The sequence below is a fragment of the Bos indicus x Bos taurus genome, chromosome 9 (genome assembly GCF_003369695.1).
Source record: "Bos indicus x Bos taurus breed Angus x Brahman F1 hybrid chromosome 9, Bos_hybrid_MaternalHap_v2.0, whole genome shotgun sequence".
Lineage (NCBI taxonomy): Eukaryota > Metazoa > Chordata > Mammalia > Artiodactyla > Bovidae > Bos > Bos indicus x Bos taurus.
In genome coordinates, this window is record NC_040084.1 from 73043025 (window position 1) to 73187203 (window position 144179).

At 36.3% G+C, this 144179-nt stretch overlaps 1 protein-coding gene across 5 annotated transcripts; it reads right to left on the reverse strand.

Moving 5' to 3' along the window:
• Positions 1–7331: 7331 nt before the first annotated feature.
• HBS1L (HBS1 like translational GTPase) lies at positions 7332–92512 on the reverse strand. Of its 5 annotated transcripts, none has more exons than XR_003512659.1 (18): positions 92323–92501; positions 86718–86783; positions 76528–76656; positions 73536–73730; positions 37348–37456; positions 30477–30739; positions 29845–30010; positions 27876–27993; positions 26820–26966; positions 24884–24958; positions 24075–24192; positions 23618–23686; positions 20176–20280; positions 17117–17224; positions 16592–16700; positions 12560–12660; positions 9862–10006; positions 7332–8000 (listed from the first exon to the last, which is right to left on the reverse strand). XR_003512659.1 is itself a non-coding variant. In XM_027551623.1 (18 exons), exons 1-18 carry the CDS (start codon positions 92363–92365, stop codon positions 7989–7991), a joined length of 2061 nt encoding a protein of 686 aa, XP_027407424.1. In that variant the 5' UTR covers positions 92366–92501; the 3' UTR covers positions 7340–7988. The 5 variants fall into 5 exon arrangements, 2 of the variants coding, with proteins under 2 accessions (XP_027407424.1, XP_027407425.1); XM_027551623.1 differs by having other exon boundaries at positions 7340–8000; positions 17117–17207; XR_003512660.1 differs by lacking the exons at positions 7332–8000; positions 9862–10006 and adding an exon at positions 15419–15535 and having other exon boundaries at positions 12591–12660; positions 92323–92502.
• Between the last annotated feature and the right edge of the window lie 51667 nt (positions 92513–144179).

Sequence of the window (144179 nt, forward strand, 5' to 3'; positions counted from 1 at the left end):
GGATTCTCCAGGCAAGAACACTGGAATGGGTTGCCATGCTCTCCTCCAGGGGATCTTCCCAATCCAGGGATGGAACCTGTGTCTCTCGAAACTCTTGCATCTCCTGCACTGGCAGGCAGGTTCTTTACCACTAGCGCCACGTGGGAAGCCCATTATGATCAAATTGCCAACATCCACTGGATCATCAAAAAAGCAAGAGAGTTCCAGAAAAACATCTATTTCTGCTTTATTGACGATACCAAAGCCTTTGATCACAACAATCTCTGGAAAATTCTGAAAGAGATGGGAATACCAGACCACCTGACCTGACTCTTGAGAAATCTGTATGCAGATCAGGAAGCAACAGTTAGAACTGGACATGGAACAACAGACTGGTTCCAAATAGGAAAAGGAGTACGTCAAGGCTGTATATTGTCACCCTGCTGATTTAACTTCTATGCAGAGTACATCATGAGAAACGCTGGGCTGGAAGAAGCACAAGCTGGAATCAAGATTGCCGGGAGAAATATCAATAACCTCAGATACCACCCTTATGGCAGAAAGTGAAGAAGAACTAAAGAGCCTCTTGATGAAAGTGAAAGAGGAGAGTGAAAAAGTTGGCTTAAAGCTCAACATTCAGAAAATGAAGATCATGGCATCCGGTCCCATCACTTCATGGGAAATAGATGGAGAAACAGTGGAACCAGTGACAGACTTTATTTTGGGGGGCTCCAAAATCATTGCAAATGGTGACTGCAGCCATGAAATTAAAAAGCGCTTACTCCTTGGAAGGAAAGTTATGACCAACCTAGATAGCATATTAGAAAGCAGAGACATTACTTTGCCAACAAAGGTCTGGCTAGTCAAGGCTATGGTTTTTCCATTAGTTATGTATGGATGTGAGAGTTGGACTATAAAGAAAGCTGAGCGCTGAAGAATTGATGCTTTTGAAATGTGGTGTTGAAGACTCTTGAGAGTCCCTTGGACTGCAAGGAGATCCAACCAGTCCATCCTAAAGGAGATCAGTCCTGAATATTCACTGGAAGGACTGATGTTGAAGCTGAAGCTCCAGTACTTTGGCCACCTGATGTGAAGAGCTGACTCATTGGAATAGACCCTGATGCTGGGAAAGATTGAAGGCAGGAGAAGGGGACAATAGAGGATGAGATGGTGGGATGGCATCACTGACTCAATGGACATGAGTTTGAGTGAACTCCGGGAGTTGGTGATGGACAGGGAGGCCTGGCGTGCTGCAGTCCATGGGGTCACAAAGAGTTGGGCACAACTGAGCAACTGAACTGAAGTGTGTATCTGTTAATTTCCAATTCATCCCTCCCCCCCTTCCCCTTTGGTAATCATAAAGTTTGTTTTGTGGATCTGTTTGTAAATTTATGATTTATGAATTTAGTTTGTTTTGTGGATCTGTTTGTAAATAATTCATTTGTATCACTTTTTTAGGTTTCACATGAGTGATATATTTGTCTTTTGCTGTCTTATTAATACTTCACTCATCTCTAGGTCCATCCCTATTGCTGCAAAGGGCATTATTTCACTCTTGTCTATGGTGCAGTGATATTCCATCATGTGTGCATACCACATCTTTATTCATTCATCACTCGATGGGCATTTAGGTTGTTTCCATGTCTTGGCTTTTGTAAATAGTGTTACCATATTTATTTCATTTATTTCACTATTAATTTAAGTGGTTTCAATATAAGAGAAGTGGGATCTTCTGAAAGCTAAAAGCTGACCTGGCACTCACAGCTGGGGCATGGTGTTCTCCTATTGGACACTGCTAATTCTTAAATCTCTGACATTGGACAAGGTTATTCTGCACTCCTGATGAATTGAGTTAACCAACACTAGACACACCTGCTGGTGGGCTGCAGTCCCTCGGGTCGCTAAGAGTCAGACACGACTGAGCGACTTCACTTTCACTTTTCACTTTCATGCATTGGAGAAGGAAATGGCAACCCACTCCAGTGTTCTTGCCTGGAGAATCCCAGGAACAGGGGAGCCTGGTGGGCTGCCGTCTATGGGGTCGCACAGAGTCGGACACGACTGAAGTGACGAAGCAGCAGCAGACACGCCTGAGTAGATTAACGCCCTCTTGTGGCTAACGTGGATGACTGCTGCTGCTTTACCTTGTTCCTTTCTTCTACTTCCTAGATGAAAGTTGATCAACTACAGTATTACTCTCCACTTTCTGACAGTGCCCAACCCAGAAGAAACCATTGTTCACTTGAGCCCTCCCTCCTAATTACCTACATGTGCTCAGTTCTTTACACCCTCTTATTGTTAAGTACCTAGACTCCACGTTGTGTGGTCTCTGTGACAAGTGTCAATAAAATAATTTTGACTGTAGTTGTGTCCTGTGGCCTTTGATGACATCCATAATGATGGGCATCAACACATGCTTGCTAAGGAATTGTCTACCATAATATCCCCAATCTAAGTTGTGAGGTACTTCTTTATGATCTCAGCATTTTAAATCCTGCCTCCCCAATCCCTCACCCCTCTCCCAGGACATCTTTTGAGATTCTTACCCGAACCTATAAATAATGTCATAGCTGAATAATCAATGTGGGGGTTACAGTCCCTTTAGTTTTATGTATTTAGCTTCTGTGTCCTTTTTTATTTTGGAATTTAGTATTGTAGGAAAATCTAAGGCTAATTTTTTGTTTCTTTGAAGATGAATTTTGGGAGAATTTTGTATTGTTCCCAAGGCTTGTTTAATCTGGTTGTAATTCTTTTGTGATGTTTTACATAAAATATGGTGCAATCTTGGGTTTCCCTGTTCATTATTTTCACTATCTGCATTCTAGGAGTGGTTTTCAAGGACAACTTCTGTACTGTCAATTTTCCTGCAACTGTTATCTATTTTACAGCCTTTGTTGAATATTTAAATTTTACTATTATGATTTAGGCTCCATGTAGTCTCTTCTAACCTGTCCTGATCCTTTTCTCAACTCATCAATATCTCCTTACATCTTATAGACACCATGTACCAGTTACTGAAATAAAACTTTTGGGTCCTGCAATCCACCCGAAAGGTTTTTGTCTGCATGTGCTCAGTTACTACAGATTTTAACTGCAGGTCTGTTATATATTAAGCATGATTTTCAAACCATCTTTAAATAGAAATATACCCAAGCCCAGAATTGCAAAGTACTAACGTGTCAGTTACCCACACCACCTCACAGTCCCCCTGAGAGCTAGGAGAATCCCCAGCAGCCAGTTGATTGCTCATTATTACCTTTCTGAAATGCAAGCACATTAGAATCTTCCAGGCTCAAGAGGGTCACCCCAGTTTAGGAAAGGCATCAAATTTGGGCTGTGGTTCACCAGACAAGACGGCAGACAAGAGCAGCTTTAAAGTTTGCTTCTAACAGATTTTCTTTTTCCTTCACTATAAAAAAAAGCCCCTTCACACACAGCATTATAATAGATATAAAAGCTTGTAATCCTCTGACAATACAGATGCAAAGAAATGAGAATCATTGACAACATTACCACCAGGATTAATTCTTTCATTCATTTAACAATTGCACATAAGAAGCACCACACCAGTTGCTGAAACAATCAGAAGGAAAACAGGTCTATTTCCTCTTGGAACTTACATTTCAGTGGAAAGAGAAAACAATAACTAATCATACAAACCAATATACAATTGAACCCTGAAAGTATCCTGAGAAGACAGGTCCCATGGAAGCACGTATTAATAGTAACCCATCTTCCTTACACTAGTCAGAGGCCAGGGGCTCCCTGAGAAAGAGGTGATGAGGGGCAACACAGGATCAGGACCTAATGTTCCACAGTGCTCTGATTAATTATTATCACATATGGTTACATGGCTCATCTCATTCCTAGTGAGTCTATATATTTTTCCTTTTAAAAGTTTTGGATACCTTTGGAATTTTCAAAGAACCCGGCTATAAATTACTTGATCCATTTTACTTTTGCTCTGCAAGCAAGATCCCAGGCCCTCTAAGAAGGGCTTTAAGTATCTTCAACGAGGGTCATTGCTGGCCTCCTCGTCTTCCCACTTGGACCGTCCCTCACGTCAGTGTGGTTCTGCTGACCTGTGCCAGCTGTGGCCCCAATGTTAAGATTCTCACTGGCATGGCTCTTGTTCCTGGACGTGGGTGGGTTCTAAAGGATGGTTTTCAGTGTTGGTGGGATCTTAAGTTGCTGCTGTGTGTTTAAAAGCTGCATTCTTGGATGATTTTGCCAATGCAAAACATGACCTGTTTCCCTCCACTAATTCTGAACTGGTCAGAGATTGTGATTTACAGGTTGGATTACTTTAACACAAGAGGCTCTCTTATGTTAAGTACAATCTTACTTCAATGTTAACGGGCTCCCCTCTTCACCTAGTCCCTCCTGCATTGTCCTTAGGGTGCATTCCTCTTAAATGCCTTCATACATTAATTCTCACTTGCAGTTTGTAGTACCAAGACCCCCTGGCTGAACTGTCAGCCCCACAAAGACCTAAGCTGCAGAGCTCTCTTCTGTGCCTAAGGAATGTTTTTGTATTTACAGATTTTTCTGGATGTTTTAGAGGGAAGTTGGAAAACAGTGACCCAGTGATTTTTATCGAGTCTTCTTATCTAGAAGCTTTTTATAACTTTTGACTGTTGCTGAAGCTCCAATACTTTGGCCACCTGATGTGAAGAGCTTCCTCATTGGAAAAGACCCTGATGTTGGGAAAGACTGAGGGAAGAAGGGGGTGGCAGAGGATGAGATAGTTAGATAGCCTTAGCAACTGAACGGACATGAATTTGAGCAAACTCTGGGAGATAGTGGAGAACAGAGGAGCCTGGCATGCTACAGTCTATGAGGTTGCAAAGAATCAGACATGACTTAGTAACTGAACAAGACCATAATCTTGACTAACTCCTATACATTGATGTTTGTAATTTTATATTTTTAAATAATTTTTAAAGTTATATTTCTATCAAAAAAAATCTTGATTATAAAATGAAAAAAGCCTGACTAATGATCACAACTCCAAAAAAAATATGCATGAGAGACAGAAAAGAAATACATCAAAACGTTACCAGCAGTAATATTTAGGCAATACTTATGGAGAAGGCAATGGCACCCTACTCCAGTACTCTTGCCTGGAAAATCCCATGGAAGGAGGAGCCTGGTAGGCTGCAGTCCCTGGGGTCGTGAAGAGTCAGACACGACTGAGCGACTTCACTTTCACTTTTCACTTTCATGCATTGGAGAAGGAATGGCAACCCACTCCAGTGTTCTTGCCTGGAGAATCCCTGGGACAGCAGAGCCTGGTGGGCTGCCATCTATGGGGTCGAATAGAGTCAGACACGACTGAAGTGACTTAGCAGTAGCAGTAGCAACTATGGGTCAATTTTATTCTTTCTTCTACTTTTCTTTATTTTCCAAGTTTTCCAGAGTGAATGATTACATTTTAGCAATGGTTAAAATTACTAGTTTGTGTATTCACAGGAGAAAAAAAGGACTATGTCCAGAAGTTGTTTTCTAAACCAATATTCGAGTTTCTAAAATTCAAGAATGAATGTGTAGAAAAACACTATCAAGTCAAATTGTGGATCCGAAATCTTTTCAAGCCCGGTTACCAAACAGGCAACTGATCCAGTGGAGACCCATGAAGAGTTGAGATAAGAGGACAAAGCCACTTATGTGAAGAAAGAGTGAAGGAGATAAATAGGAAGGAGAAGCAGAGACAAGAAGTACCTGAAGCAAAATGACCCAAAATGAACATACTATTTTGTATGGGTAAATCTCAGGGGAAGGATTTCAGACCAAACCAAGCTTGGGCATGCTTGCTGGACACCCTATCACTAACCTGCCACAGTGGGTCCTCTTAATATCACCACCCCCTCAACAACAATTCATATAAACACAATGTAAATAAAAGGATCACTCTATCACAATTGAATGAAGAAATAAACTCATTTCTACTACTGCTACGATTACTTGTTTTATGCTAAATTTTTACTTAGAATTCTTAATGCTAGACTATCGTGCCCTTGTATGTGATACAGAGCGGATGTCTGTTTTTGCATCCCACCCCTCCCCCTGCTCCCCAATCCATTTCCCCTTCCTCACAGCATCCTGAATTTCCTTCCATCCCTTCCACAGTCCTCAGTTACGTGCTTTGGATGAAATTTACATCATATCCAAACGATGCTCCAAGGAAAGAAATTAAACATAATTACAGTCAATGGGAAGATGTTTTTAGGTCTTCTGGAAAAGACATGTTTTAGCCCGTCTGTGTGCTTGGAGGGTCTGAGGATCTACATGTGGAACTACAGGGGTTCCGTATGGAGTCTGAGGGTAAAACCCACACTGGAAAAGGGAGAGTACAGATAAGTTTTTGTATGACTCTGTGACTCAAACAAGGCCAGGGATGAAAGCCAGGGCTACTGCTGAAAAACCAGGGCTCTGCTAGTCTTTCTTTTTCGCTTGATTCACTTAAAGTCAGGTTTCCATCCGACTATCCATACGGTGCTTAGTCACTCAGTTGTCTGACTCTCGGGGACCCTTTGGACTGTAGCTTGCCACGTTCCTCTGTCATGGGATTTTTCAGGCAAGAATACTGGAGTGGATAGAAATTTCCTTCTCTAGGGGATCTTTCCAACCCAGGGATCAAACCCACGTCTCTGGTGTCTCCTACACTGCAGGCAGATGCTTTACCTGCTGAGCCATTCTGTCAGATGTATCTGTTAAATGTCTGATTAACATACTGTAGAAACAAAACACTTTCTTGCCTTAGTTAAGTTTACTCTCGTCACAGCCACACATATATTTTTCAGTAAAAAAATGTGCTCATCTTATGATGGTCCACCAAGCAGCACATTTATGGTCTGTACATCTTACCAGACTTACTCTTCAATTACGAAGAAATGCTATTGAATATGGCAAGCCATCGATATACAAATTACATCATTTCCCAGTTAAAAAAAAAAAAAATTCTATCATATTGTCCATCAGATCAGGGTCCCAGGCTCAGCTGAGGACAAAATCTACTCCAAAGCAATTGTACCCAGGAGGGAGCTCAACGAATACTTGCTCACTAAATATATCTTGGAGTCTGCTCAAACTTTAAAGAAAAACATGACTCTTACTCATAGGGGACTTATGATCTATAACATATACAAGATGAAGTCATTATACATGGAATTATGGAAGTGAGAATGGGAAAAATAAAGTTATGGTTAGAAATGGATGAGATTAAATTTGCTCTGCTGGGATAAAAAGCAAGAATTCACATGAAAGAGTTGGGAAACTCGTAGGCGAAAAAGATCCCAAGAAACCTAAGCCCTACTTGGAAATCTCATAAACATCAATGAAACCAGAACACGTTTTGTTGTTATGCTTAAACTAAGACATTTTATTAGCTAGCTTTACATCTTAAATATTATTTCTGTTACCAAAGGAACAATTTCCACTAATTCCAAACTAAGCTTTCAAATGGTTGCTTGCTGAAGGAAGAATACTCTTATGCTCAACACCAAATACCTTAATTATAACCTTCAACAAATCTTTTCTTAGAGTTAACTAAAAAACTATTCAGTTCAAATATTAACTACCTCAATAATCCATTTTAGCTATTTGTCCTTAAAAACATGTCTTGTAGAGTTGAAATCAGAAGAGAAAACTGTAAACATTTGTAGTTTGGCTGAAAGTAGAGTTCACTTCATGATGATTCAATGTCTTCTAACATACTTCTGATGGCTTCCATAAATCTCAGTAAGGTAAATCCATTACTAATATTTCAAAGGAAAAAGCTAGTTTTTAAAATCAAAGTGCAGTATTAGCCTTTCTTTGTCAGTTGGCAACTTGAAATTTTTGTAGGGCTGATGAATACTTCTTTGTGGTTGATCATAGCTCTAATTTTCTCTCTCACTTTAAAAAAAATATCAATTGCACATTGTTGCTTTAACTGAGTAACTGGATTCTTTCAAAACGGAGGTTAGCTATCTCATTAAATTTAGAAACATGGTAGAAATTCTGACCCATCAATCTTTTATCTGTAAAAGAAAAAAAAGTATTTGCTATAATTTAACCAATCACATTACATCAAAGGAACCATCAACAACAAAACAAAAGGAAAACGGCAGTGGAGTAATCATTATATCAGATAGAACTTTTGTTTTTCCTGCAACTTTTCTTCTTTCCCAGTCATGTTATTTGAGATTTTCTATCTCTCCATTATTTTCCACAAGAAACTGCATCTTATTTTTAGAATGCTCTTTTATAAAGAATGTTTTGACAAATTAAATGACAAAGATATTAGGTAACATTTACTGAATTCTTTCTAAATGCCAATCACTGTGCCAAGTGCTTTATACAGATCATTTCATTTCACAACTCCAGAAAGTAGATTCTATTACCCTGTTTTCATAGATGAATCAATGACAGGAGAAATGCTATGCTTCTGCAGCTAGGAATTAGTAGAGCAATAACTCAATTTGGGCTTATGTTTAACTCCAGAGCCTTCTATATGACACAGGTATGTATAACTGAATTTTGATGCAACATGAAGCCCATGTCAAAAGTATCCATCCAGTTAAATGAGGTGAGTTAATTTTTATGCAGAAAACAATCATATGAAGTAATGAAGCCCCTTTTAAAAATACATGCGTACCTCAGAGATATTGTGGGTTTGATCTCAGACCACTTCAATAAAGTGAGAATCACAATAAAGTGAGTCATAGGAATTTTTTTTGGTTTCCCACTGCATAGAAAAGTTACATTTATACTATGCTATGGTCTATTAAGAGTGTAATAGCATTATGTTTATAAAAAAAATCTACATACCTTAACTTAAAAACACTTCATTGCTAAAAATTGCTAATCATCATCTGAGCCTTGGGTGAGTCATAATTTTTTTTTTTGTAACAGCAACATCACAGGCACCCATAACAAATATAATGCGAGTGAGTGTCGAAGTCACTGTTGTGTCCAACTCTTTGTGATTCCATGGACTGCAGCCCACCAGGCTTGTCTGTCCGTGGAATTCTCCAGGCAAGAATACTGGAGTGGGTGGCCATTTCCTTCTCCAGAGGATCTTCCCAACCTAGGGACTGAATTCAGGTCTCCTGCATTAAGGCAGATTCTTAACCATCTGAGCCACCAGGGAAGCTCAACAAAGATAACAAATAATGCAAAAGTCTGAAACAAGAATTACCAAAATGTGAAACAGAGACATGAAGTGAGCAAATGCTGTTGGGAAAATTGTGCCTATAGACTTGCTTGAGACAAAGTTGCCATAAACCTTTATTTCTAAAAGAATGCAATATCTGCAAAGTGTAATAAAATGAGGCACGCTCATATTCATAAGATCTATATTAACATACCATACTGTGGAAGAAAATTAAAGTTAATGAAATTCTGGTTCATTTCTGGCTATCTTCTCCAAAACTCAGCTGTACTTACCTTATCCTTACAGATTAGGTATGTTTCAGAAACACTACTGGTATGTTAACTGAACTTCCTGAATGAATGCATTAAGAGCTAGTTATTTAAAGAAAAAAGTAAGGAGGGTGCTTCTGTTAAACAAACCACTACCCCCAATTAACTGACTCTTAAAGTCTATATTTTCATGATTTGTATTGCATACTTACAGATCTATTTTTCAATGGATTTCCTTTAATATTGAGCAATAATTTTACTGGTGGAGAAGACAATCTGGAAGTCTTATTATGAGAAAATCTAAGACCAAACATTTTCTTCTCATCATTCTTTTAATTTTTAATATAATTTTTAAAATGCTGTTCTAATATATCATAACTGTTCCCCTTAGGCCATAAAATCTCAGGAATCATTCTTAAAAGTAGAAAAAGAATAGACATAATAACCATGGACACATAATCAGTCACTTTAAAATACCTCAGTCACTACACCAGCAGCTATGGTAGAACCACTGTAGCGCAGCATAAATCTCCCCAGCTCTTTAAAGTCTTTGTAGAGCTCAAGAGCCACTGGTCTTTGTGTCTGTAGCTCCACTAATGCATTCTGGCCTTTGGTCAACAATCTATCATGAAAAATAAAAGAAACCAATGGATATCTAATAGAGGTAAAAAATGTAATTAAAATCTGCAAAATAAACATTTCACATTCCATCTATAAATCAACTTAGTTTTTTAAAAAACTTAAAAAGGAAAAAGGGATTTTCTTTAAATGAAAATATATGCTTTTAAATTTGGGGTGGTTAGTTGAAAAAAATGAGAAGAGTAGTTCTAGATTTAAGAATTATTAGCTAGTTCATACATGTGTATGCACATATATATACACACATACATACATATACACACATTTTTTATAAACAATCCTCCAAATACAACTCTCTACCCCTTCAAGGATCCTATAATCTAAAATGCTCAGGACCTCTGCACAAAAGCCTTCTCTTTCATTCCCTTATGAAACTAAAGAAAATGATGCATTTGCATTTTAAAAGTGGAATGCAATGTCCTATGTCTTCCCCAGTAAAGTCCTAAATGGTAGATTATGTGTTAAAAAGTTATCTTTAAAGAGGACACTTTCCTAGTGCCACCACACTACCTGAGGGTTCTCTCTCCTTCCCTCTTCTCTCTTTTCTCACCTGGGAAGAGTGGTTCTTTAACAGAGGTTCAAGATAAAAACACATAAGATTTTCCCACAACATGCTGTTTGTAGGAAATGAAGGCAGATGAGGCATGGGCCTGACCGTAAACAGCTCCACACAAATAAGCAAACAAATAAAAATCCTTGTGTGCAAGGGCCCCATCAGCTTACTAAAAGAAGTAGAACCCAAAGGGGACATTTTGAAACATTCTCTAATTCAATTTCTAGAATACTAGAAGGCTAGAGGACAGCAATCAAAAACTCCCCTTCTGAAAGACTACTTTAGGGACAGAAAGATAGAATAAACCAAGGTTTCCAAAAAAGTATGCAAAAAATTCTAAATACTGGTTTTGGGCAATTTCAGCTTAAGGTCCCATTTGTTAGGATGGTGAACATTTAACATATTCATAATTTGCAGTTAAGTTTGGTTCTAGAAAGTCTGGCTCCATCCCATGTAAGTCAATTGAGTCTACAACATGCCTGAAGTGGAAGAAAAGCAGAAAGCCTAAATGATGTTGGTGCAAAATAAAAGGACAAAGCTACAGATATGGTGATTGGAAAAACTAGCATGATAATATATTAAGACCTAGTGTCAGCATCACTGAGCTAGGACTCTGCAGCAGGAGCAGGGAGAGGAAAATTCAGGATTAGATCTGATGAGTCAGTATCAGATTGAGAACTTTCCAAATCACTTATATCTCAGTCCAACAGCCTGGTTCCTGCCAAAAAATATAATTTATGTGAACAAACTGACTGGATTAGAATCTTGAGCCTGCCACTTGCTAGCTTTATGATCTTGAACACGTTATACAATCTCTCTAGGCCTCAGTTTCCTTATCTGAAAAATGGGAAACATAGTAATACTTGATTCATACTGTAGCTGAGAATGTAAACCATACAAAAGCACTTATGACAGAACCAAGAAAAAAGAGGTCCTCAAGAAACATCAGTCATGATTAGTTCTATGACAATTCTCAGTACGTTATGGCAGGCGCTCATGCTAGAAGCTAGAGACTCAGGTTAAAAATAAAGAACTATCTTTAAAAGAGGCGTTAAGTAGGCTCCTTTTTCTAACTAATGGAGAACAAACATGGGTGTTAGAGTAGTGTGAAGTTCTATCTTCTACTTGCAACCAACCCTAAATTAACCCTCTAACCACCTTGGCCTCTTACACAGGTGCAAATGAGGAGGAATACCCCAGGACTTAAAAAAGGGGATTTTCGGTGGGACTCCCCATAGGGCTGAAGTAAGGAAAACCCCAGTGCTGAACCAGCCAAGCCAAACTGTGGTCAGTCTTTAGTTGAATTAGAGTAAGAAACTCAAGGTTCTCAGGAAGCACGTCTTCTGAAAAATCCCAAGCCTATCCCAGCCAAAGGGGAATTGTCCACACGTAGACACAGATACTAACGGTAATCAGAGGGGACCGACTTGTGATCACCTCAGCCCAAGGCACTAGGCGACTTTAAGGAGGAAAAAAGGATACTTCCCAGGTGGGAAAAAAACAGTGTGTAGGTCACTCTCTCCTTGAGGTATTCTTAGCACAGGGCATGATTCTCACGAGGGGGTAACAAGATAGTATAGAAGAACAATGAAGTTGGAATTTGGGACAAGTGGCTAGGCATAAATCAAACTCATCTTCAAAAATGTAAGACTAATTTTTTTTAATGCCTTCATTTTTACATCATCGGTATCTAAGGCTTGATAGTTAAATAAAAACTTATATTTACATTTTTATTTATAATTCACACCCATCACTATCATATGTAACAGAAATTATATCAAGCATTCCTACCTAAAATAGGAGCTTAAATATTTGTTTTTGTGTTTTCATCCAGTCCTTTAAAAAAATGATTTCTAGAACAAGTTAAAATAGACTTATCATAAAGAGAATTCACTTATCACAGAGAGAAATATTATACAAATGAATTCACCTGTAAGAAATGTACTTATATTGTGTTTGTTATTTACACATTAAAACACTTACTTAGGCTTTTTCTTTGTGACTTCACCAGTGCTTTTGTTTAAAACACTAATCAATCTTTTAATAACAGCGGGTTCACTGACGGTTTGGTAGTGTAACAGCACCTAAAAAAAGAATTGTAACACAAAAAAGTTGTTGGCTGCAGCATCTCTGGCCTTCTACTCTTGCACTCACACTGTATCACATCAGCCTCAGAACTACTGCCTGGAGTCACAGGATCTCCAGCTGCTTCCTTGAAGCCCTACCACTCTCATCAGGCTGTCCCTTAGCTCACGAGGGGTAAGGTCATGGGAAGCGGTTCCAATCGCTCCTCCACCACTATGGTGGAAACCTGGGTAGATTACATAACCTTCCTTACATGGTTATAACGAGAATGAAATAATATCAGAGACAGTGCCTGGTACAGTGGATGTTCAGCAAATGTGAACTATTTCATCATAAAAGCAAGGGAAGGGAAACTGTGTAACATTCAGCAGTAATATCATTCATTGTTGGATAATGAGACTAAAGTATTAAATGGATGTTTAGACAGGCTTTGAAGTCAGGCAGACATGAATTTGAATCCTTACTCCATGCTTTCTAGGCATGTAAGCTGGGGCAAGTCCTGTAATAACCCTTCCCACCCTTCTACCCCCAATATCCCCAGCCTCAGGTCCCTTGTCACTAAGTGAGGAAAACCAGACAATGTTATTTCAAAGTGGTGCCCAATACATGGTAAAGCTGAAGTTAACTGATGACCTTATATATTAGCTATTATTTCTCATGTTTCACATGTAAGGAAATTAGTATCAAATAGGTTAAGCAGCAATAATGGTGCCAAAACCACTAACAGAAAAGAACAGTCTTTTCAACAAATAGAGCTAGGAAAATGGGATATCGAGATCCAACAGAATGAAGATGAAGCTTTATACCATATACAAAAATTAACTCAAAATGGTGCAAAGGTCTAAATAAAAGGACTAGAACTATGAGACTCTTAGAAGAAAACAGAAGGGGAGATCTTAGTGTTGGATCTGGCAATGACTTTTTGGATATGACACCAAAAGTAAAGCAAAAAAAGAAAAAGAGAATGTTAATAAACTGGACATCAGCAAAGTTTAAGGTTCTTGTCAATCAAAGGATATAAGAGTAAAAAGTAAACCCACAGAATGGAAGAGGGTATCTGCAAATGATACACTGATATGGAATTAAAACCTAAAATATATTTTTAAAAAATGAAAAGATGCTCAACATCAATAGCCATCAGGGAAAGACAAATCAAACACCACAATGATACAACCCTTCAAAATCATTAGTTTACCTATTATAAACAACAAACAAAAAGTCGTCCCCCCACACACAAGAAAGGAAAATAAATGTTGATGAGGCAGAAGAGAAATTAGAACCCCTGTGTACTGCTGGGTAGGAATGCAAAATTGGTACAGCTGCTGTGGAAAAGTTTAGTGGCTCCTCAAGAGTTAAACACAGAATTTCCACATGATCAAGCAACTCCACTCCTAGATTTATACCCAAAAGAATTGAAAGCAGGGGCTCAAACAGATACTTGTATGCTGATGTTCATAGAAGCATCATTTACATCTGTCAAAAGATGGAAACAGACCAAACATCCATCAACAGATGAATGGATAAACAAAAAGTGGTATATACTTACAATGAAATATTATTCAGTCTTAAAAAGAAACAAAACTCTGATACATGCTACAGCATGGATGAACCTTAAAAGCATTATGTTAAGTGAAACAAGTCAGACACAAAAGGACAAATATTGTATAATTCCACTTACACAAGGGATGTAGAACAGGCAAATTCACAGAGAAACAAAATAGAACTGTGGTTACCAGAGGATGGGAGAAAGCATAATAGCAGGAGTGACTGTTTAATGGGTCCAGAGTTTGGGAAAGGAAACAGTTCTGGGGGTGGATAATGTCAATGGTTATACAACAAGGTGAATGTACTCTAATGACACTGGACTGTATTAAAAATGGTTAAAATGGCAAATTTTCCATTATAAATATTTTACCACAATAAAAAAATAAAAATAAAAACATTAAGATTTAAAGTCTAATCCATTCGTATGTTTTTTCCTTCTTAAATATATAGAGTTTACCATATAAACAAGAGGAACAAAAAATATGTATTAAAGAACTAGTCCCTAAACAGTGATATTTTAATTGCTCAGGAAGCCTTTTCTTGGTTAAACTTTTAAAAATTGTGAGTTTCTTCCCACAGAGAATGGATTATATGACAAAACATGACCATTGTTTTGTGAGACAAATTTCATCCTGGTATTCGTGAATCAACATATGTGAGTGCAATCTCATAAAGCGGCACTGAAAAACGTTTAATTCATAAAAAAAACTACAGCACACAGGAAGACAGTATTACTATTCAGAGTGATTACTGACTTCCTGACCGCTCTGCCTCTCCATTGGCAAAGATTATTGCTGCATGAGTAAAAACACAGGAACCAACCTCTCCAGCTTCTCCTCACTGGGCACGCTGCTTTCTAAGAATGAGTACAAGTCACTCATAGCCATTTCTTTCCTATCAACGCGTGAATTCTGAATATTTAAAAATCAAGTATTTGGAAGGAAACTTTTGCCTATTTTTTTTTAGCATGGCGAATTGAAATATGATTATAAAAGTAAAATGCTTAAATGATACCTTACAAATATACTTTCATAAGATCAAATTTACAAAAAAATCATTATAAAGAATTATAGCAAAGCATATATTTATCTCAAATAAAGGTGCAGAGGTATAAAATAGATTTAAATGAGCTAAATACATTTATTCCCAATCTTTAAAATACTATCACTAATTTAAATAAAGTTTAAAGGTCAATTACTATTACTGCCTTACTTTTATTTCAGAGATGCATCAAATGGAGAAAATGATCTGTCTACATTTTCAAAGGCAAGCCATTTAATTCCACCGAGAAACATTTTTTATTGTCGTGGAGAACCTGTACTATATAAGCTGATCGAGAAAAGAAAGATAAGTCTAGTGGGAAAAATGCCCATTTGTTAAACAGCAAAAGAAAGGTACCAAACTATAAACAGAGCATGGTCCCAAATATCTGAAAAAAAAAAAAAAATTACACATAAAACAAAGACCGTTCCTGGATAAGTAACAATATAGTATCTTGATTCATGGTTTATATGCACACACACATGAGTGAGTGAAAGTCGCTCAGTCATGTCTGACTCTTTGCGACCCCATGGAAACCCTATATATACATACACACACATATATAGATCCATCTATACATATAAGATCCATATATACATAATTTATAGATCCATCAATATAATATATAAATCCATAGTAAGATCTGATTTTGGAGAAAGAAATGGCAACCTACTCCAGTATTCTTGCCTGGAGAATCCCATGGACAGAGGAGCCTGACAGGCCACAGTCTAGGGGGTCGCAAGAGTTGGACACAACTTAGCGACTACACCAACACCACCATCCCTCTTCCCATAAACGTGTATGTTCAAATGGTGCTAGTCAATGATGACCCTGCAAACCAACCTCACAGCTTCAGCATAAAGTTTACCTTATGTCAAGTATCCCCAGAATATACCAGATACCAATGTACACAAAAAAAAATACTCTGAAATGTAGAGAGTAGATATTTATAGGTTATGCAATTATAGAATGTTATTGTCTTTATTTTTGTGTTTTCCAAAATTTCAAAAAAACAAAGATGCAATCTAAGAAGTAATCTTTAGAACTCAGCAAAAAAGTATCTACTAATTTCCTTAAATGAATTTTTTTACTATCATCAGTTTGTATCCTATTGATTATTAAATTTCTTCTCACTGCCTCTTTGAAAATAAATGCCAGACCTATGGATCAAAATAAAAAGCAAGACATGATTTTCAAATTCTAATTTCATGTTTTTCTGGATTAGAGTAATACAATGGTAGCTGGAAATAACAATAGCATCATCAGTTATAAAGACAGTTACCACTTCTTAGGACAAAGTTACAGTGAATTTATAAAAACAGTAACAAATATTTTTAAACTTACGGGAAATCCTTTAGTGATAGGAATTTCAATATTAAAGATGAGGATTCGGGCTCTGAAACGAGTGCAAACCTTAATGGGTTCTTTGGGGACACAAAATATGCAGCCAACACTGTAACAACAACAAAACAAAACAAAAAAAGGAGAGTAGGTAGTTGGGAGGAATAATTAAATACATATCGAATACCTCTAAAACCATTTACAAAGTAAAACAATCAAGTAAATTAGGGACTGTTAAATATTCTCTTCTAGGTTAAAGCATGGCTTTACACCATTATTAACCTTATATCATTTTCACACACTACAGTTTTCCCTCAAAGGACATGTCAGGTATACATGCTGATGTATATTAATTTAAATTTTAGTAAATTTTACTTATTCTTATACCTCCACAAGTGCCTGTTTTTGGCCAAAGGAGATTCAGAATTAACACTCATTCTTTCATTTGAGCTGGTGAACTGCAAACTTTACGTGTTTTGAGGTTCTATATCCAAAACAATGGCTGCTTAAACTCATTTTGTCACTCACTTGATTTTGATGATATCCATTCCAACCAATGTAAGACTAACATGATCTCCTGCTGCCGCCCAGTCGACAGGTTCATCGTGCAGAGTGATTCCTGGAAATGAGTAAAAACTAAAGCATACAGTGAAACACCTCAATATCAAACCATAACAACCAAAGGAGTCTGGCTGATCTGTACCTCATCAGTCACTACTCATCATTTTCAATATGAATGGATTGAGATTGAGAAGTGTTAACTGTGAGCGTTGAGGAAAACACACTTCCTCCAGACTTGACTCTTCTGGACCACCACCCTAAACATAGAGTGACTTGCATTTGTCCATAAAAGGCTGATTTCTACTTATTTAACCAAAATTTTAAAACTCATTTACACAACTAGTATACTCATTACATAGGCCCCACTGCAATACATTAATGGATACAGGCATAAAAGTACAGTTCCAATTATTTTTAATAACAAAAGATGAGACTGGGGGAGATGCTTAACAGTATTTTATTCTCCTGAGCACTGCTTTAGACAACCACGTCAACAATCTCCTGTGTTCTCTGAGTTACCTACAGGGTGTCAGCACTCAGTCAGATGGTGCCCTTAGCACGCCCCTTCACTATTCCCAGCTCAAGAGAACTGCTTCTCAGAGAAAGATCCACAGCAATAAACAGTTATATGAAAAGGAGGTTCATAGTGTAAAAAATTTTTTTAATGATCCCAGTTGTGGCTATATGCCTTTATTACCTAGGGAAAATCCTGGAGTACAAATGCAAAGGGCAATAATACTCAGGTATTTAAATAAAGGCTTTTAAAAAGTTGTTCATATTTTCTGATTCTGTGGGGTAAATTCCTTTCCATTGTAACTTGAGTCTTCTGCGGAAAAAAGTATGTAGGCCAACCACTGGGGAATAGTTCTTGACTGACGTGTTTTTAGTAAATTACAATTCACCCATCTATTCCTCAAAGTACTTACTTTTCCCATGTAGCATCCTCTTAAGTGAGTTTCTTTGAGACTCTCTGGGAGTTCAAGGAGAACTTTAAGGGCTCTGAGACAACCTAAAGCTTTATTCAAAATTTAATGTAGGTGTACATCTGCATTAATCTGAGAAGAGGGGCCATAACTTTCATCAAGGTATCAAAGAGGTTCCTGACTCCAAAAATGTTAACAATTATTATATTTTTAAATGTTGGTTACAATTTAATTAAATTTAGTTTTTTTTCATGTAAATTTAAAATGACCATATGTAATTTTTGGTTTGAAATGTGGAATTGAAATCAGGAGCTACTCACATAGACTAAAGATTGCCTTCAGCTTAAGAGTTTTCATACTAGAAGTTCAATTATAAAATTTTCTCAAGATTATGTATTATCTGATTTCCTTCCCCCAAACATGTTATACTGTCCTATACCGTGATATTTACTTTCTTAAGAACATTTTTCATAGTTCTTTTTTAACTCTCTAAGTGAAAATGTAATTTAGAATTTCCATTTGTTAGTAGCAGATTCAGTCAGTTCTCTTTTTTAGAATATTACTGGTTAGTGAGCCACAGCTGTACCTAAAGTGTTCAGATAGAAGGTGCATTAAACAATCAAGTAAATCAAGCAAAAGCATTAGAGTGAGAAATTGGGTGAGAAGTGTGATTTTCACAAAGTGAAGTGGTGCTTCTGACATGGCTTCCCTTTAAGAACCACTGGATTAAAGATAAGTGGTTGGAAGTTTTCTTGTGGGGTAGAAATAGGATGGAAAGAACCAAAGAACATGGAACTCTCAGAAGTGATCAAATTATAATTTTGGAGTTCACAAAGGAGCCAATCTTTAAGGTCCATGACCATGGTTTATGACCATGGTTTGAATTCATGTCTAAATGATTATACAAAAAAAATTCCCATTCTTAAAAAGCTCCTTAACATATAAAGAAATCAGTATTTCAAAAGTATTTCAGCTCTTGATCACTTTAAGAGACAAAAGCAGAGATTTAAACTTGCAAATAACAGGATTATAAAAAATGATTCCTTTTTAAAAAGTGTAAAATAACTTTGGCTTTCATTCTCTTATTCATCTTTAAATTTAGATTAAACTCTGTTACCTAGCAGATATTCATTAATTTATTCTAATCCTTAAGGAAGCAGTTTTTAAAGTAAACAGAGCAATTCAAAAAATATACATTTGAATTCATAAGCTAGTTAAGTACAACTCTGGTTATAAACTATAAATAAGAGTAACAGAAGGACATGAGCAACTGAACAACAACAAACAGAAGGAAAAGTAGAAAATTTTAAATTTTAACATTACCAGTAGGTTATAATTAGCTTAAAATTGTTACAAATATTTACAGTATAAAGATCTTCAGTTTAATGTTGAAGTCAGAGATTTAGTTGGAAGCTAGATTAAGGTAAGAACAGAATTATAAACTTAAAAGCAGAATTCAAAAAAGAAGAATATGTACATATGGTCAAATGATTAGAAGAAAAGAAACAGTTATTAGCTATCATGAAAGGTCATGTGTGCAAAAGCAATAATTATAGCATTTAAAACTAGCTCAATTTCTCTTTACAACATCAGGATTCTCTGTATTTGCATCTTATTTTCTTACTTAGGTCTTCCTGTAAAAAAATTTGGGGGGTATAAACATGATATAGGTTGATAACATAGTAATTCTGAAATACACATTTCAAAACAACAGACTGTAGCAGTCTGCTTTGCCACTGACTGTTCAGTGCCAGGATGGGGTCAGACTTAATTTCTGCTACTGAATACTACTTTAAACGTATCTGACAGGTGTCTATACATCTGGGTTCAGTCTTATCCAGGCTTCTCAAATCAATGTTAAGAAAAAAGAAAAATGCTACCACAGTAAGAATGTTATATGTACATTTATACACACATAGTCACAACTGAAAAAAAATCGTTTAATGTTTTCACATTTTTATCTTCAACAGTTAGTATCATTCTGACAGTCAGTTACAATTTCAGTAAGAGGTTATTTACTCTGGAGTTAATAACTAAACTACTTTTAAAAATCTGCTGTCTCAATATAGGGTTGTTTAACAAAAGAATTTTGCAGAGGAATACCTTTTGCAGTACAAGTTTCATTAGGAGGCATTGCTAGGAGTCGGTCACCAGTTTGGATATAACCAGCTTCAATTTTACCAGTTACACAAAATCCAGATCCTTGATCTGCAAAACATGCCAAAATTTTGTTATGGTTTACTTAACAGTATCATCTGATGCTTAACACTGCTAGCTATACTTAGTTCCCTGTATGCTGTGCTAAGTCACTTCAGTTGTGTCTGCTTCTTTGTGACCCTATGAACTGTAGCCCAGCAGGCTCCTCAGTCCATGGGATTCTCCAGGCAAGCATACTGGAGTGGGTTGCCATGCCCTCCTCCGGGGGATCTTCCTGACCCAAGGGTTGAATCTACCTCTTTTACATCTCCTGCATTGGCAAGTGGGTTCTTTACCACTAGTGCCACCATTTCCTACTAGTTATATGAAAGCAGTAGTTCAATGAACATTAAGCAATGATCGTTTCAGAATTTTTAATGTATCTACTAAATATACACCACATTCTATTTTCTTATAAATAAAAATATATTAGAAAAAGTAGGAATTCCTTCTTCAAATATTTATTAATGCTTACTAAATACCAGGCATTGTGCTAAACTCTGGGAATAAAGAGATGAAAATATAAGCCTCTACCTAGAAGGAGTTTACACCAGTGAAGAGAAAGGCAAAAACAATTACACTGTCCCAAGACAAAGTTATTTATAATGTGCAACAGAAACAAAACAAGGCACATCAAAGAATCCATGATAATGGGCAAAGACTACACTTACGCCAGGCACTTAGAAGAAAAAGAATCAGGAGTTTACCAGGCAGCCTGTATGCAAGTGCAAAGGCATAGTCATAAACGAATGTGGGCTGTGCTAAGACCCATGTGTCATTTATATGGAATTTCTAAGGGACCATATGGAATAATGAGGGAAAGCCAAGAGAGGAAGCAAAGGATGCAGACACGGAACAAATAATATTGGTGCCTCATAAATCATGCTTAGGGTTTGAATTTCATCCTCAGTTAAGTAACTGGAAACTAGTAAAGAATTATGAAATGGAGAAGTGACATGATGGTATTTCTGTGTCAGAGTGGAGAGGTTGACTGAAATGCATATGTTGACTGAAAAAAGAGAAGAAACTCAAGAATCTGAGAATAAGGTATGACAGATTTAAGGTGATAAGGTAAGTGGGGAATAATGGCAAAAATAAGAGAAATCTGAGATGATCTGTATTAACCATGAGATAGAAAATTAAACAAGATTCATTTTAGCCTTGGTGAATTTGAAGTGTCTGCAAGGCAGACAGGTGAAGAAGATGCATTCAAGGGGGCCCCAATCATACCAAATCCACAAGAATGGAACCCTGGGAGCACACTCCCTGTGGAGATGCCCAGCAGCAGTTAGCAGATGTATCTTCAGGGTGAGAATAGGTTTGGGTTGAAGATCTGGGGTGCATCAAGATGTAGGAGATAGAAGAAATCATGGCTGCTGGTCAAAAAGAAGCGTGTAGAATAAGAGAAGTGAAGCGACAGAACCCAAGCGAAAGGACAGAGGAAGAGGAGGCCCGAGGAGATGGAGAGAGGTGAGACAGCAGAGCAGGAGAGAGTGGGTCACAGAGACCGAGGGGGAAAAGTTTCAGGGTGGATGTGGCTAGCAGCCTCAGAAGAAACGCCAACTTCAGGTAGATGGGACTAAGACAGAACTGAAAAATGCATACTGATGTTGGCAACCAAGAAGTCATTTGATAATCTCAGTGGGAACACTGAGGAGAGCAATACAGGCAGAAACCAGGAAGCAGCCTGAAGAAAGAAGAGGAGGTAAAAAAGTAGAGTCAGCAAATGCTGTTAGTCAAAAAAAGAATTAAGCACATCTTATTTTTAAAATAGATAACAGTAGCATTTTGAAAAGCATTACCATCATTTCTCTTCTACTAGAATGCTGGAAGATGATAATAATAAATTTCAATTTCATTGAATGATTTTTGTGAAGCACCTTCATTTACTCATTTATTAAACACTTATTAAGTATGTGTTACGTGCCAACCACTGAGCTAGGTCCTGCAAATACTGAAATAGAAGTGACACTACTTGCTCTCGAGGAGTTCACAATCTAAAGGAAATAAACAGCATAGACAGGTATAACACTGCATGCAACGAGAGCACATAGAGAGACCATGGAGGAACACCTCAGGGTATGTGTGTGGATGACCTCACTTATCACCTCCAGATTATCAATTTATTGCTGGGACTTCCCTGTTGGCTCAGATGGTCTACTCTTTACTGCCCACTCTGTGGTAATGAAAATTTGGGCAACAGCTGACATCTTTACCATACTGATTATTCCAACATATTAAGTACATTATATTCTTTTATTTATTAAGGCCTTTTATATCATCTCCATGTTATATTTTTTTATGTAAGGCCTTGTAAACATTAAATTAGATGTATTCTTAGATATTTAATACAATATCTCCTCTAACACCTCTTCTAAGTTTGTCCTTCCTTGGGTTCACTTCATCAGTCCTAGGGTGCCATATAGTCCCTGGTATCTTATAGTCACTCTTTTTTATCATATTAATAATTCTCTATATTAAACTTCCTATTTTACCTATTTGTCATATCTATTTCCTGACCGAAACTGCTACATATGGGTAGGAAATGAACAAGTGAAGAGAGAGAAGAACACAAGATGGGTAGACACAGTGGCAATAAAAACCCTGTATGATTAAGAAACACTGAATGATCCAGTTTGGCTGAAGGATACAGAAACTAAAGCAATCTAATGGGAGAAAAAACAAAACTACAAGGCTAGAAAGATAAAAGACTAGGTTTTTTTTACACTTGGAAGATGAGTAAAATATAAAAGTGAAAGTGAAAGTTACTCAGTCATGTCTGACTCTTTGCAACCCCATGGACTTATAAAGTCCATGGAATTATCCAGGCCAGAAGACTGGAGTGGGCAGCCCTTCCCTTCTCCAGGGGATCTTCCCAAACCAGGGACCGAACCCAAGTCTCCCGCATTGCAGGCAGATTCTTTACCAGCTGAGCCACAAGGGAAGCCTGAGTAAGATATGAGGAAATGGTAAGTAAATTGAAGATTTTTCTGGGTAGGGGCATTAAGTAACTAGAATTATGTACCACTAGTCCATGGGGTCGCTAAGAGTTGGACACGACTGAGCGACTTCCCTTTCACTTTTCACTTTCATGCTTTGGAGAAGGAAATGGCAACCCACTCCAGTGTTCTTGCCTGGAGAATCCCAGGGACGGGGGAGCCTGGTGGGCTGCCGTCCATGGGGTTGCACAGAGTCGGACACGACTGAAGCGACTTAGCAGCCGCAGCAGTAGCAGCATAAAGAAGGGAGAATCTGAAGACAAAATAATAATTTTGTCCAACAACAGAGGTCAAGAGAAAACGAAAAGGCAGGGGCTATACTAAAGAAGACCAACAGAGGTAGCACTTACCTTTGAAAACATCAGATACACATAGTCTAAAAGGCTTATCTATAGATCTTTGAGGAGGCTTGAAGGAGTCTGGGAAAAAATGGTAAAAATAGAAAGGTTTAATTTAAAAGTAATTTTTGATTCATGTCCAATGAGTCCACTATACTCCTATGTCTCCTAGAAAATACTAATAGCAAATTGACTGTGATTCATATAACACTTTGTAGTTTATGAAATGTTTTCACATGTTTCTTATTTAATGTCACAACAGTCTGTGAGGTAAGTGGAGTAGGCATTAATTAAACAAGAAAAATTTGGCACCAATTTGAATATTCATATAATTCTAAAACTGGTAATCTCACTCCTGAGTGTAAACGCTATCCATTTTCACATAAATCACTGCCCTCTATAAAGAACTCTAAATAATAATTACTATCAAGTTTATAATGTATTAAAATTAATATGATAGTAGTCTTACCAATTTGTTCTAATAAACATAGTCCTTTATACCATTTTGTTAGTTCACTTGATTGAGATCTTGTGATTAGATTTTCACCACTGAGACCACTTGTTGGGATAAAAGCTACATCACTTTCCTATAAAAAAAGGATTGAACACATGAAACTCAACACAACACTGTTTCTCCTTTTTTTGTTTGGCTGTGCCACAGGCATGTGGGATCTTAGTTTCACAACCAAGGATTGAACCCATGTCCCCTGCACTGGAAGCAAGGAGTTCTAACCACCAGACAGCCAGAGAATTCCCAATACAACACTATTTTTAAAAAGCTAAAAGGTTCACTATTACCGTAACTGTACCAAGTATGCAAAAGTAACAATGTACTTTTCAAAAAGTAACTTAAATCACAGAACTACTGCCCTGATGTTATCTGTTTCAACAGTTTCCAACCTTTTTTATTTTGTGGGAAACTTACAAGTCTGTTCCAAAACACTCAAGCATTTTTACCTAGTAACATAGGTATAGTTCATACTTTTGCTGGAGGAATTTCTCTCTACTAGTTTCTATACTCCTTGGTAACCTCCCTAAATCTATACATCTAATAAGTGGAGAAAAAGTCTTCTACTTATACTAAATCCAAGCCAATTTATGCAATTTTCTAAAACAAAGTAATCCAAAGAACATAAGATACATTTAAGACCAGGGAGAAATAAAAACAAAAAGAATTAAACATACTGAACAAGACAAGAATACCAAAGTAGCTTTTTCTCTCATATCAGTAAGATGAGACTTACGAAAAGTAACCAAATAAATTTAAAATGATCTTACCTTAAAACCTGCTTGCTTAAGAAAGTGCCCAAGTTTTCCAGTAATCTCTTGAAACCTTTCTTGTTGCCAATTAACCTGACAAAGATCCAATTTATTTTTAAAACTGTGCTTAAGACCATGCTATTTATAAAAATTTTTAATTTCTGAAATAAAATATAAATTAAGACTATGAAATATAATTATAACATCTATGAAAATATGAAATCTATTTAAAATTAAAGCTCAGAATGTCAGATCTCACTATTAAAATGATCTAAAAGTAGCTTTTCCTACAACAGAAAGCCTGGAAACAACACCAAAACATAGAATTTTTTGTGTATGCTAATTTTGTTTTTGTTTTTCAGTTACTAAGCCATGTCCAACTCTGTAACCTATGGACTGTAGCCCAACAGGCTCCAGTGTCCATGAGATATTCTAGGCAAGAATACTGGAGTGGGCTGCCTCTAAAAGTAAATTCAAAAGTGAGGAGAAAAAGTGAGATACTTATTAAATTTATGCTTGGACCAACTGCTTGACCAACTGAAATAAGATAAAATTATTGACACCTACTCAAGTCAACTAGACTTCTTAGTATATGTAATGTTCATATGTGATATGAATTCTAGATAACTATTCCCATGCTATAGTATTCAGGGGTAAATGTAAAAATAACTATAACTTGTAAGTTACATAGAAAGTCGTGTCAAAATAAGATGGATTAATGGATGGATACAGGGGTAGACAGACAAAAATGAGATCAAGCAAGGGGAAGAATATTATGTAGGAGGTATAATTTGGGTGTCTACTGTAAAATTCTTCCATCTTTGCTTTATGTCTGAATATTTTCATACTAAAATGTTGGGGGGAAAATAAAAGGTATATGTAATGATGATACCATAAAAGAACCATGTAGAAAATTTAGGTGAATATGTATTTGATCCCAGGATAAGAAAATACCTAAGCATAAAGAAAGAAATTAAAAGGAAATGATAATGTCTTTATTTTGCTTACAAATTACTCAGTTTTAAAACTTAAAAAAATCAAATTATATAAATTCAAAAAAATACAAATGATAAATAAATACACAAAGAATGTGCGTTCATGTGTGTGTGCTAAGTCACTTCAGTCATATCCAACTTTTTGCAACCATGAGGATTGTAGCCTGCCACGCTCCTCTGTCCATGGGATTCCCCAGGGAAGAAAACTGGAGTGGGCTGCCATGCCCTCTTCCAGGGGATCTTCCAGACACAGGGATCAAACTCACATCTCCTATGTCTCCTGCAGGGACAGGCGGGTTCTTTAGCACTAGCACCACCTGGGAACCCCTTCTGATCATGTACAGCAAGACTTAAAAAACATATATATCCTTAGGCCCGGAAATTTCCACAGAATAAACTATTTCTAAATACACGCACAAAACTGAAAATATTCTAAAGTAGTGGGCTGTTGAATAAAGTATATCTTCAAAATATACTAGAATAAAGCTGTAAAAATCTCTTTACATAAAAATTATTAGTTACTTGGAAATAAAAACAAGAATATTGCCAATTTTTTGAAAAAAGTAAATAATGAAGCAGACGAGAACCCAATGTTATAAAGAAAAAGATTTTTATGTGCAAAAATAAACTGAATGGAAGTACAAAATGAAAAGTTAAAAATCTTCAGGAGGGGGAAGCTGGAAATATAGTTTATTTCAAGTTTTCCTCATACCAGAATAAATAAGAATTTTTATAACTAAAAATGATTTTAAGATTTATAAGTTAATTCTGAAAGTAAAAATTTATCTTCTTGCCTAATACTACTAATACCTCATTTAATATCAGCATCATGTATTTATTCTTTAAAATATGACAACTGGGCCAAGAAAATGTATACTAGTCACATCTGAGGTCATCAATATGGCAGAACATCATCTTAATCAGCATCTAAAATGAATACTCAAAAAGCTTTTAAATACCTGATCCATCTTATTGACTGCAACTGCGAGTTGGGTCACTCCAAGAGAACGAACCAAGAGTCCATGCTCTCGTGTTTGTCCCCCAGTCTCAAATCCAGCTTCAAACTCTCCCCTGCTGGCATCTACAACTAAAACAGCTACATCTGCCTAAAAAATGAAAAGAAAAAAAAAATCTAAGCTAGAAACAATGTCACAGCATTTTAATTCAAAGGACAGACTACTGAAGTAATTGTGTAGGTCAGATTTTAAAGGAAGACTAACTTGACACCAAACACAAGCAAATCAAAGGAGTCACACAGATGGATTAAAATTTTAAATAGAAGAAAGTACTAGCATGTGGTCAAAAAAACAATGACATAAAGAACAAAACCTTCCCATATTTGATTACATAACAATTATGATAACTGGGCAAAGGAACAAAAACATAAAGTTAAAACGTAAGTAAACAGGGACAAATAATTGTGTTATGAACTCTCCATATTTTCTAATCATCATCTATTATAGAAGAAATCAATGTTCCATATGTCTAATGCTATTTTCATTGTTTTAATTAGTTAAAGTTATTATCTTTGAATTTTTTTTTTAGTATCCTTATTAAGAATCATGTACATTTACAAACTACAATTGTTTTTTAATCCCATTAAGACCACAGGGGGAAAACTCCCAAGGTTCCCTATTTCTGTATAAATAAGCTCTTTAAAAAGATACAGGACTCGAATACGAATATAAATGCAACAAAAAGGCTTATGTTGAAATATTCACTCCAATTTATTAATAAATGAAATACAAAGCTATGCCTTATCAAGTCCCTACCATTATTTTTACTAAAGAAACTCGTGGCTTTTATACATTTGCTACTTTGTAATAAATTAGAATTCTAAGGTTTTATAAAGTACCAATAAATAGACAATGAAAAATATAGTATTTCTCTATTTTTTTAAATTTTTTACAAGGCTAGAACTTTAATATTTTAAGTTATAATCCTAGGATTATAACCTCAGCATCAGGAAATTTTATTTACATTCACTGTACTTTGGTTAAGGAAATATCTGGTACCTGGGCTGCTCCTGTAATCATATTTGGAATGAAATCCTTATGGCCTGGAGCATCCATTAATGTAATAACTTTGGTTTTGGTCTCAAACTTTGTCATACCAACATCCATTGTTACCCCCCTTAAAGAAAACATAAAATGGTTAGAACTATAGAAATAATCAAGTTTTAGAGATTAAGTTATTTAATAATATAGGAAAAATAACAGTCTAAATTCTTAATTAAAATTATTAATTATTCTAAGAAAGAGAAAAATTATTACCTCAATTGTCTGCTCAACTCACATATGAAATAAATTAAAACAAGCCACTTCTCACTTAAATGATACAATTCTCAATCTCTCTACCTAGTTGACAGATGGTATAAAGAAAACTAAAAAGCTATCTATATACTTCAATAATCTACTTGATATGCTGACAGGTAAAAATTATTTAGTCTCCTAAAGCAGATATCATACAAAATTCTACTGTTTTCCAATATTCATTTTTCCAAAAATCTATAACTGTCCAACTATTTTTTCTAAGTTGAAAAACAAGCTTGTCATACCGTAAAGAATAAAAAAGACAACAAGAAAAAACAAAACAAAATTCAAACCACTATGATGTAAAATTCTACTTATCAGAAGAGGTAAGGAATATTGTGACCAGCTTTATTGAAAATTATTTTATATATTATAATGTAATTACCCAATACTCCCAAGAAAATAAACACACATATTTTTAATACTTTCTAATCATATTCAAAATGAAGACATCACAGGACACGGAGTAATTTCTTAGTTGATTTATGACTTGCAGAAGGCTGTAGAATATTAGTGTGAGATGGTAGGTATAATTGCCATTTCACTTAATTATTAGGTATCCTCTTTCTTTCCAGACAAAGGTGCCATTGGGTCCCTCATCCTTAACAGTTCTAACATGAAATATATTACCACTCTAAAAAGACTTCAAAAGAAATACTTTGATCAGAGGGATATGAGTGGCCATATTCTCCTAGAATCTTCCCAAAGTTAGCATTAAACACAGTTACACATTCAGGAGCAATCCACTGGATTAGATCTGCATAGCAGGAGATAGGTTTAACTAACTGTTTGTTGACTGTGTCTCATAAAAACATAGTAAGAAAGTATAAAGATGAATTAAATCTTGTAATTGAATTTACTAGTCATTTTGATTTCAGACAGAAGATAGTATACTACAAAAAGTTACTTTTCCTTTATAAACTGATATTATAATAACTCTGCTGCTGCTGCTGCTAAGTCACTTCAGTCGTGTCCAACTCTGTGCGACCCCAGAGATGGCAGCCCACCAGGCTCCCCCATCCCTGGGATTCTCCAGGCAAGAACATTGGAGTGGGTTGCCATTTCCTTCTCCAATGCATGAAAGTGAAAAGTCAAAGTGAAGTCGCTCAGTCGTGTCCAACTCCTAGCGACCCCATGGACTTGAGCCTACCAGGCTCCTCCGTCCATGGGATTTTCCAAGCAAGAGTACTGGTGTGGGGTGTCACTGCCTTCTCCAGTAATAACTCTACATATATATAAAGAATATATATATATATATATATATATATATATAACACTATATATACTAATTTTAAATTAAGAGTCTTTCTCATAATGTTAATTCAAAATCAAGACAATTGACATATACTCAGGGAGGTAACAAGCAAAACTTCTCCCACAGAATAATTAACTAAGAGATTTTACTGCCTTTTGCTGTGTATATATGTTTTTCTTTCAGTTTCTTTTAATAAACATACTTTTAAACTATTTCCATAGAATTTAAAGGAGTAAAACATTGTATGTAGATTACAACGAAAACTACAATAAAAATATTTCCCTGATAACTGAAAGTTTTCTAAAAATAGTGTCTAAAATATTTCATGATTTGTTTCATGCATACTCAACACATATTACACAATTTTTTAAAGACTATATACAATTTCAGAATGAAAATTTTATATATAATGACTACCTTTCCCTTTCTTCGCCAGTCTCATCCAAGACCCATGCATATGCAAACGAAGCTTTGCCAGCCTTTTTAGACTCTTGTTCATACTTATGCATAGTTCTTTTGTTTACATCACCCAGAAGATAAAGCAAATGTCCCATCAGAGTACTTTTCCCAGCATCAACATGACCTAAGGAAAATTGATTCAAGATTTAATACTAGGTACATTTTCCAGATGTTGTTCACATTGAGGCATAGCATGAATTTGTAATTCAATAGTTTAGAGCAATAAACACCAATTTTTATCAAATAATAGTTTGCCAAGTAAGTTGTTAAAATGGAAAAAAGAGCATATCTCTTTAGAAGGGAGGAAGTTTCCTTGATTTCTGGAAATCAAAATGATCAACAAGACATGCCATTTTCCAATATTCACAGAATGAAAAGGCCACAACCAAGTCTAAAGACCTCTTTGGCAACTTGGCATTATTTCACCCCAAGTGACCCTGACAACTCAACGTTATGGTACAATGCCCTCTTGCTTCATGTCTATTTACACACACACAAAAACTCAGAGTGGAGTGTATTCCCATGCTGCCACGAGACAATTATTGGGCTTGAGCAGCTGACTGACAATCCAGAAGAACAAAAGGCATTACCAATGACCACTAGGTTGAGGAGCTGCTTTCCTCCTTGCCGCTTCTCCAGTTCCGCTTTAATATCTATTTGTTGCCTCAGCTTGCCAGACTTTTTCACTGGTGTTGGTGTTGAACTCTGCTCTTCTGATGCTTGAATGGTGTGGGATGGAAGAGCTGATTTAGAAGCACTCTCAAGTGCATCAGAAGAAACAAGGCTGGTATCTTCACTAGAATGTCCTTTTTGAGGTGTATGGAAACTATGACCATTTTCTTCAGCAGTTACTCTACAGAAGGCAGAGACAGGAATAAAAAATATTTAAACCGAGTCTGGCAACCACCCTTGAAGAGCTGCTGCTTTCCCAGAGGTACTAGGATATTTCTTGGGAGTGTTGGCAGAGAATCTAAGTAGTGAAGTCACACGCCAACATAGAGAATAATCTGAGATCAAGCCCTGAGCCTTCGGAGTGGGAGCACTGATTCCAAGACCCCAGACTACCAGAGAACTAACCCTAAGGAGTATCAAATAGTGAGAACTCACAAAAAGGAAACCACTTGAATACAAGACCTGGCATCCCCCACCCACCAGTAGCACCTTGAAATCATCCCCCTAAGACCAGGGACAAGGCAAGGTGTCCACTTCTGCCACTGTTATTCAACATAGTCCTGGAAGTCCTAGCTACAGCAATCAGAGAAGAAAAGAAATAAAAGGAATCCAGGTTGAAAAAGAAGAAGTAAAGCGCTCACTGTTTGCAGATGACATGATACTGTACATGGAAAACCCTAAAGATAGTATCAGAAAATTACTAGAGCTAATCAGTGAATTTAGCAAAGTTGCAGGATACAAAATCAACACACAGAAATCACTTGCATTTCTATATACTAACAATGAAAATTCAGAAAGAGAAACTAAGGAATCAATCCCATTCATCACTGCAACAAAAAGAACTAAATATCTAGGAATAAACTTACCAAAGGAGACAAAAGAACTGTACACAGAAAATTATAAGACACTGATGAAAGAAATCAAAGATGACATAAACAGATGGAGAAATATTCCATGTTCCTGGGTAGGAATAATCAGTATTGTGAAAATGACTATACTACCAAATGCAATCTACAGATTCAATGCAATTCCTATCAAATTACCAGTGGCATTTTTCACAGAACTAGAACTAAAAATTTCACAATTCATATGGAAATACAAAAGACCCCAAACAGCCAAAGCAGTCTTGAGAAAGAAGAACGGAGCTGGAGAAACCAACCTTCCTGACTTCAGATTATCCTACAAAGCTACAGTCATCAAGACAGCATGCTACTGACACAAAAACAGAAATATTGACCAATGAAACAAGATAGAAAGCACAGAAATAAACCCAGGCACCTATGGGTACCTTATTTTTGGGGCAAAGACAGCCTCTTCAATAAATGGTGCTGGGAAAACTGGACAGCAACATGTAAAAGAATGAAATTAGAATACTTCCTAACACCATACACAAAGATAAACTCAAAATGGATGAAAGACCTACATGTAAGACCAGAAACTATAAAACTCTTAGAGAAAAACATAAGCAGAACACTCGATGACACAAATCAAAGTAAGATCCTCTATGACCCACCTCCTAGAGTAACGGAAATAAAAACAAAAGTAAACAAGTGGGACCTGATTAAACTTAAAAACTTTTGCACAGCAAAGGAAACTATAAGCAAGGTGAAAAGACAACCCTCGGAATGGGAGAAAATAGCAAATGAAACAACTGACAAAGGATTCATTTCCAAAATATACAAGTGGCTCATATAACTCAATGCCAGAAAAACAAACAACCCAATCAAAAAGTGGGAAAAAGACCTAAACAGACATTTCTCCAAAGAAGACATACAGATGGCTAACAAATACATGAAAAGATACTCAACATCACTCATTTTTAGAAAAACGCAAATCAAAACCACAGTGAGATGTCACCTCACACTGGTCAGAATGCCCATCATCAAAAAGTCTACAGTCAGTCAATGCTGGGGAGGATGTGGAGAAAAGGGAATGCTCTTGCACTGTTGAGAGTGTAAACTGATACAGCCACTATGGAAGGTGGTATGGAGATCCCTTAAAAAACTAGGAATAAAACCACTGTATGACCCAGCAATCCCACTCCTAGGCATATACCCTGAGGAAATCAGGGTTGAAAAAGACACATGTATCCCAATGTTCACTGCAGCACTATTTACAATAGTTAGAAGATGGAAGCAATCTAGATGTCTACTGACAGATGAATGGATAAAGAAGTTGTGGTACACAATGTAATATTACTCAGCCATAAAAAAGGAACACATTTGAGTCAGTTCTGATGAGGTAGATGACCCTAGAACCTGTTATACAGAGTGAAGTGAGTCAGAAAGAAAGATAAATATCATATTCTAATGCACATATATGGAATCTAGAAAAATGGTACTCAAGAATTTATTTACAGGGCAGCAATGGAGAAACAGACATAGTGAACAGACTTATGGACATGGGGAGAGGGGAGCAGAGGGTGAGATGTATGTAAATAGTAACATGGAAACTTACATTACCATATGTGAAATAGAGAGCCAATGGGAATTTGCTGTATGGCTCAGGAAACTCAAACGGGGGCTGTTTCAACCTAGAGGGGTAGGATGGGGAGGGAGATGGGAGGGAGGTTCAAAAGCGAGGGGATATATATATATGTATACCTATGACTGATTCATGTTGAGGTTTGACAGAAAACAACAAAATTCTGTAAAGCAATTATCCTTCAGCAAAAAAATAAATTAAAAAAAAAAAAGAATATTTAAACCAATTTGACTGACATTCTATAATGTCAGAAGGGCAGAGACATCTCTTTACATTCTTACATCTGCAGACCAAAAAATGATCTCCGCTAAGTGGCTAGAGTCTGTTAAGGTGGAAATGATAAGCAGTTAGGCCCAAACCACACAAATACAGACTTAGAAGATTCCAGGAGAAAAACAGACTGCTAAAAACTAAGATAAGAAGAAAATATCCCATAAAGTAACTGAAACTCAATGTCTAAACCCATAGCTTAGCCATACAGTCCTATCAAAACAGGTGGCATAAAGGAGATATTTTGTAAAAATTGGTACCAAATGTGTTCCAGCAGATAAATTCATAAAAAAAAAAAACAATAGCTTTATCAGTTTTTAATCCCTAACTCATTCCTCCAACAGCACAGAGACTTACAATCTTTTTTTGCTCAAACACTGTCCTTAAAGGAAGAATCTCTAAATGTCTACATTTTTACTACTTTTGGCAAAGGAGTTTTAATTCATTAATTCAATAAATACTTGATCCACTAAAAACTGTAACATACACTAGTCACTGCTGCTGAGAAGAAAAGATATAGAAATGAAAAAGTTATCAACTGATCCCAAAAGTTTACAATCTAGTGAGGAACTCAGATATGTAAAACAGAAATAAAACCATCTGGCTTTTTTCCTCCTTGACAATGACAGTGCCTCCAAAAGTAAACACTGATCTTACTTAGTTCTTCCTTAGCTCTTTGACTGTGCTCCATGGAAATCATACCAGTGCTATCCTGTGGATAGCTACGAAAGATGTAATGTAATCAAACAGACTATGATGTGCCTTACCTTTCCTTCAATGACACAAATAAACAGACTTAGGACAAAGAACAGATTATTGCAAGTTATTAGAATGGACTTCCCTGGTGACTCAGACGGTAAAGCGTCTGTCTACAATGCAGGAGACCCGGGTTCGATCCCTGGGTTGGGAAAATCCCCTGGAGAAGGAAATGGCAATCCACTCCAGTACTATTGCCTGGAAAATCCCATGGACAGAGGAGCCTGGTAGGCTACAGTCCATGGGGTCGCAAAGAGTCAGAATGAAACCAATTATACCCATCTTAATGTGGAGGTGGCAGAAAAGAATTACATATAGAAAGAAGTTTACAAACATCACTTAAGGATTGTAGTGTGATGGAGATGTGTACGAACAGTAAATCTCTTTTCTTCCTGCCCAGAGTAACAACAGATTCACTGTTCTTTCTCTTGGTATTTTTTAAATGCTCAACACTGATTCTCATCCTTCGCCTCAGGAAAGAATCACATTAGTTATATTTTCAACTTTATTATAAGCCTCTTATCCATTCCTGTTTTATTTTGCTTTAGCAAATCTCCACTAACCAACTTGAGCACTCACTGCTTAGACAGATTGGCTTCATTTCAAACTACAGGGAAAAAATTTAAGTATGTGGAAACTGTTCCCACTCTTAAAAGAGTCCAACAAACCAAGCTAAGTAAATCAAATTTAAACTGAAATTTTCAAACATGTATTTGAATGTCCACAATTAGTTCTCAAAAACAAAAACATGACAACTCTGTATTTAGAGGAGTAAAGAAAAAAAACAAACCCTACAAATTACAGTCAAAGTATTCAACCAGAATAACTAGTCATAGGCTCTAGTTCTGATCAGACCTGGGAAAAAAATCACAATCTCTGGCTTCAGATCCTTCTGTTTTTAGTGAGGCTTTTCTTCAAAGGAAAACTCATGGTAACTCCAACACAGAAAACAGACAAAAGCAGAACAGCTATGACTGACACAGTGGGCTCAGGGCTGAAGTTGGGCTCACCCACAAATTAGGCAGCCCTATTCAGGATAGGAAGAGCAACACAAAACACGGTCTGTCTTGATTATTTCATTTAAAGTTCAGTAACATGGAAGATTTGCTTTTCTCTAACTTTCACAACATTCTCTTCAAGTAAATTTTAGAAAAACTGCATTTTAATTCACTAACCCGTGCAGTGTTAGAGGAAAGGGCCAAAGTAGTTAGAAAAGCATTCTAGGTAAGTCAGTCCTTAGTAAAAACTTCTGCATATTATAAAGAAAAAGTTAATGTTTAATTAAGATTTTGAAAAATCTCTTAAGATGAGGTAAAGTAACTTTAGAAGTTCAGAGCTATAATTACTGACTGAAAGAAACAAAGTATAGAAGAATAAGTTTGTGAATATTTTTTCAGGTGCTTTATCATATAATTGTGCAACCGTATCTATTACTATAAAATGACTGGTCTGCTTTTTTAAACCATCTTTCCAAAATTGGGAATATTTCCACATGTATTGAGAGGCTTCATGTTTCTTTGCAAGTTTTTTAAATGATACTGGAAAGTTAATAATTTAGATTGAAGAGATTAACCACAGAGTTATTTGTTCTCTACGCAACGTTCTAATGATTTTTACTTAATTTTATTTCTCTGTGCTTTCTTGAGACAAAAACAACAGCCTAAATATTATCCTTATTATAAATTTCCCCAAAACCCTAAAAAAAGTATTTGATGTAGATATAGCTTGGTCCCTGAGCAGTATTTACGCATTTCTGAGTACTTTCCATCTGTACCTGTAGGCCTTTCACATTCTGATGACTTCTCCTACAGAGCCACATCAAAATACCAGCTCACAGGTCTGCTTTTTACTATTTACAGGTGTTTTTTTTTTTTTAATGTATTTTCCCAAGGACTCTGACCAATAAATATTTAAACATCTATTCTATGAAAAGAAAATAATGATTAACATTAATGGTCCCTGTCCTCATGAAGCATATAGTCTTATAAATTCTGAAAAGCATTATACTTATAAAGCATAAAGGTAGTATTCTAAGAATTACTACTTGAATTAAGCATTTTTTCTTGATCATTAATTACTATATTAATAATTTCAATTAACAATAATTTAACAATAATTTTAATTAATTATTGAGTATTACTGTTATAAATACTCACAAACATAACTATGTATTTACTTCTAATATATAGTACCCCATGGGCTGTAATATATACACAAATATACATAGACAAATCTAGAATCAAGCCCATTTTCTCATTCTCTTTTCTTTCTACTAGGCTCATTTGCATGTTGCTTTCTAAGCCTCTAAAACCTTTTGCATAAGATTTTAAAATCCTTAGAACAAGGAACTGCATAGTCTATTTATTTTTTCCTTGCTCAATGGAAATAATTCCATAATAGGATTAAATGGCACTTAAGACAGGAGAATAAAAAGGTATTTATGATTCTGACAACCCAAATATTTTATTTATAAAATAAAAAATAAAATAAATAAAATGAACAAAATAATCATTAACATTCGTCCCAACACTCATGGATATTTCTATTAATTTACATAAAGAAATGCTATAAAGGAGAAAATAATGGCTGCTGAGTTTGTATTTCCTGAAATTGAAAAAAATATATATTGTTTACATTTGATAAGTGTTTCTTGTCTAACTGGTAGACAAAATATATATAGTTAAAGTTATGACTCTGCTGTTATGTCTCAAGTAACCCACTTTCCTCATCTATAGAAACTCTTGACAGAATTCTAAAGATTATGCAAAGAAAGAATAAATGAGTAATACCTACGTATGACTTATTATCGTTTCTCATTAGATATCTGCGAGTCTAGGAATGCTTTATTTTATATTGTCTTTGTTATACCGATCCATGTTATTCAGTATCAAAGTCTAAAAGAGTTTAATGATAATAGTAAAAAAATTTAATTAATGATTGCATGATTCACCAGCTACATTTAATTCCCAAACACTGCTTGTTTATGCCATCTAGTGGCGTAAGGATGCCCTACCTCACAGTGCTAGATTTCACAAAATCATAGGCTTTTTACATTAAAGTAGCTATAATTTGTATGAGGAAATTGACAATGAGGGCGATTAACATACATATGAGTTCACAATCAAGCCTAATTTCTCATCCCCTTTTCTTTGCATTATGCCATACTGAGGACCTATTGTACTTCAATGATTATATTATGCAAAATTCAAATAGATTCTTATAGTCTAACAAGGAGACAATACTTATTCAAAAAAAAGGAGGAAGGGTTAAAAACCTTACCTGGGCACTTCAAATCCCATAGTTTGCTTCTTTCCAGATACAGTCATCTTAGTAACTTTTGGCACAATTTCAGATTCACTTTGAGATGACTGGGAATCTATTGATTTTCCTAATTAAAGAGTAAAATATAAAAAGCTCATTAATTCAAGTTGATTCCTAGAAACATTTATTGTATATTAAATATGTATTATGACAATTTTCACAGAATCACATCTTTAAACATATTTTTTTCCCTCTAAAAAAATTCAGTGAAATATTAAAATGCTGAAAGAAATTCTTCTGTCACCCTGTTCTGGGAAATCCCCTCTTGTCAGGACTCTTCTACGCTTAACCCTCCACCAAATCTCTTCCTAATTTTGAACTGACTCTTAAGTTTCAATATTAAGAGGTCACAAGGTGGTTTCTGCACTGAGCCTCGTTCTGACATTATACCTAGACCATCTCTTTCTCTCTCCTACCACACCCTTTCACAATACTAAAATTGTTCAGTCAGTTAGCAGATGGTTAAACTATTTTTAATCATGATACCTACAAACTGATGAGCAAGTTGAGAGTCTGCTGAATTGTACTACACACTGCATATATTTTACTTGGTCATAATACTAGACTTAGTAAGATACTTGATTTGTTGTTCAGTCACTCAGTCGTGTCCGACTCTTTGCAACCCCATGGACTGCAGCACGCAAGTATAGATACTTGATATCTATATAGAATACGGGGGAAGAGGTCAAAATTGAAAAATTAAGAACATGAAGGAAGATAAAATTATGAGCTAGGTCAAAGTAAGACTTTTATGCATCTGAACCTTTAAATATATATATATTTAATTCATGGAATTCTTTAGAATGAAGTTTTGTTATTTTCAGTAAGAGTACCATTAGGATTTTGTCCACATAAAACTATAGAAATTGCACTGCTGCACTGGTAAGTGTATATACATAAATTCTGTTTAAAAGTTAGAAAAGGTAAATTAATGTATATAATTCATTCAAAACATTTGTTATCTACCTACTGTATGCCAAGCATTATGCTAGAAATATAATGTTGAACAAAAGCAGACACAATCCTTGTACTGAGAAAGCTTATAGTGGAGAAAATGTACTAACTGATCACAAAAATATAAGTAAAATTAAAACTGTCACTAGTGTTATAATCCATATATGATTTGGTGACAAGGCACATGAAAACAAGAGTTAAGATGCAAAAAAAAATGAATAGGAATAAACTACAAAGAAGAACATTTCAAACAGAGAGAGCAGCTTATATATAAAGGCCCTACTGTAGGAGGCACCGTGGTCTTCAGAGAGTGAGAGTAGAGGGGAGAGGGAGCAGAGTAAAATGAAGCTGAAGAAGGAGGCGATGGTCAGGCAATGCAGGGCCTTTAAGTCACAGCAAAGATCCCAATGTTCGTCCTAACACAACTGGAAGCCCAGAAAATGATGTAAGAACGTGAGGGGGAAGGGAAATAGAGGAAAAGATAAATGGTCACTCTCAAAGAAGTCTGGGCTGGAGTATATATTTGTGACTCATCAGCACATAATTAGTTGCTGAAGGCACTGACATAAGTGAGATTACCACAGCAGAGAATACTGAGGAAGAAAACAAGTGCTCTGAGGACAAAGCCATGGAAGAAATGCAACCTTTAATCATTGAAAGAGACAGTAAGAAAGAGGAAGGACAAGGCCTGCAAAAAGGTGACAGAGGAAGGCTAGGGGAGAATGGTGCCCAAAGCTAAGGGGATTTGGCATCACCAGAGTCTGAGGCTGCTGTTCAATCAAGTGAGACGAATGAAAACATTCACTAGTGACGCAAGCCCTTTAGATAAAGGTCATTAGTAGAGTTAGCAAGAATCATTTGAGAGACATGAGGGGAGGAAATGTTAGAATGGGTTAAAAAGAAAATGAAGGTAAGAAAACAGAAGTAGCTGCAAGTGCATGTCCACTATCTCTTACGCATGATTCCAAAGTCCAAAAGCTCTAAAAAAAAAAAAAAAAAAAAAATCAAGGTTTTTTTTTTTTTTAACTCGTTTGGAAGTAAAACCTGACCTGGACTGAAGTGAAGCTTTTTGCAGCCCTTACTTACTCCACTTAAAGTGAAAAGCCACACAGTCCAGTGCAGAAATAACAATGTGATGATCATAGGGTGCTGCCCCAAATCCCATCGGGGTATCACACCACAGGTGTTAATGCTTTCTGAAATCCAAAAACTTCTGATTTCTGAGTCAAATCTGGTCCCAAGGGCTTAGATAAGCAATTGTGTAGATATATGGACCAATGACTCTTAAAAAAAATCTGACTGGCAACAGGAGGAATGTGGTAGAATGGTAGCAAAAATGTTATATGGGATCATCTGATGGAGAAAGCAAAACTGAGAAAGCCTGGTTCAAAGTATCAAGAAGAAAAAAGATCATGTCAGGTGTTTTAGAATTTCTGACAATGCAGAAAGAGATGGGTCATAAAGCACAGGTAGAAACTGAACTAAAATAGGAGAAAGGCACTCTTACTACAATAGAAACCAGACTGGTATGTTGAGAAGCTAGAAGATGAAAACTCCTAATAGTTAGTTCCTATTTTCTCCATAACATAGCAACTAGTTATCTGGTGAGACTGAGGGTGACTGAGAAAAGTTAAAAGACTAGTGAAGCGAATAAGGCTTTCAATTTTTGCACAAAGGATGAGTTGAACACACACCAAAATGGGGGAACTGTTGGACAGTACTGAGATTTACAGTATTTAAAATTGAGATTTGCCCATTTAAGATTTGTAATAATGAATGTGCAGTGGAATCAATCTGCCTGTCCATATGACTTTTTCTAGCAATGTTCAGTCATTCAGGAAGAGGCACAAAGAAGATACTGACTGCGTCATTCAGAGGTAGGTTTCTACTCAACAGATACAAAAAACAAGCAAAGAAAAAAAGGTGGTTGAATGGCAACAAAAGGGGGGAGTTACTGAAATTATAAATCACGAACTCTAAATTGGATTAAACAAAATGATAAAGGAAGAGTGCTGATGCACTCAAAGTTGGGGTCCAAAGGTCAAGAAAAGTTCATGACAAGAAATACAACGAAGTGGTTGTGGTCAGAATGGGACACGTGATTTCATGATTTGAAGGGAGAGGAAGTTGAAGGGAGGGAATTCAGCAGTGAATTTCTGATGGAAGGTAAAGGTCACTGGAAATGAGCTGGTCAAGGAACTGCCAAGTTCAGAGCACTGGACTTGTTTTCCCACGTGGATACACAAGCTATGATCATGAAGAGCTCAGGGCATAAAAGAAAACTGTAAATCAGCTGCCAAAGTCTTAGTGATCAAGGAACAGTAACTATGACATTGTTCAGGAGATGACATCAGTGAAGGCTGGTTAGGGCAAAAGACAGAAGCTTCAAAGGAGCCGGGATTTAAGGGGGGAAAGAGAGTGAAGGAATATGGTTGGAAATGGCAGAAAAGAAAAGAAAGTTGACTTTCTAGACCTTGGAGTTTGAGAGGATATACATGAACACAGGAAAACAGGTTGAGAATTCTGGAGGGGTTTGATTTCCATGATAAAAGCAGTTTCAAAATTCTAGCAAACTTAGAAAGGGGTGAGTGAATTAAAAGGGAGGAAACTGAGAGCATGATGATGATGATAATGGGGGGGCGGAGGGAGGGGGAATGAGGGAGTGGTGTGTGTAGGTGGGGAGAACACTCTGACTGATAAAGAGGCACAGCAGATTTTGGACTCTGTCAAAATAGAGTAAAAGACTCAGAATACATAAAAATGTCTCAATCCAAGTAAGACAAGGTTAATTCCCACTTCTGCCTTTTTTTTTTCCCTGATTATAAAATACTTATTAAGGTATACTTTAGGGAATATAGTGAATATAAAACTTAAGATAATTAAAACTAATTTTAATACCTTCTATTTTGTGTATAAAAAAATCCCTTGACTCACTTACACATTTAGTACATTAAAATACTTTAATGGTGACTTTTATAAAAATTAGTTGGCTCATAAAACAAAAGGTCTTTAAGCATAAAGAAAAGTCACAATATGAACTCATACTATTTCTGGCTGTGCTTAGTCACTCAGTCATGTCCAACTCTTTGCGACCCCATGGACTGTAGCCTGCCAGACTCTTCTATCCATAGGGATTCTCCAGGTAAGAATACTGGAGTGGGTTTCCATTCCCTCCTGCAGGGGATCTTCCCAACCAGGGATCAAATCCAGGTCTCCTGCATTGCACATAGATTCTTTACTATCTGAGCTACCAGGACTATTTCTAGGAATGCAGTAAATATTTTTCATTTCTGGCGATTTCTATCTACAGGATATCCAACCTCAAACCAAAGATGCAGTATTTCAAAAATTTGGTTATATAAATGAAAGTCTTATTTAGGGAAAAAAAAAAAAACATGAATCTGAATATCAACCATTAAAGCAATGGTTCATAAACCTTTTTATTTTGGTCAGATACCCCTTTGAAAAAGCTAATGAGAATGGGACACTTTTGACAGAAAAATACACAGCACAGAAAATTCTGCATGCTATTTCAGCGGGTTCAGTAATTCCAACCCTAGAACTCTCCCCTTGAGAACCTTGCTTCCGCCTATTTTGGAAATACGCTAATTCAATTTTATGTTATCCGTAACCGATAAAAGCATATGCTCAATACATTTTCTATTAAGCTGTTATTAACAGCAGTGTGATGTGGTTCCATTTATCCAACCACATTACACAGTTCCCTTCATAACTAGCATCAAGCTGATGACAAGTAAAATCTACTGACACAGGTCAGAAATGAACTAATAACTAAAATAACCAGTCATGGAACAAGAAGAGATAACATATATCCATCACATATAAATGTAAAATGTTTACTGTATTCCCTCATCTTCCCCTTGAGGGTTTAAAATTTCAAACCATGAGTTCCTCCCCACTGCTTTTGCAAGTGATCTTAGTTCTCTTCTTCAGGCAATAACCTCAGTTTACTTTCTACCTACCTCTTGCACGTAACACCAGCCACCTCCTAATGCTTAGAGATCTGGGCTCTAGAAGCCATTCTGACTCTTGCTACATGTGCTCATGTAGGCTCTTCTGCCAGAGGTTGTATATTCTCTTTTACCTTCACAGCAACCATGCAAAGTGAGTATAATTATTCCTACTTTAGAGAAACTAAGGTTCAAAACAGTTGCTTTGTCAAAATTATAGAACCTTGGGCAGTGACACAGCTAGATTAAAAAAAAAAGGATATGTATCACATGGTGATTAAAGAGCTTATACACTAGTCTGAGACAATTATAAAAGCTGTGGAGATTAAGTTGTAGAAACAATAAGCAACAGAATTCTAAGTATGCATCTGAGTAATTAGGAACAACTTAACAAATGAAATGCGATTTGACTGAACCTGGAAAATAACACAAGAAAAGTCATTTTTAAGTGTTAATGGGGCAAAAGTTCTGAAAAAGAATGGGCAGTGACAAAAGACATTTTTAAAGACTATATAACACTGAAGCTTTGAAGGAAAGAGTTCTTTAAAAAAAAAAGATCTTTCATAGATTTATTTTCAAGGGCTATTTTCTCATGCAATAAGTAGAGAGTAAAACAAATAAATATATTAAATTAGGGAGGATAATTACTGTTTAAAATGGGAAAAGCTAAATTAAGAAGAGGTAAAACAAAAACCATAAAAACATATGTAATAATGATTTCTCCATAAAATATGCTGCCATGTCTCATCTGTTTATAATCCCTTAACTTTCCCCTAGCCATTAATAAGGCATTCTCTTCTTCATTCCTAGGACACTTTAAACTCTATAGGTATCTTCCACCTTGCAGTAATCAATTCTAGTTAGTCTAGCATGGCTAGAAATCTAAGGCTCTGCCACCAGAAAATTTATGAACTTGAGCCTAGACTGAGTCATCAAATACTCCACAGACTGAGTTTATCCCATGGGCAAAATAAGGATATCATTACCTAAACCCTCTGCTGCTGCTGCTGCTGCTAAGTCGCTTCAGTCGTGTCCGACTCTGTGCGACCCCATAGACAGCAGCTCACCAGGCTCCCCCATCCCTGGGATTCTCCAGGCACGAACACTGGAGTGGGTTGCCATTTCCTTCTCCAATGCATGAAAGTGAAAAGGGAAAGTGAAGTCGCTCAGTCCTGTTCCGACTCTTCGAGACCCCATGGACTGCAGCCTACCAGGCTCCTCCGTCCATGGGATTTTCCAGGCAAGAGCACTGGAGTGGACTGCCATTACCTTCTCCCACCTAAACCCTCTACCTGACAACAATTTTGTAATAAATATTGTATTTGTAAAAGCATACCAACTATTTTAAAATACTGTCAACTAAAAAAAAAATGTCAGATCTTCTTCTTTGGAATTATGTCATCATCGTTCATAGAACATCCTTGCCAGAAAATTTCTACATCAAAAATAACTGCTGAAATTCGTGGTCAATACATATTTACTGACAAGTATCTTTAGTTTCACTGGATACTGCTGTACCCATTAACCTCTTTTATTTTTTTAAGTGATTTTAGTCAATTGTAAGGTCAGAAAGTGCTGGAATAAACATGTACCTAGTCATAAACAGGAACACAAAAATTATACCTCAACTTGGCTTGAACCTAGTGTTTTTTTTAATTTGCTTAATTGTCTTCCCAGGTGGTGCCATTGGTAAAGAACCCACCTGCCAATGCAGGAGACATAAGAGACCTGGGTTCGATCCCTGGGTCTGCACGATCCCCTGGAGGATTGCATGGCAACTGATTCCAGTGTTCTTGCCTAGAGAACCCCATGGACAGAGAAGCCTGAATGGCTACAGTCCATAGGACTGCAAAGAGTCAGAAACGACTGAAGTGACTTAGCACATAACACATACAAGTCAGTCTAAAGAGTACATTAAAAAAAAAAAGACATGGTATTACAAAATCCAATGGGACTACTGTGGGGGAAAACATGCTAAGCTAATGTTCACCTCAAAGAGTAATGTGAGAGAATGACCAATAAAATTTTTTAAAGATGATGATAGTTGACTGGAACTACCAGGTATCAATCATTAAGCTGAAATAATTAAAATGTGGTAATGGCACAAAAACAGCCTGATGAATTAGAATAAAGCACCTGCAAATGAACCAATAGGAATATATTTATGTTCGAGATACATAAAAATAAGAATTAAATGTATGGAAAAATACACAGGAATATATAGGTTACAAGGGGCTTCCCTCATGGCTCAGCAGTAAAGAATCCAGCTGCCAATGCAGGAGACACAGGTTTGATCCCTAGGTCAGTAAGATCCCTTGGAGAAGGAAATGGAAACATGCTCCAGCATTTCTGCCTTGAAAAATCCCATGGATAGTGGAGACTGGTGGACTATAGTCCATGGGGTCACAAGTCAGACATGACTTAAGTAACTCAACAACAAAAATACAGGTTATACACAGTCCTCTAAAAAAGCAGGAATTTAACATATGCAAAGAAATGTTTCAAATCAGCAGGAAAAGAATGGGTTATATCCAATATTGTATTGGGAATACTGGCTATCCATTTGGAAAAAAGACCCTATCATAGGTTTACAGTGTATCATATATAAATTCCTTAATGACTAAAGATATGAACATAAAGAAAATATAAAAATATATTTAATTTTCAGGTACGGAAGACTGACAAATTTTACATTAAAATTTTAAAATGTTTCCAAAAGATACCACAAGCAAACATAGTGTATGTGAGGAAATACACAGAAGGGGTTAATATACATAAAGAGCTCCTAGAAACCAATAAATGAAAGTGAAAGTGAAGTCGTGTCCGACTCTTTTCGACCCCGTGGACTGTAGCCCACCACGCTCCTCTGTCCATGGGATTTTCCAGGCAAGAGTACTGGAGTGGGTTGCCATTTCCTTCTCCAAAGGATCTTCCCAACCCAGGGATTGAATCCAGGTCTCCCGCATTGTAAGCAAGACACTTTACTGTCTGACCCACCAGACAAACCAATAAATAGACCAGTTCAAAATACACAACTCAAAGAAAGGTGTAGCAGAGGAAATGGAGTAGGGAGGGATGAGCAGAAGGGAGAGGAGGACTGAAAAGAGGAGATGGTAAAAGAAGGGGAGCATACGGTTAAAGGGAGCAGAGGAATAAGTAGGATTTCTACTTTTTTTATTAGCATCCAGCATTGCAAAGGAAAATGGGAAAAGAGCACTATCTGACACCATTGGCAAGAGTACAACCTTTGGCAGGGTTATTTGATAAAAATAAAAAAGTTTACTATATACACTGTATTTCTGGAAATGTGTCCTACAGAAATACGAACGCTACTGTGCAAACAATATATAAACAAGATTATTTACTGTGGTGCTGTTTGTAATGGCAAAATGATTGTAGATGTACCTCAATGAGGAAATGGTTAACAAATTATGATGCATCCAAACAAAGAAAAAATTTGCTTCAGAAAAAATAGTAAACCTACATGTACGGAAAGAAAACCATGAGGCTTTCCGTACAATGGGAAAAGCAACTGCAATATTATACAGCAAAGATGCTATACCATTGTGCTATTGGCATTAAAATGTCTACAAGAATGTAAATAAACTTTTAAAGTGATTACTTCGAGAGACGATATTAGGAAAGAGGAAGGACTTTTCATCTCAAAATTTATATACATCTATGCTACAATGACTACATATACCTTTTATAATTAAAAATGTTTAAGTGAAAACCATATATATCAAAACATTAAAAATTCATTTCTATACTATTCTTCAGAGATGCTCTTGATTTCTATTTCATGTTTTGAAACAAAGGTACAAAGTTCACTCAATCAATCATCCAATGATTACTTTATATTCAGAATGCTCCAGTAAGGTTGAAAGTAACATTCTCAAGAGTTTTGTCTTTTCGTGTTAAGTAACCCCTTGTTAGGTTCCAAGGCTTCCTGAGGGCAAGGACTGAATCTTTTGAATTTTTCTATTTCTACAACTGAAGTATTTGATACAATGCATATCACTTATACATGTTTGCTGAATGCTGAAGTGAACAAACAAAATCATTTCCTAGTAAATTCCTAAAAGGAATGAAGGTGAAAACTAAAGGGAATTATAAATGGAACATCTTTGAACGTGGAATCTTTTATTGCTGAAAAAAAAAATCATGGTAAAATCTATCCTACACTCTTACATTTTCTAAAGCAGGATTTCTCACTCTTAACTACTGACATTTTGGACAGGATATTTTTTTGTTGAAGGTGAAGCGGTGTATTACAGAATGCTTAACAGCATCCCCCAAATGTCTACAGAGCCAAATGTCTGCTGTGGGACAAAATCACCTCCGGTTGAGTACTGCTCTAAAGAGTTACTAGCAAAAGAATTAAATACTTATGATACAGCCAATAACCATCCCATGTCAAAATCCTCCAGTCGACTCTCACTTGAGAGTATAGTAAAGGAGGAAGTCTACCTGCTGCCAGGTAGTCTGGGTTGAATCCAGGCCCTGAAACTTTACTGACTGACTTCAAGTGAATCACTTCACTTCTCTCTGTGCCTAGTTTCCTTGTCTATAAAGTGGTAACAATATTAAAACCTATCTAATAGATTAAGAGAATTTAATGAGTTAACACATGTAAAGGGTTTAGAGCAATACCTGGCATATATTAAGTACTCAATGATTCATACCACACTGAATCTATAGACACAAATTAATCTCTTAACAATCATGTATTAATTCATGACAGAAAGGAGGGAAATGTTGGGTGACTCTCTCTACTAGGTACTAGAATAGAGAGATCAAAGACATGATACTTAGGTGGCGCTAGTGTCAAGAACCTGCCTGTTAATGCAGGCACATGTAAGAGAGGTGAGTATGATCCTTGTGTTGGGAAGATCCCCTGGAGAAGGGCATGGCAGCCCACTCCACTGGGTCCACAGGGTCGCAAAAAGTCGCCGACTGAAGTGACTTAGCATGCACACACGCATAGCCTCAAGAAACTTTATGTCTAACAGAGATACCACACAAACATTATTACAATATGAACTGCTATAAGAGACACAAAGACAATGCATAGGAAAGGTCCTAACCCACTATATTGGAAGAATTAGACAAGTTTCCTTCAAAAGATTCCTAGTGAATCTTGGAGGGAAAAATAAGGAATAGGGACTCAGAACCTGACACAATGCATACGACTGACAGCAGATCAGCATGGTTGGGAAATAAGAGATTAACTGGGTGAGAAGGACAGAAAAACTGGCAACTCATTAAGACCACATGTAATATTTAGGTATTTAACTTGATTTTGAAATATAAGAGCCACTAAAAGAATTTCAACATTGATAAGACATACCATATTGTGAATTAAAATGAATTGTGGAGGAAAGACTGAGGAAGAGCAGTTAGAAAACTGCTGTACTGACATGCGTAAGAAATTCTATTAACTGACCTAAGAATGATGGAGATGGAGAAAGGGTTATTTAAAAGCTATTACAAGATAAAATTAGGGACATTTGCTGCCTGAATGTATGTAAGAAAGTAAGAGAAAGAACAGCTGCCAAATTTTCTAGCAAGGAAAAGTAGATTGCTATTACCAAATAAATATATGACAGAGAACTAAAAGAAGTCTACTAGTCAGGATCTTGCTTCTCTTGGATGGTCTCTTATTCAAGTGCAAAATTAAGAGCAGTCCATTCTAAATGGACTACCTCCTAAATAGACAGATTGCCTATTTCATGTTTTTTTTAAAAACTGCTTAGACACCATCTCAGGTCTTTTTTCCAAGTTAAATCGTATCATGTACGTGGCACTGGAGACACAAAGATGATTACCAGTCTCTGTTTTCAGGTAGCTTTCATTCTAGATGTGATGGACCTGTAAAATGACAAGGCTGACAGAAAATATAAACAAAGAAAAGAGAATACTGCAGGTGATCACAAGTGCTATGACTATACCTGAGTACCAGAGCACATGAAATAAGAGGGGACAAGCATGAAAGATAATACATTAACAAAATATGGTGATGAATTAAATGTTAGGGAGGCAGAAAATACACATTAATCCCTATGACTCCAAATTAGATATGAATATAGAACACACTGGATCTGATTATTTTCTTTCAAGACAAATAGAAATTGGATAGAAAGCTCGATAATCAAGTTTGCAAAGCCGAATGAGAGCGCTATTAAAACACAAGTAAACTGAGATCTGGGAATGGATGAAATAACTTACAGAAAGTGAAATGAGAAGGTAGTGAAGGTCCAATGAATGTACGCTAATAAAGGGAGAAAAGAAGCACTCACATTCCTTGTACAGTCCTTACATGAACTAAGGTTCATACAATTATGCAAATTTGCTGGTTGTATTATTAGAGATAATTTGGTGCTGTCCATCATGTTATAGGTGAAAACTTAAGTGGATTTCGAAAGATCATATGCCTGATAAATGAATTTTTCTCCAGGATATTTCACAGGCACCCTCTCCTTTCCACCCTGTTTCTGACTGCACATCCTCAGAACTTCATGGAAGTACATTTCCCAAGGTAACCAAATCAGATCTGTTTTGAAGTTAATAAATATACAAAACTTGCTAAGTCAAGCACCTCTGTAAAATCTTAATGCTCTGTCTCAGTTCAGTTCAGTCGCTCAGTCGTGTCCGACTCTTTGCGACCCCATGAATCGCAGCACGCCAGGCCTCCCTATCCATCACCAACTCTCAGAGTTCACTCAGACCCACATCCATCAAGTCAGTGATGCCATCCAGCCATCTAATCCTCTGTCATCCCCTTCTCCTCCTGCCCCCAATCCCTCCCAGCATCAGAGTCTTTTCCAGTGAGTCAACTCTTCGCATGAGGTGGCCAAAGTACTGGAGTTTCAGCTTTAGCATCATTCCTTCCAAAGAAATCCCAGGGCTGACCTCCTTCAGAATGGACTGGTTGGATCTCCTTGCAGTCCAAGGGACTCTCAAGAGTCTTCTCCAACACCACAGTTCAAAGGCATCAATTCTTCGGTGCTCAGCTTTCTTCACAGTCCAACTCTCACATCCATACATGACCACAGGAAAAACCATAGCCTTGACTAGACCAACCTTTGTTGGCAAAGTAATGTCTCTGCTTTTGAATATGCTATCTAGGTTGGTCATAACTTTTCTTCCAAGGAGTAAGCGTCTTTTAATTTCATGGCTACAGTCACCATCTGCAGTGATTTGGGAGCCCAAAAAAATAAAGTCTGACACTGTTTCCACTGTTTCCCATCTATTTCTCATGAAGTGATGGGACCAGATGCCATGATCTTCATTTTCTAAATGTTGAGTTTTAAGCCAACTTTTTCATTCTTCTCTTTCACCTTCATCAAGAGGCTTTTCAGTTCCTCTTCACTTTCTGCCATAAGGGTGGTGTCATCTGCATATCTGAGGTTATTGATATTTCTCCCAGCAATCTTGATTCCAGCTTGTGCTTCTTCCAGCCCAGTGTTTCTCATGATGTACTCTGCATATAGGTTACATAAAAGCAGGGTGACAATATACAGCCTTGATGTACTCCTTTTCCTATTTGGAACCAGTCTATTGTTCCATGTCCAGTTCTAACTGTTGCTTCCTGACCTGCATACAAATTTCTCAAGAGGCAGGTCAGGTGGTCTGGTATTCCCATCTCTTTCAGAATTTTCCACAGTTTACTGTGATCCACACAGTCAAAGGTTTGGGCATAGTCAACAAAGCAGAAATAGATGTTTTTCTGGAACTCTCTTGCTTTTTTGATGATCCAGCGGATGTTGGCAATTTGGTCTCTGGTTCCTCTGCCTTTTCTAAAACCAGCTTGAACATCTGGAAGTTCACGGTTCACATATTGCTGAAGCCTGGCTTGGAGAATTTTGAGCATTACTAGCATGTGAGATGAGTGCAAATGTGCGGTAGTTTACAATTTTCTGATTTTAGTTGTCTACTTAGATACTTCTGATCATGTTAAATTAGTAATTCTGATTTCATTTAATATTTGCCGTTTCAAAATCTAATACAGAGCCTAGAATTTAAATCTTTCTCAGCTTAACATAGATGTTTCCAATTAGTAGAATTTTAATTTTCAGTGGGAAACTAGAAGGGTACGCTAGTCTGCCTCTAATAACAAACATCTGGATACAATCTTCTTAACCTTTTGCTTATGCTCATTTTAGGTGGGGAATGGGATATTTAGGGTCTAAAACATACATTATAGCATAATGCTATCAAATTTAGGTCACACACAATAATCCCAAATTCTTAAAAATGATAATTCCAGACCAAAGTGATATGACTTGAAATAAAAAACCTTTATTGTAAATCTTCATGTAGCATATATCATTTCTCATCTATCAGTATAAGTATGTGCCTTACCTCTGCAACTAACCTCTGAGCTCCAGAAGGATATTTTTAAATTTCTTTTCCACAAGAGCAAGTCCAGTGGCCTAATATATACTAAGCACTCGAATATTCACTAAGATTACATAATCTTATGTATGGAAAGAAGTAATAGGTTCCCTGACTCAGTGATTCTCAGCTTGCGAGGAGAAGGTAGGTGCAAGCACATTCTTGCCCTCTTCCCCTTTGAAAAGTATTGTCACTGACAGGTACCGATCCTGACAAGAAAGTGGTACATCTCAGGTGTCCTGGGGCAAAAAAAAAGAAAAATTACTGTGAATGACTTTTTTAGTGTAAAACTAATTTTATAGATGAAGAAGTGAGGTTCACAATTTGTCCAGCCCTGGTTAACATTCTTTGCAGATTATATCAATCTACCTTTTGTTGACTGGTTTCAGGTTCATAACTAAAAATGTTTGAAGATGTCTCAAGTCAGGAAATTAGTTCAGATGACCTTTTACTGTTGCCCTCATACAATTTTTAAAAATAACTACTTAGCCTGTTCAGTGAGAATCTCTTCCCCACATATGCCGCTGCTGCTAAGTCGCTTCAGTCATGTGCGACCCCAGAGACGACAGCCCACCAGATTCCCCCGTCCCTGGGATTCTCCAGGCAAGAACACTGGAGTGGGTTGCCATTTCCTTCTCCAATGCATGAAAGTGAAAAGTGAAAGTGAAGTCGCTCAGTCGTGTTCGACTCTTAGGGACCCCATGGACTGCAGCCTACCAGGCTCCTCCGTCCATGGGATTTTCCAAGCAAGAGTACTGGAGTGGGGTGCCATTGCCTTCTCCACTTCCCCACATATATATCATTAAACCTCTAAAATGTTTGAACATTTTAATACTATTAACCACATCAAATAGGATACTAGGTAATGAAAAACTGTTCTCTAGGAAGTAATATTCTTAAATTCAATTAAAAACAACCCAGGTTTGTTTGTTTCATATAAAATCTATAACTAAACATGAGAGGTATTACCAGGGACATTTTAAGAAAATAAGCTTATTTATCTGCTGATTGTGTTAAGTAATTTCAAATTTAAACAGGACCTACAAAGATGTGAAAACACTGTAACATTAATTTGTTTTAAAGTTTATAATTTTTAATAAACATTTTTAAAGTATTCTCTGAATCAAACTGGGATTAAAAATTGACTCCACTTTTAAAGATGTGTGCAAGTAGGCAGAAAATGAAGACAGGGAAAACACAGCATACAAAATTGTATGTAAACTTGTCTGTACAAACCCTACTAACATAAAGAATAAAAATGCATAAGGAAAATCCTAAAAGGATGTGGCAAAACACAAGATTTTGTCTTTGGGTAAGAAAATCATAAGTGACTTTTTCCCCTTTTACTACATTAAATATTTAGGAAAATAAGTTAATGGAGATTCGAGAAACTTTAAAAGGAAGAAATTATTTTTCATATTTATATGATTAAGACAGAAATTTACAATTTAAAATCATTCAAATCAAAACATCTCGAGTTTTAAAATATATATTTTTTAGGTTTTTTTTTAAACTGAGGTTTTCCAGGTAAATACATTTTTTGCCATGAATCATTATAGTTCCTATAAGTGTTTCAATACAGAAACACATGCAAAAAAAAAGATTTTCAAAGAAAGTGTGTTAAATTTTCAATGAAAAATTACTTCAAATAGAAAATCATTTCATTGAATCTGGGTACACATATAAATTCTAGTTACTAGATATACATTTAGAAAGCACAACTAAGCTACAGAGAATAAATCACTTTCTTCAATATTACAACCACACTGTGATTTGTTCAGTATAAATTATTTTTTCATTTTAAGATATCCTTCATATAGCATAACCTGCCTCATCAAATCCATCACTCTGTATCCATCTCCTATGATACAGAAGAAAAAAATGTTTTATCCTAAAAAATATTCATTGGGATCAGCTTTCGATTTTCTATAAGTATCATTGAGCCAGTAATCTTAAAAATTAAAAACTTTTGATGAACAGATTTCAACTTTATATTAGGCTGGATTATATGCTTTGAAGTAGTATTCACAAAATTTTATAATCTAATATATGCAATTAATTTAAATTATATTAGGAGCAATAAGAGTTCTATCCCCTAGAAGAGCAAATGGCAACCCACTCCAGTATTCTTGCCTAGTACATCACTGTACAGTACAGGGAACTATACTCAGTATCTTGTAATAATCTACAAGGAAAAATAATCTGAAAATGAATATATATATACATATATATATATATATATAAAACTGAATTGCTTCGCTGTACACCTGAAACCAATGCAACATTGTAAATTAACTATAATTTTTTTTTAAAAAGATACGCAATGAGTCATAACCATCTCCAAACATCATCATGAATCCAAAAGTGGGGCAGTCATTCCTAAATAAGAAAACTTGGTAAAATCCAATATTATCCAATATCCAAAAATGACTCCATAATAACAAATGTAATGAACTTTCAAGCAATTAGCAAAGGAAAGGAAAGGGAAACTAATGTTTTAAGAGACTGCTACATGGAACAAGCTGGGTTAAAGATGAATCATCTTAATACTTCAAGACAGAGAATATTTTTACCATTTCAAAGAAAAATTCAAGTCTCAGAGAAATCCAGTAATTTTACTAAGGTCATGCAGATACCAAATGAAAGACCTAGGTTACAAAACAGTATTAATTTAATTCAAGCGCTATCATCCTTTTCTGCTATATCCCATGCTACCAGTCAGAGCATACAATCTGATGAATCTTTTCAATTCTAATGAAAATCTGAAAGAAAATACAAGTTCGACTATTTTTTTACACTTCACACAAAGACAAATTTTAGAGGAATTAAGTCTTAAACTCATATAATTTTCCCGAAAGAAAACAGAATATATACAACTTAGGCTTGATTTTTTTTTTTAATCCAAGACTGCAACCTGTTTAAACAGAACCATATGAAGTTTTAAATTTTTCTGTAGAAAGAGACCATAAATAAAGAAAATGAAAAGACTGGAAACATTTACAATGTATATGCTAATAAAAGATTAATATCTGTAATATAAAAATATTTTAATAAGAAAAAGACAACCTAATTAAAAATGGGTAAAATATACAAAACTAGCAATTCACAGAACAAGTTTAACGGCAAGTGAATATATGAAAACATATTCAACTTCATTAACGAAGCAATGAGACATTAATTTCTTACCTGTCAGACTGTCCAAAATCAAGATAAATAATGACACTAACTGCTGAGGGGAGGGATGAACCATACCACCACTCATTTAGCAAAGGCTGTATCTATTGGAAAGCAAGCAGTATACCTTTAAACCCAGCAATTCCACCACAGGGATCTCTCACAGAATCAAGAGCCCCAGTTTCTAAGGATATGTACACAGATGTTCTATAAACAGAATAGTTCACAGAAACAAAAACTGGAAATAAAACTAATATCCTTCAGTATGCAATATACTGACTAAATGATAGCATAGCCATCCCACAGAATATGACGTAATTACCAAAAGAATGGGCTTCCCTGGTGGCTTAGTGGTAAAGAATCCACCTGCCGATGCAGGAGACCCAGGTTTGATCCCTAAGTAGGGAAGAAACCCTGGAGAAGGAAATGTCAACCCACTCTCATATTATTGCCTGGGAAATCCCAAGAACAAGCAAGCTTGAAGGGCTACAGTCTATGGAGTCACAAAAGAGTCCGACATGACTTGGCGACTAAACAACAACAACAACAAAAGACTACATTGGAAATACTCCAGTTAATAGTGCATGACAAGGAAAATGAAAAGTATAGTACTTCTTTTCTTTTTTATAACAGTAATGAAAAATCCCTCTATGTATGTGTTTATTTTTATATATGATTATGTGAAAATAAAGAAATACATGGAAGAATTTATATCAGGCTGTTAAAAATGGCTAAGAGAGAAGATAAGTCATCTCCCAAAAAGGGCTTACATAAAAAGTAAGGGCTTTACATAAAGTCATGAATGACTTTAAAAAACCAAAAAACTCAGCGGAAGTAAATATAAGTCCCTAATGAATTAGATTTTACTATATAATCACTTTTTAAGGCACTTGTTCCTTAGATAGTAGTAAGAAAACACTTTATTTCTCTGAACCAAGTTCAATTATCACTTGTTGAGCATTCTTTATGTGCCAGACACTGTGCCAATTTTATTACATGGGTTATTTTACTTATGAGTGTGTGCTCGCTCAGTCATGTCTGACTCTTTGCGGCCCAATGCACTGTGACCCACCAGGCTCCTCTGCCTGTGGAACTTTCCAGGCAAGAATACTGGAGTGGAGTGCCATTTCCTACTCCAGGGGGTCTTCCCGAACCAAGGATTGTACCTGTGTCTCTTGCATCTCCTCCACTGGCAAGCAGATTCTCTACCACTGGCACCATCTGAACTTCTAAAGTTAGGTACTATCTTCTTATGAGTGAAAGTGAAGTACAAGTGTTAGTCACTTAGTCGTGTCTGACTCTTTGTGACCCCATGGACTGTAGCCCGCCAGGCTCCTCTGGAATTCTCCAGACAAGAATACTGAAGTTCCTTCTCCAGGGGATGATCCTGACTCAGGGATCAAACCCAGCTCTCCTGCATTGCAGGCAGATCCTTTACCGTCTGAGCCAACAGGGAATAAATGACATTTTAGACACAGGCACCATGGATACAATTTTTAGGGACACAAAAATGACTCTCATCATAGCTCCTCCCTCCCACCAAAGGAATAATCTCTCTCTCTTATCTACTCTATTAATGAATGAAAACATCAATAAGAATATAAAATCCTTCCTTTATACAATAATGCTATCAATGCTATTATGATTAACAAATGAAAGAAATAAATTAGTATAATCTTCCTGAAAGTAACTTCACAATATGTACTAAAGCATTGAAACTGTCTATACCTTTTTATCTAGCAATATTATTCTTAAAAAACCTTTTATAAAATAATTGAAAAAAAATGCACAAAAATGTTTACTGAAGTATTTTTGGTAAAATTACATTGAAAAACTTAAGTCCTACAATAGCTGTTTAGTTAGATAAAATAATAATATTATGCAGCCTAAATTTATTGGCATACCAACAAAGGTCTGAGTAGTTGCTAGGGACTTGAGAAGGGGAAAATGTAGAGTTGTTAAATGAGTACTGAGTTTCAGTTTATAAGACGGAAAAGTTCTGGAGACTGGTGGCATAATAATGTGAATATACTTACTACTACTGAACTATATGCTTAAAAACAGTGAATAAATTTCATGCTATCTGTATTTTACCACAATTGAAAACAGAATTTACCAAAGTAAAGAAAATTTTTAAGTCTGTAGTACATGATTAAGTTAAATGGGTTAAAAAATGAAGTGGCCCCATTTTTTAAAAAAAGAACTAATATGTCCTATATGAAGAAAAACATACACAAACTATAAAAGAGGACTTTAGTATATTAGAAGCATTTTATTCTGAATTTTGGCTCCACCATTCACTAGTTTTATGGCCCTGGGTACGGTGTTTAGCCATTTTCAGCCTCAGAGCCTCCTGGTGACACTAGGATTAAAAAAAAAAGAACACCCCTACTCGACATGATTTATTAAAAATTGAGTACATTAAATGTGATAAATGAATCAGTATAAAGAGTTTAGTACAATATTTGGTGTGTAGTAAGTGTTTTTCAGTGGTCCTATATGGATGTGAGAGTTGGACTCTAAAGAAAGCTGAGCACAGAACTGATGCTTTTGAACTGTGGTTTTGGAGAAGACTCTTGAGAGTCCCTTGGACTGCAAGGAGATCCAACCAGTCCATCCTAAAGGAGACCAGTCCTGGGTGTTCATTGGAAGGACTGATGTTGAAGCTGAAACTCCAATACTTTGGCCACCTGATGCGAAGAGCTGACTCACTGGAAAAGACCCTGATGCTGGGAGGGATTGAGGGCAGAAGGAGAAGGGGACAACAGAGAATGAGATGGTTGGATGGCATCATCGACTCAATGGGCATGGGTTTAGGTAGACTCCAGGAGTTGGTGATGGACAGGGAGGCCTGGCATGCTGTGGTTCATGAGGTTACAAAGAGTCGGACACAACTGAGCGACTGAATTGAACTGAAGTGCTCATCGATATTGCCTACCATTACTGTGTAAATGCATCAAAATACGAATAGTTCTGAATTCTGAATAAAGGGATTAAGTATCCACTGGCTCATTTGGACTTTCTAGTTTTACTCAATAAACACTATCATGTATTATTTAAGCATGTGCTTAAAGATGGCACCAAGCTAACAACTATTTAAAAAATAAAATTCTTCAGGATTTTTAAATCAAACAGAATTGTTGGTTTGCTTAAGGAATCAAAGACAACACAGTGACTTAAAATTTAATGAACTACAAAAGGACTTCATATTATATGACCACTAATTTACAAGGATTTAGAAACTGTTATCAATTCTCTATATAGCTATGCCAAAACCTCTAAGTAATATAGTAGAAAAATAGTTGAAAATAATTTTGAAGTACCTCACTGATGATAAAGCTGATTCCCCCAACAAGAGATTTAATTTTATTAAGTTACACAAAGAACCACAAAACAAGATTAAATTTACAATATAAAAACTTGTTGCAAGTAATATATAACAATGAAAAGTGTGTTCAACTAACACAACACTGTAAATTAACTATACTTCAATTTTAAATAAATCAAAATAAAAAAAATTTTTAAAGGATGTCCAAGTCCGAAAGAACTCAATTTGAGTTACAATTTGCTCTTAATAGCTGTGAAGTATGGCAAATTATTTATTTCATAGAAGCCTCAGTTTCTTCCACCTACCTCACAGATTCTTATAAAAACCAAATAAAATATATACAAAGCCTGACACAAAGTTTACCTTCAATGCATTAATTCACTTCCCTATCTCCCCTTGAGAAGTGGCAGTTTCCAGAAGAGAACACTTTCAAACACAGCCACGGGAAAACACCTTGGCTATATCTGGTGCTTCTATTAAATCAGACTTAGCTCCTGAGGGACTACTATAAAATTCTAAGGAAAAGTCTAGGGTATAAATCTATGTCCCCAGTGGCTACCATATTTTTCTGCCAAAAAGTGAACATGCAATAAATGCTAGCTAAATTGAACTGTATTTATCAGTTCCCATTCTAATCCATCCTAATCCCTAGCTAAATACTTAGCAATTCTTTCTCCGAAAAAAATATTTAAAAGGATTTATAATTGCCTTGGAATGAAACAAGAAAGTATATACAAATATATGTAATCTGATTATAATTTCTATGGTTTAAAAAAAACAAGGTAATTAGGATGAAAAGAAAACTCTATTTAACATTCATGCAATTCTTACATGGTACTGGCTATACAAAGAAGACAGGCTGTTTTGAGAGTCTAAAGCAAATTATTTTTAAATTAAGCAATTAGTGCTTCAGTTTTTCCAGTGTAGGTGTATACACAAAGAGAATCTTAAGACATATCTGAGAACATTCTGAACTACTTAAGTTTTTAACTGAAATAAACCACTTCCTTTAGAAGCCCACATAATTTTAAAGCAGAAAGCCAATTAGTTCTGAAGCTTTCTGTGCAAGTATAAAATTCTTCTAACTGCTTCAATAAAATTACTCAGTGAAAAATTAATGAGAAGACTCTTCAAAGAAAAATATACTTAAAAGATGAAATCAAAAAATTCCAGCTAAATATAACTCCCTATAAAAAGATTAAAGCAAAATAAAATATATATTTAAGTACATTCATGAAAAGTTCATATAGATTCAGAACTGTTCATAACATGCTGTATTAGTAATTTTTCTTTGTAAAAGAAAGATACACTTTTCAAGTTAATCATAGTCTTTACTTCAAGGATTAAAATCTCATAATATATTTGACCTGAGAAGGGAGAAAAAGAGGTTACATATCCTCCTAAAAATTTAATGTCACTATTATGTCTATTTAGTTACTTAGGTTATGCTGAAGAAAGAGACAAATAAAGCGCAGTAAGTTTTAAAAAAAAAAAAGGCCTCATTGCAAGGGTCTACAGCTCTGCTTTATCTTTAATTTCTTGTAATCTTCTCTAGGGAACAATTTGCCACTGAGAAGCAAGGCTAGACTATGCTAATCATCATCTGAGTACAGTTACAAATAATACTTTATAGATATTCAAATAGTAATACACACTATAGTAGATATACACTGTATGACATTTGTTTAAGAGACTATTAATACTATAAAACTAGCAAAACAATGCCTGCAAATTAACTATATCCTCATGTAAAATTAGGCTCTATTTTGTAAATGAAAACTTCACTTGAAAGGTAAAACCAGAATAAATTCAAAAGGGAAAGGAAAATGATACATAAGAGGTTTCTAAACAGTATGAGCAAACCAATTCTACTCAAGACACATTTTAGTATTCAAGTATATTTCTCCAAATAAGGAAATCAAATATATTTCTCCAAACCCTCCAACACTTGTAAACAATGACTTTTCTTAAAGCTATGATTAATGCAATGGACATACCAATTCTAAGAACCATATAAATGCTAAACATATTTTTTTGGCCACACCACATGGCATGTAGGCTCTTACGTAAGTCTGTGACCAGGAATCAAACCTGTGCCCCTGCAGTGGAAATGTGGAGTCTTAACCACTGCTTGGCCAGGGAAGTACCTAAAATGTTAAATTTAAATTATGCGTGATTCCCTCCTATTTGTGGACCAACTACTTTTTCTTTAATGTTTACTTATTTTTAGACCAAGTATTTTTCTAAAATAATCTAAATAAACCCAGTGTTAGAAAAAGCCTCAACAGCAATCAAGAGAGTTAAAATGCTTAATTTTACAAAGAAGCGTTCATTGTGTCGAAAACTTTCTCTTCTAAGTTGGTTGACTAATTATAAAATTTTAGAGCATAAATAGTAAGATTCTTCTGCCCAGAATTTTCCTTTCAAACAATAATAATACGTACATTTCAATTTCTGGATTTCTTTATGGAAAAAAAAATGCTACTTAGTTTTATAGTTTGGTAGTGAATCCCTCCCCTCCTGGTAGGTTTAAGGTGACAAAAAACTATCAACAGAAAACAGATTGTCCCATGATTTTAATCCCTAAATATATACTCCTTTGGCAGTTCACCCATACAAATGTATAGCAAAATTATATGATAACCTAATCTAAGGTTATTTATACTTGCTATAATGGTTCAATATTACATATGCTTATAAAATGAACTCAAATGTTATCTAAGTTAAGGAGACACATAAATATTTAATACATCACCTTAGAAATTGAAGAGTTCTAACTTATTACAGGATAAAAGGTTAATTTTCACATAGACATTAAGTTCTCATTCCAAAATTCTAAGAATACAAATATACTGAGGGATTTCCCTGTTAGTAGAGTGGTTAAGAATCCACCTTCCAATGCAAGGGATATGGGTTTGATCCCTGATTAGGCAACTAAGCCCATCATACTCAATGCTACAACCACTGAGCCCAAGCACACTAGAGCTCAAGTGCTACAACTAGAGAAGGCCCGGTGTGCCGCAACAAAGCGCATGCACACCTCAGAGGGCCCAGTGCAGCCAAAACATATGTGTGTCTATATATACTCCCAAATAAGCGTAATAAAAAAAAGCTTTCTCCTAGACTTCAGTGGTATGTTACCACCAAGACAGGATGCTATGGTCAGGGGAATTATTATACCTAAGCATCAAAGCTTTTGGAACAAGGTCTGTCCTATCACATACCCGAAAAGAAATTATTCACAAACTTCTCAAGTTATCTAGCTTCACAGCTGTTTGGGGCATTTAATCTAATCAAGTGTTGCTGGGAAGACTTGTTATTTAGTTGCTAAGCCTGACTCTTCTGAGACCCCATGGACTGTAGCCCACCAGACTCCTCTGTCTACGGGATTTCCCAGGCAAGAATATTGGAGTGGGTTTGTTGGAAAGATATATCCAGTTAAAAAGACAAAGTAAAGCTGTTTCTCTCACTTTTCCCCTCAAAAAACATACCCTCCCTACACATACACACACACACACACAAACACACACAATAAAAGAAAAGATGATAAAAAACAAACAGACGAAAAAAGTAAAAAATAAGCCAGCAGAGCTTACAAGAAATACAGATTGAAAAAAATCAAAACAAACAAAAAATACAACTACTTTCAGAAATTTAAAAAGCCATGCTAGAAGTATATATGATAGAAAACTGTAGAGCAATGTCTGCAAGACCCTCCAGAAAAAAAAGACAAACCAAGGACTATTATTTCTAATGCAGATATACGTCACAGTATCATTTTAATATATTCAACAACTTGGGGAAAATTTCAAATGAATATTTTGGGAAGAGGGGAAGGTGAGAGATGGAAAAGATGTCAAATAAGTGATAAATAGAGGCCTAACCACGAGAAACCAATCAAGCTTAATATAACTACAGTTGGTTAAAAACTAAGGAAAATTTGAGTACAAAATCTAAGGAAAGTGTTAAAATTTTTGGTACTACATTAAATAATATGACTAAAATCATCAGGAGATAAAAGGAGAGAAGAGGTCAAGTATGAAAAAGTATAACTCTGATGAGCTCAACTTTTAAAGTAAGGACTCATCAAAGAACTGATTAAAGTTAGTAATTCAGTTAATAAGGTTTAAAAAAGAGGTATAAATACTCCCCCTAAAAACTTAAAATATTAATAAAAATTATAAGAGGAGATGAAGTATGTGTGTCAATTTCTTCATCTTTCATGAGAGAGCAGCACATACATACATACTGTTTAAAGTTGACAAATTTTTTAGAAATGGTAACATGTTATTATTCTGTAAAATTTGAAAAGTAACAGAAATATATTTTGGATTAGAAAGACAGAATTTATTACTGACATTAACCTATGAAATAACGATAAAACTACATTGGACAACAAAGAAAACCTGAATAAACTTCAAAAAGTAAAATGTACCAACCACATTCTCTGATGACAGCACAATGAAATCAAAAATTATAACAAAAATAGCAAATAAAAATCCCACAGCAAACTGGGATTTAAGAAAAAAAGAACACTTCGATTCTTGGCTTAAAAAGAAAATCAAAATTAAAATGGGGATTATCCAGAAAATAACAATAGCTCTAAAAGAACACAGAAAATAGTAACTAAAAGAATCCACGTTACAGCAAATACAGTTTTCATAAGAAAAACAGTAGCTATAGAGACAAAAGTTAAGAAAGAGAGAATGGGAACAATGCATATCAACTTCAAGGGAGTAGGGAGAAACAAGACAAGTGCAGGACTCGGATTTCAATCTAACAATATATTTCTTAGAACAAAAACAAATACCAGAAATGTGTAATACAAAATGCTACCTTCTGTTGAATCTAAATGGCAAGTTCATAAGTACTTGATACATTATTCTCTGTGTTTGACATTTCATAAATGACTACTGGAGAAGGCAATGGCACCCCACTCCAGTACTCTTGCCTGGAAAATCCCATGGATGGAGGAGCCTGGTAGACTGAAGTCCATGGGGTTGCTAGGAGTCGGACATGACTGAGCGACTTCACTTTCACTTTTCACTTTCATGCACTGGAGAAGGAAATGGCAACCCACTCCAGTGTTCTTGCCTGGAGAATCCCAGGGATGGGGGAGCCTGGTGGGCTGCCATCTTTGAGGTCGCACAGATTCGGACACGACTGAAGCGACTTAGCAGCAAATGACTACTAGTAGACAATGTTTGCTACAATGCAAAACAAAATCATCTGTCAACCAGATGAAATAGATCATTTTCAGAAAATTAAAACTTCCCAAGCTGACCTTAGAATATTGAGAAAGATAATTCCTATCATAAAACAAATAATTTCACTGCCCTTCAAATTATAAGAATAAAGAAAATTCTAAATTCTCTAAAAAACTATCACAAGAGAAACCAAAACATGACAAACAACACATACACACAACTGTATAATTTTATGAACATACAAAACAATTTTAAATAAAATATTTTCAAATAAAATCCATTCCATTAAAAAAAAAAATTTACCACGACCAATTAGGAATGTTCCAGTATTACAAGACTAGGCCAATACTAGAAACTCCATTTAATAATGTAATGTTTAGTGCCTAATGAAGACAGATTATTTTTTTCTCACCTTTGACTGTGTGGATCACAATAAACTGTGGAAAATTCTTAAAGAGATGGGAACACCAGACCACCTTACCTGCCTCCTGTATGCAGGTCAAGGGGCAACAGTTGGAACTGGACATGAAATGAACTGGTTCAAAATTGGGAAAGGGGTATGTCAAGGCTCTATATTGTCACCCTTATTTAACTCCTATGCAGAGTACATCATGTAGGAATGCCAGGCTGGATGAATCACAAGCTGGAATCAAGATTGCTGGGAGAAATTTCAGCAACTTCAGATATGCAGATGATATCACCCTATGGCAGAAAGCAAAGAGGAACTAAAGAGCCTCTTGATGAAGGTGAAAAAGGAAGAGTGAAAAAGCTGGCTTTTATAAGTCAACACTGAAAAAAGGAATATCACAGCACCTATTCCAATCACTTCTTGGCAAACAGATGGGGAAAAAATGGAAACTGGGACAGACTTTATTTTCTTGGGCTCCAAAATCACTGCGGATGGTGACTGTGGACATGAAATTAAGGGACACTTGCTCCTTGGAAGAAAAGCGATAACAAACTAAGACAATGTATTAAAAAGCAGAGACTTCACTTTGCCAATAGAGGTCCATACGGTAAGAGGTATGGTCTCTCCAGGAGTCATGTACTGATATAAAAGTTGGACCATGAAGAAGGCTGAGTGCCCAAGAATTGATGTCTTCAAACTGTGGTGCTGGAAAAGACTCTCAAGAGTTCCTTGGACAGCAAGGAGACTAAACTAGTCAATCCTAAAAGAAATCAACCCTGAATATTTATTAGAAGGACTGATGTTGAAGTTGAATCTCCAATACTTTGGCTACATGACGTGAAGAGCCAATTCACTGGAAAAGACCCTGATGCTGGAAAAGACTGAAGGCAGGATAAGAAGGGGACAACAGAGGATGAGATGGTTGGATGGCATCACTGACTCAAAGGACATAAGTTTAAGCAAACTCTGGGAGATGGTGATGGACAGGGAAGCCTGGCACGCTGCAGTCCATGGGGTGACAAAGAGTTGGACACAACTTAGCAAATGAACAACATTAAATGAAAAAGAAGACTAAAAAACAAGACAGCTTATAGGATATTTAAAATTAACAGTAATATAAAGCTACAGTAATTGAAAATTTGATACTGGCACAGAACAAGACAAAGAAATAGAATAGCACAGAGTCTCAAAAAATGCAAAACAGATGGAGAGAGGAAAATTTAGCATCCGTCAAAGATGGTATTTCAAATCAGGTTAAAAAAGAAAAAGGACATGTAATACAACAAAAAGTAACTGTGAAAAATGGAGCTATTGAAAAAGAAAACATGTTGGAAACTATGTTTCTTCCTTACCCACTATAGCAGCTAAATCAAACACTCAAATGTTTTTTTAAAAAAAGAGAGAGAACCTGCTAAACACAGAGAAGAAGCAATTTTTTAAAAATTATCTTGTAGTAAAGTAGAACTTTCAAACAAAAACCCATAAAAGATTAGTAAACTTTAATATACTTTATTATTAATATTAAATATTCTATATTATGAATATCAAATTATTTAATCATTTATTAATTTGTTATAAATTTTAATATGAATTAGAAACTTTTAATATAAAATGTTAATATTTATATATATAAAATCAACAATTTGTCTTATAAATGATCTAAAAGATGACAAAGAAAAAATATTTTCCATGCACATAACAAAAGGATTAATTTTCTTAGAATTTAAATATAAAAATCAAATATATTAAATACACAAACACATATATTCCTAGAAGTCATTATGAAGGAGAGCCAGCAGAAAAATCGTAAAAGATTAGGAATAGGTAGTTCTAAGAAATACAAATAGATTCAAACATATGACAAAGTAGTCAGTTTCACTCATTTAAGACATATAAACAAATGATAAGAATACTTTCCAATTATCAGGTTGGCATAATACCCAAAAGAGCAATAATCCTATCTGTGAGAATTTGAACAAAACGCACTCATAAACTTGTGTGGAAAGGAAATTAGCACAGGTTCTATTAAGGACAATTAGACAATATCTATCAAAAATTTTAAAGTATATACTTATGGGCCTAGAAAATCAATCAGTAGAAACATAGGATGTTCATTCAGGAGTCAGTAGTGATAGCAAGAAAATGTTAACAGGGACTATTTAATGCATAAACATATGGAATTCTACACGGCTTTTAAAAAGAATGAGATTGATGTCTATATGCTGGTAAGGAAAAACCTGCAATATACTTAGCATGCTAAGTGACACAGATATTCAAGTGTTACAGTATCCTCCCATTTGTATAATGATATGTATACAAATTTGATATGTCTAACACACAAATAGTTCCAGAGAAATATAAAATATTTTTTTACAGATTTGCTTTACAGCTTCCTCTCGGGGAATAAGATGTGGGACAGTATTTAAGAGTGAAACTCACTTTTTACTTTAAATTCTTTCCTACACGTATGTGCAAGATATATTTATTCTAAGCTGGGAATATAGCAATAAAGACGTTCCATTCATAGAAGTTGCACTGTGGTGAGGGGTTAGGGGGATTACAAAGAACAGGAGGGAAATAAAACTGTGCGGACACACAATGACAGATGATATAAGGGTTGTGAGGAACAGTAAAGCAGGGTTATCAGAGAAAGGGGCAGAGGTTATGATTTTACATGAGGTGGAAGTAAAAAGGAATACGGTGAATAATGGGTACACAAGATGGTTCCCCTATCCCAGGATTAGGAGTAAAGTGATATATAAACCACAGCCTCAAGATCTAATTGCCAGGAGGGGAAAGGGCAAAGCACTATAGAAGCAGAGGAAACTCAGGTAGGTGTTCTTGGGTGGATTTGGGTAGTGGGTGACACAAAGAGAAACCAAATGACAAAAGGTCTTACAATAAAATGAAGGGTTTAAACAGGGCAACAGAAAATTAGAACTACATTTTGGAAAATTCACTCTACCTGTATTGTAGAAAGTGTCTGAGAGAAAATTAACTGAGAAGTAAAGAAGCCAGTTAAATATTTTAGGAATTCTGCCCAAGCTAATAGTCTTTAAGAGAAAAAGCAGTAATAAGAGCAAAGAATATGGATCAAAAAATGGACAATCAATCTGTACTTGAGGATTCCATATTCATGGATTCAGCTATCACTAAAAACCATGACTTTCAGCACTTTTGCAGTCTCTTGTGGACAGTGTAGAACAGTAAAAAATTTTACTAGCCTAACATGCATGTTCCCAACTGAGGTCAAATAATATGCATTCTGCCTTCTTGTTTCAACTCTCATAAAGCAGTATCCTTTTTCATGACCTCTTAAATGCCACATTTTTCACCCTGTGATATCAGTTGGTGATTCTGCTGTTTAAAATGGTCCCCAAGAGTAGTCTGAAGCACTGTCTAGTGTTAAGCACAAAGCAGCTGTGATGCACCTTACAAATTAAAAAGATGCATATAGATAGTGTTAGGCATTAAGTTATAGTGCTACTGGCTATGAGTTCAATTTCAATGAATCAATAATATATGAATAATATATATTAAACAAAGTGTCTTTAAACATACATAAAACAAGGTCATGTATTGATTGTTTGACAAAAATGTTGTGACCAGAGGATCACAGGAACCTAACCTTGTATTTCTTATGGGAGCAATGGTTCAGTTTTTGCTAAGTCAGTGTCTGCCTTTCATTCAGTGTTCACTCATTTATGACTTTATAAAATATAACTACCACAAATAAGAACAATCCACTGTATATGTAAACACATATAATTACTTATTAGTAAAGAAGAATCAATAGGACTGGAATCAATTACAGGGCTTCCCAGGGGCCTCAGTGGTAAAGAATCTGCCTGCTAAGGCAGGAGACTTGGATTTGATCTCTGGGTCAGGAAAATTCCTCAGAAAAGGAAATGGCAACCCACTCCAGTATTCTTGCCTGGAAAATCCAATGGACAGAAGAGCCTGGCAGGCTATATAGTCCATGGGGTCACAAAAGAGTTGGACACGATTTAGCAACTAAACAACAACAATCAATTATAAGAAGTAAATGAGGGAGCAAAATCAACGATGATGCTACCCAGGTTTCTGGCTTGAGCAACTGGGAAGATGCTGATATTGCTAATAAAGAGAGGAAACAGGAGGAGGTCGCAGCTTGGATCAGGAAGACAAAGATGTCAGCTTCGGAGAGTGTAATGTCACGCATCCCATACACACTGCAATAAATATAACTATGTGTTTAAGTACCCATTTTCCCATCCCATTTGAGAATCACATCTTTGATCATCTCCAGCTATGTCCTATAACTAGAAGGATGCTTTCCTTTGAGTCATATAAACCAGGCATGTCAACATCAGAAATGTGTACTTTATCAAATGTTTTATTTTCCACTGCCACCTTTGCAATTATATTATCCATATTCACCATAATCTATACTTTAAGAATGTTTCTATGTTGAGTCCTCAAAAGTAAAAATACAAATTCTACCTTTTGAAAAATAAGAATTCTAAATGACAAATATCTTCAAAGAAAGTCTGCACAACGAGGTAGTGCATTTTTCAACTTGTTTACAGAAACCTTTATCATAAATTATTAAAATATCACTCTGAAATATTAAGCTTATATAAAAAATCCTAATGGATAAATTGTGATGTTTTCACACCTGATTTTAGAAAACCCCAGAATTATAATTTATTCCGATGTGGCTTTTACAAAAATGTATACATACATTCAAAATGTGACAAATCTTTTGCATCCTAGAAATTGAAATTACAATATACAACTGCATACACTGAGCTTTATATAATTACAAAAGAAAATTAATAAAGGATTTGTATCAATCCCTCCCTATCTAGTCAGCATTACCTTCATTTATAAAATAGAAAACAATTTCTAGGGTACTACTAAACTGATTTTAAAAGTAAATATACACTTGTATGAACACCAAACAGAAACCTGATACACAGTTATTCCTCAGTGTATAACTGTGTGCTTGCTAATTTGCAATGGTCCGCATATTTAAAAGCACTGGACTAGTTTTACCCTTGGTATGGCAATTAATTGTATGATCTCCCACTGACCACAAGAAATTAAATATAGTACACTGGGAACAGTTATTACTATTTATATGAGGGGGGAAAAGGCTGAAAGAAAAGTTCAAGAAAGAAAGATTCAAAGCTAAGGCAGGGGTGGGGGTGGGAAGAGGTTAGAATACCAGTTCAGTAACTAGGAAATAGGAAAAAGATAGAACTAAGAAAGAAATGATAAGCAAAGTGTTCTGTACAGAAGTGATACCTTGTTCTTTGCAATTAATGGGAAGAACCATAACCAAAAAGACCAACCAAATGCAAGACAGAAAAACATCTGTGAACAACAGCTCTTTTAAAAAATCAAAAAAAGTGAAGAGGAAAAATGGTCATTTCAAACATCTTGTATTTTGTATCATTTAGAATATAATTACAACATTATTTCTATTCTTAAAGTATACTATTAATATTTGAGCATAACACAAATAAAAATGGCTCTGCACTTGGAAAATAGACCAAAAACACTTAGCATACCTGAGCTACCAAGACAGCAGTCAATCAGTAAACAGCAGCTGGTGCAGAAGATGCACTTAGTGCAAGCAACTGTCCTCACTAGGAAAACATCCATGAATAAGCAGGCACTAGTCTCTTTACCCCCTGGAGAAGGAAATGGCAACCCACTCCAGTATTCTTGCTGGAAAATCCCATGGATGGAGAAGTCTGATAGGGTACAGTCCATGGGGTCTCTTTACCAAAGGCTAATGGCCAAAAACAGAAGGGACAGTGGGTCTTCTTGGTCCCACTCTCTGAATCTCAGAGACTGTGACACTTCCTTAGTCAATGGGGCAAGTGCCTGTCAGGTATGTGCCTGACGGACCAGTAGCCATCACAACAGAAATACAGAGACCTATTTAAAAATTGTTACCTTCCCTATCACCTTGTAATATAGAATATTTTTCCCCTAAAATCATAACATCATAAATAGAAGTCACAATCCTGATCATCCAACAAAGGGAGATCTAGTTCACGCTACAAGACCTACTATATGGCTTTAAAGTATTGTCTTTCCACTTGAAAATTAGTTTGTTATAAAAGATAATATAAAAGTAATGCTGTTCAATTTCAATATGAATTAAATATGTATTTGTGGATTTATGTGCAAAGGGACCACTTGGGCAGCATTTAATCTATCAAGAATTATTGTCAGTTCTAAACAAACACTTAGAATACAATTCACTTCTAAACTGGAGACTGCCTACAGTATATAAATCTAGTTGATGAGTCATAGACTAAGTTCAAAATTACTAAAATATCCAATTAAAGTTCAAGACTAGAAAAACAAAATCAGCAGTTGGGGTAATTCAAACTTCAAAACTGATCACAAAATATAACTTGTAATTCATATGATCTAAGCATCAGTAGGATACGCACTGAAATCTGCAGTTAGAAACAAAAAGTGAAGATGTCACAAAGTGTTTAGTCAAGAACAACAAGGACATAAGGCTGGCTTAAGCTTTCCCACCAAAACACTGGATATAAAAACATCATATACAACTAAAAATACTGGGATATTGGGATGTCATTCTGAAAATAAACAGAAACAAGAAATATTTTAAAAAATTATCAAACACAGATTAAAGTAGTAGTCAGAGAAAATATTTTTTACTGGGAAAATATAGCTATTTTGTTCTCATTAAGAAACAACATTTTATAGACTACTTTTTTCCTGCAAGAAATAACTAATAACATTATCTTCTAACAAAAAAGGTGCTAATTCCTAATCTGCAATATTCCTTGGTATTCCTAATTACTAGAAAATACAAATTAAAAATTCAAGTTGGCCAGGTGTTATTCCCAGCATTAGTAATTCCTTTCATTCTACTGATTTCTTTAAGGGACCGATTCTCAAGTAGAAGTAACCCATCAGAATTAACTGGGGACCATCCTGAAAATACACATTTCCAAATGTCATCCCTCAGAAATGACTCGCCATGTCTGGAGTGAAGTCACAATAGCTACATTTTGAAAATAATTTCCCCAGTGATTCTGACTGCTAGTTGAGGACGACTGCTTTAAGAGATGAATTACCTACTTGTTCTGCTCACTAGAAGAGATCTTACTAGGTCAACTACTGCTGAAACTTTGTCATTATAGCACACAGAGCTGTCAGTAGCAAAGAGTTAAAGTCCACATTTCATTACTTATAGTAAAAAGAAAAACAAAACAAAACATGAAAGAGATCTGGTAGATTACTCAAGGAACATGCAACCATACTTGAAAAGACCTTCTACATATTTATTTTAAAGTGTTCATTTAGGACAAATGGTTTTGAAAATGTATAAAAATAAATTATGTATTAATCCATCTTCAATATGTACATGGTCCCTTAAAAGGATTTATATTTTATATCATGAAAAATGTTATTTCAACAACCTAACAGTATTCTTAAAAGTTAGGAATTTTAAGATTTTCTAATAGAAAAGTTTTAGTATTCACTGGCAGAAAAATAATGAAACTTGGAATGATTTCATTAATATTTCAAAATATAATACTGTCTTGGCTATGCCATGCCATATATCACAAGAAAAATCTTTATCACTAAACTATACTAATCCCAAGTGGTAGCATTTTCATTTAAGAACAAAGCACAAAAATATTTTATAAAAGAAAATGTCTCATCATAAAAATTTTCAAAGCTGAATGCTTTAAACAAAAATAGCTGAGGTTTGATTTCACAATATCAAGTTACCATAAGCACTTTGTAAACATACACCTATTACAGGCTATCAACTTAAAGCCAGTTATCACTAAAAGAAGATATAGTAAAAAGAAATTTCAGTGCAAAAGCATATATCAACTAAATTTATCAACTGACTTAAGACAATTTTAATATAAATTTCACAACTTAAATCCCGTAATATAAAGTAACCCTATAAAAGCTTAAAATTAAATTAATTTAAAAGAAAAAGCTCTACAACAGTTAGCAAGTTTTCCTTTTGTTACTATTCTCTAGTAAAAGCTTTCTTTTGATTAGCTTTCACAATGTCATCAGGAGATGCTGATTTGAAGTCAAACGGTGTTATTGCTATAAGAGGACTTATTTCTTTGTCTTTTACGTCTTGGACTTGTCTACTGTAAAGAAAAGCCTTATAGAGATCAAAGGTACGTCGCTTGCAGCTTTTCAATGGGTAACGAAGACACAGGGTTGAAGCGAAAGCTGAAGGTCTGGCAGCAAGGGCTTTGGTCCAAGAGAGAGAAAAAGGTGGTTTCCTAGGCAGAGAGCTTTTACTGTTTTTCTTATTATCCTTAGCAGAATTGGAATTTTTCCCTAATTTTGAACTTAGAACTTTAGTTTCTGGTATTGGAGCAACTGATTGGTCTACTACAGGTTTGGGAACAAAATCTGGGGCTTTTATGAGGACACTAAGATCAATATTTGAGTCTATTCCAGGTGACCTCATTTCAGATAAACTGAGCATACAGGAATCTTTCCTAATCTGAGGGTTGTCTATATCAATCGTTTCTGCAATCAAATCAGAAAGTGACAAATTCTCAAGGTCTCTTGTCGGAGAAGCTTTACAAAATGCCAAAGATGATAGAGATCCTGTTAACTCTGATATTCCAGTTGAAGACTGATACCGATTTGCTAGTTGTGACAAGGGAAAAGATCCCAAACTGAGATCTGTGAAACTGGAAGATGGTTGGTGACAAAAATCAGGTAGAGTAAAGCACTCGCTTGGATTGTTTTTCTTGTGTTCCTCAAACAGTTCAGCTAGGGATGGACTTTCACACTGAGAAAACTGCAAGTTGTCACTCTTTAATATGCAATTCTTATTACTTTGTTCAACTGAAGAAACAATTCCAACTTCAGTCGTTTTACTAGCATTTAAATTATCAAGAGCCATATTTTCCAATGAAGGATTATTTAAACTTCCTAAACTGTTCTGTACTGGAATGTTTTGCAAATCAGGTACTGAATCATTCTGAATAGTTGATGAGTTATTAGGTGCTGTGTTTTTTATCATTAAGGATTTTAAATCTGGTATGCCTTTGAAGGCAGAATCATCTTTGGAAATACACTCAGACACATGAGGTCTTAACAAATCACCATCTAGACTCTTTGAAGGTAGACTCTCCACACTATCTGTGGGTGGTAATCTGACTGATGGCTGACTTTTATAAGAATCTCTTGGCATATCATTGATTAGGTCAGCTAGGGACAGGTCTTTTGTTAACTTACATGATTCTAATTTCTTTTCACTTTTAGGTCTGTCAAGTTTCTTTTTTTTATGGAGTAAATAGTGACTTGGTATAACAGAGGAATTATGATATAATCCATATTTTGCTACTGGGCCAGAAAAATCAAAGGATTTGCTGCTGCAATCCAAATGGTTTGCAGACTGAGGACAAGAGCTGTGAACATTATCAGCTGAAACTTCAGAGGAAGATAATAAGACTCCTTACCTTACAAGAGCCATTAATTTTCAGATGAATAGGTTGACATATGCAGAAGACAGTCACAGCAACCAAAAGGAAACATGAAATGAGGCATTTAATTACTAAATGTTTCTTTTTGATTATGACATGAATAAAGTGATACTTGATCATTATTTAATAAAAAGTGAACATTCTAAAAAAAAATAAAGGATTTTACCTTCCTTTAACCATCTTAAGTGACCTTCATACTTTGTTCACTGATATATACAAAGGTAATTACCAAGTTAGTAAATGTGCTAATATTTACAAATTTATGTGAGGTTTTAAGTTATTCATAATCAGAATTTCTCAAATTCAAAACATCTAAAATATCAATGGAAAGAACTAGGTTCATCTATATTTTTAATGTATTAAAAACAGGTAAACAAATAGTACCATGTAACTTCTACTGTGATCTGGGGTAACCTATTAATACAGTTGTCACATTATAGACTTATACTACAGGTCAGTTAAAACTGAATCCCGGTGCCCCCCCCCCAAATGAAAAAAAATTTTAATTTACATAAAACAACCCTTATTTCAGAGTAACAGGCTGCACATAATTTCACTGTGGCAAAAATCTAGACTCCAGGTTATAAGAAATATCAAACCAGTTAACAAATCACCATGCTTCTACTGACAGATATTATACCACTTAAGATAATTAGTTCCTTTCTCAAGTGGCCTAAGTTATAAATTTAACCTCAAATTCTAAACATTTAAAATTAAAGATCTGGCTATGAAATGAAAGAGTAGTAGAATTATAATACTTAGGATATTTAAGTAAAACTAAATTATATTCATAAAATACTATAGGCATAGGAGGGATTTTTTTGACATTGCCTGGCTATTAATTTCCATCTCCCAACCCTTTAGTTAAAAAAAAAAAAAACACCAATAATCAAAAAGATCAAGACACTAACAAGAAGCAAAAAGTGTTTTGTCTTGCTTTTATCTAATTTTATTTCCCTTATATTCTGTCAGTTGCAAAAATAAGCAGGAAAATGATCAAAAAATAGGCTTTAACAGACTGAAGAGAACACAGCCAATCAGCTTAAAAATTCACAAACTGCAAAATCAATTGATAACAATCAAGAATTATTGTAACATGTAAAAATTTCTATCCATTTTTCTTAACAGTTCGATCAAAATCAAAGCCTCTTTTAAAGCATTAACTGTAAAACTAAAAGAGAACAAGTAAAAGCATACCTTTTGCTATCTTTCCTGTAGATATTGCTCCCTCACTCCTGACTTTCAAATTCTGCACTTTATCTTGCTCCAGAACCACTGACAAAGCCTTCTGCACATCAAACTTGTTCTTCAGAACTGCTTCAATCAATATGTCATCTGGCACAGCATCTCCAAGTACCTCTCTCATGTGATCAAGGCATGAATAAAGACGAGCTAGAACAGACAACAATAATTAAAAGCTATACTCAGTGGTGTCATGAAAGATTCCTGAATCTTCGAAACCGAAACAAAGGATTTGTAATTACAGTAGGATGTTCATTTCTTGTAATCTGCCTTGGCAAAAATTACAATGACTATATTTTTATCCACAGGATACCTAGCTTCCCTGATTAGAGGAACAATTTCAATAACCACTATAATAAATGTCTCCAAAGTAATACTGATTAATGCTTGAAAAAAGTGTCAATTGTGAATCTGTCTGCAATGCAGGAGACGCAGATTCGATCCCTGGGTCAGGAAGACCCCCCTGGAGGAGTGCATGGCAACTCACTCCAGTATTCTTGCCTGGAAAACCCCATAGACAGAGAAGCATGGCAGGCTACAGTCCATAGGTAGCAGAGTCAAACCTGACAGAAGCAACTGAGCATGTACCCACACACGCACAAAGTCTATTTCAGTCAATGAGGATGATGAGGTCCATACTGATGATCTTTTACATGTGTAGAAAGGGTTAATTTTGAAAATATTTCTAACTTACTAGTGAATGGACAAGATAATTTGGTACAAAAATGCCATAAAAATTAGGAAATCCAGTAGATTAATGAGGAAAATGAACATTCATTTTAAACACAAACATTTAAATCTGGGTGACTAAAATCTTTAAGGATGTTAATTTTCTGATGACTATTTTATAAAAAGTAATTACTAATAATATTCATTAATAATGGAAGTTCCATGAGAGCAAAGGCTTTATATCCCTAGATCTTAAAATAATATGTGAGACTACTGAATAAAAATGCATCAACATATTAACTTATATTTGTATAATAGGTGACAATTTTTAAAATACTTTACACACATACACATATCTTCTGTAATCCTCACAGTAACTCTATGACTTAAGATATATCAAACTACAAGTCATAAAGAGGACTGAAAATCATGGCACTACTTAGTTTAGGAGTAATCAAAATAAAACTCAAGTTTTCAGATTCCCTAATCCATGAAATCAGTCCACAGAATGCATTTTACATTACATTTTACATGCTTACATACTGAACAAGGAATCTACTGGCAATATCCTTTTTTCCCCCAAGTATATAATACTTTCTCCGCTGCTCTTTTTTAATTATTAAAAGTAAATTCTTCAAATATTTGGGTAATTCTGCTTTGCTTTAGTCCAAAATTAATTTTAGGCTAATAAGCTAAACTTGAAAAATTATGCCTATTTCATAAAAACATGAATTACTAAAACTGGAACAGAATACTTAGTATATAGCTAGCATCATGGTCTATTCTAATTAATTATAGCAACTGTTGTCCACACATACACAAAGGGTAGAGATATGAAGTCAGGCTATGTTGGTTCACATCCAAATGCCACTTACTAAGCAGTACAACTACCCCCAAGTGACTTGGTGTCTCATTTTCCTCCCGTATAAAATGAGGACAATAGCTGGCCTATCTCATAAGGCTGTCATGAAGATTAAATATGCTAATACATGAACAGCACTTAGAACAGGACCCAGAAAGCAATTAGTAGAGGCTAGTTACAATCACTACTATTGTTGCCATGCAATTTTTTTCATGCAATTATTAATACTTACATATGTCAGGTGGGAATGATTAACTTTCATTCTCAAACATAACTCTGAATTTCATACCTCCTTAATCATTCTGAGGCACAGCAGAGAAAGTATAAGACTTCTACTTTATTCCTACCTTCTCCCCCCCTACAATGACAACTGTACACACTCTTTGAAAATATAATCAAAACTATGGAAGAATTTATACAGCAGTTCGTCTATGAACTTTTATCCCACTTGTCAAATGTATCTGCAAAGTTGATATAGAAATTTTTTTAATTCTCTGTTGTTTCCCTTTCTGCTTTCTAATTTTGTCTGTCTGTGCTTTCTATTTTTCTCGGTTTGGGTTGCAGCTGACATATATTGTACCGATTTACGCAAAGATCAACTCTCAGATTTATATACTTCCCTCCTTCCTGTTTTCAAATTGTTATAAATTTTCAATTTAAAAATATTCATAGATCAAAGCCAGAGAAAGAGTACACTCCAGAGAAGGAGCAAACAAGCTGAGCCCGGCTCAGCACCAACAGAGAGCACTACTTTTATACCTGATGATTTTGGTTCTACAACCCTATTCATCAACCTATGACTGGAGCAGTATGTCTGAAACTGTCACATTTGAAATTTATTTATAAAAGATGAAAGCCAAAATATAAAATATCTTTGTTAAAATGTTTAAGAGAACTAAAAAGAAGCAAACTCAGAACCAAAGCCATTACCATTTACAAGTTCTATCTTGAAATTTAATTTATATGACTGTGACCAATCAGGACATTTGTATAGTGTTACTCTGAACTTATTATTATTTTTAATAAAAACCAGTCTTTTGGAACCTAACATTTTCCAAGGAAATGAGCTTCTGTAATCTAACCATAAGCTCTACATACAGCTTATAAAACAATAAATACTGATAAAAGAAAACGAATCGCGGAAGTTTCTCTCCTAAGAAGATTTCAATCACAAATTCCAGTTACTGAATAACAGCCACACAATCAATTTTTCAACCATATAGTTAACCATATAGTCTTCACAAAACATAATTAACAAAATGTAAATTTTCCTTGAAGATACAAGATATAATGGTAGTTCATACCAATTCTACCCATGATTAATATTATGAACAATAAAACTGATAAATAACATTGGTAAATCTCAGTAAATTATTAATCATTTTCAGATAAGAAACAGACTAATTCTTACTATACCTTGATCAATTCCACTTAGCTGATGATTCACAAGAGAACTGGAGAATTCTTTCAAATCTTCATAATCATATTCTTCTACAGGTTCAACAGCTGAAGGTTTGTCACGTCGTGAGTAAATAAACTGAGCAGCTAGAATATAAAACGATGGAAGAAGGCTGTGCTATAACCATTTCCCATTAGCTTTTTTTTTTAACAATACAAAGTAAAAATTAAAGATTCTGACCTCCTACCTAAAGTCATTTGCCCACAGTCATAATACTGGATGAAAAGAGAAAAACACTAAGACAAAATATATCATACCCCAAATTCTGCCCAAATGTCCTTCTAACCATTTGCTAATCTCTTCTAATTGTCTTCATTCTTCTCTCCTATCTCATAAACACAGAGCTTACTTTCTCCACAGTTCTCAAAAATTATCTTTCCTAATATCTCATGCTTGCCTACTACTCTAGCTTCCCTGAAATTTTCTTTTCTATGGTACAAACATTTTAAACTCATATCAAAGTTGCTCATTTGCATAATTAAGAATACTAAAAACAGACTAGTTCAATTTTCACTTTCCAGGAACTACTAATTTTGCTTGAACCCAAGAGCTGACCAAAATCATAGGCCTTAACTTTTAAACAATTTACACTTCAATCATACACTGACACGGTATTAGTGCCACATACCTAACTTTCAGACAGAAGTCTGTGCGACTCTACAGACTGGCAGTGTAATTACTCAACACATAACTGCACATCATATATTTCATTAAGAGGCAGAAAAACAAAATATCAAAGTGATAACATATGTTTGAATATCATATACAAAAATACAAGTGGCCAAAGGAGAAAAGCATCAAGTATGCCCAAAGTGTTCACTCTTTTACATCAACTGGATGCCCACTGAACTCAATTCTTCAAGTGTGTGTTCACAGTTGTGAAGGAATAAAATTAAAGTATTAAGTTTAAGACGGATAAAAACATCAATACAGTATTCTAAGGCAAGGTGTCATCAGAGATTTTATATTATTTAGCTTTCTGGAAAAGCACATAACATGCATTTCCATTGCTCAGCATTCCCACATTTGACTTCTGGGCATGCCCATAAATGTAAGGGAATCTAACTACATTCAAAAGTTATAGATAATGCATATATAGACAATAGAAAATACTACAGCTTAGTATAACACCTACACTCAGAAAACTATGGTGTAAGTGCTATTTATTCATAGTATAAATCAACAATGGCCTTACAGATTAGCAGAAAAGGCAAAAAAAGAAAAGGCAGTGACATATTTTAAAAAGCCATATAAGTAGTACAGATGACAAGTGTGACAGAAGCACAAAAGATTAACTGATCATTGAAGACTGGAGCACTTACAATAAAGAAGGCAAGAACAGAATAAGAGAAATACAGAGCAGCTGAGAGAATTTAATCTATTCTGCTGTAATGCATGTTTCCTTAACATATACTGCTGCTGCTGCTGAGTCGCTTCAGTCGTGTCCGATTCCGTGCGACCCCATAGACAGCAGCCCACCAGGCTCCTGCGTCCCTGGGATTCTCCAGGCAAGAACACTGGAGTGGGTTGCCATTTCCTTCTCCAATGCATGAAAGTGAAAGTGAAGTCGCCCAGCCATGTCCAACTCTTAGCGACCCATTGGACTGCAGCCCACCAGGCTCCTCAGGGGAATGATGAAGGTATAACATTCAAGATGCTTTGGTTCATGAGATTCTCCCCACCCGCAACACTTTGTAAGGCAAATACAAAGTTCAACCGCAGAGCATTATACTGTCATTGGAATTGTGCTGTAAAGTTAGATAGCCCCACACTTGTCCTCTTGGCTCAGTTTGGCCCTGTCCCTTTCTGTGCTTGCTTCCTGCTTGGCTCTCTAAGACCTGTCAGCATTTTGCCTTTGCAACATTATTCATTAGTTTCAACTCTTCCTACAAGTTTATCAAGCTTTCACCTTGCAAACATGTAACAAAAAGTAAACATTTATCAAAAATATTTTGTTAAATGTAAAAAAATACATTTTGTTAAATTTAAACATTTAACAAAAACATTTCCTTGAATGTAACTTTATTTGGAAATTAACATAACTTTCTAAATATGCAAGTATTTTTATTAGATGATTTTTGGTTTTATTAGTACTTTATAGGCTGAGTGATCTGTCATAACCCTGTTCTTTCCCACAGGCTTTGTTATCTTTTAGTATACAAATTTGAGGACCGCAGTTTTTCAAGAATGCACATATTATGCTGTATATATATATATCACCATTTCCCCCATCCTGCACAAGTAAAATACAATACTGCCATTATAAAGTCAGCATGGTTAAATGGTAGGAAAAATATCCTATTTCACAGATTTTCTAAGATGATCACTGTTTCACATAAAAATATCTCAGAATGAGGGATATGTCTTATAATCAAGTGGTATCTTGGTATTATGTAATACTTAGATTGACAGCTGATTTTTTAAGTGGTATGTAAAATAACAGTATGTCTTACAATCCATGGCACTTTAGATACAATAAAATGTGGTAGTATTAAAAAATGTAAACCAGGCCATTTTGTGCTCAATGATTTTTAAATTACTTTCCTGACTGTAAACTGTATTCAGTTTAGCCTAAAGGTAACAAATATACTTTCCTCAACTTCCTCTCATAGCTCTGAACTGTAAGGAAAAACCTAACACAAATCAAAAATTAAGTGAGAGAAGAAATCAGATACTTCCATCAACAATTTTCACTTAGAAAATATTGACAAAGAAAATGGAAGTTGTCAAAATCCAGGCTTCCACTCTACCTCCAAGGAGCTATTCTTCCTGGAAGGTTTTCCTACACTCTCCCAAACATAAATCCAACTCAGAAATCTATACTGTGGCCACTGTTTTAGAAGTAAATGATGGCTGGATTTGTTGAAGAGTGGGGAAAGAGAGTGGGCAGGAAAATTCCCCAGGGACAATAGCTACCAGGAAAAAACAAGCATTCCAGACCTCTGAAATTGAAATGAGAGTCAAAAGGCAAAAAAAAAAAAAAGTGAGATAAAAGCAAGAGAGAGAAAAGGATAAATATAAGATGCTCTTCTATTCTAAAAATTTAAATCACAAACTTTGACAGAAACGCTTTCTGAAAAATTGAACACCATAATGACTTGCAAATTTTTCAGGTATTCTGATAAACATAAAAATTGAAAGAATTCAAAACCTTTACAGTTTTTGAACTGTACAGTTTTGAACTGTAACTGAAAAAGTTACAGTTTTCCTGTAACTGCCTAACACTGTTTCCTAAATATAAAATAAAAATCATGTGAGGCACTCATTAAAGATACAGCTTTCTAGGCTTCTTCCCCTGGAGATTCTGGTTAAGTGGTGCTAGAACGGGGTAGGGAATCTGTAGTTTTATAATACAATTACTCAGCTGATTGGTATCATCAGAGAAGGTAGGAAACAGCCTACAAGTCTCCCCTTTCATCCAAATGTAGTCCACTTTGCTTACCGTCATTAGTTAATTTCCTAAAACATGACCCCTTAACTCAAAAACCTTCAATAAACTGACATTACACAGCTAAAATTAAAAACTGCCTTCCACAATCTGGATATTTCCTTTCCAAGCCCACTTTGTGCTCCAACTGCATTCACCATGTGTCTTCCCAAACACACCTCACTTAAGAGACCACTGCTCAAACACTGCTTTTCCTTTCTCTAGGATGCCGCTTACTCCCAAATTCACCAGTTCCAATTCCATCTCCTTCCAAAACCTTTCCTGCCTTCTTCAGGCAGGACTATCTCTTTACCCACCATATTATCATTTGAAGGGAATTTTTAACAAGCTTCTTTACAAGTGAAAGTGAAGTCGCTCAATCGTGTCTGACTCTTTGCGACCCCGTGGACTGTAGCCACCAGGCTCCGCCATCCATGAGATTCTCCAGGCAAGAATACTGGAGTGGGTCTGCCATTTCCTTCTCCATCTTTACAAGTTAAATGATGCTCAATAAAGGTTCTGAGTTGGAATGGACTGAATAAGGATATCTACTGTTAAAGTAATCATGCAAGGAGGTCATGAGACTGAAGTGGCTCTAATGCCTTGGCTGCAAAGGGAAAACCAATCCAGAGTTAATTCCTGTAAAGGCCTCAGGATTAAGAACATCCAATCACAAAAAGCCAATTATTCTCTCACAAATAATGTGTTTTAAGCAGTAAGCCAATCAAATAATCTCCTTGCTTTGTTTCATGTCTTCTCTATAAAAACCCTGCCCCGACTTCTGTTGATGAAGTGCTCCTAACCACTTCCCATTTGGAGCTGATTCAAATTGATGTTTGCTCAAATAAACTCTGAAAAAAAAATGTCAGTATGCCTCAGTTTATCTTTTAACACTTCTAATTATATTAGTTGAAACAAGATTAATAATTGTAAAGTTCTATTTATAGGCTCTTTTTGCTATCCCTTTTTTGCTATCTTTTTGCAGCTCCCTAACGTAAGTTAAATATTCAGCATCAAAGCAATATTCAGTCAATCTTTCTAAAGAAAAAAAAAGTTATAACATTTAGAAATCATCTTACCATCAAGAAAATTGTATTTAGTAGAATTTTTTAAAATATATGATAAATTTTAGAGAAATTCCTATTAATTGATAAAGTCATTCAATTACCAGAATTCATTAAACCATGAATAAAATCATTTCTTCAATGAATGACATTAGCTGCTTCTTTAAGAACAGAAAGTATCCTTCTAAAAACTATTCCTTTTTAATTGAAAATTCCTGGGACGAATACACCACTAAAGAGGAATATTAATCGTCTGATCTGATATTACTGATTTAATTTAGTAAAATTTAGAAAATTTTAAAAACCTAAACCATGCGCTTTTGTTAAAAATACCAGTTTGTCACAGAAGAAAGTCAAAACTATTTAACTATCTCCTGCTCTAATAAAGCCGATTTCACTTCCTGGAGCATACAAAGGTAACTCTCAAATAGTCAGACTGTCCTGAATATGAACCATACACAATACACGTATCAAGAGCTGTGAGAGATAAGGGATAAACTATGACCTCAAGAAAGGTAGGTCACAAAAGCAAATCTCAGAAAAACACCTTCAGAATGCCTGATCCTTGTGTAGTGATGGCTCATTACTCAAGATTAAGAATGATTTAGTTAAACAATTCTAGATAAATGAATGCATTAATCTGCAATATGAAGATGTTTTTCAGTAGTCTCTCCCTCCATGAAGCTTTCCTGTGCAAGTCATAGTCAACCAACTTCCAAGTCCAGTAGTCTTTAGCTCCTGTAGAATCTATTTCCAAATCCACTGCTATCACCTCTATCCTAAACAAACAGTTTTCAAAGCAGTACCTGTGCCGCACTGAATATGAGATGGGGCCAAGAATTACTTTTCTAACAAATTCTCAAGTGGTGCAAATGGCACATGGACCACATTTTGAGAACACTGTCTTGAGATATTTCTTCTAGATTAGTATAATAGTCTCCTAACTAACTATTCTAAGTACACCCACTTAGGTACCACCTTTAATCCAGTCTCTACAGCATATATTAAAAAAAACAAAAACAAAAAACTCAAATCTAATCACCACACCCATATTATCATCAGTCTCATGAACATGCCATGATCTTTACTTCATTCATAGTACTAACTAGTGCTACCAGACACTACTTCATCACCTAGACAACTGATTATGATGAACTGTAGGCACCCCAAAAGGTTAACCCACAGAGTTGGTTTTTTTTTTTTAACACATTGCAAATGACAAGTGCTTGTGAGACTCCTCAGAAAAACTGAAATTTCTTTCATCCCTAATCTCAACAAAATATGGCATTTTTGAATCACTGAATAATAAGGCTGACTAATCAGAGCCCTTCCTCTCTTTCTTCAGTGTTACATCATTATCAGTCACAATTTTGTTAGGAGATAGAAATTGCACTGGTTATTTTGCCAGAGAGATTTTAATATAAAAAGTTACCTAGGTATTAGAGAACACACTAATTAAGCCACCTCTCCACTTCTAAGCCAGTCTTCTTTGCTTTGTGATGCTGAGGCTGAAGTCTCTGCAAAGCACATTTCTTCAGACAGCTGGTTCCCTTTTAGGATCAGCCAACAGGGAGATAATAAAAGGAGACTAGGCCAGAAGAGGAACACAAATGTTCCTTTCCTTTTTGCTTCTTCTCTAGTTACCATCACCCCAGCAACATTTCATCTTGCCAAAATCATTTGTTCCAGTAATCATAATATCAGTTTTTCCAAAATTCCCAGAACCAATTACAACCATGACCAGACTGCTGGATAGAATGCCCTCTTTAAAGGCTGAACCTCAGCTTCCCAGTGTCCCTACAGAGTATCTCTATACCAACCACACAACATTCCCCTTCTCAGGTCTGAGCCCCAGCTCCACAGTCCCTTCTCTTAACTTCAATGGCAAAGCAACAAGGCAGAATCTTCCTGTCACACCCCTAGGTCCTAGCTCCAAGGAGCCCCCACAGGGTTCTAAAAGGTTGGTTCCAACCCTGTCTGCTGATTCCCCTAGGAACTAGAAATGATAAATGCTTCCTGAAGTTACTACCTCCTTGATCTTTTGGTTTGCATTTTGTGTTCTCTAACACCTAGTTAACTTTTTATACTAAAATCTCTCTGGCAAAATAACCAGTGCAATTTCTATCTCCTAACAAAATCGTGACTGATAACGGTATAACATTGAAGAAAGAGAGGAAGGGCTCTGATTAGTCAGCCTAAAAGAGCAAAGTACCCATAAAGAGCTAGATGCATTACAGAGTAATAAGTAACAGGACAAGAGATGTAAGGCAGAGTAGGGGTGCTAAGACAACTTCCAAGGCCCCTATCCTATGCCTTTGTGAAAAAGAAGAAATTCTAAAAAGTCAGAAGGGATGTATTTAGTCTTCAGAAGCTATGAAGAGGCTTAAAGCAGGGAAAGGTTTATAAGACAGTTCAACAGACTATAAGGTATTAAAGACAAGGCAGACTGATAGAAATTTAAATTACTATATTAAACCTTCAATTTGTGGAAAATGAGTTCTATGAGTTTATTTATGCTGTTCCTAACTATATTTAATTGGACCCACTTTTATGACATAGTAAAATTCAGCAGAGCATTTTAACCAGTTGTTTATAGAGTAGGATAAAATTTGAAGATAAATGCACTGTTAGAAGGATTAGTAAGAAAAAGGTGTGGATCAAAGACACTGTCTCTGCCGCCAACACAGGAAATGCTTTCATTATATGATTGCAAAGAAGTTTTTCAGCAAGAGACAAAAGGTGCAGCTCTGATGTAGAATCCTACAGGAATTTGAACTCTAAATCATTTTGCGGCTCCATCAGAAGTTTAAACTATGTACTGGGTTTATTTACAGTAGATAAAATACTGTATGAAGGGAAGTCTATGCATAACTTGTGTTTTAATATTCAAGATTTTCCTGGACATAAAACTGCTTTCTGTCTTTAGAAGTTTAGATTTTCATTACTGACTAAATTATCATTTTAGTCAATTTAGATTAATTGCATACTGCAAAGAATACTGGAAAACCATAGTTTTGAGAGTTTTCTTCAAATTGTATAAAGCCTAATGAAGGAATCAAAACTTTAAATTCTATTCATAAGTAATGAAATTATTTTATGTGCTTTTAAAGTTAACAATATGCTATTTAGGTTGGTCATAACTTTTCTTCCAAGGAGTGTCTTTTAATTTCATGGCTGCATTCACCATCTGCAGTGATTTTGGAGCCCCAAAAAATAAAAGTCTGACACTATTTCCACTGTTTCCCCATCTATGTCCCATGAAGTGATGGGACCAAATGCCATGATCTTAGTTTTCTGAATGTTGAGCTTTAAGCCAACTTTTTCACTCTCCTCTTTCACTTTCATCAAGAGGCTTTTTAGTTCCTCTTCACTTTCTGCCATAAGGGTGGTGTTATCTGCACATCTGAGGTTATTGAGATTTCTCCTGGCAATCTTGATTCCAGCTTGTGCTTCTTCCAGCCCAGCGTTTCTCATGATGTACTCTGCATATAAGTTAAATAAGCAGGGTGACAATATACAGCCTTGACGGACTCCTTTTCCTATTTGGAACCAGTCTGTTGCTCCATGTCCAGTTCTAACTGTTGCTTGCTGACCTACATACAGATTTCTCAAGAGGCAGATCAGGTGGTCTGGTATTCCCATCTCTTTCAGAATTTTCCACAGTTTATTGTGATGCACACAGTCAAAGGCTTTGGCATAGTCAATAAAGCAGAAATAGATGTTTTTCTGGAACTCTCTTGCTTTTTCCATGATCCAGTGGATGATGGCAATTTGATCTCTGGTTCCTCTGCCTTTTCTAAAACCAGCCTGAACATCTGGAAGTTCACGGTTCATGTATTGCTGAAGCCTGGCTTGAGAATTTTGAGCATTACTTTACTAGCATGAAGATGAGTGCAGTTGTGAGGTAGTTTGAGCATTCTTTGGCATTCTTTTCTTTGGGATTGGAATGAAAACTGACCTTTTCCAGTCCTGTGGCCACTGCTGAGTTTTCCAAATTTGCTGGCATATTGAGTGCAGCACTTTCACAGCATCATCTTTCAGAATTGGAAATCGCTCAACTGGAATTCCATCACCTCCAATAGCTTTATTCGTAGTGATGCTTTCTAAGGCCCACTTGACTTCACATTCCAGGATGTCTGGCTCTAGGTGAGTGATCATACCATCGTGATTATCTTGGTCGTGAAGATCTTTTTTGCACAGTTCTTCTGTGTATTCTTGCCACCTCTTCTTAGTATCTTCTGCTTCTGTTAGGTCCACACTATTTCTGTCCTTTATTGAGCCCATCTTTGCATGAAATGTTCCCTTGGTATCTCTAATTTTCTTGAAGAGATCTCTAGTCTTTCCCATTCTGTTGTTTTCCTCTGTTTCTTTGCATTGATCGCTGAGGAAGGCTTTCTTATCTCTCCTTGCTATTCTTTGGAACTCTGCATTCAGATGCTTTTATCTTTCCTTTTCTCCTTTGCTTTTCGCTTCTCTTCTTTTCACAGCTATTTGTAAGGCTTCCCCAGACAGCCATTTTGCTTTTTTGCATTTCTTTTCCATGGGGATGGTCTTGATCCCTGTCTCCTGTACAATGTCATGAAATTCCGTCCATAGTTCATCAGGCACTCTATCAGATCTAGTCCCTTAAATCTATTTCTCACTTCCACTGAATAATCATAAAGAATTTGATTTAGGTCATACCTGAATGGTCTAATGGTCATCCCTACTTTCTTCAATTTAAGTCTGAATTTGGCAATAAGGAGTTCATGATCTGAGCCACAGTCAGCTCCTGGTCTTGTTTTTGCTGACTGTATAGAGCTTCTCCATGTTTGGCTGCAAAGAATATAATCAATTCTGATTTCGGGGTTGACCATCTGGTGATGTCCATGTGTAGAGTCTTCTCCTGTGTGTTTAGAAGAGGGTGTTTGCTATGACCAGTGCGTTCTCTTGGCAAAACTCTATTAGCCTTTGCCCTGCTTCATTCCGTATTCCATGAAATTAAAAGATACTTACTCCTCAGAAGGAAAGTTATGACCAACTTAGATAGCATATTAAAAAGCAGAGACATTACTCTGCCAACAAAGGTCCATCTAGTCAAAGCTATGGTTTTTCCAGTGGTCATGTATGGATGTGAGAGTTGGACTGTGAAGAAAGCTGAGCACCAAAGAATTGATGCTTTTGAACTGTGGTGTTGGAAAAGACTCTTGAGAGTCTCTTGGACTGCAAGGAGATCCAACCAGTCCATTCTAAAGGAAATCACTCCTGGGTGTTCATTGGAAGGACTGATGCTAAAGCTGAAATTCTAATACTTTGGCCACCTCATGTGAAGAGTTGACTCACTGGAAAAAACCCTGATGCTGGGAGGGTTGAGGGCAGGAGGAGAAGGGGACGACAGAGGATGAGATGGCTGGATGGCATCACCGACTTGATAAACATGAGTTTGGGTGAACTCCGGGAGGTGGTGATGGACAGGGAGGCATGGCGTGCTGCGATTCATGGGGTCACAAAGAGTCCGACACGACTGAGCAACTGAACTAAACTTAACTGAATGTTAACAATTATCTTTCTAAATGGTACATATTATAGTCTTCTGGAACACACTAGTTCTAGAATGACAATAATACTTACTTAACATCTTTAAATAATAAAAATCAAATTTTTTTTTAAAACTCACCTGTTGATGGTGAAATACAATAATCATCCTCTACAGACTGGCCATAGAGGTCATCATCTTCAAAATCTAAAATAAAAATATAAGAGATAAAAGTATTTACAAGTTTGTTTTCTATTCTTAGTTATTAATGAGGAAGCATCTGAATTCTCTCCAAAATAAATTACTGTTCACCTAAATTAAAGGAACTTACAATGTCTACTTTTCTCAAAACAATTCCAAAAATTGTACCAAAAGTAGGTATTAAATGACTTTACATATTTAAAAGACATACATGTTTTTAGATTTTTAATTGACAAAAATCTGAAATAAGCCAACCATCCATTTTTCTCACCAAGTTCCTGCTCTAAGCAAAGCATTTATTTTTCATACAACTGACTAACGCAGGGTATACAATCAGACCACAAAGGCAGTTTCTCTTCATATAAGGCTAGGCAATGTACAAAACCCAGCTTATCCTAAACTCCTCTCTGCTCTAGCTGATTGGTCTTTTTTCCTACTGATTATAATATGGTCTTTGCCTAGGTTTTCCTAAGGCTGTTTCCTTCTCCCACTTAAGGTTCCAGTTCAAACATCAGCTATTTGTAGAAGTCTTCCCTGACCACTCTGGGTAAAGCAGCAAGCCTCTCCCCTACTGTTTTTATTCCCTAGCACTCTCCTCTAATTGAATGTCTTCAAAGAACCATACCTGGTTCACTCCATGAGACTATAAGTTCCTTCAGGGCAAGACTCTCTAGACAACTACATGACACAGGTCTGACATAAATTAATATCTGACATAAATTAATACTTGCTTTATTATAAATTAATGAATCAAACAATATATTAACTAAAAGTCCATAAGGAACATAAATATGTTTACCTAAGTGTATTTAGTCACTTGACAAATACTAACACTGTGAAGGGGCTATTAGAGACATTTGGGGTGCAAGACTGAGTGACAAGTACATTCTCAGATCTCTACAAACCTAAAATGAAAGAGGAAGACAGACAAGAAACCAGGTGATTACAAAACTGTATAACAAAGTGTTTGACACATGATAAAGAATGACTCTGAAACACACATAAGAACAACAAAAACAGAAGTGGGAGCAGGGTGGCTAGGGAAAGATCCCCAGGAATATCATGCTGTGAACCAATTCTGAAGGAAAGTTAGCTAATTTCTGAGGGTACTCATGTAGCAGCAGCAAGAACTACATGGTCAAAGGCCGAGACCAAATACTTATGACAAATAAAAATTACATAAATGTTATTATTCAATAAAAACATATAACATCCAATAACATTAATAATTTATTAAATTATTAAACAATAATCACCATCCTGAATTAATAAAAATTATTACCAAATAAATGAGAAGCCAGTCACAAAAAACTTGGATATTAAAGAAAACAATTTCTTTTTATATTGGGTCAGTTTTTTTAACACTGAAATGGACCCTGAAATTGTTACAATTATCAAAAGATAAAGAGAATCCTTTCCTATGATCTCTGTAAAGTGGTTCTTTTCCTCAACAATATTCTGGAGTATTTACTGCATAAAAAGCACTGTGCCAGCTACTGGAGTAAATTATAAAATATAGGCTTTGCCTTCCCGGGATTTTTATTAATTAATGGGTGAGACCAGAGATCTCTTCAAGAAAATTAGAGATACCAAGGGAACATTTCATGCAAAGGTCGGCACAATTAAGGACAGAAATGGTATGGACCTAACAGAAGCAGAAGATATTAAGAAGAGGTAGCAAGAATACACAGAACCACACAAAAAAGATCTTCATGACCCAGATAATCACAATGGTGTGATCACTCACCTAGAGCCAGACATCCTGGAATGAAGTCAAGTGGGCCTTAGAAAGCATCACTAGGAACAAAGAGGAGGTGATGGAATTCCAGTTGAGCTATTTCAAATCCTCAGATGATGGTGTTAAAGTGCTGCACTCAGTATGCCAACAAATTTGGAAAACTCAGCAGTGGCCATAGAACTGGAAAAGGTCAGTTTTCATTGCAATCCCAAAGAAGGGCAATGCCAAAGAATGCTCAAACTACCGCACAATTGCACTCATCTCACACGCTAGCAAAGTAATGCTCAAGATTCTCCAAGTCAGGCTTCAAGAGTAGGTGAACAGTGAACTTCCAGATGTTCATGCTGGATTGAGAAAAGGCAGAGGAACCAGAGATCAAATTGCCAACATCCGCTGGATCATAGAAAAAGCAAGGGAATTCCAGAAAAACATCTATTTCTGCTTTCACTATTCCAAAACATTTGATGGTGTATATCACAACAAACTGTGGAAAATTCTCAAAGCGATGAGAATACCAGACCAACTGACCTGCCTCCTGAAAAATCTGTATGCAAGTCAAGAAGCAACAGTTAGAACTGGACATGGAACAACAGACTGGTTTCAAACTGGGAAGGGAGTACGTCAAGGCTGTATATCATCACCCTGCTTATTTAACTTATATGCAGAGTACATCATGCGAAATGCTGGCCTGGATATAGCACAAAAAACTGGAATCAAGATTGCCGGGAGAAACATCAATAACCTCAGATATGCAGATGACACCACCCTTATGGCAGAAAGTGAGGAGGAACTAAAGAGCCTCTTGATGAAAGTCAAAGAGGAGAGTGAAACAGCTGGCTTAAAACTCAACATTCAAAAAACTAAGATCAGGGCATCCAGTCCCATCACTTCGTGGCAAACAGATGGGAAAACAATGGAAACAATGAAAGACTATTTTCTTCGGCTCCAAAATCACTGCAGATGGTGACTGCAGCCATGAAATTAAAAGACTTGCTTGCTCCTTGTATGAAAAGCTATGACCAACCTAGACAGCATATTAAAAAGTAGAGACATTACTTTGCCAACAAAAGTCCATCTAGTCAAAGCTATGGTTTTTCCAGTAGCCATGTATGGATGTGAGAGATGGACTGTGAAGAAAGCTGAGCACAGAAGAATTGATGCTTTTGAACTGTGGTGTTGGAGAAGACTCTTGAGAGTCCCTTGGACTGCAAAGAGATCAAACCAGTCCATCCTAAAGGAAATAAGTCCTGAAACTCCAACACTTTACCTGATTTAAAGAACTAATTCACTGTAAAAGACCCTGATGCTGGGAAAGACTGAAGGCAGGAGGAGAAGGAAATGACATAGGATGAGATGGTTAGATGGCATCACCAACTCAATGGACATGAGTGTGAGCAAGCTCCAGGGGTTGGCAATGGATAGGGAAGCCTGGCGTGCTGCAGTCCATGAGGTCGCAAAGAGCTGGACACGACTGAATGACTGAACTGCCTGACTGAGGCAGTCATGTAAAGTACTACCCATATAACAGAGAAGAACAAAATCAAAGTTAAGTAGAGAAACCTATAAGTTTGGGAGCACAAAATCTCTGTAATGAAGTTACAGTACTTTTGAGAATTCTTAAATTATTATCTGAGAGAAGAGAAAGCTTAACACAGAAGATGAGAAATAAACCAGACACTTAAAGTAAGTAGAACTTTTATAAACAAAAAAGGGGATGAACCTCTGATGCTATAGGAACAGCTTGGTTATGATGTCAACAACTGTTCCAAATAATCTGACAACCAACCACCTGATCTGGGATCTCTAAGGTGAGAAGATACTTGGCACTCACTCCCTCCAGTCAAGCACCTCCTTCAGGATGCCTTCCTTCACACATAAGTTCTGCTGAACTCTTCCCATTCATTCTCAACAGTGTAATCACTTAAGTAGCTCCCACAGCACTTTATAAGCACACTGTGTAGCATTTCATAATCATCTGCTACTCGTGTATTTTCCACTTTAGACTCTCTCAAACGTCTTACTGTTGGTCCCAAAAACTCTTTAACAGTTTTCTAAGCACTCAGTTAATGTTGATTGAGGACACAATATCTATTAAAGAAATGAACAACTGTGATGACCTAGAGGGGTGGAATGGGAGGAAGGGAGAGAGGCTCAAGAGGGAGGGAATATATCTAATGACTGATTGGCATTGTTGTACAATAGAAACTCACACAACAGTTCAGTTCAGTCGCTCTGTCGTGTCCGACTCTTTGCGACCCCATGAACCGCAGCATCCCAGGACTCCATCATCAACTCCTGGAGTCCACCCAAACCCATGTCCATTGAGTCGGTGATGCCATCCAACCATCTCATCCTCTGTCCTCCCCTTCTCCTCCTACCCTCAATCTTTCCCAGCATCAGGGTCTTTTCAAATAAATCAGCTCTTCACATCAGGTGGCCAAAGTATTGGAGTTTCAGCTTCATCATCAGTCCTTCCAATGAACACCCAGGACTGATCTCTTATATATAATGACTGATTGGCATTGTTGTATGATAGAAACCAACACAACACTGTAAAGCAATTTTCCACCAATTAAAAAAAATTGTAAAAAGAAATGAATAAGTAGTAATGAGGCCTATTCCTATCTTTTACAATGTATTTGCAAAAATATCTCCCAGGCTAAAGTCATTTCTCAGGTAACAGTGCTCCACAGGCAACACTTAACATCCACTGCAATATTTAAAAAGACTTCTTAAGTGATCCCCAGGAACCTCACATGTGCCAGGTTGACTGGATCACCATCTGGAAATGTAGCACAGGGTATTAGCCTCCCTCCACTATGATTAGCATAGTGATGTTCTAAAATAATTTGCTTGGAATGCTAATAACGATTGCCAATATACTAAGCATGCTTCACACTCTGTACTCAGCAAAGTGATTGCTCTTTATTCGTTTGCATTCCTTCATATTTATAATTTTAGCTTTTATGATGCTAGGTGATGCTGGTAACTACTGCCTAGAAATATTTGTCCCAAACTAATTATCTTTTTAAACTCCTGGACAACTTTCACATTTTTCCCCTTTACTTCACTTTTAAAATCAGCAAGTCCTTTCCAAAACCTCCTTTCTTCTAATGCTACTTTTTCCCCTCTAAAGTATATTTATATTGAGCATGACCAACCAAGAATTAAATACATGCGTCAAAATCTGATCAACTTACTCTCTGGGCCTTTTTAATACGTATTTTCTTCTACCATCTCCTAAGTTTTCAATTTAATTTGAAAAGCATAAAAAATAAGTTAGCTAACTCAAGCTAGATTCTGCACTAAGTGTATATGAACACATACACAAGATTTACCAAGTAAATCTGACAGTTACAGCAGAACAGCTGAATATAAGCATTAAGTCAATCCGGGTTCTACAAATAACAGTCTCATGGGCACTTCTGAAAGAAGGGTCGAGAGGAGCTACATAAAGCCATGTAACCGACCTGGGAGAAAACAATGGGGGTGGTGATAATGCTTACGTGTGTTAGTATCACCGAATCCCAGCCTCTTCAAATGTCCTTCCCAAATGAGGCCCAGCAGCACCTCCCCTGCCCCAAATAAAATTAATCCCAGAGGACAAAAACCACGACTTAAAAGAACGCCATGTAACAACGCCATTCGCTAGCACTCAGACGTCCTGTAACGTTCTCCAAATAAGCCTCCTCTGAACTCCAGCCTGGCACCACTGACGAGAAGCTAACATATGGAAGGTGGTGCCAACCGTCTGCGAGCCCGGCCTGAAAGGTGAAGATAACGTCCTGGCATGATCCTACCACTTACCTTCATCGTAGTTATAACCTCGGACATTCCGATGCCGGGCCATGACAGCGGAGAGGGCGTTTGCCACAGCCCCTTACAATCTACCGGCTCAGATACTGGTAACACGCCAACTGCGGCCCCAAATACACCTATACGCCATCTTGGCTTCCCGCAGGCCACAGCCCCTGCGCATGCGCGGCGTCTTATCTGAGTACGGCAACCTCTCAGGGTCAGCCGCCTCCCCGGGGACGCGTGCGTACTACTGGAACTCAAGGGAGGGGTAGGTTTCGGCGTGGCCCCGCCCACAGATAGCTTGATTGACGGGACTTTCGAAAGAGAAGAAGTCCACCACGGATAGTTCGTTGTTTTGAACCGTGTATTTCGTCCGGGATTCTTTCACCTACACCAGCGTTCCCAATTATTTTCCAAATTTGGCTTCTGATAATCTAGTAAAAGATGACTGTGTGCTCAATAAGAGCAGAAACCTTGTCTTATCCAACTTTCATCTTTGGGGCCTATTTAGGCTCTGATAGGAGTTAACAAACTTTAGGTTTGGTATAGGAATTAGTTAAAACTTTAAAGACGAAAAAGACTCTAATTAAACGGCTGTATTTTCATTGATAAGCTAGCTATGATAGGTCACCATGCATTTGTATATGTAATTCGTGTTTTCATGTATATGCCCCAGTCTGCATTAATACTTCTTATGAACAGCTATCTGTCTTTAGCTTTGGATGGAAAGGATTATCATCAGCGTCATAAAGGATTTATTGACCGTTCATTGAGCACAGTTACATGCTGAGTATTCAGTATAGCTTTAAGACACGGCACTGGCCTTAAATGGTGATGAATGTTACTAATGAACAAATCTATAACCTATTATTAAATGTCATTTCTTAGATTACAAAATGAACAATGCTATGTGAAAAACCAACCTCTTTATTATACTGAAGAACTACACTTAGTTTTTGAACTGGTGATACTTTACATTAAATTATAGAAATAAAAAGCTTATTTTCAGCTTTTTATTATCCATAACTGAAAGAGAAAAGAATGATACAAATTCAATTCATATTTGAAAGTGGCTTGAACGGTAATTTTTACATGTGTTTGACAGTGTCTATCAAATCTTTCAGTTCAGTTCAGTCGCTTAGTCGTGTCCGACTCTTTGCAACCTCATGAATCTCAGCATGCCAGGCCACCCTGTCCATCACCAACTCCCAGAGTTCACCCAAACTCATGTCCATTGAGTTGGTGATGCCATCCAGCCATCTCATTCTCTGTGGTCCCCTTCTCCTGCCCCTAATCCCTCCCAGCATCACGGTCCTTTCCAATGAGTCAACTCTTCACACGAGGTGGCCGAAGTATTGGAGTTTCAGCTTTAGCATCAGTCCTTCCAAAGAACACCCAGGCCTGATCTCCTTTAGAATAGACTGGTTGGATCTCCTTGCAGTCCAAGGGACTCAAGAATCTTTTCCAACACAACAGTTCAAAAGCATCAATTCTTTGGCACTCAGCTTTCTTCACAGTCCAACTCTCATATCCATACATGAGCACTGGAAAAACCATTGCCTTGACTAGACGGACCTTTGTTGGCAGAGTAATGTCTCTGCTTTTGAATATGCTATCTAGGTTGGTCATAACTTTCCTTCCAAGGAGTAAGCGTCTTTTAATTTCATGGCTGCAATCACCATCTGCAGTGATTTGGGAGCCCAAAAAAATAAAGTCTGACACTGTTTCCACTGTTTCCCCATCTAATTCCCGGAAGTGATGGGACCAGAGGCCATGATCTTCGTTTTCTGAATGTTGAGCTTTAAGCCAACTTTTTCACTCTTCTCTTTCACTTTCATCAAGAGGCTCTTTAGTTCTTCTTCACTTTCTGCCATAAGGGTGGTGTCATCTGCATATCTGAAGCTATTGATATTTCTCCCAGCAATCTTGATTCCAGCTTGTGCTTCCTCAGGCCCAGTGTTTCTCATGATGTACTCTGCATATAAGTTACATAAGCAGGGTGACAATATACAGCCTTGACGTACTCCTTTCCCAATTTGGAACCAGTCTGTTGTTCCATTTCCAATTCTAACTGTTGCTTCCTGACCTGCATACAGATTTCTCAAGAGGCAGATCAGGTGGTCTGGTATTCCCATCTCTTTCAGAATTTTCCACAGTTTATTGTGATCCACACAGTCAAAGGCTTTGACATAGTTAATAAAGCAGAAATAGATGTTTTTCTGGAACTCTCTTGTTTTTCGATGATCCAGCAGATGTTGGCAATTTGATTTCTGGTTCCTCTGCCTTTTCTAAAACCAGCTTGAACATTTAGAACTTGACGGTTCACGCATTGCTGAAGCCTAACTTGGAGAATTTTGAGCCTTACTTTACTAGCGTGTGAGATGAGTGCAATTGTGTGGTAGTTTGAGCATTCTTTGGCATTCTTTTCTTTGGGATTGAAATGAAAACTGACCTTTTCCAGTCCTGTGGCCACTGCTGAGTTTTCCAAATTTGCTGGCATATTGAGTGCAGCACTTTCACAGCATCATCTTCCAGGATTTGAAATCGCTCAACTGGAATTCCATCACCTCCACTAGCTTTGTTCATAGTGATGCTTTCTAAAGGCCCACTTGACTTCACATTCCAGGATGTCTGGCTCTAGGTGAGTGATCACACAATCGTGATTATCTAGGTCGTGAAGATCTTTTTTGTACAGTTCTTCTGTGTATTCTTGCCACCTCTACTTAATATCTTCTGCTTCTGTTAGGTCCATACCATTTCTGTCCTTTATCGAGCCCATCTTTGCATGAAATGTTCCCTTGGTATCTCTAATTTTCTTGAAGAGATCTCTAGTCTTTCCCATTCTGTTGTTTTCCTCTATTTCTTTGCATTGCTCACTGAGGAAGGCTTTCTTATCTCTCCTTGCTATTCTTTGGAACTCTGCATTCAGATGCTTTTATCTTTCCTTTTCTCCTTTGCTTTTCGCGTCTCTTCTTTTCACAGCTATTTGTAAGGCCTCCCCAGACAGCCATTTTGCTTTTTTGCATTTCTTTTCCATGGGGATGTTCTTGATCCCTGTATCCTGCACAATGTCATGAACTTCCATCCATAGTTCATCAGGCACTCTATCAGATCTAGGCCCTTAAATCTATTTCTCACTTCCACTGTATAATCATAAGGGATTTGATTTAGGTCATATCTGAATGGTCTAGTGGTTTTTCCTTACTTTCTTCAATTTCAGTCTGAATTTGGCAATAAGGAGTTCATGATCTGAGCCACAGTCAGCTCCTGGTCTTGTTTTTGCTGACTGTATAGAGCTTCTCCATCTTTGGCTGCAAAGAATATAATCAATCTGATTTCGCTATTGACCATCTGATGATGTCCATGTGTAGAGTCTTCTCTTGTGTTGTTGGAAGAGGGTGTTTGCTATGACCAGTGCGTTCTCTTGACAAAACTCTATTAGCCTTTGCCCTGCTTCATTCTGTACTCCAAGGCCAAATTTCCCTGTTACCCCAGGTGTTTCTTGACTTCCTACTTTTGCATTCCAGTCCCCTATAATGAAAAGGACAGCTTTTTTGGGTATTAGTTCTAAAAGGTCTGGTAGGTCTTCAGAGAACCGTTCAAGTTCAGCTTCTTCAGCATTACTGGTTTGGGCATAGACTTGGATTACTGTGATATTGAATGGTTTGCCCTGGAAATGAACAGAGATCATTCTGTCATTTTTGAGATTGCATCCAAGTACTGCATTTCAGAATCTTTTGTTGACCATGATGGCTACTCCATTTCTTCTAAGAGATTCCTGCCCACAGTAGTAGATATAATGGTCATCTGAGTTAAATTCACCCATTCCAGTCCATTTTAGTTCGCTGATTCCTAGAATGTCGACATTCACTCTTGCCATCTCCTGTTTGACCACTTCCAATTTGCCTTGATTCATGGACCTAACATTCCAGGTTCCTATGCAATATTGCTCTTCACAGCATCGGACCTTGCTTCTATCACCAGTCACACCCACAATTGGGTATTGTTTTTGCTTTGGTTCCATCCCTTCTTTCTTTCTGGAGTTATTTGTCCACTGATCTTCAGTAGCATATTGGGCACCTACCGACCAGGGGAGTTCCTCTTTCAGTATCCTATCATTTTGCCTTTTCATACTGTTCATGGGGTTCTCAAGGCAACAATACTGAAGTGGTTTGCCTTTCCCTTCTCCAGTGGACCACATTCCGTCAGACCTCTCCACCATGACCTGCCCATCTTGGGTGTCCCCACATGGCATGGTTTAGTTTCATTGAGTTAGACAAGGTTGTGATCCGTGTGATTAGATTGACAAGTTTTCTGTGATTATGGTTTGTTTGTCTGCCCTCTGATGCCTCTCGCAACACCTGCCGTCTTACTTGGGTTTCTCTTACCTTGGACCTGGGGTATCTCTTCACGGCTGCTCAAGCAAAGCACAGCTGCTGCTCCTTACCTTGGACGAGGGGTATCTCCTCACAGCCACCCCTCCTGACCTTGAACGTGGAGTAGCTCCTCTCCGATGTTTCAGTAAGTTTATAAAACCCATTTCAGCATCAACTCCTGGTATAGGAAGGACTCTTTTTTCATAAGCAAATTTTATGATGTGCTTTTAAGTGGAAAGGAAAAAGTCTGAGAGCTTTTCTTGGTGTTTCTCAAGTTACTTCAACTCAAAGTAATCAATATACCAAAGAATATTTTTGGGTGACATGCTCTGAACTCCTTTGGTACTCAGTAAATGCTAGTTCTTTACACCACTAATTGGAATGCTTTATATCTTGCTTCTTCAACACCCTAATGTCTGGCACTTTGAATGTTTGCCAAATAAAATTATGAATTTTGGAGAAGGCAATGGCACTCCACTCCAGTACTGTTGCCTGGAAAATTCCATGGATGGAGGAGCCTGGTGGGCTGCAGTCCATGGGGTTGCTAAGTGTCAGACACGACTGAGCGACTTCACTTTTCACTTTCATGCATTGGAGAAGGAAATGGCAACCCACTCCAGTGTTCTTGCCTGGAGAATCCCAGGGACGGGGGAGCCTGGTGGGCTGCCGTCTATGGGGTCGCACAGAGTCAGACACGACTGAAGTGACTTAGCAGCAGCAGCAGCAGCAGCAGCAGGAATAAGTGCCTACTTCAAGTGTTTTAATGATGGCTTAAAATATTACATTTTTGCAAATAAAACTCAACACTGAGAGCTGCAATACTTTGTTTTATTCTTGATTGGGATCCCCCAGTTCTTAGTATGGCTTCTGATTTAGAGCAAGTGGAGGTTAATAAATGTATAAATGAATTAAGAAAAAAAAGAATTTTAAAAGACAAATATAGTATCTTATTATTATATTTATATAAATATTGCTATATAAATTATATAAAATAGCTATGTAAATATAACTATATAAATTATTTATATAATAATTTGTAGCTATGAGAAATTTAACAAATACCACAAACTATACAAATGATTTAATATCAATTTTTTTAAATTAAAAGTGAAAGTAGCATAATTACATGATAAAGTTTTTAGAACCTTTATTGAAGAGTCGTTAACAAAGAATATGCTGCTTTTTTTTTTTTTTTGGCTTCACTTTGCAGCTTGCAGTTTCTTAGGATTCATTTGGCAATACGTCAGTATTTCCTGGAGTGCAGTTTGTTTTCTGTTATCTATTCTAAACTGATCATTTTAAACTTAAATTTAAAATTTTCTCGTGTTTCTGAAACAAAACTGCTCTTGACAGCTATTGAAATACTTAAAAGGAATTTTGGAAAATACATTATGATGACTTCTGTACGCTATAATTCTTTTTTTGTTTTTTGGTTTTTTTTTTTTTTGGTCTACATCTTGAAGCGGTTTGCATGATCTTAGTTCCTCCACACAGATCAAACCCATTTCTCTTGCAGTGGAAAGCGCAGAGTCCTAACCACCGGACACCCAGAGAATTCCTCATAATTCTTAAAATGAATAAAGGAATTGATCTTAATCATTAAGAGAGAAACAGCTGGAAAAGAGGGAGAATCAATGTAATTCTGACAGTCGACACAGCATACAAGAAAAGTTATAGAGTTTTCTAATTAAATGCCTGTACTCCAAAGAATATAATGAGATATGTAGGTAGAGGTTCGTTTGGGGGGTCCTTTGCAGTTCTGTGATTATGATTATACATTAATAATGTACATGTATAGTCATCTTTATCATTTCTAAATATATGTAATGCCATAGACAAATGACTTAATTTTCTTCCTGAGCTTCTAAATTAGTTCTATAACCCTCTGTCTGACCTAATAAAATTCTTACACTGCTCTTTGGAATTTCCTCTGACTACCTTCATGTGTAATTCCTTTCTTTCTGTCTGTCTGTCTGTCTGTCCATCTCTCTCTCTTTCTTTTTAAAAAATCATTTAGCTGAGTGAAAACTGGCAAGATCCAATGAATAGGTTCTTAATCAAGATAGAGTTTTGCCCCCAGAGGGCTTGAGGCTGTCCAGGCGTTCCATATTCCACAGAAGCACTGACAGCATAACTAAACAAACAAGAATGTATTCAGGGAAGCTGAAACAGATCTTCAAAGGAATTCGGTAGGTGCTTTTTAGATTTCTGTGTGGTATTATAGAGCTTAATGCAGAACATATAAAAACTTTGAAAAGTCAGTGGTAGGGTCATGAACTTCATAAGGCAGAATGACTCTACAAGAACAAACTAAAAGTCAAAGTGTTCTATATTTAGATGTGAACTACACTTGATAGGGAATACCAGAAAAGTAATAATGCCTGGGCAAAACCTTCTTCCTACACAGATATATTCTTTCAACCACCAATCCTGGGCTGTCAAGCACTTTGTCATGAAATACGATTTTAAATATGGTTCAGGAATTCTTTATAAGGTTCACTTTTTCAAAGTTCATGTTATTCTAAGTGTTCTAGAAGTAACTAATCCTCCAGTTTAAAGTCTTTCAACGGAGCCACATTGCTTACAAAATAAGTTTGAATCCTTGGAAAGACAGCAGCGTCCTTTGTAATTTCACTGCTGGTTGATTTCACGCCTCACCAGATACCACTCCACCACCCTGCCTGAGGCAATGTATGCCACAGTTCCTACTTTTAGTGTTTCAAACTCTTCCCGTCCCAGGACACTTGCACATGCTATCCTTTCTGCTAGAATTCCCTTCAATCTTCATGTCCCCTTTTCTTACTCAGGAGAGTCACAGTAGCATCACACATTCTGTGATGCCTTCCCTGACTCTGACGGAATAAGCACCCCTACTCTGGACATTCAGAGTACCCTTTGGTTGTTTCTGCTATATGTTAATGATATTCTAATTGTTTATGTTCTAGATATAAATTCCTTAACAGCAGAACATCCTTTAGCTTATTTTGTATCTCCAGCATCCAATATAGTAGCTAATACAAAACTCAAATAAATAATATACATTTTGTTCAATGAATTTGTAACATGTAAAATATATTTGTAAGGTAGAAGAATTTCATAACTTTGTAGACACCACTATCAATAGGATTCTGGAAAAATAAACTGTTGGCAAGGTGAGAAAGAGAGAGTGGGTAATATGGAAATATAGGCTGTGAATAGAAATTTCTACATTACAAATCTCTGTTTTTGTATACCTCCAAAAAAACAAAACATTTGTTCACAGAAAAAGTTGTACACAGATGTTCATAGCATCATTATTCATGATAATCACAAGTCAGGATCAACTCAAATGTTCATTAACTGTGGAATGATTTTTTTTTAAGTGGTAAATTTATAAAATAGAATATTATTTGACAATAAAAAGAATAAATACTGATGATATGCTACCACATGAATGAATCTTAGAAACATTAAACTAAAGAAGTCAGTAGCAAATCAAATATTGCATGACTCTATTTTTATGAAATGTCCAACGAAGCAAATCTAGAGGCAGAAAGTAGGTTAAGGACTGCATAGGGCTAGAAATGTTGGGGGCAAATGGGGAGTGACTGCTAATGGGCAGTGGGTTCATTGGAAGTGATGGGAATGTTCTAAAATTGATTGTGGTGATGGTTACACATCTCTGAAAATACACCAAAAACCACTGTAAAAAGTGTACACTTTAAATGAATAAAATGTATGATATGTTAATTTTATATCAATAAAGCTAGTTTCTTTGCAGAGTCTCTTTCAGTGAAATCCAATCTCTTTCACATATTTAGTCAATTTGAAGATGAGAATTCCATCCTGTTGAGAAACATGGGCGCAGTAAAAAGTTTCTGCAACTTCTCAGCAGAGAAAGAGAAAATATTTAGCATGGTGGCAATTACTACAGTGGTTAAGAGCATCCTGCGTGAAAAGCCTTATTCTTCCATTTATCAACTATGCAATCTTGGGTCAATTGCTTGTCCTCTGATGCCATATTAACTATACTGTAAGATGGTAAATAAAACTTGAACAACCTAAAAGGAAGTAAAGATTTAAATGTCCTAATTCAAGATAACACCTGAAACAGCCCCTGATACATAGAAAGCATCCAAAAAATTATCCTAAGGCCCCCACTGACTTCCACTGCAGTGGATGGAGCACATTTGATCCTTAAATGTTATGTTGATCCCCACTGAGACGGGATTGGTCTGGTTTCGTGCCTTGGTGCTGCCATTCATCACACTGACACCCTTGAACTTTTCCACTGTCTCCAATGATATTGTCCCCATGAGGCTTTTGCATCTTTACTTCCAGGTGTCTTGGTCCATCAGAACATTTAGTACTTTCTTGCCCTTTGGCAGGGCTGATGATTCTCAAATGTTTTCTCAGCTCTGTGCTGTAGCAAGAAAACTTCAGGATTTTTTTTAGGGACTTCTCCAGTGGTCCAGTCATTAAGATTTCACCTCTCAATGGAGGGGGTGCAGGTTTGATCCTTTGTCGGGGAGCTGAGATCCCACATGCCTCTTAGCCAAAAAATCAAGACATAGAATAGACATAATCTTGTAACAAATTCAATAGCCTTTAAAAATGGTCCACATTAAAAAAAAAATGTTTAGACATATCTTTATTCCACAGTGATCAATCCCTTAGCATTTAAACAAATTTTATGTGAAACTATTTTGTGGTTACACATATTCAATGGTTAATATGTGTACTTACTTCACTGCCTATGACAGACGTGATGCTTTTAATTAGACCTGTAGTAACACATATTCGGTGGTTAATATGTGTACTTCATTGCGTTATGACAGAGGTGATGCTTTTAATTAGACCTGTAGAATTCTACAGCAAAACATAAGTGCATTTGAAAGATGTACATTGAACAAAGGTGGAAAATGCCAACAAATCATAATTTAAAGTAGGTTTTCAAGAAATCTGAACTCACCAAACTATAAAAAAGATTCAAATTTGTATACCATGATGCCAGGCACATACTAGAATTTTAAGATATTTGTTGAAAATTTATATGAATAGAAAGATTGAATTATATTCCTATGCTCTCTACAGAAAATATTACAAAATTATTGTCATGGGAAGAGGTGATCAAACTGCAGGCAGGTAAAAATGTAGGAAAAAGTAAGATGGAAGTGAGATAGGCAATTCATAGATGTACTATGTTATTTTTATAGATTTTACTATAATAAAATTGTGGTATTTGTCAGCTTTTTAAATGCATTTGTCATCTTCTGAGATTATTTTTTTAATATAAATACATACTTACTTTTCAAAATAATTTTTAAATCATTTCTTATTTCTTTTCCTAGAAAAGAACTCCAAAACTGAATAACCTACAGACCCCACCAAACTTGAGTCTACTTTGATAAGCAAAGGCAAGGATAGATAAGCTGATTAATATGCTAATTTCCTCCATTTTATGCCTCTTTTTCAAGCAGTGATTAACAATTGCAGCTTAAAAGTCTATAGAGTCTTCAGTTCAGTTCAGTTGCTCATTCCTGTCCGACTCTTTGCGACCCCATGAATTGCATCACACCAGGCCCCAGGCCTCCCTGTCCATCACGAACTCCCGGAGTTCACTGAAACTCATGTTCATCGAGTCCATGATGCCATCCAGCCATCTCAACCTCTGTCGTCCCCTTCTCCTCCTGCCCCAATCCTTCCCCGCATCAGTCTTTTCCAATGAGTTAACTCTTCACACGAGGTGACCCAAGTATTGGAGTTTCAGCTTCACAATCAGTCTCTCCAATGAACACCCAGGCCTGATCTCCTTTAGAATGGACTGGTTGGATCTCCTTGCAGTCCAAGGGACTCTCAAGAGTCTTCTCCAACACCACAGTTCAAAAACACCAATTCTTCGGCACTCAGCTTTCTTCACAGTCCAACTCTCATATCCATACATGACCACTGGAAAAACCATAGCCTTGACCAGACAGACCTTTGTTGGCAAAGTAATGTCTCTGCTTTTGAATATGCTATCTAGGTTGGTCATAACTTTCCTTCCAAGGAGTAAGCGTCTTTTAATTTCATGGCTGCAATCACCATCTGCAGTGATTTGGGAGCCCAAAAAAATAAAGTCTGACACTGTTTCCACTGTTTCCCCATCTAATTCCCGGAAGTGATGGAACCAGATGCCATGATCTTCGTTTTCTGAATGTTGAGCTTTAAGCCAACTTTTTCACTCTCCTCTTTCACTTTCATCAAGAGGCTTTTTAGTTCCTCTTCACTTTCTGCCATAAGGGTGGTGTCATCTGCATATCTGAGGTTATTGATATTTCTCCCAGCAATCTTGATTCCAGCTTGTGCTTCTTCCAGCCCAGCGTTTCTCATGATGTACTCTGCATAGAAGTTACATAAGCAGGGTGACAATATACAGCCTTGACGTACTCCTTTTCCTATTTGGAACCTGTCTTTTGTTCCATGTCCAGTTCTAACTGTTGTTTCCTGACCTGCATACAGGTTTCTCAAGATGCAGGTCAAGGTGGTCTGGTATTCCCATCTCTTTCAGAATTTTCCACAGTTTATTGTGATCCACACAGTCCAAGGCTTTGGCATAGTCAATAAAGCAGAAATAGATGTTTTTCTGGAACTCTCTTGCTTTTTCGATGATCCAGTGGATGCTCTTAGATAAGGAATAAGTAGAGCCATGGGGAAGATAACCAAATAAGTAAAGAAAGATCAGGTGGTTTGATTGTTGCATTGTCTGAAAAATCATGACCAAGGTGAATGTATTAGTTCTGATTAGAAATCTGAGAAAAGTTGGATAAGAAAGATAGTTGTTTGAAAATACTTCACTGAGAAGATGAAATACTTATCTGTCCATTCTTGTCTCAATTGAGGCTTTCTGGACTTACATTGTTAGTGCACACGTAACTTCTTGGAACTACAGCCTGTCCACTTCCATGTATCATCTTGAATGCTGCCTATGTACATTTAGTTTAAGGACATATACAGTTCCTTCTGTCCATAGTTCATCAGGCACTCTGATCTAGTCCCTTAAATCTATTTCTCACTTCCACTGTATAATTGTTAGGGATTTGATTTAGGTCATACCTGAATGGTCTAGTGGTTTTCCCTACTTTCTTCAATTTCAGTCTGAATTTGGCAATAAGGAGTTCATGATCTGAGCCACAGTCAGCTCCTGGTCTTGTTTTTGCTGACTGTATAGAGCTTCACCATCTTTGGCTGCAAAGAATATAATCAATCTGGTTTCGGTGTTGACCATCTGGTGATGTCCATGTGTAGTCTTCTATTGCATTGTTGGAAGAGGGTGTTTGCCATTACCAGTGCATTCTCTTGGCAGAACTCTATTAGCCTTTGCCCTGCTTCATTCTGTACCTCAAGGCCAAATTTGCCTGTTACTCCAGGTGTTTCTTGACTTCCTACATTTGCATTCCAGTCCCCTCTAATGAAAAAGACATTTTTTGGGGGTGTTAGTTCTAGAAGGCCTTGTTGCTGGGAGAAATATCAATAACCTCAGATATGCAGATGACACCACCCTTATGGCAGAAAGTGAAGAAGAACTAAAGAGCCTCTTGATGCAAGTGAAAGAGGAGAGTGAAAAAGTTGGCTTAAAGCTCAACATTCAGAAAACTAAGATCATGGCATCCAGTCCCATCACTTCATGGCAAATAGATGGAGAAACAGTGGAAAACAGTGTCAGACTTTATTTTCTTGGGCTCCAAAATCACTGCAGATGGTGACTGCAGCCATGAAATAAAAAGACGCTTACTCCTTAGAAGAAAAGTTATGACTACCTAGACAGCATGTTGAAAAGCAGAGACATTACTTTGCCAAAAAAGGTCCATCTAGTCAAGGCTATGGTTTTTCCAGTAGTCATGTACGGATGTGAGAGTTGGACTATAAAGAAAGCTAAACACAGAAGAATTGATGCTTTTGAACTGTGGTGTTGGAGAAGACTCTTGAGAGTCCTTTGAACTGCAAGGAGATCCAACCAGTCCATCCTAAAGGAGATCAGTTCTGGGTGTTCATTGGAGAGACTGATTGTGAAGCTGAAACTCCAATACTTTGGCCACCTGATGTGAAGAACTGACTCATTGGAAAAGACCCTGATGCTGGGAAAGATTGAAGGCAGGAGGAGAAGGGGATGACAGGGGATGAGATGGTTAGATGGCATCACCGACTCAATAGACATGAGTTTGAGTAAACTCCGGGAGCTGGTGATGGACAGGGAGGCCTGGCATGCTGCAATCCATGGGGTCACAAAGAGTCGGACATGACTGAGTGACTGAACTGAACTGAACAGTTCCTTAGCCATGGGAAAGGTGTGTATCCACAATACAAAATGCTCTAAGGCACCAACAGAATATTAATAACAAATCAAAGGGCAAAATATTTTTAAATCCCAAGGGAAAATTCAGAGCAAAGAAACTTTGCAAATCAAATTTAAAGGCGTAAAAAGCATAAACAAAAACGGTAGGGTCTGAAAAGGTAAAATGGGCTCTCATTAGAAGTCATTTATAACAGTGAACTGTTTTAGGAATTTCCCCATCCTTGCCTTGTCATGCTCTGTTTTCTTTGAAAAAGCAGAAGGTGAGGTATGGTGTCAGTGGGTTGTTATGGAACCTAAATCTGGAAAAACTCTGAGAAGAGAAAAGTAAAATAATCTAAATAAAAACCATTTAAGCCATTTGGGATCCTTATTCTTAGGAGGGGCAAGTTAGAAAATCATAAGGAAAATATTTTTCCCCCTCATCTCAATATGTGTGTAAGCCTGCAGGTAATTATCATCTTGGAAAACTGGGCTCTGGGACAGTCAAACGGCAGTGTTGCCTTCATATTGGGCCACTGATTTTGCACACTATCCCATAAAAATCTGTTAGCAGTTTTGAAACAATTACACTGAAAAGTCACTTGTACTGATTAACTTTTTATGTAATTTGACCAAAGATAATTTAGGAGATTTTTAGCTCCTAATTTTTACTTGAACCAGGAAAGGTTGCAATGTGATTAGTCATTTTCTCCTTTTTTTTCCTTATATACTAATTTTTGTTTCTAGGGTATAATTTAAATAAGCAAGAGTTACTTTGACTCTGGTTGAAATGCATATAATTACACTGATATGACTGAGTTTATAGCCATGTTTGTGTTTAGATAAATAATTGAATAGGCATTAATTCTTTTCAAGTAGAATGCTGAGCAACAATTAGCCCTAATGGTTTCCCATCACCACTATGGTAGATTATACTTTCCTAAAACGTCTACACCAGTATATTCCATCCAACTACTTTCCTTACCATGGAATGCTGGCACTCCTCCACTGAGAGATAGGGGGTTAAATAACCCACTTAAAACTAGGTAGACCTGTGACTACAGTGGAAGCAACATTACATGTCTTTTCTCCCCTGCCATAAGAGTTGACACAGCTTCCACCTTATCCTCTTGGGATGCTCATTCTTGGACCTTAGCCACTTACTGTATTGCTGTTGTTCAGTCGCTCAGTTGTGTCCGACTCTTTTCAGTCCCATGGACTGCAGCAGGCCAGGCTTCCCTGTTCTTCACCATCTACCGGAGCTTGCTCAAACTCATGTCGATTGAGTCAATGATGCCATCCAACCATCTCATCCTCTGTCGTCCCCTTCTCCTCCTGCCTTCAATCTTTCCCAGCAACAGTGTTTTTTCTAACGAGTCCACACTTCACATCAGTTCACCAAAGTATTGGAGCTTCAGCTTCAGCATCAGTCCATCCAATGAATATTCAGGATTGATTTCCTTTAGGATTGACTGGTTTGATCTCTTTGCAGTCCAAGGGACTCTCAAGAGTCTTCTCCAACATCACAGTTCAAAAGCATCAATTCTTTGGCACTCAGCCTTCTTTATGGCCTAACTCTCACATCCATACATGACCACTGGAAAAACCATAGATTTAGCTATACGGACCCTTTGTTGGCAAAGTAATGTCTCTGCTTTTTAATATGCTGTCTAGATTTGTCATAACTTTTTTTCCAAGGAGCAAGTGCCTTTTAATGGCTGCAGTCACCATCTGCAGTGATTTTGGAGTCCAAGAAAATAAAGTCTGCCACTGTTTCCATTGCTTCCCTATCTATTTGCCATGAAGTGATGGGACCGGATGCCATGAACTTAGTTTTTTGATTGTTGAGTTTTAAATCAGCTTTTTTACTCTCTTTTTTCACCTTCATCAAGAGGCTCTCTAGTTCCTTATTGTAGAGACGTCAAATAGCCACATGGAAAGACCATGTGTCTGAGTTCCAGCATCAGCCTTAGCTGAAGTCTCAGATGACAGCCAGCATCCACAACCATGAGGCTCCAGATGATCCTGGTCCCCAGCCTTCCAGATGCCCAGGCTGATGCTGAGTGGGATAGAGAAAACCTGTCCTCTCCAATCCTATTCATATGGCAGATTTCTGAACAAAAATAAATGATACCTTTGTTTTGAGCCAATAAATTTTGAAATGATTTGATATGTAGCAACAGATAACCAGAATAATTATCAACCTAAAAATATTTCACTGGGAGATAACAATAAATGCTTGAATGTTTTAAGACTTCCATGTACCTACAGACTGATAATTCATAAAAATGTTAATGATAAAATTAATGTTCAACACTATCAATTATGATAATTTGTATGACAAAGAATAAAAGTTTTGACGGTCTATTTTAAATAAGGTTTGGGTTTAATAAGCACCTTTTCAATAAGGTGCTTTGGGTTGATTTTTCTTATTTTTTTCTTGGTCACTAGCCACAATTCTGAAAACTGCTTCCTAGGTATTTTATGAATAATCACAAAAGATCTCTTTATTCCATTTCATTGATATTTTATGCTAAAATTACCCAGGAAGGCTAGTGTAACAAGGCCTCAGTTTTCTAATTTAAAAATATATATGATGAAATTCTGTAGTCTCCACTCTTTAATGTGTTACCCAACACATTAATTGCCTGAAAGGTATTAAGGAACAAATGTTTTATTCATCGGTGTATGTGTGTTTAAAAAAAAACACAACTCAACAAAGAAATGTTTGATGAAATGTCCCCTTCCCAAGTAATTTAATGTGAGTCATTTATGATTTTTAAAAAAATATTATTATGTTATTACATTTTAATTATGCTGATAATTGATTCAGGCTTAACTTAAAGACTTTTTATTCCTTAAGTCATTTTCTGAGTAGCAAAAGAAAAAGAGGGCAAGGAATTAAGCAAGGTGCCACTCTCCATGTCACTAAAGTAGTCTTAGTTTCAATAACACACAACATTATCTAAAAGAAGTTTAAAATTTTAGTAAAATCTTTAAGAATGAATTGTTCCCCTCCAGGTGTTTTAGACCAGACAAAATGTTAGGCAACATTTTTCTCATACTCAGAACATATTAGTGTACACATATCTGTTTTAATGTACTGGAAAGTATAGGTAAGTCATAGCCATTGATGGTATACACAAAAAAACAATAAAAAACTTAAGAGGAAAATGATATTGGAAATTATAATTTTTAAAAACTGCAATTTGGCTGGCAAAGCCCACAGGAAGAGCCAAACATAGACTGAGCTTTATATTGGCCCCACTTTCTTCTTCTCAGCCCTGAATCCAGGGGTTTAACTTGATGGATTCTGAACTGCTTGTGCGTAAAGAGACTTCGCCTTCTGGCTGGCTCTTTCTACTTCAGGTAAATAACCTTTTGAGAGTGTACTAATGTTCAAGGAGGGAGTAGTCCCGGGGGAGAGATATTTAAAAGCAGTTTTTTGCACTTTACAATAGGCATCCTAGAAAGGTGGTAACTGGGGAATATTGAAAGAATCTAGATTGTTATGAGCTATGGTCGGACTGAATTCTGGAGTCCTTCATGTCACAGCAAACTTACAGCATTTAACTTGTGTATCAGAGAAACTAAGTATAGTGGTTCATTTATCAATAGAAGCCGTGGCTAGAGAAAACTTAGTCAAGGAGAAATGCATGGAAAGACTCCTTTGCAAAGTACTGCAAGAGAAAAAATAACTGTCACGTAGGAAGGCGCTCTGGGTCTTGTCCAGCTCACTAATCAAGAGTAACTGTGAGTCTTACGCTAACTCACTTTACCCTTGTTTGTTTTAAGCATTTACTACATGACCTCTAAGTTTCCTTCCAGTTTTACACTTCCGTGATTTTTGATTAACAATACCAGAATCTGTCTATTTTCTTTTGGCCACACGGCATGGCTTGCAGGATCTTAGTTCCCTGACCAGGGATCAAACCCAGGCCCTGGCAGTGAAAGTCCTAACCACTGGACCACCACAGAATTCCCAGCATCTGTCATTCTGCCATCTTTGAATGTAAAAGAAGGAAGTACATATACAGTGTTCTTCACTAGATTTGACAATAAGAGCAAGATTCTAGCTTTAATGCTGATATGATCTGTTCCCTCCTTAAGGAACTCCTTATAGATTATAGCATATTATAACTATATTATAGATGCTGACTTCCATGTGTAGGAAGCTGTTTGAAACGTCTCATCCTGACATCTACCTTGATGATTATTTCATTTTTATGACCTCAACATGTGACTTGCAGGATCTCAGTCAGTGAAAGTTCAGAATCCTTCTTTAGAGAATTAGAACAAATAATTTCACAATTTGTATGGAAATACAAAAAAACCCTCTAATAGCCAAAGCAACCTTGAGAAAGAAGAATGGAACTGGAGGAATCAACCTGCCTGACTTCAGGTTCTACTACAAAGTAACAGTCATCAAGACAGTATGGTACTGGCACAAAAACAGAAACATAGATCAATAGAACGAAATAGAAAGCCCAGAGATAAATCCATGCACATATGGACACCTTATCTTTAACAAAGGAGGCAAGACTATACAATGGAGAAAAGACAATCTCTTTAACAAGTGGTGCTGGGAAAACTGGTCAACCACTTGTAAAAGAATGAAACTAGAACACTTTCTAACAACATACACAAAAATAAAATCAAAATGGATTAAAGATCTAAATGTAAGACCGGAAACTATAAAACTCCTAGAGGAAAACATACGCAAAACACTCTCTGACGTAAATCATAGCAGCATCCTCTATGACCCACCTCCCAGAGTAATGGAAATAAAAGCAAAAATAAATGGGACCTAATTAAACTTAAAAGCTTTTGCACAATGAAGGAAACTATAAGCAAGGTGAAAAGACAGCCTTCAGAATGGAAGAAAATAATAGCAAATGAAGCAACTGACAAAGAATTAATCTCAAAAATATACAAGCAACTTCTGCAGCTCAATTCCAGAAAAATAAGCGACCCAATCAAAAAATGGGCCAAAGAAGTAAACAGACATTTCTCCAAAGAAGACATACAGATGGCTAACAAACACATGAAAAGATGCTCAATATCACTCATTATCAGAGAAATGCAAATCAAAACCACAATGAGGTACCATCTCACACCGGTCAGAATGGCTGCTATCCAAATGTCTACAAATAATAAATACTGGAGAGGGTGTGGAGAAAAAGGTACCCTCTCACCCTGTTGGTGGGAATGCAAACTAGTACAGCCACTATGGAGAACAGTGTGAAGATTCTTTAAAAAACTGGAAATAGAACTGCCATATGACCCAGCAATCCCACTGCTGGGCATACACACTGAGGAAACCAGAATTGAAAGAGACACGTGTACCCCAATGTTCATCGCAACAGTGTTTACAATAGCCAGGACATGGAAGCAACCTAGATGTCCATCAGCAGATGAATGGATAAGAAAGCTGTGGTACATATACACAATGGAGTATTACTTGGCCATTAAAAAGAATGCATTTGAATCAGTTCTAATGAGGTGGATAAAACTGGAGCCTACTATACAGAGTAAGTCAGTCAGAAAGAAAAACACCAATACAGTATATTAATGCATATATATGGAATTTAGAAAGATGGTAACGATGACCCTATATGTGAGACAGCAAAAGAGACACAAATGTAAAGAACAGACTTTTGGACTCTGTGGGAGAAAGCAAGGGTGGGATGATCTGAGAGAATAGCACTGAAACATGTACATTATCATATGTAAAATAGATCACCCATCCAGGTTCAATGCATGAGACAGGGTGCTCAGGGCTGGTGCACTGGGATGACCCTGAGGGATGGGATGGGGAGGGAGGTGGGTGGGGGGTCAGGATGGGGAACACATGTACACCAATGGCTGATTCATGTCAATGTATGGCCAAAACCACCACAATATTGTAAAGTAATTAGCCTCCAATTAAAATTTTTTAAAAAAAGTTCAGAATCCTAACCAACAGACCACCAGGGAATTCCCTGATAATGATTTTAGAATAAAAAAATTTGCCCATTTCTCTCTGCCTTTTAATATGTGTTATACAAATGCGATGTAAGAAACAACATAGTCTCTGTTCTAAAATTGCTTATAAGCAATGTATACCAGTCTGGACATTAGACAGAATACTAAAATTATGCCAAATAATCAAATAACTGTAAATATTGAAATAAATGCTTTCTCAGAAGTCAATGAAAGGGAACCATGGGATTAGGATGACTTTGTCTGGAGGGCATAAAGACTGAGAGAGAAAGAGAGAGACAGAGACAGACAGACACACACAGACACACACACACACACACACAGAGTTATGGACCAAGATAATGTAAGAGAATGAATACCACACCACAGGGGGAAAAAATGATTAAATAGCTTGGAATTGATTAGCCTAGAGAAGAGAAGACAAAAGGAAGGTATAAATGCTATTATAAAATATATCAAGAACTTCCCTATGGGTAATGGAATCAATTTATTTGGGGTTGCCCCAGAAGGGTAGACTTCACAAGGAGGAAAGTTTCAGTTGAATGCAAAGACAATTTTTTTGGATTCTCTTTTCTAATTTTTAATTTTATATTGGAGTATAGCCAATCAACAATGCTGTAATAGTTTAAGGTGCACAGCAAAGCAACCTAGCCATACATATACATGTATCCCATGAGGACAATTTAAACAGTATTTCAGGAATAGAATGAAAGGCCTTAAGAGATAGTGAATTTCCTATTATAGAGAATATCTTATTGGAAAAATTATAAAATATTTCTTCATATTGGAAGAGATTGCACTAGTTGTGTTTTCAAAAGCTCATGCAACTCTGGTTTGTGATTCAATTTTTAATCAAATAGCAAGCTAAAGTAAGAAATATTTTAAGCAAATAATAGAGATTGAAAGAAAGTAATAGAGATGTAAATGGGGAATTAAACAGAAGAGAAACTACAGAATAAGAAAAAACAGAATCAGTAAAGAAATTTAGCCAGACATAATAAAGCATTTTGACCTTCAGGAAGATGTTTGGGACCTTGAACCAGAAATGCAACTGGAAGTTGACAGATTAACCAGAAGAGAAAGGGGAAGAATCAGAAAGTCGATGTGATGCTTTAGAGGAGGGCTGTTAAGACCCAGTGCTAAAGGTACTTCAGGCACTCAATAACTTTGAAATGATAACAATTGAGTGGGAAAATTCTAAATGGGCTCAATTCTTGACCATATATTTTTGCATAACATTGCAATACATACCCAAGGGTCACGTGGGAGGGCGTAGTGGGAGGTGAGAAGTTGGAAGAAATGGATAGAAAAGGAGATGTGAAGAATTTGTGTGGAGGTGAGGGAGAGAACTTTCCAAAGGGCCACAGATATACATAATGGTTTTATTTTTCCACCAAGAAAAAGAGAGTTATTTTCTGAAAAATAAGTAAAATCTAAGCCACCTACACATTTTTATTTGCTAAAGATTACATACCACTTAAAGAGGAAGGTGTGCTCACATCTCCACATCCTGGTCAAACTCCACGTCAAATCATTTCATTTTCTTTATCTGAACCCTCTGATGCTTACTTGAGGGAAGTCATACTTCACTTCCTTAAAAATTCATAAAACATGTCTGGAGTTTTTCACACCATTATACTATAAGGTAGAATGTGACCCTTAGATTTCTAGAAGTCCATAAATTCTTTATATCCCTTAGAAACACTCATTAGATATAGGTTGTCAACATTTTTTCCCAGCAATAACATTTGGATCTTTATTTAGTTACATATGACTTTATTATGTTAGTAATACATGTTTTGAAGGACTGATGCTGACAGAGGATGAGATGGTTGGATGGCATCACTGACTCACTGGACATGAGTTTGAGCAAACTCCAGGATATAACGACGGACAGGGAAATCTGGTGTGCTGCAGTTCATGGGGTCGCAAAGAGTCGGACACGACTTAGCAACTGAACAACAACAGTAAATGCTTGTGGAACATCATGGTTAGGAATTTAATTTAATATGATTATTTTCATATAGCAAGATGGCATATTTCCTAAAATTACATGATAAAAAGCAACTTTCAACTTTTCTTGTATTTTTTCATGGTTTTCTTTGGAAGGTTTTTTATACTTGCCATAGAAATGCAAGAAAGCATCAACTTCTGCTTGCTTCTTCACTTTACCTCTCAGTTGTCAGCTTTTCTGAATTCTCTTTCATATTAAGGCAAGATCTAACTTGGTTTGGTTATTGGAAAATCCTAGCATTAGAGGAGGATGGAAACTTGGCCCAAATTCAATATACTTTCATGATAACACTCTTTCAGCTTCGTTTTGGTGGATTAATCTGATAACCAGAAATAAAGGAACTACTTAACAATATGACAGCTTACTATCTAGTTTGTGTCACATGTCTGAAGTGTAAAATTCTATCACCCATTGCTAGGATAAATGTCATATCTTGAAAAGACTAATCTTGTTCAACGGATGTACTTTTAAAATGCATAAATCTACTTGAAAACCAATCTGATAACAAAGACATGCCTGCAGAAGGATGATTCAGTTGTATCAATGTACTTGTCACTTAGAACTCACCCCCAGAAAAAATTATGTGATGGGGTTGGGTGGGTGTTAAAAGCATGCAAAGTCTTGATAATAGGAAAACATTAGCCACAAGATGAAAAGAAGAAACATTTAAGTTCCAGGCAAAAAAAAAAAAAAAATGTCTAAGAAGGTTTTTTAGACTTTATTACATGAGCACAAAGAGACAAACTCTCAGTTTGCCTGAAAAATTAAAAATCTTTAGAAAGGTTATATTTACTTTGACCATTATCTTTATTTTAAAATTGAGGTTAAACATATTGTCCTGACTCATTCTTAAATGATATGTTTGAAACTGGGAGTAAAATTCTTCTTTGCTTCAAACATTACAGTCAGTTTTGAATTCTAGTAAGAGGGAAAACTCTCTCAGAAAATATTCTCAGTCTCCCCACCATTTCCCAGTTTCCCCTATTTTCTTGCCCTGAATCTTTATTTATTTATTTGTAAATTTATTATAATTTTATTTGTAGAAACCATTGGCCAAGTCCAATAGCCTATAATCGAAGATAAAGATTGTTTTCTATATAGTCATTAATAATTTAATGGGGCACTTTATTTTAACTATGTACAATTTCACATGAGAAACTGTTCCTTTAAAATTTAATTAAGCAAGTTTAAGCTAGAAACATTTTTAAAATTTCACAAAGTCCAGCCCTAAAAAGCCACATTTTCCTAATAATTTCAATCTCCCCTCAACCTCAGAATGGTATCTGTGCATGCATAGTCAAATAAGGCTATTATTATTTGATGTATTCATCAGGGTTCTCTTTTATTCCCAGAAATTTTTTAAAAATATTTAACTACAGGAAATTATGATCTCTATTTTTACTTTGTGAATGGCTAATTGCTCATCATCTGACTTTTTCACATCTATTTGATTTCATTTTACCATTTTACTATGATACTAGGTGTCAGGAATATAAGTTATCATTTCTTCCTTGCCTTCCTTCATTCCTTCCTTCTTTACTTTCTTCTTTCTTATTACTTACTCTAGTTAAGAACTTGGGAGTTTAACTAAATCACTTTATTTTTTTGCTTTTTAATATTTTTGTTTTGTTGGTTATTAAGTGCTTGTGCTTATTTCTTCAGTCTAATTAGAAATTTGATTATATAGATCTGTGGAAAATTCATGTTCTTCTTATTATATTTATACAGTAACATCTCACTCTGCTATTTTTAAGAATTTTATTAGAAAAGTTCACATACAGAATAATACAGCTACTTCTATGTTCATATAAAGTGCAAACATAAAAAATATTCAATGAATTAGATGCAATGTTTTTTAAATTGTATTTTAGAGAACTGAGCAAATAATATTGATATTTTATATTTGAGTTTTTTAGGTAAAGCCAAAACATCTGATTTCCCCTTTGAGATACTAAACCTCTAAATTCTTTCATGAACCCTAAAATGCTAGTATTATCTCAATTTTTTTTTTTTATTGAATGAATATGAGTCAAGATATTATTTCTTTTTAGGGCATGAGACATTAAGATTTTAAACTGGGCTTTCTAAAACCAGATGCCTAAACCTTAAGGTTTAAGTATCTAATCATTGGAATCATGGTCACCAGAAAAATCAGTGAGGTTCAGTATTTTGGGAAAAGAAAAAACACATTCACTCATATATTTTTCATTCATTTATTGAACACTTACCATTTGATAATCCTTTCATTAGAAACCAGAGATACAAAATGAATTAGGAAAAATAATATAAAACTGTAGGAGAGGTCAATCTAGAGAAAATAATATTGTCATTGAATATGAACTATTCTCAACCTGGAATCCTCTTCTCCAGTCCCCGTTTCCTCGACTCCTCACTTCGCGCACCACGCCCCACGTTCCTCCTTCATTCCATCCCACTTTTCATCTCTTTTTCAATACCAATACCTATTCCTCCTTCAGGTTTCAACTTAAACCTTGCTCCTTGGAGATGAGGAAGACCTCCTCCAACTCCATACACATAGATATGTGGGCTATAAACTCATAATTTTTCCTTATAATAGAACTCAGGCCTTAGGCCAACAGGGACCTTCCCAGACTGCTGCTGCCAGTGCCCCCATCCCTGTGGTGAGCCCCTGCCACCCCATGCCTCCACAGGAGACCCTCCAACGTGAGCAGATGAATATCAGCCTAGGAGTGCTCAGAGTTATTTCATCTGAAATATATGCTTAGTTTTGGTCACTAGCTCCCAATCCAGGTTACTCTGGACACCCTTAGGCCACCCCCTCTTCCCAGAAGATGTCTCTGCAGCAGATCATTTCCGCCCTTTTCCCTTGAACCTTGGTTTTGGCCTTCGTGGAGGTCCATGATGATTGTGGCTGAGGATAACTGGAGGTGAACTTTTTCCTCAAATTATTTCTCCAAAGGGGAAGAGTCTTTTTCCTATGGCAAACTTTGGTGCAAGCTGCAGGTTAATATATTGCTAACCTCGGAACTTCCCTGGTGGTCCACTGATTGAGAATCTGCCTGCCAATGGAGGGGATACAGGTTCAATCCCTGGTCTTGGAAGATTCCACGTGCTGAGGAGCAGCTGAGCCCATGCAGCCACAACTAGTGAACCCATGCTCTAGAGCCCGTGAGCCACAACTCCTGAAGCCCTCAGGCACCTAGAGCCTGTGCTTCACAACAAGAGAAGCCACAACAGTGAGATATCTAAGTACCGCAACAAAGAGTAGACCATACTCACTGCAACTAGAGAAAGTCCATCTTGGCACAGCAACGAAGACCCAGTTCAGTCAAAAATAGATAAGATAAAATAAAAATTATAAAAAATAAAACTCAGCAGTTTTATTATATTACTTGCTTAAGGTCTATCTTTAGATGCTTAACACAGGAAACATCTGATTTTTTTTTTCTCTTGCTACTATATCCTTAACACCCTGCACTTTTTCAGGTTCATACGTACACAATAAATACTTTTTGTGTGAACAAATGAGTGAAAAGATGCAATTCAACTCTCATAAAGAAAAAAGTGTTAATTTAACAAATTGGTTGAGTAAAATAAAAAATATTTTTAAAGCAAAGATTAAAACATGATAGCATTATGACCTCAGTGCTATAACTGTGCTGTTCAGAGTTCATATGCACTTTCAAGTCTTTCCACAATATGTTAAAGCTAAGTTCTACAACTCCATTTTTACTACATTCTAATTCTTAGTTTTAGATTATAGAACTGTCAAATTATCTTGAAAAGTATATGTTCACATATAATTTTTGCTAAATGAAAGTTAGTAATGAAATAATAATGTACATTTCTGTATATTTATTCAAGATCAAAAAAAATAGTTTTTTATTTTTTATACCGTGGAATGCCTCTTGTCCTAGTGAGTGACATAATACATTGATTTCCTAATACTGTCAGAAATCCAGTTGAGGTCACTAATATTTAAAAGCAATTGTCAAAACTATGTGTACCAATTATAAAGCAATTATCTTTCAGCTCCAAATCCACCCTTTCTGCTCTGTTTTGTGATACTGGGCCGAGACTCTGCAAAGCACATTTTTCCCTGGCCATCTGGCTCCCTGCTGGGCTCAGCCAATAGATGTTAGAGGAAGGCAGCAAGGTTGGGGCTGAAAAAAGGGCTTGCTCCTTCCTGTTTGCTTCCTGTTTCATTGGTCTTGTCTCAGCAGAAGTCTCTCAAATTGGCAGAGGCAATGATTCCTGTTTCGTCAGCCTCAAGGTGTCCCCACATTGGTACAGCCAGGGGCCAGTCAGGAAAACAGAAATGACACCAAATTAATGAAATGAAAGATTGAATATATACTTGTTGTTTTTCAGTCACTAAGTGATGTCTGACTCTGCAACCCCATGGACTGCAGCACACCAGGCCTCCCTGTCCTTCACTATCTCTCAGAGTTTGCCAAAACTCATGTCCATTGAATTGGTGATGCCATCCAACCTAGAAGATTGAAAAAGCAGGAAGGAGACACTGAGATAAAACAGATAAGCACCCCCAGGAAGTAGTTGCCACCCAAAGGCTAAAAGAAAGAAGTGGTAGTTATCAGAACCTAAATGCTAGAGGAAGGACCCTGCAGAGCCTCTGCGGAGAGTCTTGCCTGGTTGGTGCTGAAATCCAGAGGAAGGGGTTCAGAGGAAGGGGTTCATGGAGCTGGGAGTTGGCCATGAAAGTTGGGCTGCTATCTGGTTGGCAGAATATATAGAGAAAAATATCTCAGTTTGAGCCTAGACTGTGTCCACTATTGTGATTCAAAAGTGTCTAGGCATCTTTACTGAGCTTTTGAGATTGGCCTAAGAGAAATTATTTCAGTTGATATATTTATTTGTTTACCTTTTTTTTTTTTTGTCTATTTCTTTGTTTTGGCTCAAGGAAGAGGAAATAGGTTTTAATGATCAAGTGGCCAATGAGAAAGACTGGAAAATAAAGAATATGCATGCATTCAATTCTCAGCTTGGTCTCTTTGACAAATATGGAATCCTGTAAAAAGAGAGAGAGAAACTGTAAACAGGATTAAGAGATCATATTCATGAAGTCCTTGTAAAATGCAAGGCACTAGGGATACCTCTTAGATTTCCCCATGGCAGAGTATATCACAAACTGCAGGCAAGGAGTTCTTTGCCCCCCAATTTCTGGCAAAAGCAGAGCCACAGTGGTGTGATAAGAGCTAAATTGCATATGGTGAAGATCAGCACACAGTGGTGTCACTGCAATGCTGAAAATCAGAAAATGCAGGGGTCAAAGTTAAAGACGGAGCTCAGAATGGAATTTCTTCCACAAATGTTAGATTCTTCCCTCATTATTCTCTACTATACAAAGAGATTTTGAAGTAACATTTTGATTTCTCAGAGAGACATTCTTTAGACAGCTATTGGCTTTTTCAGCTTAAAGCACAAACTCTTGTATGAGGTTCAGAAACCTTTGTAGAATCCTATTGATAATATATATAGCTGGTGTGAAATTTTGATTTCAGTTCAAGTGTGCCAATTAAATTAGACATTACTAATTATGCAAATTAGAGACACGAGTCACAAATATTAATGCTAATTTAGTACCATACTTGTATGTTTTATTTTGAGGAAGGCAGTCTTTCTCTTAGAGTCTCATATAAAGAACCCCAAGAGTCAGTAGCTTCCATGCATTAAATATGTTTTTTGCTATGAAAAGTAGGATGCTAAAATGTTTGAAAAAAAACATGAAAGCTGTGCCACAAATTCTAATAATGAGTTTCCTTTAGAACCCTTTAATCTTAGATTAGATGAAATAAGCCTTTATAGATGCTTTTCATAGTCTCTTCAGAATTTTTGTTAATTTGAAGAATATTGAACATTAAATTATGCTTTGGGGTATACACAAAAAGACATCAAATGCAACGGAACATTTTAAAACATTATGAAACATCACCACTCCATATGCTGAAAGGCATATTACAGAATTACAATGAATTGTTGGGGGCATGTTTCACCATAGCACTTTTTATACTAACAATGATATATAAGCAGACAATCTGTTCAAGACTTCTGCCAACCCAATTCCTTACTCTCTGAGTCTAATGTAAACATGACACATTTACTTGCTGTGAACAGCAAGTATTTTGCTACAGAAAGAAGGTGTTTGTAAGCATTGCCACATTGTCCTTGAGACATCTAAGCATAGTAAGACAGGTATTTTTAAAGAATTAGAACGCAAAGGCAATGTATAGACTAAAAAGAAGCAGTGTTTATTTTTGCTGTTTAAAAACATCTTAAGAATTTGTACACTGCTTTCAACTTAAGACACAGAAGGTACATGGCATAAAAAGTAATTCATTTTTTTACGTAATAAAAACTCCCTGACTGAGGTTGAAAGTATACCTCAACCCACATGCATACACACATGTATACACACACACACACACACACAGACCCTCAGTAAAGGGTAGAATATTAATTAGTTGAAGTCAGTGAAGGAAATCACTGACTAATTTCCAACTTATCACTAAGCTACCCAGAGACTTTGGTGGCCACATACAGTAAAATATATAAACCTTGTAGAATTAGTTTGGAAAGTCATTCAACAAACAGACAGCAGTAGCAACAACAATAAATCCTTGGATTTCTAGATTTCCACAGTTGCCTTATTATATTATCTTAAGTGTCCATTTTCAACATCAAGATTATAATACACACAAAGAAACAGGAAAGTATGGCTCATACACAGGAAAAAAGTGGTAAGTAAAAACTGTCACTGAGGAAACACAGTGAATTGCCTAGACAAAGACTTAGATCAGCTACTGTATGTATGTTTAAAGAACTAAAGGACTAATACTAAAGGACTACAGAAAAGTATGAGAAAGATGTTTTCTCAAATAGATAATATTAATAAGGAAGTAGAAATTATAAAAGATAAACCAAAGGCTTATTCTGGAATTGAAAAGTACAATAACTAATGAAAAGTCCACCAGAAAGGCTCAATGTCAAATTTGAACTGACAGAAGAAAAAGAAAAAGAATCAGAGAAGAATCAATGGACTTGAAGATAAATAGATTGAGATTATCCAGCCTAAAGAACAGAGAGGATGAGAGAATGAAAAAAATAAAAATAAACAGAACCTCAGAGACCCGTATGACGACATCAATTTCACCAAGAAAAATACAATGGCAGCCCCAGAAGGAAAGGAGACAGAGAAAGAAGCAGGAGGAATATTTGAGCAAATGATTGTTAAAAACTTTCCAAATTTGATGTAAAACAATCTGCACATTCAAAAAACTCAGTAAATCCCAAATATGACAAACTCAAAGATATCAAAGTCTAGACAAATCGTTGTCAAACTGTAGAAAAACAAAAATAAAGAATTTTGAAAAAAGAAAAACAAGAGAAATGTGACTCAACATTTACAAAACATACTCAATAACTATTACATTCTGACCACTAATCGGAAGCTAATTAGTCCAGAAGGCAGTATGAGAATATTTTCAAAGTGTTGTAAGAAAAAGACATTCAACCAAGAATTTTACATCCAGTTAAACTATACTTCTAAAATGAAGAGAAAATGAAGACATTACAAAATAAACAAAGTCCAAAAAATATTAAAGGTAGACCTTCAAGCTGAAATTAAAGAACACTAGGCAAACACTGGACTTGAAGAAACACAAGCTGGTATCAAGATTGCCGGGAGAAATATCAATAACCTGAGATATGCAGATGACACCACCCTTATGGCAGAAAGTGAAGAGGAACTAAAAAGCCTCTTGATGAAAGTGAAAGTGGAGAGTGAAAAAGTTGGCTTAAAGCTCAACATTCAGAAAACAAAGATCATGGCATCTGGTCCCATCACTTCATGGGAAATAGATGGGGAAACAGTGGAAACAGTGTCAGACTTTATTTGGGGGGGCTCCAACATCACTGCAGATGGTGACTGCAGCCATGAAATTAAAAGACGCTTACTCCTTGGAAGGAAAGTTATGTCCAACCTAGATAGCATATTCAAAAGCAGAGACATTACTTTGCCAACAAAGGTCTGTCTAGTCAAGGCTATGGTTTTTCCTGTGGTCATGTATGGATGTGAGAGTTGGACTGTGAAGAAGGCTGAGCGCTGAAGAATTGATGCTTTTGAACTGTGGTGTTGGAGAAGGCTCTTGAGAGTCTCTTGGACTCTCCAACCAGTCCATTCTTAAGGAGATCAGCCCTGGGATTTCTTTGGAAGGAATGATGCTAAAGCTGAAACTCAAGTACTTTGGCCACCTCATGTGAAGAGTTGACTCATTGGAAAAGACCCTGATGCTGGGAGGGATTGGGGGCAGGAGGAGAAGGGGACGACAGAGGATGAGATGGCTGGATGGCATCACTGACTCGATGGACGTGAGTCTGTGAACTCTGGGAGTTGGTGATGGACAGGGAGGCCTGGCGTGCTGCGATTCATGGGGTCGCAGAGTTGGACACGACTGAGCGACTGAACTGAACTGAGGCAAAGAGTCGGACACAACTGAGCGACTGAACTGAACTGAACTGAGACAATAATTGAATCCACATGAAGAAGTAAAAGTACCAGTAATGAAAAATATATGGTTCAATAAAGAAGATTATATACATGCATTTTTTTGTGATTCTTTTTTTCTCCTATTTGATTTAAAAAGTAACTGTATAAACAGCAATCATATAAATGTATTGATGAGCTTATAATCTCTAAAGATATAATTTGTATGACAATAGTAACACAATGGAGAGGGAGGAAACAGAGCAATATTGGAGCAAAATTTTTGCATACTATTGAAATTGTTACTCTTAATACAAATAGATGGTTTTAAAACTTACATGCTAATAATAATCCCAAGAAAACCACTAAGAAAATAACAAATATTATATATGCATATAGGAGACCCAGGTTCAATCCCTGGGTTGAGAAGATCCCCTAGAGAAGGGAATGGCTACCCACGCCAGTATTCTTGTCTGGAGAATTCCATGGACAGAGGAGCCTGATGGGCTATAGATAATGGGGTCGCAAAGAGTCAGACAAAACTGAGAACATAACACTTCCACTTCACTTTTTATACTATATATAGTATATATGTGTACACTCACAATAGAAAACTAAAATCTTACATAAGTCTCTACCAATTTAACATAAAAGCAGGTGATTATTATTAAATTCCATTCAACATTTTTGCTTAATGTGGAAAAATTAAACCACTGAGTTCTTATTTGTCAAGATGATCATAAAATTCATCATTGAAATCAAAATAGCTTTAAGAGTGACAGAGGATATTATTAATAATTATCTAAGGACAAAAGGCACAAATAGGAACTGTCTCTGGCTAACTAGTATGTAAGATCACCCTTTCTACTTTTAGGAGAAATGCTTATGTATTTTAAGCAAACAGTTTAATTGTCCTGTATCAAACATCATTTGATATTCATGTTTGACTACTAACTTATAAGGCAAATTGAATCTATTTTAACATTCTAGACATCTGGTTATGATAAATTACTTTTAGTGATTTAAATATGGCTACTACCACCAAATAATTGTTTTGCTTTGGGTTGTACTGGTTATAGATCAGTTTGAGAAAATACTTTTCTAAGTTTTCATTATACAGGTCTTGCAATAGATATAGCTAAACTCACCCCTAAGTAAGACTGCTATTGTAATCTGCTGTTTTCAACTTGTTTACTACTAATATAAAGGTATAGAATTGATTTTTGTATATTGACCTTTTTATTCTACAACCATGATAAATTCACTTACTTGTTCTGGTAGTTTTTAATAGATTCATTTTACCCTGTCATACAAGGCTAAAATTTTAAAATATTAATGCTTGCTACTGATAGGATGTATCCAGTAGAAAAATGGTATTTGAAGAAGCAAATTATAGACACCTTTTTGGAAAGCATTTTGATAGCATCTATTAAAATTTAAAATAAAATATACACATATTTTTAGCTCAGCAATCTCAAAGATGTACAAAGATATGTAAAAAAGATGTTGATTGCAGCTCTCATTTATAGTGATAGGAAATTAAGTAGATGTAACCAATAGGTGAGTGGTTAAGTGGTGGTATATCCACCCCTTTCTTAAAAATTTTAAGCTAGCTTAAATGAGTTTCTCAGACGAATGGGGAAAACCTATTTCATCAAAGGACTGCAAAATACTCCAGTATTATTTCATTTCCACATCCAGTTATGTATTTACTGAAAAATCTTAAAGATCTGTTACTATTCAGTGAAAACTTTTTTATTCTTTCTGAAACCTTGCCTTGCTGTGAGAAGATATATTCACAGGTATTTATTTCTTTTGAGTTAGCATAATGGACATGTAATTTTTTTATTCAATTGCCAGTGAATATTCCCATAAACTTATTCAGTAGAACTTACTCAAATACAGGAATATGTTTTGACCTGTTGTTAACTTAAAAAAAAAAACCAACTTGTATTGATCACTCCTCCATCATTAATTACTTAAAAAGGAAACAAAGCAAAGAAATTTGATTCTGTTAGATCATATGACCATGATTTCCACATACCTCCTTGTACCGCATTCTTTTATGCACACTTTTAGTGTTCCCATGCAATCTGAATTCATTCATCATATCACTGTGTATCATATTAAATGCCAGTTTTTATTGCTCCATAGACTTTATTGCCTTTTGAAGAAATAAATACTTTTCAAATAAAAGTAAAAGAAGTGAAGTTAAGAGGTGTCATGATCAGGTCTTCTGCAAGGTCATCAACAGCAGAACACGGTTATCTTCCCAAGGCTTGACATATGAGCGACTGATTTACAGCAGGTTCTTGGAACAACTACTATCTGGACAACCTCGCAGAGAAAATAAAATAAAAGACATGAAGAAACTCAAAAATAAGCCAGTTTTGCAAAGTCATTAACTGCAGAGAATATGGTGTGTGCTCTTATGAAGAAATTATTTGAAACATCCAATGAAGGGAGGAAGCCAGAATCAGTGGCAAATGTTTCAAAAGGGGGCTGAGAGAGGGTCACACAGAATGGATTGGGGAAAACAGGCTGACTATTTCTTTTTCTGTGTTTTAAAGATCTATAATTTTAATGAAATCCCTTTTGCTTTTGTCTTTACCTAATATCCTCTTGCCTGAAATGTCCTTATTCTGCTATAGTATCCTGAATTTCTCCAGTTAAACTCAGCTCTCAGAAATATTACACGTCCTCATCTTTTGCCGCAAACCAAAGAATTCATAAAAGAATAAACTGAAAATTAATGCTAAGTACATTTTTTAGAGATAAATAATGTAGTCAGAAATCCCAGACTCCAACATACTCTTATAAGAGCTCAAAATTGTTAGAACTTATCTGTGTGGCTAATAGTCAAGGAAATGCAGTCTAAACCAAAAATATCAGCTTGGTTCCTGCTATGAAGGAAATATACAGTAATAGTTTTATTGAGTGTTTTCTATCTTTAGAGTAGTATAGCCAACTAATTTCAATAAATACAATGGCTAAGAATGAATATTTCCTTTAATATTTTGCAGATTTTATTTATAGCTGTTCAACCTTTCATTTATTCAGAGGGAAGATCCTAAATAAATATGTACTGACAATCAATACATTTTATCTATAATGTAACAACCATGAAAACATCCTAATTAGAAGAAGTATTTACAGTATTAGTCAAATTAGGAAACTACAGTTTGATGAAGAGTGGTAAAAATAAGTGAATGAATAAGTGGATGAATAGATAGATAGACAGCAGTGTCTAAAATTCAGTCTTCACTCTAACCAGCCTTCTGAGAGTAGAATGCTTGTTGTAAATTTAAAGCACGGTCTGCAAAAACAAGACCAAAATTAATGAAAACTCTTGTAAACTTAGTGGAGATAATGCAATCATTAAAATAAGTAGAAGTAAAATCACCTTAACTCAAGTGAAACAAAAGTCACTCAGTCATGTCTGACTCTTTGTGGCTACATGGACTATACAGTCCATGGCGTTCTCTAGTCCAGAATACTGGAGTGGGTAGCCTTTCCTTTTTCCAGGAGATCTTCCCAACCCAGAGATCGAACCCAAGTCTCCTGTGTTGCAGACGGATTCTTTGGCAGCTGAGCCACAAGGGAAACCCAAGAATACTGGAGTGGATAGCCTATCCCTTCTCCAGAGGATCTTCCCAACCCAGGAATCAAACCGGGATCTTCTGCATTGCAGGCAGATTCTTTACCAACTAAGGTATCAGGGAAGCCCCTAACTCAAATATGCCTTCTACTAAAATTTATTTATTTTTTAATCTTTTGCCTTATTATAACTCTGGGCTCCCTGTGGCTCAGCTGGTAAAGAATTTGTCTTCAATGCTGGAGACCTGGGTTCGATCCCTGGGTTGGGAAGATCCCCTGGAGAAGGGAAAGGCTACCCACTCCAGCATTCTGGCCTGGAGAATTCCATGCACTGTACAGTCCATGTGGTCGCAAAGAGTCGGACACAACTGAGCAACTTTCACTTTCACTTATTATAACTCAAAATATAATGAGCCACATATAAACAAAACACGAGACAGTAAGCTATCTAATGCCTTTTTTGTGACCTTTTATTTTGTACTGGGGTACAGCCAATTAACAATGTTGTGATAGTTTTAGGTGAACAGCGATAAAATCTCTATGTAGGAAATATTTTGCCAAGAAAACCCTAAGAAAGAATAAGAATCTATGTGATAGACTTTGGGTTGTCAAAGCGAAAATTGTCCAGGATAAATAAGAGGTGGAGCATGATGTTTACAATACATCTTTTAAAACTGTGACATTGGTATATATTTTTCACAAACAGATTAAGCCAGGCTTTGAAATTACTTCCAGTTAAGCTCTTGGCTTAGGCCTGGGGCTTAATTTCAGTAGATCTGATTTATCCTTCCTTGGGACCTTCAGGGGAGCTTAGCACATACCCAGAGGAGGGTGTCTGGGGTGATTTGACCTCCCTGGCTCATCTCTTGCCGAAGTTACCCATAACTACAGACAGACAGACCAAAGTGCTGCTGCGCGCTGACTCTAAGGACGGCCTGATCAAAGTCACCTAATTCAGGCTGATGCCTTAATGTGTCCTGTGTCTGCAATCATATGGTAGGAAGACAACTTCAGCTGCTTTCACTTTACTTCCGCAGAGGTGGTTCTCTTAAGGCATTTTCTCTTTTTGTTATGCAACAATTTCCTCTGGGTTGGCTGGGTTCTAAATATATTTTGATTTTGGTAAAGTTTCTGAACTTTGTGTTTCTATATTACAAACCTTGTGTCTGTTACTACTGTTGTGGTTCTACGCTCTGGACTTGAATGTCTCAAAGATAATTACAGTAAGTCAATATCAGTGGCTCTGTTTAAAATATTTCATCAGCAGGAACTCAGAATAGGTAACTTTCACTTGAACATCTTAGACTCTCAGAAATCCTTAAAGATCTTTATATTTAAAAGACGTCCTTTTTTTAATGTCATCTATTTTTACTTAATTTCAGCAGCATTTGAAAGAAGATAGGAAGTTTAATATGAATCCTATCACTTGAATATTATGGTTACTTCAGTGCTAAGACTAGAAAAAAATTAGTCTGATATTTGGAGACAGCACTAAATAATTTATTCAAAATTCTTAAGCATAAAGACGACTATGGGGAAAAAAAGAAATAAAAATAGTTTGAACATACTAGAAAGAGCGTAGGCTTTACAGCCACACATAGACATGAAACCCTAGGTAAGTATATCTATATATTATATAGATATATAATACATTATATATTATAATTATATTTTATTTCTTTCAGCAAAAAGTTCTGACATTCCACATACAATTGCATTCCACACTTAAGTTCTACTGCTTTAATATAATAATGACTATGTGGGTGTGGGTGTGTGTGTGTGTGGGTGTGTGTGTGTGTGTGTATGTGTGTGTGTGTCTGTGACTGTTTTTCCTTAAGGGAATTTTACCTCCATAAGCCATGTGGCAAAGGGACAAGACAGAACATGAGTCACCGTGCTCATGGAAACAAGCAGCCAGACATGAAGACAGACGGCGTCACAACAACTCAAGAAGCTGGCAGTTTTGGGACTTCTAAAGTAGAATAAATTTTTTTTTTTTAACTAGGCAAACCACAGCTACTTGTGTGGTTGGTGTGTACCTAAAGGCCATGCCTCTCCTATCATATGATCTCACACAGAGCTGGGGTGCTTCCAGCAAACAGGTGCCAACGGTCCCTGAAAGCCAGTTTTTAAAAGAGACCAAAGAAGGGACAGAAAGACACCTCCAGCTGTTGTCCCAGAGTGACACGCTTTTAAAATAAAAAGAAATCCAGGTTTCCCAGGAAATTGGTATCAAGTTTGAACAGAAATTCCAGTACGCAAACAGGCAATTTATCCACCATTTACCTTTATTGAGCTCCTCCTGTGAACTGTGCACCTTTCCATGTTTGTTTATTTAAATCCCACTGTTTCTTTCAATCTCAGTGAGTCATCATTTAGTAAAGACTTCCCTTCTTTCCCTGAAGAGGTCAAATCCGCCTTTTATACATGCTGGAAATACTATTTATCTCGCCTTCACAGCTCTTACCACAGCTGAATTTTACACTTACATTCTCTTGGGTTAACATCAATTTCTTCCAACAGTTGTAAAAACCATGAGAGCAAGGGACTGTCCCTTACTTGAGTCACCTCCACAATGTGTAACAGGCGCTCAATATAAATTTGTTAACAATTGCAGATCTTTCTGTTGCCTGTAGTCTTGCACACTGTTAAGGGAATAGCTCAGTTGACCCGGTGTGGGGTCAGTTGGGATAACGCAAGTAAAAATTGAGGAACTCTGTGTGTTTCTTCCTTTGGGAGACAGAAATCACCCACACCAGTGGTGAGCTGATAAGCCAGCTCCAAATAAGTAAATAAACAAACAAACCTGATTTGCATTGTTTGCCAATTTCCACAATATAAAGAATCCTACCATATCCAGTTTCAGGTTACCAACATGAACTCATAGAAGTTGAGTAGGGAAGAAATGAATGCAAGCAGTTCTCATGAGCCAGTTTGAACTGGTCCCGGTCTACTTCTGCCTCACACCCAAGGACGCTCTTGATATTCTTAAATATTGCACTGTTGCTTTGGTTTATTACATCTATAGACAAAAGAGCAACCTACAAGCCTTTGTCCTCTGGTAGCATGCAATTAGAGAGGTTATGAAATAGTCACATGCAAATGATTCACCAAGAAAAGTCAACACCATTGGGAACGAAATGTTCATTTTTTTTCTTTTGAACTTTTTATTTTGTATTGGGGTATAGCCAATTAACAGTGTCGTGATAGTTTCAGGTGGACAGTGAAGGGACTCAGCCATACATACACCTGTATTCATTCTCCCCCAAACCCCTCTCCCATCCAGGCTGCCACATTAACATGGAGCAGAGTTCAGTGTGCTATACAATAGGTCCTTGTCCTTTATCCATTTTAAATATAGCAATGTGTACATAACTATCCCAAACTTCCTAACTACCTCTCCCCCCATCCCCAGTAACCATAAATTAATTTTCTAAGTCTATGAGTCTCTTTCTGTTTTGTAAGTAAGTTCATTTGTATCATTTCTTTTTAGATTCCTCATACAAGGGATGTCATACACGATTTCTCCTTCTCTATCTGACTTATTTCACTCAGTATGACATTCATACTCAGTGCTGTTGCAAATGGCATTATTTCATTCTTTTTTATACAATTTTATTTATTTATTTTTGGCTGTGCTAGATCTTTGTTGCTCTTTGGGCTTTTCTCTAGTTGCAGCAAGAAGGAGCTGCTCTAGTTGCAGTGCATGGGCTTCTCATTGTCGAGGCTTCTTTTGTTTGGAACATGGGCTCCAGGGCACATGGGCTCGGTAGGTGCAGGTCCCAGGCTCTAGAGCAGTTTCAATAGTTGTGGCACATGGATTTAGTTGCTCCACAGCATGAGGTATCTTCCTGGATCAGGGATCAAATCTGTGTCTTCTGAATTGGCAGGCAGATTCTTTATCACTGAGTCCCCAAAGAAGTCCTATTTCATTCTTCTTAATGGCTGGGTAATTAGAATGCTAATTTTTTAATCTGCATAGGATTAAAATTATAGTCAGGATCCTGTGTGATGGATATGGATTCACATTTAAACTCTGTAGACATGGTGACTTGGGAACACGGATTCTTTGTTTAGAAGGTGACTTGGGAACACGGATTCTTTGTTTATAATGTTACTAATCTAATACAAGCAAAGTAATGTTTCCTCTATAAACAGGCTTTGTTAGGGCCCCAGTAAATGGGAGCAGAAGTATTGAAAGAGAAATTGGAAATTTACATAAATGGATTCTCTTTTTCACACTCCTTATTTATTTATGCACAGTTGAACCAGCTAATTCTCCTTAGGTTTTGGCAGCACCGAATATTTTAATTTTCAATCACATATTTATGCTAACATTTATTGAGCAATCACATGTGTTGAGAAAATCTATAAGGATTTAGATCTAAATTGTGGTTTATTTTAGTTACTTGCAGCCCTCACACAAATATGACTGAAAATTGACGTTGCTTTTTGCTAAATAAAAGTCCAGGAGCCAATTATCTATATAACTATTGCTTTCTTAAAAGCAGTTGTCTTGCCTATGTATCGTGATATTTCTAAAATCTACCAGAGCCATTGGAGCTTTCAATAGCCTCCACATTAGCAGGGTTGGAGGAGGATTGATTGCTGTAGTCAATAGCATGTAGAGCTAAGTCCAGACTGCTAGGAACAAATAAAGCCTAGCTTGCAGTAAGGGGATATATGCCTCCTGGACAAACTCAGGATTAGATGTGATATGCTGACACATGTTGAAGCCTCTAGCACAGTTTTGGCACAGGTAGGTACTGTGCCATTACTGTGTTAATTGAATCTTCCATTTAATTAACTATAAACCTAAATATATGAAACAAGACCTCTGTAAAAGATCTTAAGGTTGAGAATATATTTTATAACAGGCACAACATTGAAGCAGTAAAGGGGGCGATACGACAATAGAGTCTTTGATGTTGATAGAAAGTCAAACTGGAAAATATTCATCCTTCAGAAGCTCAAATCCACCCACACTGGAAATTGTCACTAACGTACTCTTGCCCAGGAATAACACATATTCTGAGATAAAGCTTGTCTTGTTCTTTCACTCTTAGATAGAAAGAGGGCAAGAAGCAAAGAGAGGACAACTTTCAGTTCTAACAAAGCCTGTTTGATATACATTTGGAACTTAACAGGGCAAGAAATGCTGAATTAATTCAGACCCCAAAACAGTGAGAATTTGCATGGCTCAGACTTTACACAGTCTAGAAAATCATTACTCTTCTGATATTTTAAATCTCTACAAGGACCATCTCTTGGCATTGCATTATTTTATATCCATTCTGATGGATTAGACAATTTCCCTTTCACCTAGTTGCATTGCTTGGCTTGTGATAAAATCTCCTGGACATATCTCAGTAATAAATCGTAATATGGCTGCATATTCCTTGTGATAATTTCCTTTTTGGGGTCCTGTAAAATACTGGTTGTTGCTTTGCAAGAAAATATGAAGCTCGGTCATTTCTCAAAAGACAAATTATTGCTTTACCCAATGTAATAAGCAGAATAATGACCCTCATGGACATCCAAGTCCTAATTCCTGGAAGCTGTGAGTATATTAGATTACATGGGAACAAAGGGGACTCCATAGATGTAAGATTAAGAAGTAAAAATGTAAAGATTAAGGGTAAGGACCTTGAGATGGGGAGATTATCCTGGATCATCTAGGCAATTCTGACTGAATCACATGAGTCTTTAAAAGCAGAGATTTCCCAGCTAAGGTCAATCTCAGAGGGAGATGTGAATATAGAAGTGTTAGAGAAGTGTGATTTGAGGAGTTAACCTGCTGTTGCTGGCGTTGAAGATGGAGGAGGAGATCCAGGAGCCAAGGAAAGCAAGCAGTCCAGGGGACCTGGAAACAGATTCTCTCTTAGAGTTTTCAGAAAGGAATGCCGCCCAACCAACATCTTCATTTCAGCCTGGTGAAACCTGTGTCAGACATACAGAATCATAAGATAATAAACATCTATTGTTTTAAGCTACAACATTTATGTAAATTTGTTATACAAGTAATAGAAAGCTAATATGAAAAGTGGAAGTGAAAGTCACTCGGCCGTATCCAACTCTTTGCGACCACATGGACTATATAGTCCTTGGAATTCTCTAGGCCAGCATTCTGGAGTGAGTAGCCTTTCCCTTCTCCAGAGGATCTTCCCAATCCAGGGACTGAACCCTGATCTCCCACATTGCAGGCAGATTCTTTACCAGCTGAGCCACAAGGGAAGCGCAAGAATATTGGAGTGGGTAGCCTATCCTTTCTCCAGGGAATCTTCCTGACCCAGGAATCAAACCAGGGTCTCTTGCATTGCAGGTGGATTCTTTACCAACTGAGCTAATCAGGAAAGCCCAGAAAATTAATATAGCAAATATCAAAGGTATGCCCCACTGCTCTGTTTACATGCCTTTTTTTGTACAGTTACCTTCACTTTCAATGGCAAATAATTGTATACTCTTTTAAAAGACATCTTTTATGACAATTAAACTCAGTACAGTAGTATCAACATGCATGTAATTAAACTGAATTGACCATAGCATAAGCGGCTATGACAAGTTCATGCTTGCTCAGGCAAGAATAACTACATTACAACTGCTACCTCATTGATAAGGACTAACAGAATCTATACAATGTGGAAGCTAGGGATTATGCTTTCCAGGTCTTCATAGCCCCACTACTCCCACCACCAACTCCCTAGGCTCACAGGCACTGCTTGCCTAGGGCCTGGAGACCCTGGCTTAACCTCTCAATTTCCGCTTTTGTAGACAGGAAAAATGATATCCATTCCAGAGGTTCATCGTAAGGGTGAAGGGTGAAATGACATTATAAATGTGGAGAGCTGTGGACATTACGGGATAGCGCGCAGAAGACCAAGATGTTCTGTCTACTTGTCACCAGACCAGATCCCTTCACACTCTCTTTTCCTTTGTCTTCTCAATTTGTGTCCAATAGGCCCTCAGATCTTTCATCTATCTTTTCCTTTTTCACTGACCATTCCACATGCTAATGTTTAATTATTTTAATAGCCTCCTAATTGTTCTAACTCAAGCTGCTATTTCTTTTTTCTTTTAGTCAGTTTTACAAAAACGAAGTCTTTATCTCTGTTTTTCTTGAAGGCAATTCCAAACTTTCAGTGAGCACAAACCCTTTAGCCTGACCTCCAGGTTGTAGAGAAATAATGCTTTCCATCAAAACACACCTTTTCCCCTTGTCTCTATTGAGAGTGTTTTCCTGGCCCTTCTTTCCTCCTCTATGCATATCTAGGTTCTAAGATTGTACGAGAATTGAGCTGAAGATACAGCTCTGTCGTGAAATTTTATTAGCCAACCCAGGGCCTTGACTGCTCTCTGATCCTTCATATCATGTGTCAGATGCCTCTGAATTTTCTGACATATCCAGCACCATGCCCTAAATCATGTAAGATGGCAGATGTTAATGGTCATGAAAATCCTCCAGGTTTTTATTGTCCCTTAACTTTGTTCTGTTTACCCCTGTACTGGCAATTTACTGATGCATTTCACTTTGTCTGAAACAACTTTTCCTTACAGGTAACTAAATCCTGCCCACTTATTAAGGGCCAACTCAAAATTTCCACCTCTCCTAAGAACTTTACTGCTCTAGCTCATGCCATACACACTGTACAACTGAGTTTGTTCTGTGCCGTGTCTCTACTTATCCAGTTGATGCATGTAACTCATGGTTTTTCTTCCAACCAAATTTTATGCTCTTTAAGACAGAAACCTTTATCACACTTTTTGGATATTAAAATTCCATCCTTGCCTCTTATTTGCTGTGTGACCTTGCAAAAGTCACTCAGTCTCTAAAAGCCTCATTTGTAAACTGGAGAAAATGTATGAGAAGGGACCTATCAAATGCCTGACACATAGTAAGTCCTCATTAAATGTTTATTGTTTGCATAATGTTGGTTTATAGGCTTCTATCCTACTCCATTCCCCGCCATGCTGTCCACATATACATAAAGCTACTCATTAAACTAAGTATTTCATCCCTAAACTGGTGTAAGTCTAATCTTTGGGATGGTTTGTTGCTCACCACAATGACCACAACTAACGATATGCTATCAAGAGGATAGACACTCCAAGAGGTCGGGGCTTTGTTAGTGAGATATTGACGAAAAACACTGTCATCTTTTGATCCCGAACCTTATATTTTCCACCTATAATAACACTTGTCTTTTTTACAAGAGTTTTATGAGGTTCAAATGAGATAAATATGTGAAACTGTTTTACATGTTCTATAAAGTATTATTAACATACATTATTATTCCAATGTCCTTATTGATAATTTTATTTTATTCAAATTGCTTTCCCAAGTCCAATAAAAGAGGTTACAAGATGCAAACTATTATATACAGGATGAAAAAACAACAAGGTTCTACTGTAGAGCACAGGGAACTATATTCAATACCCTGTGATACATCATAATAGGAAAGAATATGAAAAAGAATATAAATATATGTATAGCTGAGTCCCTTTGCTGTAGAGTAGAAATTAAATCAACTATACTTAAATAAAATTAAAAAAAATTTTTTTTAATTTAAAGAAGCTCCAAACCATCCTCAATGATTACTCATTTATCCATTCATTCTCTTTGTCAACAAATATTTACTGATGTCCTATTATGGACAGGATAACTGCTATAATCACAAGGAGAGGACACAAAGAAGTAATATATCCACCGTCAAAAAGCTTCACATTACCTTTTTTTTCCTTCTCACCTTTCACCTTAAACCATCCTGTTTATCAACTGAACATTTTACGTATCTTCACATGAGACAGGATGGGGTGAGGAAAGAAGCTGAGTAGGTGATACTGAAGGGGACTCATCTGTATAATCAACTCTGTTGTACCATGTGAACCACAAGACCTGTATTTATAGTGTAGTGAATCTTCTAGAGATGAAAAGTCTCAACCCCAGAAAGCAATGTCAAATTATGAAAAATCCGGAGGCAGGAGAAAACCACCAAAGGGTATTCTTAAAAAAAAAAGTCTACCTACTAAAGACTCTGATCACATATCATTATGACTCATAGTAAAATGGTCCTTGGTGATTCACTGCTACTTATTTTTTTTTAAGCGTGATAATTATCTTTACTGCTTAAATTAAGCTTTTCTTATTTCCAAAAACAATTTTTTAAACCCTTGAGGCTTTGTTGGATTTTTATTCCATTGTTTAATGTAAATACGATTAAATACTCTGAGTCTTTTAAGTCTACATAAGACTTGGTCATACTTTTGTAATATAGGATTATTCTGAGTTTCTATTCTAGATCATTTTTTTAAAGAATAAAAGATTTTTTCTAATTGCAAGTTAGCTATAAAGTAGAAGCTTTAAAGCTATAATATAAAATGCTATTTTAATGTATTTCAAACAGTGCAATGTTCACTCAAACAGTGAGCATTTCAAGATAAGCAAAGGAAGACAGAAACAGAGGTAGGGAAATGTCTATGGTATATTTCACTGACTATACTTAGACAAGTATTAACCTATTTCAAAACGTATATCACTTCATAGTAAATGAGTTTTGACATGTGCATGATTATGGTTATATTTTAAGTGAAAATAGCCCGGCCTGAGGCTGAGAATTTTCCAAGATACTAACCACTTCATATATTCTCACTACTGCATTTGTTCGTTAATGAGTGAATTCATCTGATAGGCAGACTGGATGCAACTGAACTCTCAATTAAGTGATTGAGTTTATCTTTTTAATGCCTGATAATTTATGAATAAAGAAATAACCTGAAATACTCTAAGAATATCAAAAGCATATCTTCCAAAGACCAGCTCATCTACTAAATATGGTCCGTCCTTGTTCTTTGTTATTCTTTGAATTGCAATGAAGTCATAGAAAAATAAACCAAACTAAGAAAGGAAGTATGCATTTCTGCATATGCAGTTCAACAATCTCAGCTGTCTTAGCAGAAAACTGTTCTTTGCCAAAAGTTTCTTTATTTAATTAATTAGTACTGATATTAATTTACATTGTGTGCTTAAATTAACCAAGTCACTTACTCTTTCTTCATGTTTGTTTAAATAACTCTCCTATTATTTATGAAGTTGGACTATCTTTTCTGACTTTATCAATGTATGAATATTATATTCTTGAATATAATATTCAATTATATATTGAATATATTCAATGTATATATATATATAATATATATTATATATATACTTGCCAATAGGCAAGGATACATATTCAGAATTTTGTATGAAATCACAAACTCATTAAAAGGCTAGTGTTCAAGCCTATTGAAATACTAAAACAGGACTTACACCTGATACCTACTCACAGAATTCTGTGAAATTTTAGAAAAACATCTATTCACAATGTCTGGCATGTCTGGAACATATTTAAAAGAAGCAGTACCTCAAACACTTAGGAACTACGGTGTTGTGAGTGTTCTTTCTAGATTTGACCCTAATTATGATTTTTAGTCAGATTTTTATCTTCTCTTAAACCTCTGTATTTAAAGAAAGTGACTGAGAAGGCAACTGACTGATCCATAGTAATAATAAGTACACATTTTGAGTATAATTTTTTTTCAAATTTCTTGTATTTAATCTAGCCAATAAACTGCTGAATTTAGTGTTATTCCTGATCTTATTTTTCAGATACGATACTCAAGCAGAGGAGCAGGTAGTAGAAAAGCATAGTTCAGTTCGATGTATGCATATATACATACAGGGCCATTGCTCAGAATTGTGAATGTGGCTTGAAGGAATTATAAATTCGAAGAAGTAAACCAGTAGCTCTATCAGTGAACACTATCAACATTATATGATTAGCCACAATAGAATACAAATTAGTACTTTAGCAAGTACCAAACACTATTCTAAGCACATTACATATAACTCTCTTAATCCTCCTAAATAAATTTCAGGTAGGTATTATCCTGGTTCTCATTTTATGGATTAGAAAAAAGCTGGGACACAGTCAAGTCCAGGGTCCACACAGATAGCAAGTGAAGGACCTGGGATCTAAACCCAGCACTCTGGGTTTTAAATTTCTACAGAGGAAGGATCATTTTCAACAATCATGTGCTTCTGCCTTAAAGAATGTAGTAGATTGTATTTAGAAGTATTTAGTAAGTATTTGCTGAATAGAATTATGACAGTAGTGAAAGTGTTTTGGTCAGGGGAATTTATTGGGTCTTTCTTTGTAAGTCACCGCCTCTAAAGTAAACCAAAGTTAATGCCTTTAATAGGTTTTTATTGGGGCAATCAGGGCTTTAGTGAATGAAACAAGCTGGAAATAATGTCACATCTTTTTCTGCAGCTAGGAAGTTGGCTAATAGCTGGCTTTCTGAACCTGAGTCTCTTCAACAGTAAAAATAAGAATACTTAATATCCTGAGAAAGAAGTTGTAAAAATTAGATAATAAAGTGCTGTGGAAACTAATATACAGTTATAAAGAGGTTAATAATAATGCCTATAATTATTGTTATTTTTCTCAGTAGTTCCAAAGCACATTCTAGCTGAAGAACCAAATGGAACTAGAAGCTGGATCTTCAGATTTTTAATCTAGCTTGCCCAGACACTCATTGTTATTCTTCATCTTTGTAGTTATCAGGGACAAATTAATTAATTTTCACATTCACCTAACTCCGCCATCACGTTTTCAGGATACACATTTTTAAGTTCTTTTTCAAGCCTGATGGGGAAAATAATTTTGTGACATTGCAGGAGAACAAAGCAATTTGGTCTTTCTGATTAAGGAGCTCTACTGACACTACATCAGGATTAAATTCACCCTAGAAAGCAGATGTTACTATATCAAAACCACAAAATGTTATCAGGGCGGTTCCCTCAGAAGACACTTACTGGCAAAAACTTCTGACATTTACTATCAAAAAATTTAACATTTTTCTCCTTACAAGAGTTAATGGTAGACAATTTAGAAAGTACAAATTGAAAAAAAAGAATAAAATAAAAATTTTCAGAAATGTCATCACTGAGAAAAGCACAGGCCTATTGGGGCAGAGTGCATGCAATATTTATATAATTCGCATGTTACTTCTACGATAGATATTCTTCATGTCATCAAATAGTCTTGTACAACATCACCTTAAAAGGCTATGTGGAATTCTATTCCATTGATACACAGTAATTTACTTAACTGAAGATATGATTGCTTATAATTTATTCACTATTATATGTCCTGTTGCTATAAAAATTCCTGTGCACAGATACAGTTCCATTATTAGGATAAAATTCTGGAAGTGGAATCACCTGGTCAAAGTTTTAAATACTTTGAATTCTCACCAAAGTACTTCCATCAATGAATAAACCTTGCCCCAAACAAAAAACATCACTAAAAATAATCTTTGTCTGTCTGTTGTTGTTTTTCTTTAAATGATAAGTTTGCTAGGTTTTTAAACCCTTGTATTTTTTTGGTTACTCCTAATATCCAATTTTTAAAGTATATTTGTCTGTCTTTTATATTCTTCTTTTGTGAAATGCCTGTTCATGTTCTTTGTCACTTTCGTATTGGATATTTTTGTTATTTATTTCTGTGAACTCTTTATGCAGTAATCCTTTGTTATTGATGCAGCAACAGGTTCATCAGTCTCTTTTGATTTTGAATCTTTGATGTTTTTACCAAAAAAATTCAAGGTTTTCACTCTTACGTAATTTAATCTGTTACCTTTGGCATCAAACTTGGAAATTTTCACTCCATACAGAGATTGTAAGAATATTAGCAGTTATTCTCTAGCATTGAAAGGTTTTGATTTTAACATTTAGGAACACAATATCTCTGGCATCTGTTTTTGGACATTACTTGAGTTAGGAACACACATTCACATAGAGACTCCTGCATCAAAGGACAGGTATAATATATATTTCGTATTTTCTGCCTCAAATGATGAGCTATTTGTTACAACATCATTTATTGAATAATTTTGCTTTTCCTTATTGATTTGAAATGCCACTTTGTTCACATGCTACACTCTTGTTTCCATTTGTGTCTTGTATGGATCCAGCCTCTCTACAACAAGTTGCAAATATGCTATCAGCTCCACGCCACGGAGACAGAGCACAGTCAAGATGCATGCGTCTAGCATCACTTTCAGTCCTGTGATTCCAGGTTGTTGTTTTTTTTAATTTCCCCAAATTATGCCATCTGTTTAATAGTAGTCATAATTTTATCACAATTTTGCATGAGTACTTAAAAGTTATAACACTTGTTTGATTAAAACTAACATGGCTTTCAGAATTAATCAGCACTGACTAGCATTGTGTTGGTGTACATCACATAGGAATTTTCATTTTGGAGGGTTTTTTTTTAAGAGTTCTAGGAAAATATTGTAGAATAAAGCAGGATCACAGAATCTTCCAAGCTCCTCAAGAAAAGTGAATAAACCAGGACTACAGAATTTGAAAAGGGGTGAATAGGAGGGAAAATTTTTTGATGGGGTATAGTATGACAATTCACTTTCATGCATTGGAGAAGGAAATGGCAACCCACTCCAGTGTTTTTGCCTGGAGAGTGAGTCCCAGGGACGGGGGAGCCTGGTGGGCTGCCGTCTCTGGGGTCGCACAGAGTCGGACATAACTGAAGCGATTTAGCAGCAGCAGCAGCAGTATGACAGTTATAGCTTCCAACTCTTCCCCAGATGTAATCCGTAAGGAGAAAAAAGATGAGCTAAACATTTTTACAGAGCAGGCTTAAGGAGCCTCTTGTTAGCTATGGGAAAAGTCAAGAGAAATTCTTCAAGAGTAGAAGCATCTAAAATTAACTCAGAAGTTTGTCTTAGGCAGAAGGCCAGTAGTACTTACCATCTTACAGGTGCTGTGCTATCTTGGGGTAGTATGCCAAAGCCCATGGATGAGATATACCTCTGGCTAACTGGAGTGGGCCATGAGACAGTGAAACATCCCAGGAAGACTCTGCAGAACAAGATTTCCCAGCATGGACTGCACCAGGCCAGGAGTCCAGGTTAAGCTCACTTTCTGTCCCTTCTTTCATCTCTGCTGTTACATTACAGAGAAAGCAAATTTAAAGAATAAAACTGCTGTGATGCATTAGCCCAGAGGGGAAAGAACAATTAGGCCCCAGAGATAAGTGGGAAGAGAATTAGGGAGAACATACCCACACTTCATTATAGAAGACAGAGTGTTTGAACTAAGCCTTCTAAGTAAATCTGGACAAAAGGAATGTCATAGCAAGTAGACAAATACACTAGAGGAAGGAAGGAAGAGAAAGAAAGAAAGGTATGATTCAGCAAATTTTTCTCTGAAATGAGGAAAAACCGATTTAACGGGTCAAATGGACACATTGTTTACTAGGAAAGATTGATATTGATTGCCAACATTGGGCATATATGGTCAAGTTATTGAGTCTCAACATCAAAGAGAGAATTCTTCAAAATCCAGGCAGACAGAAAAGTGAAGTTATCTACAGGTGAGAGGGTGGGTATGTATCAGTGAGGCCTCATTGTTGTTGTTGCTGTTGTTCAGCCGCTCAGTCACGTCTGACTCTTTGCAACCTCTTGGACTGTAGCATGCCAGGCTTCCCTGTCCTTCACCATCTCCCAGAGCTTGCTCAAACTCATGTCCATTGAGTCAGTGATGCCATCCAACCATCTCATTCTCTGTCATCCCCTTCTCCTCCTGCCTTCACTCTTTCCCAGCATCAGGGTCTTTTCTAATATCTTCATAGCAATATTCAATGCTGTAAGACAGCAGAGCAATGCTTACGATGCTCTAGAGACATTACTTTGCAAATAAAGGTCCGTCTAGTCAAGGCTATGGTTTTTCCAGTGGTCATGTATGGATATGAGAGTTGGACTGTGAAGAAAGCTGAGCGCCGAAGAACTGATGCTTTTGAACTGCGGTGCTGGAGAAGACTCTTGAGAGTCCCTTGGACTCCAAGGAGATCCAACCAGTCCATCCTAAAGGAAATCAGTCCTGGGTGTTTATTGGAGGGACTGATGTTGAAACTGAAACTCCAATACTTTGGCCACCTGATGTGAAGAGCTGACTCATTGGAAAAGACCCTGATGCTGGGAAAGATTGAGGTCAGGAGGAGAAGGGGACGACAAAGGATGAGATGGTTGGATGGCATCACTGACTCGATGGACATGGGTTTGGGTGAACTCCGGGAGTTGGTGATAGACAGGGAGGCCTGGGGTGCTGCGGTTCACGGGGTCACAAAGAGTCGGACACAACTGAGTGACTGAAATGAACTGAACTGAAAGGAGAGAAAATATGACTCAAGAATATCGTTCCCTGCCAAGTAGACATTCAGGTGCACAGGTGCATGCATTCTTCAGTGTGAAAGCATTCAGGGAAAAGAACTCTTCTTAAAAAACACTTTTAACAATGAAAGCTAACCAACTTGGATGGGACTCAAAACTAAAGTTTCAGCAAAAGAGACTATAGGTGAAAATACTGATGATGGTCATTAAATCTGTTTAAATACATAAATTAAGACTAAAAAATTTGGGAGACTGTATTTTCAGAATAGAATATAAATACTATAAATTCTAACAAAGTGAAAACAGTATAAGGAACAAAAATTGCAAGACTGGCATGAAAGAGGTGAAAGTGTAGGAGTACTAATCACCTTTCTTTCATTGCATGGAGTCAATTTAGTCATTGTCTAAAATTGAAAAATGTAGCTTAAAAATAAAATTCCATCCTCTTTTCTTAACCAATGTCTTCCTGAAATAAAAAGAAACATTTCTCTTAATTTCAGTAATTTCTTCAGTTTCATTTTCATTTTTTTCTTGCCTTATATTTTCAGTCCATGGGGTCACAAGGAGTCGGACACGACTGAGCGACTTCACTTTCTTTCTTTCTATAGTTCCTTTTGGAGAAGGAAATGGCAATCCACTCCAGTGTTCTTGCCTAGAGAGTCCCATGGATGGAGGGGCCTGGTGGGCTGCCATCTATGGGGTCGCACAGAGTCGGACACGACTGAAGCGACTTAGCAGCAGCAGCAGTAAAGTCACTACCTTTTTCTGATTGAATGATTTCTTTTCTTTCTGTGTTTGTGTTAAAATATACATAAAACAAAATCCATTGTTTCAACCATGCCTAAGTGTACAGCTTTGTGGTATTAATTACATTCACAATGTTATGCAACCATAAATATCACCCATACCCAGAATTTTTCATCATTCCAAATGGAAACTTTGAGCACATTAAACAATTAACTCCCTATTCTGCACTCCTCCTGCCCATAGTAACCACTGTTTTCCTTTCTGTCTCTGTGAATTTGCCTATTCTAGGTCCCTCTTTTAAGGGGAATCATACAGTATTTGTCCTTTTATATCAGGCTTATTTCACTTAGCATAATGTTTTCAAAGTTCATCCATGTTGTAGCATATGTCAACTTCATTCCTTTTTAATGTCAAATCATATTCCATTGTATACATGTGGGTGCATATGTATACATATATATGTATAATATAATATATGTATTACATTTCATTTATCCATTTTTCTGTTCATGGACATTTGGATAGTTTTCACCTTTTGGAAATTGTGAATAATGTAACCGTGAACTTTGGCACACAAATACTTTGTTAGAGTGCCTGTTTTCAATTTTTGTGAGCATGTACTCAGAAGTAGAAATGCTGGATTATATGATAATTTTGCTTAATTTTTTCAGGAACTGCCATAATGTTTTCCACAGTTGGCTATACCATTTTGCATTCCCACCAGTAATACACAATTCCAAATTGTCCAGTTCCTTGACAAAGCTTGCTTTTTTTTTTAAATAGCCATCCTAATGGGTATAAAGATCTCATGGTGGAGATCTCATTTGATCTCCATTTCCCTAATGACTATTATGCTGAATGTTTTTTCATGTGTTTGTTGGCCATTTACACATCTTTGGAGAACTATCTGTTCAAGTCTTTTGCCCATTTTTAATTTGAGTTTGTTTATTCATTGCTGTTGTGTTGGAGGAATTCTCTATATATTCTGGATATTAATCTCTATATGGATTGCAAATGTTTTCTCTAACCTGTGGGTTGCCTTTTCAATCTGTTGTGTCCTTCGATGGATAAAACTTTGCAATTTTGATGATATCTAATTTATCTATTTTTTTTCCTTTGTAGCCTATGTTTTTGGTGTCTTATCTAAGAAATCATTGGCAAGGCAGTGTCATGAAGTTTTTCCTCATTTTCTTCTAGGAGTTTTATGTTTTATCTCTCACATTTAGACCTGTCATCTATGTTTAGCTAGTTGTTGTATGCAACGTAAAGTAAGAGTCCAACATCATTCTTTTGCATGTATAGTCATTACTTTTTAATAAATGCTATCATCCAGCAATATAGCTTCTGACTTTGAAGGCTCACTCAGGAGAAAGTACAATGAGAACCTAAGTGCCCTGATGTACCTTCCTGACATAGTGACCCAGAGCTGCTGCTGAGCTAGTTTTCCCATTGCTCCCACTCATCACTTCCTGAAGCTGCTACAGACTGGTACAAGAGCTGCTTTTTCTTTTTTAAACATCTAGAGGCACCTGTTCTTTGAAGTGGGTGTCAGCTGCAAATGTAACACCCATCATCACATGACATCTGTTTTTAGTTAGTGGAAAATGCTACAATACTCTCTCGCCACTCTGCTTGAAAATCCACAAACCAAATTTCCTATAAGGGATCATTGTTTTTTTCTCGAGCATGTTTCTCTTTTACATATCAAAAGACATCTTTTTTAGTATTTCAGTGTACCATTTAAAATCTTCAGTGTTTTAGCTGGAAACAAACAAAATAGTATATCTTAAAAAATAACATCTTACATGCCAGTTGTCAGCTTGGAAATACCAAAAATTCTTGGCAAAACTGGAATGTCAGATGAATGATCAATTAAAAAGTCACTACAGCAAATAAGTCACATTCCGCAAAAACAGAATATAACAGGTCAATGAAGGTGAGAAATGTGGCTTTTTTGTAACTGTTCCATCATAGTTTTTTCAATTGCATTTTTGTAGTAGGTTGTATCAATTGCATTCTTTTCTCTGAATAAATCAAACTGTAAACTTAAGAATACATATCACATCCATCCAAAAATGGATCACTTATTTCTGCTTCTAAGACAGCTATAATTATCTGAAATAAGAAACAAGCACTCTTCAAGTAGACTATAGGGAGAATCTTAGTGATTTTTAGTGACCTACCATCTAGTACTAAAGTATCTATTTCTTTTGTTCCAAATTCTTTATATTCTATACATCTTCCTCAACTGCAATGAGAAAATATGACATGCCTAAGGTTGGCTAGATTATTTGTGGGACCCAGTACAAAATGAAAATGCAAGGCTCCTTGATTAAAAAAAAAAAAAATATATATATATATTATTAAGAATTTCAAGACAGCAACAGCAGAGCATTAAGCTAAGTCAGGGTCATTCACAGAGTCGGACACAACTTAGTGACTGAATGACAACAAGGGTCATTCTGAACGTGTGGCCCTGTGCAACTCCCCAGGTTTCACACGAGAAGTTAGTGTTGAGTGTCCATGTTTCTGTATTCAGCTTTATAGATTTCTTTTTTTTTTTTTCAGCTTTATAGATTTCTGAAGATTCCGTTGCAGAAACTGATTTCCAGATGTTGCCAAGAGTTCATTTTCATTTTTCTCATATTCTAACCATCTTATCTCCCCCCTAGGTTGCGCTAGCCTCATCCCCTGGCTGCTGAACAAACTTTCCACCTTGTACATAGTTTCTGTGAAACTACGCTGCACCGTCTCCTCTTCAGCCTTTTTTCTAAACATGTATCTAGAATCCACTGAACTGAGTAGTCCATTCAACAATAACAAAATCTTGATTAGATTGGTTTGGGTGGCCCCAAACAGATCCTGAGATGAGAGTTTGAGGCAAAATGTTTACTTGAGAGGTGCAAGTTGGTAGGGGACTGGAGAACTGATACTGAGAAGAGATGGTCGTTGTTTAGTCGCTAAGTTGTGTCGGACTCTTTTGTGATCCATGGACTGTAGTCGACCAGGCTCCTCTATCCATGGGATTCTCCAAGCAAGAATACTGGAGTGGGTTGCCATTTCCTTCTCCAGGGGATCTTCCTGATCCAGGGACTGAACCCACATCTCCTACATTGGCAGGAGGATTCTTTACCACTGAGC

Excerpts from the sequence above, each read along its gene's own strand:
- HBS1L (XM_027551623.1), bottom strand. The coding sequence starts at position 92,365 with ATGGCCCGGCATCGGAATGTCCGAGGTTATAACTACGATGAAG. Across the intron at positions 30,011-30,476 it reads CCTCAACCTAGTGGTCATTG|GTCATGTTGATGCTGGGAAA; the intron begins GTAATGCCTTTT and ends AATTTTCCTTAG. Across the intron at positions 16,701-17,116 it reads ATGGATATCATCAAAATCAA|TGTTGGCTGCATATTTTGTG; the intron begins GTGAGTGACAAA and ends TTGTTGTTACAG.